This window comes from Pelodiscus sinensis, unplaced genomic scaffold (assembly GCF_049634645.1).
Source record: "Pelodiscus sinensis isolate JC-2024 unplaced genomic scaffold, ASM4963464v1 ctg34, whole genome shotgun sequence".
NCBI classification, from domain to species: Eukaryota; Metazoa; Chordata; order Testudines; family Trionychidae; genus Pelodiscus; species Pelodiscus sinensis.
In genome coordinates, this window is record NW_027465849.1 from 6,199,804 (window position 1) to 6,336,297 (window position 136,494).

The window sequence follows — 136,494 nt, forward strand, 5'->3', positions numbered from 1 at the left end:
GAATGCTGTCATTGTTCAGTGGTTTTCAACCTTTTTTCATGGGCGCCCTCCTAACACGCTTCAAATGGTGGTACGGACCCAGTCTGCAGAGTCCCGGGAGCAGGTGAACCACAGGCTGAAAACCACTGATCGATTCTGCCCTGTTTAATTCCAGAGCATGTAGGAAAACATCCCAGTGCCTGAAAAATTTGTTCAAACTGGGCTTGAGGAATGAGGATTCCCCCTAGCCAAGTGGAAGGAGAACTGGGGATTGAAGAAAGAATAAAAACATGGAGGGGGGGAGAGGGAATCCAGGGTGGTTTTGAAACCCTGATATGGGATTTCTCTAGGAACAGGATAATTTCCCCTGCCTACGATGTCCCTCCTCATGCATCCTACGTTCCTTGTGGGCCAGGTTGGAGATGCTCTTGTTCCCGAAGCAACCAGAAACAAAGCTTAAAAACAGCCCATTACATGGGATCTTTCTGCCTCCTCCCCCTATTTCTCTGCTCAGACAGGGCCACAGGAGGCTTTGGAAACAAGCTGCCGAGAGGCTGAAAGACGGGGGAGAGGGGGGACTGCGTCCCCGCTTCGTTGGCCTCTGCAGCATTTACGCCGTGGCTACCAAAGCCACAGTTTTGGCCACTGCAAAACAGAGAGATTTGGGCTTCTGGCCAAATAGCTGCCAGTTGGCGACTGACGGGGTGTCGTCCATCAGTCCTCCCCCCCCCCCCCCCGGCCCATTGTGCTCCCTCCCCCCTCGGGGGCAAGAAGAGAGGGCATCGCTGAGGTAAATGTGGCAAGAGGCACCAGGAGGATTCTGGGTAAGGATGGGGGGAGAGGAGAGGGGGGGATGAGCAGCCCCACCCCCTGGGTGGTCCCAGCTAGGACAGGGAAATGGGGGGGGGTCTGGTGGAGTGGGGGGAACAGAATAGAGGGAGAGTCAATCCTGACCCTCCTCCCGACTGGACGGGCTGAAAGTGATGGGGGGGAGGGGCGTCCATATCCCATCGTCAGCCCAACTGACGTCCCCCCCGCTCTTGGGGCCAAAATCCAGCCAGCACAACAGCCTGGTTCCCTGGTCCGGATGTGGCTTCAGAGCACCAGTGGGGGGAGGAGAAAGAGGGGGGGGAGGGAACTGCCCCCTCCCCCATTTGGTTGGCTTATATTGCAATCCCCAGCATCGCCCCTGGGGGCAGCATTCCCCTAGCACCATTAAGGGGTGACCAGCATTAAAGGGCCCGCCGCCATTCCCCAGGGCATGGCTGGCGAGCTCCCCTCCCCCATGCACCCCAATATTTCCGGGGGGAGGCCTAAGGAACGGAATGCCCAGGGGGGGCAGGGCTGAGGTAGGTAGCATTCTCAGGGCCCCGGAGGGGAAGGCGAGCAGGTGAGTGTTGCTGGTGGGGGGTGGCGGGGAGAGGCAGGCGCCTCACCCCGGACAGACTGGGGTCGGGTTTGGTTCCGTTTGTCCCATCTGCAGAGTGGGAGCGTCAGGTGGGGGGGCCAGACCATCAGGTGGCCTGGTCCAGCTCCCCCAGGAGTTCCTCGCCTGGCTGGAAGTGCCCGCCGCTCTGCTCCAAGGCCTCGTCCTCGCCATCATACAGGGCCAGCTGAGAGAGCACTGGACCATCCACCACAAAGGGCAGCATGTCTCCCAGCAGGGCTGGAGGGAGCGGGAGGCAAGTATGTGAAAGGTAACAAAATGGGGGTAGAGAAAAAAAGGGGGGGGGAGAAGAGAACAGAAAAAAAACCGAGGAAATTAATTTCATGTGGCGGGGAGTTCCACTGGTTCACAAGACAGGTGTAGCAAAGGACGCCAGCAGCAGAGCTAGCCAGTAAGTGTGCTGCTGCCCTCTGCTGGATGCAGCCAGAACTGATCAGTTATATATGCCCTGCGCTGCTAGTTGATTCTCCCAAAGCCCCAGAAACAGGACTCCAGGCTGGGCCCGGCTGCCAGCAGCATTTACAGTGACCTCAGCTAGGTCCCTGCCCTCATGCAGGGGGCTCAGGAAGGAAACCCCTCCCAGGGTGCCTGCTGGGGAGACAAGATCGGCTGTATCCCGGCGTCCCCCACCGTGCCTCACAGGCTGTATCTAGACTGGCAAGTTGTTCCGGAAAATCAGCGGCTTTTCCGGAAAAACTTGCCAGCTGTCTACACTGGCCGCTTGAATTTCCGGAAAAGCACTGACCATCTCATGTAAGATTATACTGTAATGTCATGTCATACTATGCTGCTCCCGTTCGGGCAAAAGTCTTTTTCCGAAAGACTTTTCTGCAAAAGGGCCAGTGTAGACAGCTCAGATTTGTTTTCCGCAAAAAAGCCCCGATGGCGAAAATGGCGATCGGGGCTTTTTTGCGGAAAAGCGCGTCTAGATTGGTCACGGATGCTTTTCAGCAAAGAGTGCTTTTGCGGAAAAGCATCCTGCCAATCTGGACGCGCTTTTCCGCAAATGCTTTTAACGGAAAACTTTTCCGTTAAAAGCATTTTCGGGAAATCATGCCAGTGTAGACGTAGCCACAGTGAGCTCCCCGGTCGTGTGGAACTCACCCATTGGTTCCTCCAGGCCCAGCGTCTTCCGACCTACCACTGTGCTGCACCGGGGGGCGCCAGCTTCCAGCCCCTCCTCCACACTCAGCAGGAAACCCTGGGGGTGCAATTGAGAGCATCAATCAGCCCTGCCTCCCCAACTCCTCCAGGCTGTCCCCTGACCGAGTCTCCTCCCACTCAGCCCCCTGGCATTCCCCCAGGCTAATCCACATCCACCCTACCTCCAATATATCCTCCCGCCCCATTCCCCCACCCGGCCCCCTCCCTCCGTCCTTTCCCTGGATCTGCCTGGCCTGGCCCCCACCAGACGTACCAGATTCAGGGAAGGCAGCAAGAAGCCATCAGACTCAGAACTGTGGGAGCGCTTCAGGGGCACCACCTCCAGGAAGTCAGTCCCTTCCTCCTCCAGGCTCAGCTCCAGGGCCCTGCAGATCAGAGAGGTGACAGGGGGGTAAAAGGGGCATGGAAGGAATTGGCTGACCCACCTCACTACAAGAGAGACCCAGGGCAGGGCAACCACAAGGCTGACAAACGTCACGTGGGCCAAAGGAAGCAAAGAATGTACCGGTGGGACTCCCTGCTGCAGGAATTGACTAGGGTTAAAATTTGGACAGGGGTGCCGGGCTACATGGGTCTGATTGGGGGTGGCTGGGATGGGTCATGGCCCCAGTGGTTCATACCCCACCCTCTCACCTCTTCCTAGCCCCCATGTGGGAGGCACGGTAATCCTTCTGGTTGCCTCCTGGGGGCACCATTGGCCCCTCCAGGTCCATGGGCTCCTCTTCCGGGGGCTGAAGGGACCGGGTCTGGCTCAGGCTGGTCTCGCTGCCCCAACGGAGCAAGCCGGGCAGGTCAGGTTCACGGCCAGACACCCCATGGAAGCTGCTGGAGCGGGGCCGTGGCGGGGGCGAGGCCGGTGGCAGCGGGGGGCCCTTTCTCCTGGCCGCAGCAGGATCGCCCCGCTTCTCGGCCAGCCAGGGGGGCTGCTCGGTGCCGCTGAGCTGGAAATCGTCGTCCATCGAGATGTACGGAGCCAGCATCTCCAGGTCGAGCGCCTCGTAATCCTGCAGGGGCAGCCCAGCATTAACCCCCACCCTGCCCCAAGATGCAGCCACCTCTGGGGCGAGGCCCCTGGGGGCAAGACCACACCTATGGCTCCAGGAGGCAGGAACCGGGGCCGGAGGGAGAAGGGAGCTGGGAGCCCTGAGGGGACAGAGTCCCTGGGCAACAGGGGTCACTGGCCCCCCCCCAGTACCTGCAGCGCCGTCTCCACGGCCTCCTGGGTGGAGGCGAAGAGCTTCTGCACGTCCTGCATGTCGAAGGGCAGCTCGGCCTGGGGGCGACGGGCAAAGGGACGGAGCACGGGCCACGTGGGCACCCTCTCTTCATGGCTCCGGCCCCTGCTAGCCCCATTCCCACAGGCCCCCAGCCCCTCCCCCTCCCTCCCCTGCTGCCCCCATTCCCACAGGCCCCCAGCCCCTCCCCCCCACAACCCCTCCCCCCTCCCTCCCCTGCTAGCCCCATTCCCACAGGCCCCCAGCCCCTCCCCCCACAACCCCTACCCCCTCCCTCCCCTGTTAGCCCCATTCCCACAGGCCCCCATCCCCTCCCCCTCCCTCCCCTGCTGCCCCCATTCCCACAGGTCCCCAGCCCCTCCCCCCCACAACCCCTACCCCCTCCCTCCCCTGCTGCCCCCATTCCCACAGGCCCCCATTTCCTCCCCCCCACAACCCCCACCCCCTCCCTCCCCTGCTGCCCCCATTCCCACAGGCCCCCATTCCCTCCCCCCCACAACCCCCACCCCCTCCCTCCCCTGCTGCCCCCATTCCCACAGGCCCCCATTCCCTCCCCCCCCACAACCCCCACCCCCTCCCTCCCCTGCTGCCCCCATTGATGCAGCCCCACCTCCTCTTCTCCCCACTATATTGCCAGCCCTTCCGCTGCCACCATGGACAACATTCCCCTCAGTGCAGCCCCCATCCCCCATCCCCCGCTATCCTCCACCCCGCCACGCACAGACCCCCTCTCCTCCCATGGACACAGCTCCCTGCTCCCCCTCCCCCCATAGCCCAGCCCCCTCGCTGCCCCACAAGAGGTCCCTTACCGGAGCAGTGCCCTTGGCAGCATCCTGCGGCTGCGGACCGGGCTCGGGGGAGGGCCGTGTGCGTGGGGCGGCCCCCCCACTGGCCCGGGCTCCAGGCGGGTCGAAGATGGGCCCCAGCAGCCGCTGCAGGTCGGGGCTGCAGAACCGGCGCGGGTCGCGCTGCAGCTCCGCCTCGCTCACGTGGGCCGGGCGCAGGAAGGCCAGGAGCCGGGGACCCTGCCGCTCTACGGGGACCAGCGTCACGGGGGTGAGTGACATGGACACAGCTCCCCCCCCCAGCCCAACCCCCTCGCTGCCCCTCAAGCGGTCCCTTGTGGGGGGTCCCGCCAGCCCCCGACTCTCCGCCCTGCCCTGGGACCCGGAGATCTGCCCCCACCCCTCATCTCTGCCACCCTGCCCCATCACCCCACCCCTACCCTCCACTGGCTCCCTTTTGCCATGCTCCATACCGAAGCTGAGGTTAAGGATGGTCTCCCCTGTGTCCGGGTCCAGTTCCTCGGGGCTGCCGTTGGCTTGGCTGGCTGGGTCAGGATCTGGAGGCAAGCGCCGCCCCTCACCCTGGCGTTCGGTCTGCTCCAGTGACAGCACCACACCCATCTCCTCCACCTGGCTGTAAGGGGAACAGGATGGGGGGAGGGAGGAGTGAGGGGAGGAGCCCTGTTTCCACAGGTGTCAGGGGCCAGCAGCTCACACCAGCTCCAGCACTGCAGGATGCAGTCGGAAGCGCTCTGCTGTGTGTCATGGCCCCTATACTGCTGTCAGCAGATAGGGATTCTCCTTCTACTCCGCTGGCGCAAGACAATCTGGGTTCTGTGTGGGACAGGCTGAGGGGCCAGAAAGCCCTGGGCGCTGTGGATTTCCCACAGCTCGGCTCTGCCAGCTCAGCCAAAGGATACGGAGCAATTTATGCCCATTGTCACCTCCCCAGCAAAGCCCAGCACCCCCAAACCAGCGGGGCCACACTGAGCAGGAGTGGCCAAGGGCCAGTCTGCTCAGAACGGCTGCCCATCACGGAGAGGCCTAGGACATGACTCCTCCCCCTCACAGAAGACAAGCCCCGCCCACTCCCCAACATCCCGGCCCCCCCCACCTGAGGACGAAGTGGACGCAGACGACACTCTCGGGCTGGGAGTTCTTGCTGTTGGAGATGACGGTGGCCTGGGTCTGGGCCCACAGGTAGCCCCCGCTCTTGGCCAGGAAGCGGTACTGGCCTGTCACCGCCTGCCCTTTGCTCAGCACTGCGGGGAGGAGCGGAGGGGTCAGAGCCACCCACGGGATGGGATGGGGCAGGAGACAGAGACGGCACGGGACACGGCGGGACAGAGAGACAGACAGAAAAGCGGGACAGAGAGAGAGGGGCCGGGTGGACACAGAAAGAGAGAGAGGACGGACAGACGGCCTGAGGAACGGCACAGACGGGCAGGATGGCCAGAGATGGGGGGCAGTAGGAAAGGAGGCTCTTGCACTGGTGCGAGGCAGCGGTGGGGATGGGAGACCAGGCTGGAAGGCCATGCTCTGCATTAAGAGGGGGTGTGCACCAAGCGAGACAGATCGCCTCCCATAGAAAGCAAACACACTGGCTAGGTGGTGCATTTTCGCCCCCTGCCAGATGCACTGGGAACTGCTCCTCCGTGTGTCATAGCCCCAGTACTGCTCACAACGAATGGGGATTCTCCTTCAGCAGCAGCAGCGGGTGGGAAGGCTTTCAGAGCAGGGAGATCTGGGGGGCTCTCACTGTCGTTGCAGAGGATGGGGAAGGGGTGCCCGGGGGGTTACTTACGGGTGTGGATGCTCTTGCTGACGGAGTCGGAGTCCAGGGCATGGATGTACTCGTAGATGGAGCAGCCCAGCAGCTCTTCGGGCGTGTATCCTGCCACCTCTGCAATCCTGCCCAGGAGACGGGGGGAGGGGAAATCAGCAAGGCATCCCCCCCCCCCCCCCCCCGCTCCAGTATCGACCCTCCCCCTCCATCCCAGCCGGATCCCACAAAGCTCGGAGTACCCCCGCGAATCCTGAGCAACGTCAGGCCAGCCAGTGCCCCAGTGCCCACTCCCAGAGTGTCAGAGTGGGAGGGGGGACTCAGGCTTCAAGGGGGAGAAAGGAGGGGGGGTCCTGTGGGGGAGGGGATGAATATACAGCAGAGCAGAGGGGAGGGCCTATGAGCAGCGTGGGGTGAACACAGGGCACCCCAGGGAAGAAACCCCCAGGAGAGCAACGTAAAGGAGAGGGAAGGGCGGGGGGTACGCTGGGGCCCCCAGAGCTGAGGCTGTGCCCTCGCTGGGTGGGGAAGGGAGCTGGGAGGGCAGGGCCCCTGGCGGGGGTGGGGTGAGGGTGGGGACCCAGTGGGGGCGGGGCTCCCATTAGCCACGCCCTCTCACCTCTCGTCGCAGTAGGTGAACTTCATGTCCATGCTGTGCTGGCTGAGGAAGGTGCTGCTGTCCAGGGGGGTCTCGATGTTGGCCGGGTGGGGGATGGCCTCGCAGATCAGCATCAGGCAGCGCAGGGGGGGCTCCACGTACCCCCCCTCTGCCTCCTCTGGCCCCTCCCGTGCCGGCGTGTAGGACCGCATGTGGCCAGCACAGTGCAGCACCTGGGGGTGGGGGGGGGCAGTCAGATCCCTCCCGCGCCCGGCTCCACATCCGACACCTCGCCTGGGATGCCACGCCAGAGGGGTCTAGAACGCCGTCTCCATGACAACCCGCTGACCCGTTCCAAAACCCTTCCCCCCCCGCTGTTCTAGAACTCCGTTGTCATCCTAACCCCCCCCCATTCTTTTCTAGAACCCTGTTTCCATAGCAACCCACCCGCAGCTGCTCCAGAAGTTCACGTCCACACCCTCCGCCCGGTGCTAGAACCCATATCCGCGCTGCCCCCTGCTGCTCTAGAACCCCCGTTTCCTAGCAACCCACCCACGGCTGTTCAGAAATCCGTATCCATGCCAACCTCCTCCCCTCCCCGTTTCAGAACCTCCTTCCCATGATGCACCCGGCAAGTTCTCTAGAACACGGTTTCCATAGCAACACACCCACCGCTGTTCTAGGACCCTGCTTCCGTTGGGCTCTCCCCCCCCCCCCACTGTCTCCAGAAGACTGTCTCCATGCCCATCTCACCCCAGTGCCGCTTGGGAACCTGTATACAAGCGCTTCTGGAGCCCGGTTTCCATAGCAACCCACCCCGGCCCCAGGCCCACACAGCCACCCAGCTCTAGAACCCCATTGCCTAGTCGCAGTCCTAGAACCCCGTTTGCACAGCCACTCGGACGCTGTCTCCATAGCAACCCCTGCCCACGCTGAGCCAGGGCAGAGTTCCAAGGTGCTCTGGACTGCTCTAGAACCCATTCCCTTCCCCCCTCCCCCATCTGTTCTAGAGCCGAGGGCTGCCCCGGCTGCGGCCATCTCCCCTGCGCCGGACCTTCCAGGTGGCGGACTTGAGGTTGACGGTGCGCCCCCTGCTGGTCAGGGTGCTCTTCATGCGCAGGGAGAAGCTGCGCTCCGTCTTCACCTCCTTCTTCTTAGAGAAGCCTGCGGCAAGGGAGGGGGCAGGACAGCGTCAGCGGGTGCCCCGTGGGGGAGAGGGGCAGCGGAGGGCGTGGGACTGAGGGGAGGGTAATCTCGAGGGGAGGTACAGGGCCTGCATGTGACACGGGGGGGGCTGCTGGAGGGGTACTGAGTAGATGGGGCGCATCTGGGATACAGAGGGGTTGAGAAGGGACTGACATGGGGACCTGGGGAAGGTGGGGGCTGGGGGACCACTCGCCCTGCAAAGGGGGCACTCAACCTGGGGGGGCAATAGGAGGAGGGATGGGGGGTCACGGGGAGAGTGCGCATTCTGCTAGGGGAGAAACTAGGGGTGGAGCGTAGGGGAGCACTTACCCTGGAGGGGGGCTACAGGGAGGCACTCAGCTTGCCAGGAGCAGGGAGGTTGGGGGGGGACATTAATCCTGCTAGGGGAGTTGGGGGAACTGGGGGGGCACTCGCCCTTTCGGGGGGGGTTAAGGGGGAACATGGGGGGCTCTCACCTTGCCAGGAGGATTGGGGGACCCATGGCGGGTGATCGCTCTGCCTGGGATGGGGAACTGGGGGACCCGCAGAGGGGAAGTCATCCTGCTGGGGTAGGAGAACCACAAGGGAGTGCTCCTCAACCTACGGGGGGGGGGGGGGGAAGGGAGGGGCTCCCCTGCCAGAGGGAACCGGGGGGGCTCCCCCTGCTAGGGAGGGGTTGGGGGAACAATGGGGGCCACTCACCCTGCCGGGGGCTCAGCACATCCTGCAGCTCTTCCTGGTCACAGGGGTGGATGAAGTCGAAGACGCTGTGCCCGATGAGCTCCAGCTGGGGGGGGAGGGGGAATCACAGCCAGTGTTGGAAGTGGGGGGGGCACCGTACTGCCAGGCCTCACCCCCAGCTACATCTCTGCACCAGCCCCATGCACCCCCGATCCCTAGGTACTGGAGCAGGGCAACCAGCCGACGGATTAACCACCCCCGCCAGGCAGTGCACTGCCGTGCCCCCTCTATCCCCCCCAGGGCTCAGGAGATCCCGGAGGGGGGCGGGGACCATGGCAGCAGGACGCATGGAGCCGGGATGGAGCCCCCAGCCCTGCCCCCGACGGCGGGAGTTAGCCATGGGGGAGGGAGGCATGGCAGCGGCCCTCTCCCCACTCACCTGGGTCAGGCCCAGGTGTTTGCTGACGTTCTCCGACAGGTAGGCCATGTCACCCTCCTCCGTCAGCACCATGACGAAGCCATCCAGCGCCTTCAGGTAACAGGCGTCCACCTGCTCCGGCTGCCCACGCCACTCCTCTGCGGGCCACAAGCACGGGGGTCAGCCGGGCCCTGCCCAGGCCAGGGAATTCCCAGTATAAACCCATCTGAGAGCAACAGGTTCCAGTGGGCCCGCAAGCTGCCTATATCGGGGGCCCATCCAGCCTGCAGTCCCCCATGGCTCAGAGCCCCCTGCCTGGTATCCGCCCTGCCCCATCCCTCATCCGTCAACCCATCCAGCCAGTGCCCAGCACTAGTCCACCCCGGACGCCCCCAAACCAGCTAAGTCTCCCCCACAGCGCCCAGGCGGACGGAATCCCCTTCCTGACCCCGGCACCCTGAAGCCTGCGATTTCATTGAGCCTACCCAGGTGCTGGGAGCGGGCCGCGCCAGTGCCCCCCGCCGGCACCCAAAGGTGGGGAGGGGGCCTCACCCGAGGTGACGAGCTTGTGCATGCGCAGGTAGCTGATGGTGAGGCGCATGATGGAGGCCTTGTCCAGGTGGGCGCTGACGCCCCGGGCGAAGGGCAGGGTGTGGGCCAGCTGGTAGAACACTTCCGTCTCCTTGCTGCGCCGGCATCGCGCCGCATCCCGCGACTTCTCCTTGCGGATATCCGTCGTAGACCTGCTGCTGGGCCGGCGGGGAGGAGAGCCAGCTCAGGGGACTCGCTCTATGGGGACGCAGGCCCCCTCCGGCCCCGCGTATGCACCCTCCCCTGGGGCCTAGCCCCGCCTCTGGGAGGGGAGTGAGGTCTAGTGGGCAGAGCAAGGGGCTGGGAGCCAGGACTCCTGGGGTCTCTTGCCAGCTGTGCTGCTGATTGGCTGTGACTTTGGGAAGGGGAGATGGCTCAGTGCTCCAGCCCCATGAGTCCCCCCACCCCCGGACGCCGGATATGGGTCCCCTCACCCCTGACTAGACTCAGACGAGCAGGGTCCCCCTGAACCCCGGTCACCCAGCTCCTCCTGGCACCCTGCGGAATATCCTAGTAGGGGAAGGGGACAGATCAGGGGACGGGAAAACTCCAGGGGCACCCTCTGGAATCCCCCACACCACCAGGGAGCCCCCAAAACACCCCCCCAGGCTCTTGCATGAGGTCCTTAATGATAGGGATAGAAATGGGGAGGGGGAAGATGTGGGGAACCCTGAGGAGCAGGCGGCGGTGGGGGTGGGGGGTGTCTAGGCCAACTCTGCATAGGACAGAGATTAAGAACATTTCTCCCCTCCCATAATTGAAAATCCCCCCCCGGCACCCCCCCAATCCCAGTGTCCCCTGCCACTCCCCACCCCTGTACCCCCAATGTCCCAGTGCCCCCTGCCGCTCCCCACCCCTGTACCCCCAATGTCCCAGTGCCCCCTGCTGCTCCCCACCTCTGTACCCCCAATGTCCCAGTGCCCCCTGCCACTCCCCACCCCTGTACCCCCAATGTCCCAGTGCCCCCTGCTGCTCCCCACCTCTGTACCCCCAATGTCCCAGTGCCCCCTGCCACTCCCCACCCCTGTACCTCCAATGTCCCGGTGCCCCTGTTTGTTCCCCACTCTTATGGCCCCCAATATCCCATTGGCCACTGCCTGCTCCCCACTTCTGTACCCCCAATAACCCAGTGCTACCTGCCCACTTCCCATCCCTGTACCCCAATATCCCAGTGTCCCCTGCGCACTCCCCACTTCTGTACCCCAATATTATAGTGCTCCTGTTTGCTCCCCACCCGTCGCCCAATATCCCAGTGCCCTTGCCTGCTCCCCTCTTCTGTACCCCCAATGCCTCAGTGTCCCATTCACTCCCCACCTCTGTCCCCCAATATCTCAGTACCCCCTGCCTGCTCCCCACTTTTGTACCCCCATGTCCCCGTGCCCCTGCCTGCTCCCCACTTCTGTACTCCCCAATATCCCAGTGCCCCGCCTGCTCCCTCCCTGTGCCCCCAGTATCCCCATGCCCCTGCCTACTCCCCACTCTTGGTCCCCCAATATCCCACCCAAGCGCCCTGACTATTATGGTGCCTGCTGCTCCCCCCAATATCCCAGTTTCACTCCCCCTCCAGCTCCTACCCAGACCATCTCCTGTCTCTGCACCCCCGGCATCACCGGCTCCTTTCCAGCCTGGCTCGGGCTGCTGTGGCCAGACCCGCCCGTGCTCCTGGGGCCCAGCTGCCGAGCCCGACCCCTCCTCCCTGCCCGCCAGAGAACAGCCTGTTCTGCCTTTGTCCTTGGCCCGTTGCCCACTTCCCACCCCACCCTGGGAGCGGGCGTTTGGGAGAACATGGGCCTTTGCCAGAGGTATCCCGGCATCTCCGCCGGCGACGCGCCACGGGAGGGGGGCTCGGGGCCAGTGGAGGTGGGAACCTGGCAAGGGGGTGGGGGCGAAAGCTAGCCCCAGCTGGGGTGCTCCAGTGCGGAAAGGTCTGAGCCGTGGAAGGGGATGAAATCCGGGCACCACAGCAGGAAGGCGCAGACACACGGAGGCAGCCGCTCACTCGTGCCCCGAGTTGCAGAGTTCTCTGTCTGATGGGTGCTGGGGGGGAACGGCCAAGGGAGACCTGGCAAGGCTGGCGCAGGGCACATGGGGGGCAGCAGCAGGAGGGGTGGCTGTGAGCTTCCTCAATGCAGTGCCCCAACACCTGCCTCAGAGCAAGCTTGGGCGGCGGAGGGAACAACGCTGTGTTATGACGGCAGGTGGGAGCTGCGCAACGAGCACCCGAGAGCAGGTGGCCGACCCCTGGGAACAAACAGCTCAAGGCCAGGATGCCCCTTCAGCCCCCAAAACGTGCGCACCCCCTTTGATTTCACCCCCCTCCCCCGATGCAGGCCAGGGTTCAGCTGGCAGCTTTGCTTCTCAGCTCGAAGGGCTGAACACCGGAGCTGCGAGCTTCCCCGGAGCAGTGCCGTGCATCGCACCCAGTGTGGGACCTTAGAGCTGTGAGCTTCCCTGGAGCAGTGCCCTGCCTAGCACCCAGTGTGGGACCTTGGAGCTGTGAGCTTCCCTGGAGCAGTGCCCTGCCTAGCTCCCAGTGTGGGGCCCCGGAGCTGTGAACTTCCCCGGAGCAGTGCCCTGCCTAGTTCCCAGGGTGGGACCTTGGAAGTTGTGAGCTTCCCCAGAGCAGTGCCCTGCCTGGCACTCAGAATGAGACTCCTCCATGGGTGAGTTAAGCCACTTTTCCATCATCTGTCCATGAAATACAGAACCTCTGCCCCCCCACCCCGCAGCGAGGGTCCTTCACTCTCTACAAGAGAGCTCCAGCTTCCCAAAGGGTCTCTCACATCTCCCCAACATCACAAACATCCCCTCGGATCACATCACCCCTCCCCCTTCAGCAGAGACCCCCCCCCAGCCCCTATTACACCCCCCATTACACTCCCCCTTTCCTATAGGACACAGACCCCTCATCACACCTCCCTTCCCCCGCACGGCTCCCCTCCCCTCTCTTCCACCGTCCATCCCCCTCTCCCCCCCCCCCGGCCTGCCGTGTCCGCACGTGCGCTTGGCAGCCAGTCCAGGACACCGTGTTCTGCACACCGGGCTGGGTGCCAGGCCTGGCTGCCTGGAGCCGCGGGAAGGCCTGGGGAGGGGAGGGGAGGGAGCCGTCAGCCGGCCCAACCACTCACTAACCGCCAGCCCTACCTCACCCACCCCAGCAGGTCCCATCCAATCCGCCCCCCCCCCAGCCTGCTTGGCCTGGGATGGGGGTCCCCAAGCTAGGGCCAGGGATCCCCCTTCACCTGCCCCCCCCCCCCCCATCAACTCCTGAACAGGCCAAAAGCTCATGCTCCTGGCTCCTCTGGGCTGGGGTGTTCTGGCCCCGCTGCCCCCAAGGGGGGGCAATAGCCCCCTCCCCTGCCCTGAATCCCCCTCCATGCCAGCCCCAGCCCCTCCCCCAAAGAGCTGGGAGCAGCAGGGAAGCGTGGGATGGACACGGACACACTCGCACACTTGACATGGGTGGAAGGGGAGAGGTGATTCCTTGGCCAGCGAGAGAGTCGGGGGAGGAGGAAGACCCCCCCCCCTCCTGGCAAAGGACACATCCACTGCAGAGGACGGACCCTTTTCCCCTGCTCCGAAGGATAACGGAGACTCCCCGTCAGCTGGGAGCAGTCTAGGGACTATGACACACGGCTGCGCAGTGGTACACACACATGCACAGCATTTCGAGGACTGGTTGGTGCAGGGACCCCCACATGAAATGCAGCCACCTCTGGGCTGGGGCTTGGCAGCTGTAACTTCACAGCAACCTGGCCGGGGAGGGCACTGGGGCCAGCATTGACTGTGAGGGGAGAACCCTCCTCCCGCACCTGGCTCCCTCCAGCACAGCGCCCCCTAGTGTCAGCACCCGCTGCCAGGGGAGAGCGCCCCCTGCTGAATCAGCAACACTGCACCGGCGCAGGCCACGGAGCACTCCCAGCCCCTTCCACGCCCAGCCCCAGGCAGCCCATTCCTGGGTGCCGAGCCAACAGCACGAGCCGGGATGGCCGAGGACCAAGCTGCTCAAGAGCCGGGGGGCTGGGACCCTGGCAGGCTCCCCCCACCTTTCCTCCTCGCGATTCCCCGGCCCAGAGGACGGCGCCAAGAACACCGCGCCCGCACGGAGCCAGTCCCCACCAGCCCCCGTGGAAAACAAGAGCCGAGCCAAACCGGGATCCAGCCCCGAACGGAGCGAGCCCCACACGGGAACTACGAGCACCAGGGCCGAGCCAGACCCCACCCCACGGCCAACGCCTTCTGGATCCCAAACCCGGCGAGCAGCCCAAGGGGTTAGCTCTGCTCCGAACTGGCCACCCAGCCGTTCACGGCGCCGCAGCCAGGGCCTCCGGGCTGCCCCAGCTCGCCCGCAGACGAGACGGGAGCGGGGACTAGTGGTTAGGGGGGTGGGAGTCGGGACTCCTGGGTTCTTTTTGCTGTGACCTTGGGCAAATCCCTCCCCATCCCACGGCCCAGCCCCCCTTCCCAGCCAGGGGTGCCCTGCATCCAGGGGAAGGAGGCCTGGGCAGAACGGGGCTAATCCTGGGAAGGAGAGAGGGGGGGCTGACAGGGGACGCAGGGTGGAGGGGGACTAACCCCTGGCAGGGCAGGGGGCCAGCCCTCCGGGCCCTGGTGGGGGGGGGAGAAGCGTTAACCCCCCCTCCAGCCCTTGGCAGGCGGCCCAGAGGCCCCTCTCCGGCCTGGCTGGGCCTACGTGAGCAGGGTGAGAGGCGGGGGAAGCAGCGACCAAGCCGGGCCTTTTCCTGTTTGCTGCTCCCAGGGCCTGGCTAATTTTGGCTGGAACAAGACACTTCCATGGGGCGCCACAGCCGGGCCCGGGGCCCGCAGCCTCTGCCCCCCATCCCCCACCGGTTCGTCCTGCTCCAAGGAGGGGGGTGGGTGATGGCCAGGCGGGGATGTGCCCATCTGTGAAGGGGGAGGGCAAGACCCTTTGCTGAACTCAAGGGACCCCCCCCCCCACCTCCCGGCTGGATTATGGGGCACCCACTGAGCATGTGGGGACACCGGGGTGGGGGGGCTGAGCCCTAGGTCAGAAGGGGGGAGGGGAATTGGCAGAAGAGTAACCGGGGACTGAAGGGGGGGGGGACAGGAGCCATGTCACCTCCCAAAGTCCCCCAAAGTGACTCCCCCACCTCTGCTGGGGTCCCGGGACAGAGCAGGGAGGGAGCAGAGTCTGACCCCGCCCCTCTCCTCCTAGCCCCAGTCTCCGCCCTGCTGCTCCCACCTGCCGGTCCCTGCCTAGCTCCCTGCTCCACGCCTGGCCTTCCCCAGCTCGGAGCAGGGCCCGGCCAGCTGGCGTGGATGCCAGGCACTGGGATAAATGCTGGGAGTTGGAGGTGCCAGTTTATGGAAACTTCACCTGCAGAGATATAGGGGGGTAGGGATGGGAGAGGACTCAGCTGCCCCACAACCACAGACATGTCCCAGCCACACCCCATCGAGCTGAGGGGTTCCTGCGGAAAAGGGACCCTAAACAACCCCGAACATTTCTTAGCGCCCGTCCGCCCAGGACTCCCGCTCCGCGGTACAGGGCTGTAGGGTGATCTGGCCTCGGAGACCGGGCACCTGGGTTCTAGCCCCAGAACAGGGAGGGGAGAGGGGATCTAGTGGCTGCAGTAGGAGGGCGAGGGGCCTCGCTGAGTCCTCTCCTGCCTCTGGCTTCCCAGCTGTAAAATGGGGCTGAATCAGCTTATTCTTGTGCAGGGAAAGCTGGATGGGCAAGGTACACGCACTGACACCAGCCCACCCTGCGGTGACCCCCTGCTGCTGTCTCTCCCCTTTTAGCCACCCGCGTGCTGAGCAGCCGCTTCCCGAAGACACAGAGCCCTGCGCAACCCCAGCAACCCGATCCCCGTAACCTTTCCGCTAGGAGCCGTGATCTGCCGCGTCAGGAGAGCGGCACCGTCAGGGGATGGGAACTGTCCCAACGTTACATGGCAGCAGAAAATAGACCCCAACCCCCCCCCCACACACACACACACCTGCTCTAACCACTGGACCCCACTCCTCTCCCAGAGCTGGGGTGAAACCTTTGGAGTCCTGGCCCCAGGCCCCCTGCTCTAACGACTCCCCTCTCATCCAAGGAGAGAATGCAGGAGTCCTGCTCCCCAGCGCTCTAACCACTAGACCCCACTCTCCCACCTACTCCGACAGCCAGGCTGTGTCTACACTTTATCCCGGAAAAACTCCACCGCGTCCAGGGAACGCATCCGCTCTTCCGCTTCTTTTGGGCGGACGAGCAGACGCGCTCTTTCGGAAGCCCCGTCTTCCTCCTCCCACGAGGGCGACGGGCTCTTCCGAGAGAGAAGGCTTTTCCGAAATCTGGCCCACGGCAGAAGGGCCACATCTTGGAAAAGCCGCTTCCGACAAATCCATCAGGAAAAGTAGGCGAATTGCGGCGCGCCGTGGGCGTACCTGTCTCGGATCGATCAGCGTAGTGTAGACACAGCCCCCGAGAAAAGAGCTAGCAGAATCAACTGCCGTGGCATGACACGCCATCCGGACAGCTTCCCAGGCTGGGGTTGGTCACAGCCGCAGGTGGGGGCATGATCTTCTGCGTGGTGCCCGTAACTCAGTCGGCAGTGCTCCAAATGCATGCCAGGGGGTGAGGAGAGCCCCCCCCCCAAGTGCTTCTTGCTCACCCATACTAGGCTGCTGCCCGCTTGCTCACCTCCCAGCCGAGCAGGGCTCCGAGCATGGCCCAGCCTGCCAGCGCCGGGAGGGGACCCAGCTAACAGCAAAGCTGGGGGCCTCCGGCAGACAGAGACGGGGGGCAGGAAGGGACCGGGAGGGGGGCAGAGAGGCGAGGCAGGGGATGGGTGGGGAAAGGAAGCAAGGGAGAGCAGAAGGAAGAGGTTGGCGAGACGGGCGAGGGGGTGCCGGGCTCTGCCAGCGCGACTCACCCCACGAGCGCCGCGTCCGCCGGGCCCACATCCCGCCGCGTCGCCCCGCCGGCCCCGAATGCCAGCGCCTGCCGCCCGCCCCCGCCCCTAGCCCCGGATCAGCGCCGCCCCGAGCAACAGCAGGACTTGGCTGCTCCATACGGCACCAGAGGGCGCAGCCCCTCCCCCCCGCCCCACGTCACGGCTTGGCACCGGGCTGGAACATGTGATGTACACACACACACACGTGGCGCACTCCCCCTGCCCCCCCTCCCCAAAGCACCCACGGGCAGCCGGACGGCTGCATTACTCTGGGGAGGAACCCAGCAGGGAGAGAGTTAGTTGGGGGGGGTGGGCAGGGCGGGGGCTGGGCCAGGCTCGGTGCCAGGCTGGGGCGCCCAGCAAGGGGAGGAGGGAGCTGTGCCCAGGGGGATAAATGTCCAGCCGTAGCACTGACACAGCAACCCAGGGGAGCACTGCGGACCGGGAGCGCCCCCGTGCCAACCTCCCGGCACGGAAGGGCGGAAGAACCGGGCACCGAGGAAATATCTCCCAGCCCTGTGCCGAGCATGTGGGGGCTCGGCACGGAGACGGACGGCGGAGCAGCCCGTGGGCAGCGACGGTGCCAGCCGCGAGAGCAGGGGGAGGATTTCTGCGCGTGCCAGCCCGAGCTGGGGAATCCCTGTTGCCGGCTGCCAGGCTGAGCAAGGCAGGGAGCAGTTCCTGCCCTGGCCAAGAGGGGGCAGCGCAAGAGGAGAACCAAGTTTCTGGATTGATACCCAACCGGCTGCTGGCCCACAGCCAGTGCCCAGCAGAGACGTTCCAGCCACCGGGTCTCAGCCCCAGTCATCACCCGCACCTGGCAGAGCAGCGGTTCTTTGCGCGCCCCGAACGCCAGAGTGGCTCGGATAGACACCAGATCCCTCGCTGGGGTAGACCGGCCCTGCCCCATTGGCATCAATGCCCCCCGAGCTGCGCAGGCCAGAGCAAACTTTGACAAACCGGAGGATCCCAAAGAACCAAAAATCTGACACACCCACCTGGCGCTCAGCCCGCTCCCAGCGCTGCCCGGCGTGGCGGGCCCGACAGCCGCCTTTGGATAACTTTGTTCATTAAACATCGGGGTGGTTGGAAGGCACACTCCAGGGCTGGACGCCCCCCACTCGAGCCCCGGACTGGGTCTCATTTCCCTGTGCAGCGGAGACCGTCCCGGGACGCGATCCCCGCACCAGAGATCCAAGGAAAGCTCCGAACGTCTCCCCAACTCGCACCCGCCGGCCAGTTCCTATAACAGCGAGGAAACCAGACACCCGGCCCCTGAGACCCAACCCACCCACCACACCCCCGGCGGTTCTGATCCGGATGCTCAGAGAGGCCTCGGTGATGAACGGGGTGTGAGAACCCAGTTCCCCCCCCCCCCCGCACATGCACAAGTGGGGATCAGCCCCCGGGGGTTAGCCGCCCCTTTGCTCAAGGGCGTGCCAATTCAAGGGCAAACTGCTCCCCCAGCCCCCCCCCGAGCTCGCCGGAAAGTTCAGATCTAAGTCCAAACGCCCACTCCTGTGCAGGAATCGGATGCCAGCCGCAGCTCAGGTGGATTCCAGCCCCACTGGCGGCTGGCAGCTGGATGGAACTCGGAGGGGTTGAAAAGTCCAGCAAAAGTCAGCCCCGGGGTCCCCCACCGGCGTGTCTAGACGCAGCCCCTGCCTGGCACCACCCTGGCACCAGCCAGTTCCCTGCGGCCATCAGAAATCTGCCCCTAAAACTGTAGGGGAGGGCAGAGCAGGTTGCATTTCCCCACCCCCGCTCCCCCCTCCCCCCCGCTCTCTGGAAGGGCCCCAAATCCGATTACCCCAGTAGGGGCGGCTCATGGAGACACTGGGAGCAGGATGGTAAACAAGGAGAGTGTGTGTGGGGGGGGGTCTGCTCACACCCACTTCCCCCCCCCGCCCCCGCTCCCTCCCCCGTGGAACTCTGGCATGGCTGCCAAAGCTGGCCAGCATGGCCTTGGAAATGAGTGGGGGGGGGGTCTTCCAGCCCTCCCCCCCCCTCCAAAATTACAGCCGATCAGACGTGGCACTGCTGTCGCTTCTGCCCAGCTGGGCGCAGCCTGCACCCCCCCCCCCCAACCCCCCCCCCCGCCCCCGCGTGGAATTCACCGCTGACGTCACAAGGAGCCAAACTTTGGCACTAGCGAGCCATCGCCCCTCCCCCACCCGCAATCGACCTCGCCTGCAAAGACCCCCCCCCCCGCCGCCCCTCCGAAAACAGCCCCCGGCCTCAATGCAAGCCAGGGGGCGCCTGGTGACCGCTGCCCCCCTCCTCGCACAACTCGCGGGGAGCGTCTCTCGCCAGCCCCCCAAATCCACAAGCCCCTTGCCATGGGGGGGGGGCGATTTCAGAAACATTCCTGGGGCGGGGGGGGCCTATATTGTACCAGCCTCTAGGACCCTGCTCGCTCCTGCACAGTGGGGGGGGGGGGGGACTACAGAGCTATTAAAAATTCGGGGGGGCAAACCAAGACCCCCCGCAACCCACAGCAAACACGCCCTGCTTGGGATCTTGCTGACTCGGCAGCTCCAAGACCCCCCAGGGCTGGGGGGGCAGGGGCTGGACCGAGCCAGCCTCGCCCGGCTGCAGCCTGGGCATCCCCCCCCCTCCACCCACTAGGCCCCGGGCCCCCAGATCTCCCCGCCTCGGGCGCCTCAGGGGTTAACTCCGGCGGGGGGGGGACAGTACCTTGCACACTGGAGGCTGCTCTCCATGGCTCGCTCCGCAGCGCTCCCGGTGCACTGCTCCGCGCCCCACCAACTCCCGTGAAACCCCCTCCCCTGCAAGCTACTCCCCCTCCGCCGCCCCTCCCCCAGCCGTGCCATTGGCTCCCCCCTCCCCCCCACAGCCCGGGCTTTCCCCCACCCCCCGGGGCCCCCTCCCCGCCATGGAGCCCTTGCAAACTCGCAGGCCCTTTGTGCTGCTGCGCGTGGGGATTGGGCGGCCGGGGTGTCACTCCGGGGCCACACGCGTCCCCCCCCCCCCCCCCAGCTGGCAGATGGCTGGCCTCGAGAGCCCCTCCGCGGCCACTGCAGGGAGCTGCGGGCCACAGACTCGGAGGGATCCGGCCGGCCCCGAGCCAATCCGGAGTCACCCCCGATTGCGTCGGGGGCAGGACCGGATCCTGATCTCAGCTCTCCTGGAGCCAGTCCGGAGTCACACGTCCCCCGAATGCAGTGGGGACATGGCTGGATTCTGACCTCAGACCCCCATTCCTCCTTCCCCCCCGCGTCAATCTGGAGTCACCCCATGATTGCAATAGAGTCAGGTCCCGCACTGATCCCATCCCCTTGGGTTAATCCAGAGTCACACCGGACTGCAAGGCAGGCAGAGCTAGATTCTGATTTCAGCTTCCCTGGGGAATCAGAGTCACTCTGGAGTTACTCCCAACTGCAGTGGGGTTTAATGGGGCCAGATTCTGATCCCAGCTACCCCAGGGTCAATCCGGAGTTACCCCCGGATTGCAGCAGGGTCAGGCCAGGCTCTGATCTCAGCTCCCCCAGGTTTGTCTACACCTAAACATTAATTCGGATTAAGGTAGGGTGTGAATGGAAATAACTCCATGTGTGGAGGCTCTTACTGCAGATTAGGAAGGCCCTTTTCTGGTTTAACTGAATGCGCTTCTGAAGTCGATGATGCTAAACCAGAACAAGGCAGGACCAAGATTGTTCCCATGGAGTGGTTCTGGATTAGCTCCCTGTGTAGACAGCTCTTTGTTGTTATTATTAGTAATCCAGTTTGTTCTAGCAGTGCCTTGGAGCCAGCCAAGGTTCGGGCTCCAGACGCAGATTCTGCTGTGTTACACTGGGTTACATCTGGCTATGACCCAGTTTGGATCTCAGTTACACCACCTGGCACTCGTGCAGGAGAATTAAGGCTAAATCCTCATCCGATTCTTGAGAGCCTCTCAATCCAGATTGGCTCCATAGACTTCACTGCTATTTGGAATCGGTTCTGACCAGTGATCCCCAGGAGCTGAGCCCTTGGGCGACCACCCAGGAGAGAGTCAAATGCCGCCCAGTGGATTAGCAGGGCGCCCACAACCGGCAGCCTGTGTTTCTACTGGTGGTGCACATCCGCCCCTGCCTCGGTGCACAGAACAAAATTTATCCTGCACGTTGGTGTTAAAAATTAGAGAGAACAATTAAAATAACGCACATTGGAAAAAATAACCCCTAGTATGCATATATAATATGATGGGGGCTAATTTAGCTACAACTAATCAGGAAAGAGATCTTGGAGTCATTGTGGATAGTTCTCTGAAGACGTCCACACAGTGTGCAGCGACAGTCAAAAAAGCAAACAGGATGTTTGGAATCATTAAAAAAAGTGATAGAGAATAAGACGGAGAATATCTTATTGCCCTTATCTAAATCCATGGTACGCCCACATCTGGAATACTATGTACAGATGTGGTCTCCTCACCTCAAAAAAGATCTACTGGCATTAGAAAAGGTTCAGAGAAGGGCAACTAAAATGATGAGGGGTTTGGAACGGGTCCCATATGAGGAGAGATTAAAGAGACAGGGACTTTTCAGCCTGGAAAAGAGGAGACTAAGGGGGGATAGGATAGAGGTCTATAAAATCATGAGTGGTGTGGAGAAAGTGAATAAGGAAAAGTTATAATATAAGGACTAGGGGCCACCAAATGAAACGAATGGGCAGCAGGTTTAAAACAAATAAAAGGAAGTTCTTCACACAGCGCATTGTCAATCTGTGGAACTCCTTGCCTGAGGACTTCGTGAAGGCTAGGACTATGACAGGGTTTAATATCTGTGATGTAGATATTGGGATAGAGAGTACGCTTATTAAGTTTGCAGATGATACCAAACTGGGTGGGGTTGCAACTTCTTTGGAGGATAGGGACATAATTCAAAATGACCTTAGCAAGTTAGAGAAATGGTCAGAGGTAAACAGGATGAGGTTTAATAAAGAGAAATGCAAAGTGCTCCACTTAGGAAGGAACAATCAGTTCCATACATACAAGATGGGAAGCGACTGTCTAGGAAGGAGCATGGCGGAAAGGGATCTAGGGGTCATAGTGGACCACAAGTTAAATATGAGTCAACAGTGTGATGCTGCTGCAAAAAAAGCAAATATGATTCTAGGTTGTATCAACAGGTGTGTTGTAAGCAAAACTCGTGAAGTCATTCTGCAGCTCTACTCTGCACTAGTTAGGCCTCAGCTGGAGTACTGTGTCCAGTTCTGGGCGCCACATTTCAAGAAAGATGTGGAGAAATTGGAGAGGGTACAGAGAAGAGCGACAAGAATGATTAAAGGTCTAGAGAACATGACCTATGAAGCCAGGCTTCATGAACTGGGCTTGTTTAGTTTGGAAAAAAGAAGATTAAGGGGGGACATGATAGCGGTTTTCAAATATCTAAAAGGGTGTCACAAGGAGGAAGGAGAAAATTTGTTCCTCTTGGTTTCTGAGGACAGGACAAGGAGTAATGGGCTTAAAGTGCAGCAGGGGAGGTTTAGATTGGACATTGGGAAAAAATTCCTCACTGTCAGGGTGGTCAAATATTGGAATAAATTGCCGAGGGAGGTGGTGGAATCTCCCTCTCTGGAGATATTTAAGAACTGGATAGATAGACATCTGTCAGGGATGGTGTAGACGGAGCTTGGTCCTGCCTTGAGGGCGGGGGGCTGGACTCGATGACCTCTCGAGGTCCCTTCCAGTCCTATGATTCTATGATTCTATGAAAAGAGAACTAGATAAATTCATGGAAGTTAAGTCCATTAATGGCTATTAGCCCGTATGGGTCAGGAATGGTGTCCCAGCCTCTGTTTGTCAAAGGCTGGAGATGGATGGCAGGAGAGAGATCGCTTGATCATTGTCTTTGGTCCACCCCTTCTGGGTCACCTGGCATTGGCCACTGTGGGCAGACAGGCTACTGGGCTGGATGGACCTTTGGTCCGACCCAGTCTGGCCATTCTGATGTTCTAACACTGGTTCTGACCTGGCTGGGAAAGGCAATGTGGCCCCATTAACATCACTAGAGCCGGAGCCAGATTCTGCTCTCAATGACCTGGGTCTAAATCTGGAGTGACTCTAGTCAGGGCCAGTGTAAACTGAGAACAGATTGACCCAGGAAGGTCCTGTCCGCAGTTGAATCCCTCCTGGATTGGGGGAAGTGGGTCAAGGAAAATCCCCCGATGGTACCTTTAAAATACACCCCAGTCACTCTGTGCAGCTGAGTCGAACCTTTTCCCTAGAAGCTTTGCGGGGGGGAGGGGGGGAATTGTAGCCCCTGACATAGATCTAAGTTACACCCCTTCAGCGTCACCCCATCCATGAGACAGACAGGTGTCCAGGCTGTGTCCCCTAAACTAACACACATGGACCTGAAACCCACAGCCCCCCCATGACAAGGGTGTGTTGAATCACACAATGCAGAGGAGACTGCCGGCTCTAGTGATGTTAATCACCTGCCCATATGATGATTCCAACATGGCTTGGTCACGCAAGGGAGATCAGGCTGGAGTTAGAGAGCTACCCTTCTTCCTGTACTGTCATAGCATGAAATGCCAGAGCCCTGCTCCCGTCCCTCACCCAGGGACAGAATCCAGGAGCCCTGCCATCCTGCTCTAACCACTAGACCCCACTCTCCTTCCAGAGCAGGGGGACAAAACTAGAATCGGTTGGATATTTTTCATAGATTTTTTTGGGGGGGGCTATAAAAAAGTGCCGGTTTTGTTGACATGGGAACTTTTGTAAAAACACGGCACTGCCCATTAAAGGCTGTTTGGGAAAAACGAACCAAAGCACAACAGGAATAAAACCCTGAGTGGGGCAGTCACAGCCACAGGGGCTCTGGGAAGGAACGGAGCCCGCAGCTTCCAAGCCAGTCGCAGCCGGGCAAGTCACAGAGCTCTGCAGCCACCTAGCTCCCAGGAATCAGCCACCCCCTAACTCAGAGCATCAGCTCCCTGCAGTCGCATTGGGAAACTGACACAAACCATGAAATCCTGAGCCCATTCAAGACAAGTTTGGTATCTGGTGGTGAGAGCAGAGTGGAGCTGGGGGCCAGGACTCCTGGGTTCTCTCCCCAGCTGGGGGAGAGGAATGTGGCCTAGTGGTTAGAGCAGGAGGGCTACAGGTCAGGATTCCTGGGGTCTATCCCCAGCTCCCAGAGGGGAATACAGGTGAGGACCAGGACAGCTAACACCTAAGCCACTTAATTCTCTAAGTGAGTTTAGGATAAGCCACTTCCCTGCCCCGTGCCTCAGTTTCCCCCCCCCCCCCCATCCCTCATGGCCACTCAGATCCCAAGCCGTTCCTATGGCAGTAATGTGGAGGCCCCAGCAGGGGGCACCGCTGCATCCCACTTTACTCTGAGAAAGGGGCGGTCCATTGAGCAGGGAGGGGAGTAGAATTGAGTCGCCCCCTGGTGGATGGCAGGAGGAAGCAAGCACCCTAGCCGCACTCCAACAGCATGTCCACACTGCTCCCCCCCTTTGCTGGGGGACCCCACAGAGGGGCAAGGGGGGGAAGGGCATTTCCCCTCCCTCCGCCTGAGGCCTTGGGCTGGCTCATGCCAGCCCCCCCACCCTGCAGCACCTCCCACCCCTTGCTCCACAGCAGGCCTGGCCAGCAGGAGCCGGGCACACCCCGAGCCTGGAGAACCGGAGGCAGAGGGAGTCCAGCCAAGGTGGCCACGTATTGCACAAAACCGAACACCCCTGCCCCACCGCAGCCCTGCCCCTTTTCTGAGGCCCCGCCCCTTTTCTAAGGCCCTGCCCCTTTTCTAAGGCCCCGCCCCCTGCTCACTCCATCCCCCTTCCCTCTGTCACTGGCTCGCCCCCCCCTGCACCCACTGGGTCATTTTCACCAGGCTGGGGTAAGTTGGCGGAAGGGGTGCGGGCTTTGGGGGGAGCTTGGGTGTGGGAGGGACTCAGACCTGGGCCCTCCCCATGCTCTGGGGCCGAGGGCCATGCACCACTCTCCTCCCCTGTGCTCTGGGGTCAGGGGTTGTGCATCTCCCGTCCTCCCCTGTGCTCTAGGGCTGGGGGCTGAGCTCCCTTCTTCCCCATACTCGGGGGCCAGGGAGGCTCAGGCCATATGCTGCCCACCCTCCCTGTGATGGGCGCATGGTCTGAACGGAAGGGGCAGGGCTGGGGCCTTGCCTCCCCCAGCCCTTCCTTCACCTGCCACCCATGTGCTTAAGAACATAAGAACGGTCAGACGGGGTCAGACCAAAGGTCCATCTAGCCCACTGTCCTGTCTGCCCACAGTGGCCAAGGCCAGGTGCCCCAGAGGGAGTGAACAGAACAGGGAATCATCCAGTGATCCCACCCCTGTCGCCCGTTCCCAAACTCTGACAAACAGAGGTAGCGACTCCATCCCTGCCCATCCTGCCTAATAGCCACTGATGGACCCATCCTCCAGGAATTCATCAAGCTCCTTTCTGAACTCTGTTATAGTCTCCTCTGGCAGGGAGTTCCACAGGTTAACGTACCTCCGGGCGGCTGCCCAAATGTGGCGACATGTCCTTTGGCTCCTAGACAGAGGTGCAGCCAGGCAACTCTGAGCAGCGTGCACTACCTCCGCCAATGGGAGCGGCAGAACCGGCACGTGGGGTGAGGGCAGCACGCAGAGAGCCCCGGGATGTCCCCCTTCCGGGAGCCGTGTGGAGCCCGTAGGAAGCCTGCCAGCCCTGTGCCAAGCAGCCTCTTCCCGGAGCTGCCAGGGTCCTCTCTCGACTGGGTGTCCCTGTCAAAACCCAGACACCTGGCAACCTAAGCCTGGTCTGGGGCGTGAGGTCTTTGCTGGGTGGGGGGGGAGCTCTCTACAAAACCCTGGACCCTCACCCCATGCCCAGGATCAAACTGGGACTTTCAGCACTAGCAGGAGGAGCTGCTCTGCCTGGGCCCTCCTGAGGAGCAGGGGCCAGCCGGCGGTACTGGGGAATGGCATCTCCCGACCCCACCGCCCAACGCCTGGCTCCCAGGCCGAACTCTGGCCCTGCTGAGAGGTCTGCAGCTGGCAGCGCAGCCAGGGCTGGTCCTGGGACAGGGAATCGCTCCAGCCCCCTCTGGGCCTTGGGACCCACTTGTCCGGAGGGGCCCTGCCTGCCCCATCACTGTCTGCCCCCCCCCATCACACGCCAGTCCCAGGCACCTCGGTGCTAGAAGGACAGGGAGGGCCCCAGAGGTTATGGGGACCAGAGACTGCCCAGAGCCAGAGGTGCCCTGGGACCCGGCCCCAGTGAGAGGGGGCAGAGGGGAGCAGGTGGGAGGGGCTGGGGGCAGAGACTAATCTTTCTGAGCATGGACCTGGCACCATTGTAAACCTGACTCTGTATGCCCCCCAATTTCCCCTCCCCCTGCCAGGGGCTCTGCATACCCCCCAATTTCCCCTCCCCTGGCCAGGGACTCTACATGCCCCCCCATTTTCCCTCCCCCTGCCAGGGGCTCTGCATACCCCCCCATTTCCCCTCCCCTGGCCAGGGACTCCACATGCCCCCCCATTTTCCCTCCCCCTTACAGGGGCTGTGCATACCCCTCAATTTCCCCTCCCCTAGCCAGGGACTCCATGTGCCCCTCCATTTTCCCTCCCCCTGCCAGGGGCTCTGCATACCCCCCAATTTCCCCTCCCCCATCCAGAGGCTCCACATGCCCCCCCAATTTCCCCTCCCCTGGCTAGGGACTCCACATGCCCCCCCATTTTCCCTCCCCCTGCCAGGGGCTCTGCATACCCCCCAATTTCCCCTCCCCCTGCCAGGGGCTCCACGTGCCTCCCCCCATCCGCCCATTCTCCTCCCTCCCCTTTCGGCACGCCCACACGGCTCAGCGGCTGGAGGGGGGCAGCGCCGAGGGGTCGGGATTGTTTTTCGGGAAGGCGTTGATGGCTGCACAGTCGCAGAGCAGGTGGAAGCTGCCAGCTCTGCTCGCCAGCTGTCGGGGCCTCACGCGGGGCCCCCTTCTGCCCCCTTCCTTTCCCCCAAATCAGAAAGGCTCCAGGGTCCCGAGGCCCGCCGGACCGATCTGACCCCCTGGTCTGCCCGGCCGGGGAAGCCCAGCGCAATCCCTAGAGAAGCTGGCTTAGGGAAGATGAAGGGAAACCCTGCTTCCCCCGTGGGCAGAATGCTGGCAGGGGCCCATAAACATGCGGGCAAGGGAGATCCAGGGGGCAGAGCCGCGATGGGCAGCCAAGGCTAGCGGGTGAGCCGCCTCCTTCATCTCCGTGGGCTGCCAGACGGTTGTAACCAAGACGGTCTCCCGGGACAGGGCAGGTTTGCTCCCGGCGCTGGCGAGCCTGGAACCTGGCAGCCCGGCACGTGGGCAACAGGGAACAAGACGTCTCAGGGGCCACACACAGAGCCCTGATGGGCCGCGTGCGACCCTCAGCCCCTCGGCCGGGCGCTGCCCCGACACGCAGCAGGGACCCGACTCCCTGGGACCCTCAGCCCCTCGGCCGGGCGCTGCCCCGACACGCAGCAGGGACCCGACTCCCTGGGACCCTCAGCCCCTCGGCCGGGCGCTGCCCCGACACGCAGCAGGGACCCGACTCCCTGGGACCCTCAGCCCCTCGGCCGGGCGCTGCCCCGACACGCAGCAGGGACCCGACTCCCTGGGACCCTCAGCCCCTCGGCCGGGCGCTGCCCCGACACGCAGCAGGGACCCGACTCCCTGGGACCCTCAGCCCCTCGGCCGGGCGCTGCCCCGACACGCAGCAGGGACCCGACTCCCTGGGACCCTCAGCCCCTCGGCCGGGCGCTGCCCCGACACGCAGCAGGGACCCGACTCCCTGGGACCCTCAGCCCCTCAGCCGGGTGCTGCCCCGACACGCAGCAGGGATCCGGCTCCCTGGGACAGAAAGTCTCCCTCACTAGCGGGCTCTTCAGCACAGTAAGTTGTCCCGGGACAAGAGACAAGGATCGATAGGTGGTTAAAAGACAGGAAACAGGCGCAGAGCGGCCAGTTGTTACCATGGAGAGACGCGGACAGCGCTGCTGGGACCAGAGCTGTTCAACACACTCAGAAATCATCTGGGGAAGGGGGTGAGCAGGGAGGTGGGAAGATTTGTAGATAACCCAAAATAATTCGAGATCGTTAAGTCCCCGGCGGGCTGCGAGGAGTTCCAAAGCGACTAGGGATGTCAGCGACTAGTCAGTGATCTGGTAAGCAAAAGCGTATCCGTTAGTTGACTCGTTCCTCGACTAGTTGCTGCCTGTATAAGAGGCAGCAAAGTGGGAGGAAGCAGGAGCTGGCGCTGGGGGAGCTGTCTTAAAAGCTGGTGACCCCCAGCACTGTCTCCATAGGGCGCAGGGAAGGCAGGGGAGTAGTGGGAACTGGGTGTGCCCAGTCCCAGATGTGCCTCTGCTTTTTAAATGTATGAAGAGCCTGCTGGGAATCAGCTGTCCTGGCTCGCACTAGGTCCCCCCCCCCCCGCCCCCGCAGCGCTTTAGCCCTTTTAAATGACAGATGTGGAGAAAGCGACTAAGGGAGCATTATGAGGATTCCCTGTTCTGTTTCCTCCCTCTGGGACATCTGGCCTTGGCCGCCGTCGGCCGACAGGACACCGGGCTAGATGGATCTTTGGTCTGACCCAGTCTGGCTGTTCTTATGCACATGTGCGAGCACAGCCACTTTCAGCTCCCATTGGATGCAGTTCCCAGCCAATGGGAGCTGCGGGAAGTGGCCACGCCTGTATCAGTGACCTGTCCTCTTCCTTGTTGACCGCCCCCCCCCCTCCAGTTTCTGGGTCCTCTGCAATCCACATCAGGTGGGATTTTGCTTTGTTCCAGGGTCACTGGTAAAAAATGTTAAATTGTGCAGAGCCAAGAGCCGATCCCCGTGGGACCCCACTGGAAACAGCTGCTCGACGATGGTCTACACACAGTTACATGCTGAGATCAGCCAGCCAACTTAGAATCTCTGTCAGGGGTTCTCCACCTTTCCAGACTACTGCACTCTTCTCAGGCGTCCGCTTTGTTTTGTGTACCCTCACATTTCACCTCACTTCAAAATGCCTTGCTTACAAAATCCGGCAGAATCGACAAAAGCCTCCCAGCTTCCCAGCTCATTGTCACGGAACAACTGCTGACTTCTTCGTTTTAGCAGAATTAGAAAATCAATCATCAGGAATATAAAAGTTGCACTTCCATTTCAGTCTATAGCAGCCTTCCCTGGAAGCTCTGTGCTTGGGCACTGCTGCCCAGGAGCGATTCCAACATCGCCCAGTGCTTATAACTACTCCCACAGCTCAGTTTGTGTTTCTGTTAGTGGTGCACGTTCGCACGTGCCTTGGTGCACATCAAAAACATTATTCCACGCATGGATGGAAAAATTTGCACGTGTGTGGAAAAGATTAGAGGGAACATGGGTGTTATAGCTGTCCTGGCCCCTGTCTTTGGCCCCTTGCTGCCCCCTGTGGTCATTCTACAGTATAACTGGCCCTCTTACCAGACCCCTCCCTTTCCGTTTTATGAGAAACATTCTCATTCTAGGCACATTCCATTGTCCTGGCGCAACCAAACCCTGACCTTGCTTTGAGATAGGATAAGAGGAAGCTGCACAGTGGTTCTCAAACTTTTTGGCCTGCGGCCCACCCTGCTTAATGCAAACCTTTCTGCAGACCACCAGCCAACTGCCCATGATGACAAAATGGGTGCAGGAAGGGGGTAGGGCTGGGTGGGAAGTAGGGTGCAGGAGTGAAGTCTCAGCAGGAGGGTGTGTGTGAGGGGGATGGTGGTGCGGGGTGCTTACCTGGCTCTGTGCCTCCTCCCACTCCCAGACACCAGTCCTCACTGCTCCCATTGGCTGCGATTCTGACCAATAGGAGCAGCGGGAAAAGCCAGGTGAGGAGTTTCCCGTGCTGCTGTTCCTCCATCCAGGAGAGGGAGCCACTTACTTCCCACAATGCCGGATTCGGCCTGTGAGGCTCCCACAGTGGGAAGCCAGTCCTGGCGTCCCAGCCTCACAGGGGGGGTACAAGGCTGGGCCCCCCGCTGCAGGTGGGGGTGAGCCCTGGGCTTGTGGCCCTCCTGCAAGATGGTCAGTGGTCCGCGGACCACACTTTGAGAACCACTGGTGTATAGTACCCTGGAGCTGTAGAAACAATCATTATCTGTAAGAAAATTAATTTGTACTGACTTCCGCAGTGCTTTTTATGTAGCAGTAAAACTAGGGCCATAGCTGGGCTGAGGGTCCCCTGGAAGATCTCTGTGCACGCTCCCGCGTACGCATACCTCTGGTTGAGAGCCACTGCTCTGTGTAACGTCTGCCACGGGGGCTTCCTAGCTTTTCAAGCACAGTGTTGTGTGGCACCACATCGGATGGCTCTGCTAGAGCGACACTGTTACCTTTATCCACCACACTTGAAAGCGCATCAAAAATCAAATTCGTTCGACAGGATCGGTTTTCCATAAACCCACGTTGATTGGCATGAATTACATTGCTCTCTTTTGGTTTTTGGTTAATCATAGACTCATAGAACGCTAGAACTGGAAGGGACCTCGAGAGGTCATCAAGTCCAGTCCCCTGCTCTCATAGAAGGCCTTGGAACCAGGCCCTCCCCAGCAACTAGGGTCGGAGGGAAGAGAGTCAGGGCCGGGGGAGCCTCAGATGCTCATCAACCCGACCCTTCCCAGCAGCCGGGGAGAGAGCCCGGCTTGTCTTTGGCCCAACCCCTCCCAGCGACTGGGGGAAGAGCTGGGTCTGGTGTGGCTTCAGCTCGGCCCCTCCCAGCAGTTGGAGGGACAAAGAGCTGGGGATGGCCTCAGGGTCAGGGTGGCCTTGGGGCCAGGCCCTCCCGAGCAGCCTGGGACAACAGGGGATAGCTAGGTCCAGGGCAGCCTCAGCCCCGGGGCCCTTCCCAGCCAAGAGGGGGCATTGCAAGTATAGCGAGTAAGGGGCACAACCACTTAGTTGTTCCTAACGTATTAAAAAACCCTCCTTCTTATTGTTGCTAATGCTGCAGGATATAGGGGTTACCAAGCTCCTTAGCTTCCCTTATCAATGCTCTACAATTCCAAACTTTGATTTATATTCACTTCTATTAACTTCCCTTTCTTATTTATGTTTATATCGTTTACAGCTTCCTTCACTTCTCCTAAACATCATTCACATTTTTCCAATTAAAGTTTTCCTCCCATCTGATTAGGCTCATACCTGTTTTCAGCTTTGTTAAGCTGCCCCTATTAAAGCACTACCTATCGATCTATCAATCTATCAAAATAAAACATGGACTTTGTTGTGTATGCACACTGCAAATGCGATCAAGTCATGATCGCCTATACCTATAGCTGAGTTTAATTTTTAGTTCTAGGGTCTATGTTTGCAGCATACGCAGTATGTTGGTAATCTGTGGGCAAAGTATGCCCTGTCAGGTACCATTTGAAAATGCACAAATTGCTGAACATTATCGTCTTGGTAAAATATGTGTGGCAACATTGTGTGGGAAGTTATAAGCTTCCCTTGTATGGTGTTATTAATATATGTTCCAAACCCCACACACCTGCTCAGACAGAGTTTGGCAAACAGGTCTGTAGTAAACAAAGAAATGTTTGCTGTGTTTAATTAATATTTAAGCAGTAAGAATCATCGAGAAGGGAGAAAATCAAAGAAAGCTCAAAGAGATGAGAAAAATCCAGCAGGGAACGTCCTTCCACATAGATTCTTTGTCTCCTAGTGGAATGTTTTTCAAGAGGTGGGGCTGAAATGATAAAAAAGAGGGGAAAAACCCCCAGGGATCCTCCCTCTCTCCCTCTCCCTCATTCTCTGCACCCGAAGACGACAAAGGAAGCATTTGTTGGACTCTGGGGCAAGGATCTTTCTGACCTGTGGAGTTTGGTCGGTAAGTCAGCTGAAAGCATGCAGTGAGAAACGCTGCTCAGATCCGCTACAATTTAAGTTTGGCACTGACTAGACAGTGCTGGGTCCTGCCGTGGGGGGAGAGGACTGGACTCAATGACCTCTAGAGAGCCCTTCCAGTTCTAGTATTCTATGATTCTATGACAGCATTTTATCAAGACCACGCTTAGGATTTCTGGGGTCCTCCGCCGGACTATTACACTGGTGCCTGATGGCAGCCGGGAGGGGATGACAATTTTTTGGAGCCGTGATTTTATGACTTTATGGCTTTGTGAAATAGTTCTAAAGCAAATCTTCAACTCTGGCCCCGTTGATTCTCACCGTAAATTCAACAAATGCTCTGGTCGCACTTAATAGACTAACAAAGCATGTAGTGTCATGAGCTTGTGTGGGCACAGCCCACTCCTTCAGATGACTGGAGTTTTGAGTTTAGGAGGTGCAGACCCAAAATAAATAGGAGAGAAGGGGGAGGGGGGACAGGAAAAAGAAGGAGGAAGGTGGGAGACAGGGAGCTAGAGGGAATCAGTAAGTATCTGAAGATTGGGTAGTTAAAACGAAGCAGAGAAGAATCCAAGTCAATTGATAGTCTCCTTCCTGACATAGGAATCTCCACAAAGAGCTGTTTGCACCTTCATTGACTGTTAAGCTGATAGTCTCCCAGCCGTCCTTCATCATGACTGAGTAAAGTCAGCCACTGACCCTCCGTACCTGGGGTTAATGTCGGTTAAACCTCCTTCGCAGGTTCCCTGGGCTGCTAAAAGCTTGGGCAGGCTGCCTCACTTGTCACTTAACTAGACCCGTGGTCCCCAACGTGGTGCCCACGGGCACCATGGCGCCCGCTGGGGCATTTATGTGTGCCCACGGAGTGATCAGGGCCGGCCCGAGCTATTCTTGCACCCTGGGCCTCAGGCACGTGGTGCATACGTGGCCCTCGCTCCGTGGCCCTCGGCCCCGCCCCCAGGCACCCGGCAGCCCCAAAAGGTTGGGGCCCACTGAACTAGACCCTCTCCGGAGGAAGCTGAGCCACAGAGCAGGGACAGGAAGGGGTGGGTGGACATTAAGACCCAGCGGTGCCCCCAGTCTGGGGTGCCCCACGCAGCAGGGTGTTCTGCCAATGGGTAAGGGCGGGGCTGCGTTTTATCCTTTTTTTTCTCCTGGCCTTCCTCGTTCTTTGTGCTGCCTTGCAAGCTCCCTCTTTGCCAGTTAACCCACTTGTTTTATTGAATCCAGGGAGTTCAGGTGTCTGGGAGATAACGTGATGGCATAGGGTTCCCTTTAAGGCGGGTGGGGAACCTACAACCCGGGGGCCCGATGCGGCCTCCAGCTTGCCTGGATCTGGCCCCCGAGGCTACGGGCCCCTCTAGCCTTCGGGAGCCCATGCTGGTGATCCAGCCCTCCCTCCCCTGCCGTCCCACCATGGGGCTGGAGCACACAAAATCTACTCGCCCGGGCCCCTGTAGGTTCTGGTGCGGGAGGGGAACGGGGGGAGGCTCTTTCTCCTTCTCAGTCGGGGGCCACGTCACTTGCGTGCGGCCCCCGACTGATGCTTCTGTGGATCAGTGGGCCCCGACCCCAAAAAAAGGTTCCCCTGCCCTGCTTTAAGGCCTAAGGGCTGTAAAATGTTTGGACTGTTCAGAAGAGGGCGGGGCAGCCCAGGACACAGGGTTCCTGGGGAAAACCTGGGCCTGGGGGGTGCGCCGGAGTCACCCCCAGAGAGACCCCCCCCAGGCTGCAGTTGCACCCCGCCCCTCGGGCTGTGGCCGTCGCCCTAGTCAGGGAGCTGTGCTCTGGTTCCCAGCGTGTAACGGGCGTTCGCAGACACCCCCTCGTGGCCCATCGTGCACTTTCTCAGTTAGGACAGTGATCCGTAAGCACCCTGGCAGCCAAGCTCCGCCCCCTCCACTGGGCGCCTCTGACTAACTCCTCCCTCTCCCTCCCGGCTCCTCCCACCTGCCCCCCACAGATGTTTTGGGGCATTCGGGACACTCCGGGCTGGAGAGGGATGAGACAAGACAGGACTTTGGGGAAAGGGGAAGTGTGGGGGCGGGGCCTGAGCAGAGCAGGGGCGGGGCCTGAGGCAGAGCGGGGGCGGGGCCTGAGGCAGAGCGGGGGCAGGGCTGAGCCATCCCCCCAGCCGGTGGGAAAGCTGGCACCTGCGAATAAGCATTCGAGGTCACTGTCTCGTGCAGGCGAGCTGGCAGGCCTGCCGGGACCCTGGACAGGGGTGGGGCGCCGTGCTCCGGGAAGGGGCAGGCCCCGGCAGTCGGCTCTCAGCACCCCCTGGACCACAGCCCCTGCCCTCGGTGCTGTCCTCACCCGCCCCCCGCCATCGGCAGACCTGCTCTTCTGCATTCTCGTGAGTCGGAGACAGGGAAGTGCCCCTCCCTTCGCCCTCCTGTTCCTTCCAAAACGGGGATGTCAACATTTCAGCCTGCGACTCGCCCCCTTGAGCAAACACATGCTCCGAAACAGGCATTCCCAGTTCTCCTTTGTTACCCAAGGCTCCTCCCATTGGCCGTCCCACTATTGCCTCTCTCCAGGTCCCTGGAGCAATTTTGTTCTCAACATGGGGATTTTGTGCCGTCCGAGGGCTTGGATCTTCCCTCTTTTCTTACCGTCCCATCTCATTACTAGTTTCACCTCCTCCCCCCTACTCTAGCCAGCCTGTCCCCAAGAAGATTGGCCCCCCTTCTGCTGAGACGGTGGCCCTCCAAACCATCTGGCGCCCGCTTCCCCCAGCAGAGGGACCAACGTTCCCTAAAACCCAAACTCTCCTCCGTACCCCCCTCCCCTTGCCTGTGGTCTCCTTCCAGAATCGTCTGCCTTCTCTCGTCCTTCGCTTTGCAAAGACCATCCCCGAGGCGTCACAGGGTCCCTGAAAACCGTCCGCACTCAGTGAGAGACCCCACAGCTCAGCTGCACTGCAGCCAATATGAACGACCACCTCCTGGCCCGTCGGCCTCTGAGCGTGTCCGAGGCCCCGTGTCTTGGCTCTGGGTGGGCAGCTCACAGACTGGCGTCCACCTGTCCTGTGCAGAATGTTCTTTGGAGTCTTCTGAGGCCAGATGCGGCAAAGAGGATCATCCGTCTACCTCGGACGGCTGGAGAACTCTTGGAGGGGGAGCTTGGCTTTTTTACAGCGTGGGCCGAGCTGCTACCCAGACCTGTGTCCCGGACCCCTCTCCGCTCCCTTGGCCCTGCCGGAGACCTCTTCCCTGGCTTCCATGAGGAAGACCTGGCAGCGATTTTGAAGCTTCGAGCTGTGTGGAATCCCTCCTGGTCTTCTTCTCTCGTTGGCCCCGGCTGACCATCCTCATCTACCTCCAGCCATGTCGGATGCTGTCATGACCTCCCGGCTCCCAGGCCTCCTCAGTGACTCCCTCTCTCTTCCATTCCTTGGGGGCCAACTCCTTTCCCCCGGACCCTGGGGAACAGGGATTTCCTGAATCTGGCCGTCGAGCTGAGCCTCAGCGTCTCGCATTTGTGGTAGCATCGCACCATGCCCCTCCAACCCAAGAGTATCTTCCTCCCGCCCCGCCACCCACGTGCACTGCGCACCCAGCAGGACAGGGTCGGCACCGAAGGCTGTAAAAAAGCCGTGGAGGGCAGATGTGTACGCCTCAGCCTATTGGAGTCCGGGAGGTGGGCGGGCGTTAGCCCGTCCACATCTAAACAACCTCCCCCCAGCCTATGGGGAGGGTCCACTGAGCCCAGGAAACCAAATAAAAGACAACAGGGACGGGTGTGAGGGTCAAAGGGCTAACACAAGGGAACCGGATGGGGACACCGAGCAGAGAACCCCGGACGGCGCCCACTGCCCCTCGAAGGTCTCGAGAGAGCCAGCGGCCGCCGCCTAGTGGAACTCTGCCCGGATACGTGGCGGATGCAGGAACGGAAACAGGCCCGACAGTCGCAGGCCCCTCCCCTGGCCAACCTCTTCTCCCTGGTCTTAGAAATTACCATCTTGGCCATAGCCAGGAGGAGGTTGACCAGGAGGTCCCACGACTTTGTGGGGCCTCGGAGGGGGTGTGCGTAAATGAACAGAAGCGCAGCCAGAACCTCCACAAAAGGTTCTGGAGGAGCCGAAAGAGGGAGGTATACGCCTCAGACTGAGGAGATCTCTGTTCCCAGAGCAGCCGGGAGGGGCTGCTTTACAACCAGAAGCGTGGAACCCTTGAGGCTAATTGGCCAGGCCTGCAGAGTCAGGCCAGCCTACGCCAATCAGGACACCTGGGGGTAATCAAGCAAACCCGGTCAGCCCGGCTATAAAAGAAGCTTTGCCTGCAGCTGGGGCGTGTGTAGCTGAGAGGACGGAGGAGGGCGCCGCTCGGAGCAGGAGGAGAGGAGACAACTGAACACGCGGAGGACAAACCGGAGAGGAGGAAGGAGCTGGGGAAGGTGCAGGGAAGTAGCTCAGGGTCTTGAAGCTGTCTGTGTCGAGGATTCACATGAGCAGCTACTATGCCAGGGCCCTGGGCTGGAACCCAGAGTAGAGGGTGGGCCAGGTTCCCCCCCAACACCTACCTCCCCATTCCCACTTGGGGAAAAGGACCGGGAGTTGATTCTCCAGTTTACCATATGCTGGCCGATGATGAAAAATGCTCAGCAACCTGCAAGTTGAAGCCCTGGGTTGCTTTAAACTGTGGGCTGCTGAGAGCCTCTGAGGCAAGCAAAATTGGCCCCACCGAGTTTTCATAGCAGCTTGGTCACCCCAGGGACTCCTTTCCCTCTGCAGGGAGGATGGAGAACGTGGTGCATCCATGGCAGGTCCACACCGCACGTGGCACTGATCCTGGAAGGGAGAATGTTTTCCCTCTCTTTCCAGTCACCCTCCGAAACCCCCACTGGCCTCCTTTACCTGTGGTCCCTGGAGACCAGCATGCCCCCTGCAAGTTAGCATGCGGCATTCAAAGGTCCTCCAATAGCAAGCGGAGAAATGCTGCCGACAATGGCCAAGATGCCCCAGAAGGAGGGAATACAGTAGGTAATCCTTATGTGATCAGTCTCCTGTCACCCATTTCCAGACACACAGAGGCTAGGGACACCATTCCTACCCACCCTGGCTCATAGCCATTGATGGAGCCAACCTCCATGAATCTATCTAGCACTTTTTTGCACTCTGTTAAAGTCCTAGTCTTCACTGCATCCTCTGGCAAGGAGTTCCACAGGTTGACTGTGCGCTGTGTGAAGAAAAACTTCCTTTTGTTTTCAACCTGCTGCCTGTTCATTTCATTGAGTGACCCCTTGAACACCCCTTGCAAAGATCGTGTTTAAGGCCTTTGTAAGCTAGTTCTGGGGCTCATCAGAAGGGTGTTTGGGGCAGGGGCACATGGCCTATGAGGAGAGGCTGAGGAATTTGGGCTTGTTTAGTCTGCAGAAGAGAAGAGTGAGGGGAGATTTGAGAGCAGCCTTCAGCTCCCTGAAAGGGGGTTCCAAAAAGGATGGAGAGAGGCTTTTCTCCGTGGTGGCCACGGTATGCCCACATCTTGAATACGGTGTACAGATGTGGTCGCCGCATCTCCCAAAAGATCTCTCAGCATTGGAAAAGGTTTAGAAAAGGGCAACAAAAATGGTTAGGGGTTTGAAATGGGTCCCGTATGAAGAGAGATTAGAAAGAATGGGACTTTTCAGTTTAGAAAAGAGGAGATTAAGGGGGGATAGGAAAGAGGTCTATAAAATCATGACTGGTATGGAAAAAGTGAATAAGGAAAAGTTACTTGTTCCCATAATATAAGAACTAGGGGTCACCAAATGAAATGAATAGGCAGCAGGTTTAAAAAAAACAGAAGGAAGTTTTTCTTCACTCAGTGCATAGTCAACCTGTGGAACTCCTCGCCAGAGGATGCGGTGAAGACTAGGACTTTAACAGGGTTCAAAAAAGTGCTGGATAGATTCATGGAGGTGAGGTCCATCAATGGCTATTAGCCAGGATGGGTAGGAATGGTGTCCCTAGCCTCTGGGTGTCTGGAAATGGGTGACAGGAGACTGATCATGTGAGGATTCCCTGTTGTGATCCCTCCCTCTGGGGCATCTGACACTGGCCACTGTCGGCAGACAGGATACCGGGCTGGATGGACCTTTGGTCTGACCCAGTCTGGCTGTTCTGATGTGGCAGATGGCAGAACAAGGAGCAATGGTCTCAAGTTGCGGAGGGAGAGGTCCAGGTTGGATATTAGGAAAAACTCTTTCCCTAGGAGGTGGGGAAGCGCTGGGCTGGGTTCCCTAGGGAGGGGTGGAATCTCCATCCCTAGAGGTGTTTAAGTCCCGGCTGGACAAAGCCCTGGCTGGGTTGATCGAGTCGAGGTTGGTCCTGCTCTGGGCTGGGGGCTTGGAGTGAGGTCTTGTCCCATCTTAGGAGTCTCTGGTTCCATGGTAGTGTGAGCATAGGCGATACAGGAGTCCACCAGCTGGTCCACTGTTCACTTCTGGCATTCAGATGAAGCAGGGCCCACTTCACACATCTTCAGTCTCATTAACCCAGCGCGTTCAAAGCCCAGGACTCCGATCCCCTCCAAACCACGAGCGTGGCTTCCTAACTCGGGCTTCTCGCAAAGCCCCAGCTCTCGGAGTCCTGGGATTACGGGGGCATCTCAATTGTCCTTTAAAAACCTACCAAGTATCTAGCCAATGGGGCCCTGTCGGTGCTCGCGGCTAATCGTTCCCAGCCAGCCTTTGCGGAGGAACAACTTAGAATCTGAGCAAGCAAAGTCTAACCCCCTCCCCTCAAGACCCCCTTGGCACCCCCAGTGCTATACCCCACTCCAGCAGGGAGAGGGTTACACAGGAGCCAGAGGAGGCTTGTGGAACCCTGGCCAATCAGGGAGGGGAGCAGTCAGCCAATCAGAGCCAGGCTGGGCCCTATAAAAGGCTGCAAGGGTGGCCAGGCGCACATGCTTGCTCCAGCTGTGGAGCAGGAGGGACTGGGGTATGGGGGAGCTACAGAGGGTACCGGAGACTGAGCAGGACTGGGGAAAGGTGGGCAGAGCTGGGGCGCTCTGGCCTGACCTTACTCCCCGGCTGCAGGCTGGATACAGGGGCCTGAGGGCACCGGGGCTGCAGGGAGGCAGCCCGGGCAGGAGAAGGCGGCAGGTCCGCACCCTCTGGCCAATGGTGCACTCACCATTTAGCGAATTCCTGAGGAGACCAGCAGGAGGCGCCATGCTGGTGAGTCGACCCTGTTACCCCTCCCCCCGTACCTCCACTCCCACCACTTCTAGTGGCTAAAAAAGGCTGCTCCCCAACCCCCATCCTGGTCAGCTCCCTGAGTGGCCCTGCACCCCCCTGTGCCAGAGGCCCCGATTGCAAGGCCTGGAGCTGCAGCCAGTCCTGGGAGTCAGCGGGTTCAAAAGATGCTGGACCAGGCTGAAGGGGATCCTGGCTCAAGACCCCAGAGACGGGGGAGGAATTGTGGGGGGGGCTGTTTCTGGCTTCCCTCCCCCCGAATAACCCTGTAGCCAGCCAGCCTCTGTCCATCCTGATCACTTTCGGGGGCCTGGGCCCAGTGCAAAGGGAAGGGAGGGGTAGGGAAGCCAGGGGGTGGGGGGATAGCAGGGCTCAGAGCCACAACAAATGCTGGTGGGGGGGGGGCTTGGGACAAGGGGCCTAGAGGGCTCAGCTGTGGGACTGCTGAGAGACGGGGGGCTGGCAGTGGGGAGCTGGGCAGGGGTGTCAGCAGAAGGGGAGGCAGCAGGTGGGCTCCGGGGAGGGAGGGGAGATGGGACTTTTGGGGGGCAGGGGGAGGGGGCAGGAGAGACTGGAGGGACCGGGGAAGGGGAGGGGAGAGGGGAAGGATTGCGGGGCAGGGAGGCTATGGGGGAGCAGAGATGGGGGAGGGGTGTAAAGGGGGAGGGGATGGGAAGGTTTGGGGGACAAAGATGGAGCCGGGGGGGAGGGAGCTCTGGGAGGCGCAGAGATGGGAGGGGTTCAGGTCCACGGGGCAGGGATGAGGGAAGGGGATGGGGGCAGAGATGGGAGCAGGGCGTATCCGGCTTCCGCCCCCTCGCCCCCCATCAGATGGGTGCTGAGTATCCCCAGCGCGGCGCTGGCCGGGGGAGCTGTCTGTCCCTGTCCTGCTCTGAGATACCCTGGTGTCCTTGCACCCCCACTCTGCGCACGCCCGCCTGACAACATACAACACACACTGCACATGCCATACACCCAGCAGGCACAATACACGGCCTCTCGCTATACACTCATGCTGCATGCAGGCCACACACAAACAATACACCCATGTTGTGTCCACACACACATGATACACACGGTGGGTGTGCGACACACAATCCGCATGACATACAACCCAAGACACCACACAGAAAGACACTCTGTACAAAAGACAATGCCCACCCGACACAAACAACACAGCACTCACGCGCCACAGGAACTCGCAGTACGCACAATTTGCACTGTACACAACACACGTGCTGTGTGCAATACACACGCAGTACTCCCAGAGTTGTGTGCAAAACACAGACCACACACTGAGACCCACTGAATTCTAAACACAATTCCCACAAACAAGGCACGAGGAATAACCCAACCGGGACGACACAGTGAGACATTGTGTATGTCTGTACGTAGGATTGCCTGGTGTCCGGTTTTGAACCAGACAGTCCAGTATTTGAGCTTTCTCTTCGGGAATCAAACTGAGAAAATAGAAATGTCCGATGTTTTCTCAATAAGATGTAATGTAGATTGTGATGTACTGTCAAGCGTGCCCGGTATGTTTGTTGAAACCATCTGGCAACCCTATCTGTACAACTTGTGTATCTGGTTGCAAAGTGTGGGTACGTTGTGTGTATTTCAAAGGCCTGTAAAGGGTATGTGTGTGTGCCCTACACAACTGTCTGCACACAGGGACGTGCGGACAAGGAGAAAGCAACTATCTCTATTTGTGTATGTGACACACATGCCGCATAATCGCCCCACAGTGTCCACACCCTGTGATGAACAGCAACACACGCAACGCAATAGCATGGGACTAAGAGGAGGATATCACAAAGGTGCTTAAAAGGCCTGTTATCTGGGGTCCTCCAAATGCAGGCCCCCTCCCCCCCCCTTGTAAATTTACAGCAGCTTAAAAATTACCCCAAGTTGCGTATACAGGCCAACACGGCCATTGTATGCAAATGAGTTTCCCTGGGACACAGAATTCCCCCCAGACCAGGCTGAAAGGCACCTTGTAGTGTATGGTCACTTAACACGGAAAATCAGTTCCCTTTATCTTGAGGGATTGGTTGGCATTTTTTCCGTGTTGTTTTCTGTATAAGAACCAGGTATTCTTTCTCCCCATCGCTATCACTAAGAGGAAAGACCACGCAAAATGCATCCTGACTTTCTTTCCACCGCTTTACACATTTCTTTCTGCCTTCCTCTGCATGCCCGCACCCCGTGATCTGATCTTGTTGCCCACCGGAATCAGATTTTTCAAATCATCCGCAGTCAGTATAAGACTTTGGACTGTGCGTTTATCTCCTTCTCTATTGCAAACTCCCGAAAGACGGAGTTTCTCGTTGCTGGAAAAATTCTGCACTCGGAGGGCAGGTTTGGTTTGGTTTCGATTTGATTTTCCTCGCCGGGGAAAAAAAAGCGTCATGCTACAAAAAAATGTGCCTTTCCAAAAAAGGACCATGCAGGTTTTTAAAAGCCCGAAATTTTATTTCCACATGCAACTTCCAATGCAAGAGCCTTGCCAATATGAAATCATTTTGAAGGGCTCCATTATGTCGGTTTGTTATTAAGGCAACATTTCCATTAATAGCAGAAGAGGGCTGTAAACAGAGTAAAATTCTGGTCCCACTAAAGTCGATGGCAACAGGCCAATAACTTCAATCCACAAAGAGTTCCCTAAAATATAAATACAGTTTGTTTGGGACTGCGATCAATCCTGCTTTCGTGAAATCTATTACAGCTGCCATCAACTCTGACCTTCCTGTAGCTCATAAAGTCCGGGAATTGAAAATAATCCCCAGAAATAACTGGTGATTTGTGGGTTTCTGTTCAATGCCGTATTAGCCTGTTTGTTTGGAAAGCAACTTGTAATATGCACAGATCTGGGTAATGGAGAGTGCTACGATTTAAAAGCCTCCCTCACACATATTGAAAAATCTCACCTGGGAAGTCAGAGAGCGAACGAAGGGGAATGATTTTCAAATGGTCAAAAATCCGCCGTTTTCTACCCGGGACTCGCTTCACAGGGGGAAGGAATCTTTGGTTTTGTTTTGCCTTGGAAACAGATTCATTCCAGAAATGCCCGGCCACTCGCCTTCCGATCGTCGGGCGATTAAACCCAATCCAACAGCGATTTCTGATGCCAACGTGCTGTTTCGCAGCCAGGTCGAAAATCCATACGCGATCGGAGTCACATTACGGCCGATGAATTATTCATTCTGTTTTAAGCAGAGTGAATTGTTGAACCCATATCTCCCGTGTGGCCTAGCCCGAAAAGTCTGCTGGAACGGGCTGGGTGGGGGGGCTATATTTTATATTTGAAAGGGATCCGACGGGTAAAGCCAACTCTGGTTTTGCTGGTGGCGCTGCCGTTCCTTGGGCCCGGTTGGGATTTCTCCGTAGGCCGACGGTGATGTTTTACGCACACGGCACCTGATTCCCCAGAGAGTGTCAATCTGGGAAAGTCGGTGGGGCCAATTGGCCTCTCGGTGTAAATAAAGCGTCACCCTATTACGCCGGGGAGGCTTGAGAGCTAACCCAACACCCACCAGTCGGGCCAGGGCGAGGGGAGGATCTGGCCTGGGCTGCTGGTGAGGATGGGTCAGGGGACACGAGAGGGGGCGGGACTAGTATAATGCGCCAGGCGCAATTGGCTCGGCGGTGAGCCAGCAAGTCCCCGGTTGGCCAGGCGGAGTGGGAGCCCTGGGTTATAATGGCCAAGCGTCAAGGGAGAGTCTCTGGCTGAAGGCTGGGCTGGCTGGCTGGGCCCTTTGGCCACGGGGAGCTGCCGGGGACCCAGGAGGGCCTCGCTCAGCCCTTCTCGCGGGGATGGAAGGGTTAACCGGAGCCGGCTTCACCCTGAAGTCTTCCTTCAGCATCACAAGCCTCCTCCAAGACGTGGCGCTGAGTGACAGGCCGGGGCAGCGTCCCCGAGGGGCCGCCGAGACGGATCCTGCCGTGACCAGCTGCCCAGGGGGGGCTGGGGAAGGCAGGAGCCCGGCGGCCGCGGAGCGGGAGAGGGGCAGGGGAGAGGCGCCGGGGAAGCGGCAGGAGAAGCCCCCGTTCAGCTACAACGCCCTGATCATGATGGCCATCCGGCAGAGCCCCGAGCGGCGCCTGACGCTGAACGGCATCTACGAGTACATCATGCGCCACTTCCCCTACTACCGGGAGAACCGGCAGGGCTGGCAGAACTCCATCCGCCACAACCTGAGCCTCAACAAGTGCTTCGTCAAGGTGCCGCGGCACTACGACGACCCGGGCAAGGGCAGCTACTGGACGCTGCACCCCTCCAGCGAGGACGTCTTCATCGGCGGCACCACGGGCAAGCTGCGGCGGCGGGCGCCGGCCGCGCGGGCCAAGGTGGCCTTCCGCCGCGGGGCCGGGGTGGCCTTCGCCAGCTCGCTCTACTGGCCCCTGCCCCACTTCCTAGCTCTTCCCCAGCAGCCCGCCCCCAGCGCCGGCTACGGCGCCTTCTCCGGCCACCGCCCGCCCGGCGCCTACTCCGCAGCCTACTCTCCCGGGGCAGACGGGCTATTTGGGGGAGGAGACGTCCCCTACGGAGGGCACCGCCAGCAGGTCGCCACCGCCACGCTGGCCTCCTCCTTAGCTTGCGGCTTCTCCGTACCCAGCAGCTTCGGTTCCTTTAATCTCCTGACGGGACAGGCCAGCTACATCTTGGCCCAGAGACCGCAGCCTGCCCCAGCCGGGGCCTCTCTGTTCCCGGGCTACTTGGCCTCTCCGAATCAGGGGGCTCCCTTTAACCCAGCCCTGCCCTGACTGCACCATCCCGCGGCTAGACCCACGCCCTTCCAAGAGGCCCTGGTTTGTGTGTAAAGCCTCTAATGGCATTCTACCACCGAAGGTCAGTCCGGAGGATACGGTTCTATCCTGCGCTCGGTCAGTTTCCACCTGCTCCCCTGGGCACTTAGGAATCAACCGAGACACGATTGTACCAGTGCAAAGTCGGGCCAGAACTTCCGTTGGCATGACTCCGGTACAGCGGGTTTCCCCCAGCTGGGGATCTGGCCCCGCGACCTTCGTCCTGTTTGATACATTTGCAAATTAGCAAGGCCACATCCGGGTAAATCGCCAGCGACTTCCACAAGGCAATGCTGGTTTACACCAGGATCGGGGTAAAAATCTCCAACGCCCGAAGGTGTTTAGGAGCCTTTGGAAAATTCTCCCCCCAGCTCCGTATTTTTCCCTCGGTCGTGTGACTAGGAATGGTTTTAATCAGCCGCAATCGGCTACGTTTTGCACGGTCTTTCCTGACTCTCATAGCGGATCGGTTGCTTTTGTGTCTACGTAAAGTTCCGAATTTTCCCCCCAAAAAAACAGATTGCCTCGGGGACAGACGCCTGAGCCTGGTGCAAATCAGACTTCAGTGCAGTGACATCAGCTTACACCAGGTGGGAATCTGGCCCCGGACCATCTTGTCTGTTTCATATCGACAGGCTGCAAAAATAATTGACCGCGGTATTATTTCAATACGGCTCTTTGCATTACTGGATTTTGTGTGATGATGAAATCCTGACGTGGGGCTTTGTTTGTTGGTTTGTTTTTGGGGTCGGGGGACGTGGGGGTGGGAGAGAAATATGCATGCACTTTTTTAGAACCCTTTTGGGAAAAGTATTTTATCTGATAATGTTCGGTATTAAAGAGAAAGCCGCAGAAAGCCCCGGTCTTGCCGACATGACACCCAGGAGAAACAGCTCTATGTGTGTGTCTAGCTGAAAACGAGTTAGGCAGGGTTCGAAAAGCAGATTTTGCAGCGGTCTGCATTTCTCATGGAGCATTTGGACAAAATAAGCATTTCAGAATCGCCCCGTAAAGTATTACTTTTTATGAACCAATGTATTATTAATATTACTGAACGATCACCTGAATTGTTCTCCCATGCCGCCTTTATTCCTATCGAGTGACATGTCACATTGGTGCGGACTGTCTTATCTCATAAGCCAAAATTCTCATCTCATTGGCATTGCTGTGAGTCTATTGCCCGGAGCCAGTTCTGATTTGTGGGGAACTGGTCCCACCGTTTTCACATCTGTTTACAACGGTTCTTCAGCCAAGGGATAGGTCTGGCATATAAAGTGGAGGGGTGCGGCGGTTTGTGGCCGAGAACAGAAGCAGGTCTTAGGTGAGAATTTTTCTTTGGAGAAGTGACCCTGTTTGACGGGGATCTTGGGGGAAGAGGAATCAGTAGCTTTGCAAAATTAACAGGCTAGCCTAGAACCAGTTGGCAGTTGAGGGTGGGGTAGGATTTTTTTTGGGGGGGTGGGAGACTATAAAATTGATCAGCAAACAAAATGGCATGCAAATCTACATAGAACCAAATAGCTGATCTTACTCACATGACGCATTATAGACTATATGGTATCCACGCTTTGAAAAGAATGTATTTTAAACCAAGAGATTTTTTTTTATATCAAATAACTTTTTCCCCAAAGTTCAGGAAATATTTTTATTGCCTAAAAGAAAAAAATAAAAGTAAAAGGGCCAGATTGCCAGCTAGTGTAAATCGGCGTAGGGCTGTGACAATTTTAAACAGATTCACTTCAAAGTAGTTTCTGGTTTGTAAAAGAAACGAGATTGAAATTAATAGAAAGGACGAACGACTTTCATGCTAAAATCTAACTTGTGTGAGTAAATAGAGTTACTCACATACACAGTTTGGTTTCAGAACCTATTTGCTTAGCCTCTTAATTTGGCAGAGGCTGAAAACCTAAACCAAAATATTGTACTTTTTGTTTAAAAAGAGAGTTCTTCTCAACCAAAACAGCATCTCCCGCAGAGCAAAAAAAGAGTATTTTGTTGTTGTTTTTCTGCAGTGCATCCAAAATGTTGGTGTTACGGGGGGAAAGAAATTGTACTTATTTTGCAACGAGTAGTCTTATGGCCACCTCAGAGAGTAACAAAAATATATAGTATCATGAGCTTTTGTGGGTAAAACCTACTTCATCATCTGAGGAAGTGGGTTTTACCCACAAAAGCTCATGATACGATATATTTTTGTTACTCTCTAAGATGCCACAGGACTCCTCGTTGTTTTTAAAGATACAGACTTACACGGCTTCTTCTCTGAGACTTTTTAGTTTGCAACGGTCGTTTACGATTTGTTCCAAACGTAGGAAGGTTTATTGCAAAATAATAACATCAAAGCCCTGTCTTGTTAGATGGAAGATTGGGAGGCATAATCCAACCAGATCTGGAAAAATTCAGATCCATTACACTTCAGGATTTGTTTGGTTTTTTTAAATAATAATGCAACCCCCCGATCCGTGAAGCATTGGAGAATCGAGGCTTTGAGTCAGGCATTGGTTTTCAATGCAAAAGTCCCGCTCCTGACAATGCATGGAAACCAATCTAGAGAATAAATGTCTCAGAGGACGATCAGATCGTTGTTTCTTACCTGCGAGGGGTCATCTTCGTGTCCTACCTGCATAACATCATCATAAAGGGTCCGATCTTTCCCAGACGTAGGTGACAAAACTCCTATCACATATCTCCCCAGGAGGTGAAAATCAGTCTCCTCCCTCAAGACAATGAGGCAACATTGATTCGCGCCGCCTGGCCCGTTTACACCTGGGTCAAGTGGCAGAACTGAGTGGCGCAAGGAAAGCGTTTTTGGTTTTAAAGCTAATAAATTGTTACCTCCCATATTTGGGCCTGATCTCCCGCCCACTGGAGTCAATGACACGAATAAGTCCCATGGGCCCAATCCTGCGCCATGGAGGGTCTTTCCCATTGCTACCAGTGGAGAAGATCCATCCCTCAAAGCTGTATCTAGCATAGCTGCCGGCCCGTTAGGGCCCTGGTCATACAGCAAGCTCTGTGCAGGGAGGATCCCCGTATGGATCCCCTTGGGTCCAAGGGACAAACCCACTGCCTGATTGGGGGCCTTTCGCCCCCAGGGGTCCGGGCGCAGGATGGAGGCTCCGAACACTTGGCCCACGAGGTGAAATCTGTTAAAACTCCCTATTCTGCACCCTGTGTGGAGGCAAGAGCTGTGTGTGGGGGGCTTCCCCTCGCAAGAGGTTCCCCAGGGCAATCTAAGTGGTTTAAAGGGGCACCATCAAGTGGGGAAACTGGCCTGTTGCAGGCACAGAAACGTAGGGATTGCGAGCCAGGGTCAGAGCCAGGCCCCATCTAACCTGATCACCACCACAGCAGCACCTGCTTGAGCCGACAGCATCGGCACCTTGCGGCAGCAGATGTGGAATAATCCGTCTCTGACGAACGTCTCCTCCTAGTCTCCCGTTGTTAGAGATGGGCTTAAAATCCCCAAAGCAGGAGATTTTATCTCCCTTCTTAGCGATCGCTGTTCTGAGACCAGGTGTCCTTGTTACCCAAAGAGAGACATCCAGTCCCCCAAAACGCTTGGCTCCAGCAACGTCTAGTGGCAGTGAGTTCCGCAGCCTAACCTCACACTGCGTGAAGAAGCATTTCCTTTGCTCTGATCTGAATTCCCAACCTTTAAATTACGTGGAATGCCCCTTTATCTCTGTGTAGTTGTTAGGGAGAACAAACGCTCCATCTCTCCTTTCTCTAAACCTTTCATGATTTCATAGGCTTGTCCTATGCCTTTCCCCTTGCCTCCTTCTTACAATAACAATCGTAATCTTGGAACGCTCTCCTTCTAATAGAGCTTTTTCTCCAAGCTGCTGATCATTCTCAGGCAACGACTTAAATATTATTTCAGAGCCCATTGCTGGCCTCTGCCAGGTTTTGTGGGTTTAAAATAAACGTTTCCTGGTTTGGTTTTGTTTTTTAATGTGTTGTCGCTGTATAAGACCCAGCCAAACGGGTGAAACTGACTATGCAAGGTACAGCCGTGAAATTGACTAGACGGACGAGGTGCGAAGCAAACAAACTGGAAACCAGAACATTCTTTTCCCCTTTGTTGCAGAGATCTTGGGTGCTGTTTGTGGCAGTGATAGCTAAACACGCTCAGGAAAGAAAAAAAAAAAAGCATGCTTTTTATAAGTGGATGGCGTCCTTTGAAAACTATACATTGTTTGGTCTCAAAGTGACAGGATTAAAAAAAAAGGAGGAAAAAAAAAGGCGTGAGAATCCTATATCCGTGGTGTGGAGTTTGAAATGGTGTTTTCAAATATATATTTTTTAAATGTCAGCCACGGGCCTCGGCACTGTCTGAAAATGTTTTGCAGTGTCCCCCGAGGATCGGCGTTGCTTCTGTAAATGTTTACAACAATAAAACCAGAGCAAATCTCTCCACTTCTCTTTCTTGGTGCAGTCCCAAACGCAGGCTCGGGTCGGTGGAAAATCATCGGACGGTGCAAAGGTTTGTTTTTTAAGACGTCGCTTCGTGCTTAGGGTCAGGGCTTCCGGCTGGGATAAATCAGCCATCACTCCGCTCGAGTTGACGGGGCGTAGTGCCCAGCGAGTTTAAATAGACCCAGCTCAACTGAAATCAATAGATCCTCTTTTTATGCAACTCTATTGGAGTGAAGGGGATTATGCTGATTTCCACCATCTCGGAATCTGCCCTCTCCCCCCCATTTTTTTTTTTTTTTTTTTTTTTTTACAAATTTTGTTCACTATTATTTTGGGGGCTCCATTGTGGCCCCAGATTGGGGGGGCTGACTGATCCAGGGGGTGGGGGGAATGTGACACAGAGGATTTTTCTTTGGGGGTGCAGCTGGATCAAGGTCTAACTCTTTACAGCCCCAGTGGGAATAAACCCCTCTTTAACCAGTATACAAACCGTAGCGCCCGATTCAGCTTAGGGTGGGTGGTGTTTTATCAAGTTATTTATTACCCTTGATTATTTCATTGTCTCTAAGCAGACCAAGACCCACCTGACAAATCATTTGTTAACGATGATTCCCCGGGGGGTTGCTCCCCATTTACCAGGATTAATTGCTCTTTGCTGCCTCTTTAAGAGTCTCTGATATCCGGTCCCACCAGAAGATGGGAACCTGAGCCGCCGCGTTAGCTGTGAGCTGTCTGCCAGAGCTGTGAATGGAATGACAGGCCGGGTGGGACCTGTCAAAGTGAGCCCCCAGCTTGTTAATAAATAATAATTTCTCACATTTCACCGGCGCGTTTAACTCCCAAGCACTCGACGCGCCGGGCCTGGGGGAACGGCCGAGATGCAGCCACATCTGGGGTGGGACACGGCAGCTGTTTATACAGGGATCACTCAGCCAGGGCTGAGAAGCAGCTGTCTCTGTGAGGGGAAGTGTGAACTGTTTAGACAAGGATCATTCACCCCCCTGCCGAGATGCAGCCATCTCTGGGGTGGGGCGTGGCAGCTCTTTATGCAAGGATCTGTCATACAAGCATAGACTACTAGGACTGGAAGGGACCTCGAGAGGTCATCGAGTCCAGTCCCCTGCCCTCATGGCAGGACCAAAGACTGTCTAGACCATCCCTGATAGACATTTATCTAACCTACTCTTAAATATCTCCAGAGATGGGGATTCCACAACCTCCCTGGGCAATTTATTCCAGTGTTTGACCACCCTGACAGTTAGGAACTTTTTCCTAATGTCCAACCTAAACCTCCCTTGCTGTAGTTAAGCCCATTGCTTCTTGTTCTATCCTCAGAGGCCAAGATGAACAAGTTTTCTCCCTCCTCCTTATGACACCCTTTTAGATACCTGTCTCCCAGCCCTAAGATGCGGTCACCTCTGGGGTGGGGCCCGGGAGCTGTTTACCTTGCTACATTCTCTTTTGCCTTCAGGAACCAAGGAACTGGCGGAATGTTGTTATTTTATCAGTAGCAATTAATTGTTTATACGTAACCCACCAGAAATGGGCCAGTGGGGCCAGGAGCGGGCACTGCTCCAGGGAGAAGAAAGCCAGGAATCTCGCCTACTGATGATACCCCCCGTGCACCTCCCCGTGCCGCACGTGGTAAAGAATTCACGGTGCCCGTTCAGGGCTCAGGGAGGATCCCGAGGAAATGAGGTTTCCACGCACAAGCCGAGGGCTTGGCGGGCTGGGAAACGGGGTGATGACTGAATGAAGTGCTCAAGAACTTTATTAGCGGAGGGACAGTGTTGCCTGGTGGGGCTGTGGGCCCTTCCCATCCGAGGCCACAACAGGTGGAGTTTGGTGGGCCCGGCCCAGTTTGCTGCAGGCCATGTCCGAGAAATCAGCCACCAGCTCTAAGAGGGGCTAACCAGTCCTGGTAGAGAGGCCACAGGCCATGAAGATCAGGCCCCGCCATTTCCCTAGAGTGGGGGCATCGGTGGGGGCGGGTGCCAAGGGGTCCCCACGGTTCTCAGCTAAAAACAAAGGGGGACCCAGACCTAATCCACATCCTGGCCTTAAACTTCTTCCCTCCCCACATTGGGGCAGGGTAGATGCCCAGTTTTCATCCATATTCTCCCCTTTGAAGTATGGGTGGACAGAGACAGAGGGCAGCCAGCTTTCCACAGCCTGAGCCCTCTCAGGGCCCAACGGCTGCTGCTCCCCCAGCTGGGGCATTGACACCCCTGGGGGGGCTGGCCCCCCACTGTGTGAGTGGCTGTCTGTGAACAGGCAAGGTGCTGGGTGGGGCCTGAGGCAGCTGTTGACCTCTGGCTCCAGAGGTGGGTACCTTATCCACTGTGGGAGCCCCCCCACCTGATCCTTCCATTGTCCCCAGAGTCCCAGCTCCATCCATCGCCAAGCCGGTGGCTGTCCCTGGACAATGAGTGGGAAGGTCTTGAGCTCTTGATTTCTGGCTCTAGAGGCAGGTACCTGACCCACTGCTCCCCTGGAGGACCTCTGTTCTGGGCCCCCCTTATCCCTCCATTGTGCTGAGGGTGCCAGATCCGTCCATCACCAAGCTGGTGGTGGCTGTCCCCAGAGGGGACACCGGATGAGGACATGGCCCGTCGCTGCTTGGGGGGGCACCAACGGGGCGTTTGCACGGAGGAGACACTCGGAAAGAGACGTCGGACTTTTCCAGCGTGTCCCGCTGGGCTTGTTCACACCCAGCGAGTTCTCGGCCGCGCTCCGCTCGTGGGCAGCGGCAGGAGAGGAGAAGCGAGTGGGAGATCTAAGCACACATGCGCCCGGGTGCCTGCCCCGGTCCCCACAACCGCCTGGAGCCCAGGGCGCCAATCCATACCGCTGGGAGCCGGAGGGCCGGGGGAGAAGGGCAGGCAGCTGGCTGTAACCGGAGGTCGCTGTTGACTAAACATAGGCCCGGGCAGCTGCCTGCAGAGTTGCCTGTTGACATTTAGGAGCTTAAATGTGTCTTGTGGAGCTCTGGGCTCTGCCAGACCAGGGAGACACCCAATGTCCTCTCCCCACAGCGCACCACAATGGGGCCGGGGTCCCATAGGAGAGGAGAGGCAACATGAGAAGGATAGTGCCCTGGAACCCAGGTCTAGGGGGCTGGGCTGTGAGAGTCTGACCCTGTCCCCCATCCCCAGGCTACCTACCCCCCACAGGGCTATGGGGCTGCACTATATGCCCACTGCCGGGCTATGGGGCTAGATCATGAGGACCCGATCCAGTCCCCCAACCCCAGGCTACCTACTCGCCACAAGGCTATGTGGCTGCACTACATGCCTGTTGTAGGGCTATGGGGCTAGACCTCTAGGGCCTGATTTTGCATGGGATCCATGTGGCTACACCCGCCCCCGATTCCCCACTGGATCCATGTGGCTTAACCTGCCCCCAATCCTGCACAGGGAGCCACCTGGCTTGCAGCACCATAGCCTGCTATTCAGCTTTCCGCCAGGTCAGCCCTGGCTTTACCTTGCAGGTCAATGCTAGGTGCAAGCCAACCCACTCGGAGCCTCCCCATGTGGTACCCACACTGGCTACTTCACCCTCCCCCTCGTTGAATTTATTTCCAACTCGCTGGTTGCATGAGAACGGCCAGATGGGGTCAGAGCAATGGACCTGCCTTCTAGCAGTGGCCAGCGCCAGATGCTTCAGAGGGAATGAGCAGACCAGGCAATTCATCCCCCGTCGCCCACCCCATTTTCTGGCACTGAGAGGCTTAGGGGCACCCAGAGCGTGGGGTTCCGGCCCTGCCCCTCCTGGTTCACAGCCACTGATGGACCAAGCCTCCACAAATTCATCTAGTTCTTTTCTGAACCCTGTTATATTCTTGGCCTGCACCCCATCCTCTGGCAAGGAGTTCCACAGGTTGACTGTGCCGAGTGCAAAGTACTTCCTGTTGTTTGATTTAAACCTGGAGTCTGTTCATTTCATGATCCCTAGTTCTTGTGATGAGGTGAACAGCACTTCCTTATTCTTTTTCTCCACACCAGTCCTGATTTTATTGACCTTTCGATGTCTCCTCGTAGGTGCCTCTCTTCCAAGATGAACAGTCCTGGGCTTTTAAATCTCTCCTCGTACAGAAGCTGCTCATAAGAACATAAGAACGGCCGTACTGGGTCAGACCAAAGGTCCATCTAGCCCAGTATCCTGTCTGCCGACAGTGGCCAGCACCAGGTGCCCCAGAGAGGGTGGACCGAAGACAATGATCAAGCGATTTGTCTCCTGCCATCCCTCTCCAGCCTCTGACAAACAGAGGCCAAGGACACCATTTTATCCCCTGGCTAATAGCCTTTTATGGACCTAACCTCCATGAATTTATCCAGCTTCTCTTTAAACTCTATTATAGTCCTAGCCTTCACAGCCTCCTCTGGCAAGGAGTTCCACAGGTTGACAACACGCTGTGTGAAGAAGAACTTCCTTTTATTAGTTTTAAACCTGCTCCCCATTAATTTCATTTGGTGTCCTCTAGTTCTTCTATTATGGGAACTAATAAATAACTTTTCTTTATCAGCCCTCTCCACACCACTCATGATTTTATAGACCTCTATCATATCCCCCCTCAGTCTCCTCTTTTCTAAACTGAAAAGTCCCAGTCTCTTTAGCCTCTCCTCATATGGGACCCGTTCCAAACCCCTAATCATTTTAGTTGCCCTTTTCTGAACCCTTTCCAAGGCCAAAATATCTTTTTTGAGGTGAGGAGACCACATCTGTACACAGTATTCAAGATGTGGGCGTACCATAGTTTTATACAGGGGCAGTAAGATATTCTGGGTCTTATTTTCTATCCCTTTCCTAATAATTCCTAGCAACCTATTTGCCTTTTTGACCGCCGCTGCACTCTGTGTGGAAGATTTCAGAGAACTGTCCACGATAACTCCAAGATCTCTTTCCTGACTTGTCGTAGCCAAATTAGCCCCCATCATACTGTACGTGTAGTTGGGGTTATTTTTCCCGATGTGCATTACTTTACACTTATCCACATTAAATTTCATTTGCCATTTTGTTGCCCAATCACTCAGTTTGGTGAGATCTTCTTGGAGTCCCTCACAGTCTGCTTCTGTCTTGACTATCCTAAACAGTTTGGTATCATCTGCAAACTTTACTACCTCACTGCTTACCCCTTTCTCCAGATCATTTATGAATAAGTTGAAAAGGATTGGTCCCAGGACTGACCCTTGGGGTACACCACTAGTTACCCCCCTCCAATCTGAAAATTTACCATTTATTCCTACCCTTTGTTTCCTGTCTTTTAACCAGTTCTCAATCCAAGAAAGGACCTTCCCTCTTATCCCATGGCCATGTCATTTACACAAGAGCCTTTGGTGAGGGACCTTGTCAAAGGCTTTCTGAAAATCTAAGTATACTATATCTACTGGATCCCCCTTGTCCGCATGTTTGTTAACCCCTTCAAAGAACTCTAATAGATTAGTAAGACAGGATTTCCCTTTACAGAAACCATGTTGACTTTTGTCCAACAAATTATGTTCTTCTACATGCTTCACAATTTTATTCTTTACTATTGTTTCGACTAATTTGCCCGGTACTGAAGTTAGACTTACCGGTCTGTAATTGCCAGGATCGCCTCTAGAGCCCTTTTTAAATATTGGTGTCACATTGGCTACCTTCCAGTCATTAGGTACGGAAGCCGATTTAAAGGATAGGTTACAAACCACAGATAATAGTTCAGCAATTTCCCATTTAAGTTCTTTTAGAACCCTTGGATGAATGCCATCCGGTCCCGGAGATTTGTTAACATAAAGTTTTTCTATTTGTTCCAAAACCTCCTCTAATGACACTTCAATCCGGGACAGTTCCTCAGATTCATCACCCACAAAGGACGGTGCAGATTCGGGAATCTCCCCAACGTCCTCAGCCGTGAAGACTGAAGCAAAGAAATCATTTAGTTTCTCTGCAATGGCTTTATTGTCCTTGATTGCTCCTTTTATAGCTCCCTCTCCCTCCATTTCTGGTACTCGTTTTTGCACATTTTCCCATTCCAATCTCTCTTCTTTGATAGGGGAGCGGGTTTGCCCGCAGTATTCAAGGGGTGAGCGGGTGTACCATGGATTTCCATAGAGGCATTATGATACTTTCCATGCTATGATTAGGGATGCAAACGGGTAACCTTAACGGGCGATGCTTACCGGGTAATGGTTAACCGTTCCCCGAGAGAACCACTCCGCCTGCCGCCTGCCGCAGGTGAACGGCTGCTCCAGCCCCGTGGGGCTGCAGGCTCCCAGCCCAAGTGGTCCGGGAGCCGACAGCCTCGTGCCAGGGGCGGGGGGAAGGGGCTGGCAGCCCTTACCCCCCCACACACACTTCCATCCAGCACCCCCCCCCCCGACGCTGGGCTAGCTGGTTAAGCAGTTGAATGGGATTTTGCACCCCTAGGAGCCAGCTCCGTCCCTGCGGCTTTCCTCGGGGTCCCCCCCCGGTGCGGGTTGGGCCCCTCGTGGGGGGCTGCCCGACTGGGTGGGGCGTGTTCCTGGGGGGGGGATCCTCACGTGACATCACCTTTAATGACAGACTTTGCTCTCTCCCGGCCTGCCCCCCCCCATGGAGGGGGAGTTTGCAGGGAGACCCCCCCCAGCTCACCCCCCCATCACTTGGCTGGGGCAGCTGTGCCCCCCCCATGGAGGGGGAGTTTGCAGGGAGACCCCCCTCAGCTCACCCCCCCATCACTTGGCTGGGGCAGCTGTGCCCCCCCCATGGAGGGGGAGTTTGCAGGGAGACCCCCCTCAGCTCACCCCCCCATCACTTAGCTGGGGCAGCTGTGCCCCCCCCATGGAGGGGGAGTTTGCAGGGAGACCCCCCCCCCAGCTCACCCCCCCATCACTTGGCTGGGGCAGCTGTGCCCCCCCCATGGGCGTCGCCCTTAGCAACGCTGCACTCCCCCCTCCCCTCTGTTTTGCGCCCCCCCCCTTGGGACCAGCTGGGGTCACTCGGGGAAGCTGCAAACTCTACCCCCCTCCCCTTGGGCTGCAGAGCCGCCTCCTTGGTTCTGGCCCCGCCCCCTCGGCCCTAGCCCCGCCCCCTCTGACTCCGGCCCCGCCCCTGCACAACCCGCCGGATTCGCGCTCTGCGCTCCCTGGTCCCTCCGGCCGCCCCGTAGCGGGAGGCGAGCGGGCAGTCAGACCGCGCGGTGCGCATGCGCATGAGCCTCCCCTCCCCCCCCCCCCGGCTTCCGCTATGACCCGGAAGCGGAAAGTCCCGGTAGCGACCGCGGCGGCGCGAGAGGCTTGGCGACGCGTGTGTGAGAGCGGGAGAGGAGCGGCGGCGCCATGTGAGGCCGGGGGGGCCCGAGTGGGGGGGGCGGGGATGCGCGGGGGGACTGGGGTGTGAGTGGGGGGGCGGGAGAGGAGGGGGCGGGGGCTGTGAGTGGGGGAGGGGCCGAGGAGGAGGGGGCGGGGGCTGTGAGTGGGGGGGCGGTAGAGGAGGGGGCGGGGCTGTGAGTGGGGGAGGGGCCGAGGAGGAGGGGGCGGGGCTGTGAGTGGGGGGGGCGGGAGAGGAGGGGGCGGGGCTGTGAGTGGGGGGGGCGGGGGCTGGAGGGGGATCCTGGCGGGCGAGGGGGGCGGGGTTGTGAGTGGGGGGGGGCCGAGGAGGAGGGGGCGGGGCTGTGAGTGGGGGAGGGGCCGAGGAGGAGGGGGCGGGGCTGTGAGTGGGGGGGGCGGGAGAGGAGGGGGCGGGGCTGTGAGTGGGGGGGGCGGGGGCTGGAGGGGGATCCTGGCGGGCGAGGGGGGCGGGGTTGTGAGTGGGGGGGGGGGCCGAGGAGGAGGGGGCGGGGCTGTGAGTGGGGGGGGCGGGGCTGTGAGTGGGGGAGGGGCCGAGGGGGCGGGGGCTGGAGGGGGATCCTGGCGAGCGAGGGGGGCGGTTTCCCTCCAAACACCAGAGCTGAGCCGCGCCCCCTGCTGGCGGGATCAGGGTCGGGGAAGGCTCCTTGATCGAGTGCTCGCTCCCCCCCCCCCCATGGGGCATTGGCCCAGGAGCCTCCCTCCCGGGCGCTGCGGGCAGCGAGCGCCGGGGCAAAGGGAGGTTTATTAACCCTTCTCCTGCCTGGGGACGCTGGGGAATCCTCGCTCCCCCTCCCCCCCCCCCGTGTCAGGTAGCAAGCGGTGGGTGGAGGGGGGGAAGCTGGTGCTGGGTGGAACCGGCGGGTTTCCCCCAGCACCGTCTGGGCGTGGGGCAGAGCGGCAGCATCTGGGAGCCAGTGCAAACCGGGACGGCTTAGGCGCCCCCCGGCAGCTAACCCTGCTGCGGCTCTGCATTCTAAACGTAGTAGGAGCCGGGCTGCTGCAGGCCCCGTTCCTACTATGTTTAAAAGGCAAAGCCGCAGCGGGGGTAGCGCGTGCCCACCCCCATCGACTAATCGATAGATATTCCATTGACAACTCGATTAGCTGCAATTTAACATCCCTGCTCCTGACTGGACAATGAGAGAGTGTGTTTGTGCAGGGAACTAGTTCTTCCCCTGCCCCCTCAGCCTCTCTCCCATACAGGCCAAAGCACATGCCGCCTGCTTTGCCTGACACTGCCAAGGGGTCCCGCGACGGGCAGCCCCCAGGCCAGCCATAGAGTCCCTCTAAGCTAGGAATCTCTTCGTCCTGCAGGGACACCCCAGATGGGGCGGCAGGAGGAGGAGGGAATGGCAGACGTTCCATGAATGTCGCATCTTCCCCCTTCTGCGCCTGCAGGAGCCTCTTAAACAAACCCAAGAGTGAGATGACGCCCGAGGAGCTGCAGAAGCGGGAGGAGGAGGAGTTCAACACGGGGCCCCTGTCCGTCCTCACCCAGTCGGTCAAGAACAACACCCAGGTGCTGATCAACTGTCGCAACAATAAGAAGCTGCTGGGCCGTGTCAAAGCCTTTGACAGGTGCGATTTCCTTCCTGCGTACATTTAACTGCTGAGGCCCTTCCCTGCCTGCCTGACCTTGGGGGCTGCGGTTTGGGCCTGCCCCATTCCCTGGCAGCAAGAGCAGAACGGCCCCTCACCCGTTTCACAGGACAGATCCAAGGGGTGTGGACAGTGGTTAGTACTGTGGGGGCTGGGATCCAGGATTCCTATGTTCTGTTCCTTGTTGTGGGAAGGAGGCCTATTGGTTAGTGGCATGGTGGGGCCACTAGGACTCCTGGGATGTATTTCCAGGTCAGAGAGGATGGCTGATTCCAACAGGAATAAACACAGTGCCCCAGGTTCCACCGGGGTGGGCCTAGCAGAGCAGGTCAGATGCTGTAAAGCAGCCTTCTCGCCAGCCGCCGGTTCTAGGTTGTCAGTCTGTCCTCTCAGCTCAGCTGCTGTGTCCCTGAATCGCTGACCCCTCCCCCCGGCTCTCTCTGCCCAGGCACTGCAACATGGTGCTAGAGAACGTCAAGGAGATGTGGACGGAGGTGCCCAAGAGCGGCAAGGGCAAGAAGAAATCGAAGCCCGTCAACAAGGATCGTTACATCTCCAAGATGTTCCTGCGGGGGGATTCGGTCATTGTGGTGCTGAGGAACCCCCTCATCGCCGGCAAATAGAACTGGCCCCAGGCCCCAGCCTGACCCAGAGCTGGGCTGGGCGGGGAACCTGCCTCCAGCCGTTTGGGACGTACTCTGCTGGTTGCATCACTCTTGGAGACCGTCCTGTTCAGATACAACTTTGCTGAGCTCTCCCCAGGTGCCTGTACCTCCCTTCTTAGCCCTTAGAGCATGGAGGGCTGAGCACAGCCCTCTCTCCCCTCCCCCACCGGCTGCCTCTGGCTCCCCCTTGCCCTGGGATTACAGGATTTCTGGGAGCAGAGCTGGTCAGGTGACCCCAGCTGTTGCAGGCCCATCCTAGGCTGCTGCCGCCCCCCCACGACCTTCGCCCCCCCCTGCCCAGAGCTGCAAGGAGCTGCTGTCCTGGTGCCACCAGATCCCTGGATCAACTCGTAGCCTGGCTGCTTGGTGCTGCAGCCTCAGCTGGTTTGGGGTGGGGAGGCTCTGGGGAGATGAGAAGCTCTTCGGTCCTTGGGGTGCCTCTCCCAATGGGCCTACTCTCAGGCTCAGTTGCTGGGAGCGCGCGGTGCCGCGGTTTCCCTAGGGTGCTAGGAACAGAGAGAAGCCCTGGAAGTAGCAGCCTGACAGCCAAGGGGGACCAGCTCAGCTGAATTGTCTCTGAACTGCTCTTTAGAGGGGAGCCCGCTGCCCTGGGGATTTCAGTCTCCGCTTCCGCCAGCCAGACCCGCAGCCGTTCTGCTGAGTTTGTGCGTCCAGCTGAGCGAGGCGCAGGACTGGCTGGGCCAGGGAAGCCGAGTGAGCCCTGACATTTCCGGTGCAACTAGCTGAAGGGGATTTGTACGTCCACGCTGGGTCCCGTGGGTCGTTCCTTCCTATTCTGCTCAGCTGCAAAGCAGGACAGGGACTCACGGCCTTTCCCCTCAACGTGAACCCCCAGATGCTACCAGGAGTGGGGGAAAGCCACACCTGGGGCAGCCTTCCGGCTGATCGGTGCAGAAATCCTTGGTGTCGACAGTTCCCTGGCCCCGGCCCTGAGCCTTCAGCTGCCCCAGCATCCTTGTTTCAGCAGCAGGGCCTTGTGCGTTGTAGCCAGTCTCCAGGGCAGCTCCCCTCCTTGCAGTGAGCCAGTGACACGAGGGCCTTTTGTAATAAACAGCTCAATTTCTCTGGCTGTCTCTTGCCTGCCTCAGGTGGGGCGGTAGCACAGCTGGTGATGTGGGGTGGATCTTGCTGGCAATTGGGGGTGGGGGGAGGCTAGGCTGCTGGCAGACGCTGTGCCAAGTGAGCTAGGCTGGGGCGAGGAAGGGCTGCTGCTGGCTGGGAGGCCGAAGGCCTGTTCCAGAGTTCGATGTGTTCCTCCGCCTCCCCTCGGGAAAGGGGGGGACCCGCATCCTTTAAACTTGGGTTCACATCCCCTCCCTTGGTGGCAACAGGCTGTTTGGCTGCTTCTGTGGGTTGTGAACCAGCGGGCGCTCGGGGGTAAATTCTTCCCTGCCTTGTGGCCCTGGCCCGTCCCCTCCCCTGAGCTGGTCTCTGTGATGAGCAAGGGGGGGCCAGATGCCACAAGGAGAGGTGAGCCGTGGGTAGGGCAGGGCAGGCCACGGGGGTGGGGGGGGGGGGGGCTGCAGAGTTGGCACAAAGGATGCAGGGCTGGGTCCAGACAGCGGTTCCAGGGCCCTGCAGCCTGGTGGCTTCTGTCTGTCAGCTGCAGGCTGGGCTGATGTGCCCTACACTGTCAACACAGGTGGGGGTGGGGGCTGCCTCTGTAGGGATGGGAACAGCTGCCCCTATGGGGGGAGAGGGAGATCTCCCCCCCTCCTTTACAGTGGCCACCGCGGAGCAGCTGAGGGGCCCGTCTGGCCTTGGGGGGGAGCTATGAATGGGGTCTCATTTCCCACCCCCTGAGCCAGCCACGCCTCCCGGATCAGAGCTGGTGCCGGTCGCTAGGAAAGGCCCCGTCCCATTCCTCACCCTGGGGCTGGATTGGCACCAGCACCCACTGGAGAAGCAGTTCTCAAGCGGATCTGGACCGTGAGCAAGTTTCCAAAGGGGTGGGGGGAGCCACCTGCCGCCAGCTCACCTCCACGGGCCCCCCACACCTGCAAGGATCTGCCCCCGAGTTGGTAAAAAAAAAATTTCCTCTGGGTTTTGTTTTTATGTTCTAGGCCGTTGAATGTGGCTCTTCAGCCAAACGCTGGGCACAGGTGGGCTGGAGGGGAGCCTCGGAAAGAGGAGGTGGGACCCCCTGGGATGGAGAGGAAAGGTCCCATTCCTGCTCGCCCCCGAGCCAGCTGTGCATGGGGCCACCGTGAGGCGGCATCGCCCCCCACGGTCTCAGTCTGCGCTCGCCTCGGCCCAGCTGCTTAGCCAGGGACACACACACCCCCCCGCCCCGTTCCGCTCTCAATGTGACTTTGTGGTGCTCACCCAGAACAGCCCCTTAGCCGCCGGGCCGGATCGGTTACACCTGGGGGGGCCCAGCCCCCCGCTGCCGCCAGGGGGATGAATTATTGAACAGGGGACAGATGGGCTGCTTGGCAGGGCGTTGACTCAGCCGGGGCCCGAGCCCTGGGCTGGGGTGGGGCTGGTGGGAAGGGGTGACAGTGGGGGCAGGGAGCAGCTACTTATGTGTGACCAGATGCAACCCACCCAGTGCTGGCCGACACTGGATCTGGCTGGTCTGAGCCCCTGCGAGGCTCGTCGGGCCAGCTGGGCATCAGCCCCTCCCTGAGATCTGGGGTGGGTTGGAGTTGGACCCCCTGCAGGAGAGGGGCTCTTCCCAGCCCCTCCTCCCCAAGGTCCTGGGCTCTGACTCGCAGGGGTGGGGGGCTGGATTCCAGCTTGGGGGACTGCCCTGATGTCACCCCTCTGGATCTTGACAAGCCTGGAGTGGGGAAGGGATGCAGAGCTGCAGCAGCAAGGCAGATGGGGGTCAGTGGCCCCCCGCACAAAGCCATAGGGCTCCGGCCGCACTCTGGCTCGGCCAGGATCCCAGTGGGCGAGGGGTCGACCCTCTGAGCTCCAGCCCGGCTCGGGTGTCAGGCTCACCTTGCGATAAGGCGGTGCTGGCTCAGCCGCCCTGGCCTGCCGCTGCTCTGCCTCCTCCCAGCCAGATGCCCTCCCCGCCCCCCACCGCCACCTTCGGGGGAGACGAAGGCAAAGCACTTGACAGAGCGAAATCCAAGCCGCGGCCTGCGCCGAACCTGAGCCGTGCCATCGAGCGGGTTCCTCTCACCCGGCGCGTGGCGGAGAGGCCCAGCGAAGACCAGAGAACGAGCAGACTCGATAGTCCCAGGTGGGCGGGGGAGAAGGCGGCACGGGCTGGTCACACCGGGGGAGTCGAGGAAGCCTGTTGTACTAGCCCCGGGGGCCAGCAGCAGGTCTAACGGGTGACACAGGAGGCAGGTGGGACTCAGGGCCCTAAATTTCTCTCAGGGGATCTGGCCCCAGCCCTGGAGCTGATGGGACAGAGATTGCTCACCTAGCACTGAGATGCAGCCACCTCTGGGGCAGGGGCATGGTCGCGGTGTGTTAGATACCGGGTAGGATTGGCTGTGGGCACAGTCCCATGGTCAGGCTCTATGGGCCGGGTGCTGCATACACACCTAGGGTGGATGCTGCCATTTGAAGCACGTGTGCCTCCACCGGGCCTGGGACCCTGTGTGCTCATCACGGCCTGCCCACACCTCTTCTCCCCCCCCCCCCCCCCTGCACAGCTGGGGGGAGAACCAGGGGTCTCTGCAGGCTCTGGTCAGAGATGCCAAATAGAGCTGTGGTGTCGCAGCGCCCCCTGGTGGGAAACCACACAGCCCGGCACTGCCCCGCACACGGGAACACTCACACACGCAGCCCGGCACCGCCCCGCACACGGGAACACACACACACGCAGCCCGGCACCGCCCCGCAAACGGGAACACACACACACGCAGCCCGGCACCGCCCCGCACACGGGAACACTCACACACGCAGCCCGGCACCGCCCCGCACACGGGAACACTCACACACGCAGCCCGGCACTGCCCCGCACACGGGAACACACACACACGCAGCCCGGCACCGCCCCGCACATGGGAACACTCACACACGCAGCCCGGCACTACCCTGCACATGGGAACATTCACACACGCAGCCCAGCACCGCCCCGCACACGGGAACACTCACACATGCAGCCCGGCACTGCCCCGCACACGGGAACACACACACGCAGCCCGGCACCGCCCCGCACATGGGAACACTCACACACGCAGCCCGGCACTACCCTGCACATGGGAACATTCACACACGCAGCCCGGCACTGCCCCGCACACGGGAACATTCCCGCACACGCAGCCCGGCACCGCCCCGCACACGGGAACACTCACACACGCAGCCCGGCACTGCCCCGCACACGGGCACATTCACACACACGCAGCCCGGCACCGCCCCGCACACGGGAACACTCACACACGCAGCCCGGCACCGCCCCGCACACGGGAACGCTCACGCAGCCCGGCACTGCCCCGCACACGGGCACATTCACACACACGCAGCCCGGCACCGCCCCGCACACGGGCACATTCACACACACGCAGCCCGGCACCGCCCCGCACACGGGCACATTCGCACACACGCAGCCCGGCACCGCCCCGCACACGGGCACATTCGCACACACGCAGCCCGGCACCGCCCCGCACACGGGCACATTCACACACACGCAGCCCGGCACCGCCCCGCACACGGGAACACACACACACACAGCCCGGCACCGCCCCGCACACAGGAACGCTCACGCAGCCCGGCACTGCCCCGCACACGGGCACATTCACACACACGCAGCCCGGCACCGCCCCGCACACGGGCACATTCGCACACACGCAGCCCAGCACCGCCCCGCACACGGGCACATTCACACACACGCAGCCCGACACCGCCCCGCACACGGGAACACACACACACACAGCCCGGCACCGCCCCGCACACGGGAACGCTCACGCAGCCCGGCACTGCCCCGCACACGGGCACATTCACACACACGCAGCCCGGCACCGCCCCGCACACGGGCACATTCACACACACGCAGCCCGGCACTGCCCCGCACACGGGCACATTCGCACACACGCAGCCCGGCACCGCCCCGCACACGGGCACATTCGCACACACGCAGCCCGGCACTACCCCGCACACGGGCACATTCGCACACGCGCAGCCCAGCACTGCCCCGCACACAGGCACATTCGCACACGCGCAGCCCGGCACTGCCCCGCACACGGGAACACACACACGCAGCCCAGCACTACCCCACACACGGGAACACACACACATGCAGCCCGGCACTGCCCCGCACACGGGAACACACACACATGCAGCCCGGCACCGCTCCGCACACGGGAACACTCACACACGCAGCCCAGCACTACCCCGCACACAGGCACAGTCACACACACACAGCCCGGCACTGCCCCGCACACGGGAACACTCACACACGCAGCCCAGCACTACCCCGCACACAGGCACAGTCACACACACGCAGCCCGGCACCGCCCCGCACACGGGAACACACACACAGCCCGGCACCGCCCCGCACACGGGAACACACACGCAGCCCAGCACCGCCCCGCACACGGGAACACACACACGCAGCCCGGCACCGCCCCGCACACGGGAACACACACACATGCAGCCCGGCACTGTCCCGCACACGGGAACACACACACATGCAGCCCAGCACCGCCCCACACACGGGAACACACACACACACAGCCCGGCACTGCCCCGCACATGGGAACACACACACACGCAGCCCGGCACCGCCCCGCACACAGGAACACACACACACGCAGCCCGGCACCGCCCCGCACACGGGAACACACACACACGCAGCCTGGCACCGCCCCGCACACGGGAACACACACACACGCAGCCTGGCACTGCCCCGCACACGGGCACATTCCCACACACGCAGCCCGGCACCGCCCCGCACACGGGCACATTCGCACACACGCAGCCCGGCACCGCTCCGCACACGGGCACATTCACGCACACGCAGCCCAGCACCGCCCCACGCTAAACCGTTCCCAGGTTCCCTGCCTGCTTGCTCCCCCCAGTTCTCCCGGATGGATGGAGCAGCTCTGAATTCAGCAGGGTGATGCCTTTAATGAGAGCAGCTGGATTCCCTGCCCGGAGGGCCCCACCAGCCCGGGCCGAGGGTCCCAGAGGGTCGATTTAAGGGCCAGTCCAGAGTCTGCGCCATGTAGCCACAAACGGCCGCTTGCTGAAGCCCTGAGAGAAATTCCATCTCTGCCGGCACCTCGTCCAGCGAACCCCGGAGGGCCTTTTTGTGCTGCTTTTCTCCTGCCCGGCTAAGGACAGGCTGGCCAGTCCCCTCTGGGGTGTCCTGTGCTCGGGGTGGGGTGTCCAGCTTCTCCCCCCGCCCCATCCACACCTAGAGCAAAGACGTCCGGGGAGGGGGGGTGTTGCTACTGGGCATCAGCTTGGCTAAAAGGCCCATGGCTGGCTCTGGCAGAATGGCTCAGTGGTTAGAGCAAGAGCTGAGGGTCAGGATACCTGGGTCCTAGGCCCTGCTTCGTGCACTGTTGGTATGTGACCCCTGCATCTGGGGAGGCTGGGCGTGAGCACTGGATGCTCCCAAGAATTGGGAGGCAGAGGGTATCGCTGGTGCCTGGTCTGTGGCTCGGTCCTGTGTCTACCTGAGGCTCTCTTGCCTCAGGCCCGTCCTTCAAGGCCTCCCCCCAAAGCGGTGGAATGAGGGTAAAAGGTTGGGGCGCTGAGCTGGGGTGGGAGCAGGCAGAGGAGCCGGCTGGGTGGGTTCAGCGGGGAAGGGGATGGGTGAGGCTTTGGGGCAGAATGTTGGGGGCGTGGCTATGATTCTGGCACCCAAGGTGGGAGGGGCCACCACCCGTGGTGTAGTGCAGGCAGGGGTCTCAAACCCATGGCCTAGCTATGGCCCCAGCAGCTTCGCAGTCCAGCCTGCGCGCAGCTGCTGGCACATGAGACCTGGGGGGCAAGGGGGTGTCTGTATCCTAAGCCCTACCCCTGCTCTGACCAGGCCTCGCCTGGGAGAAGGCGGCGGAGGGGACCCAGCTCCTGCAGCCGGTCCCAGCCTGCCCAGGGTCCCACCGGCCCATCCACACACGGGGCACCGTCCCGTCCGTAGGACAGCTGGGTGCAGGCCTGGGGTGGGGACGCCCCGAACCAGGGACGCGCTGGCGGCAGCCCAGAGCTAGCAGCCGGAAGCTGCTCTAGTCCCACTGGGGGTCAAATTATTTGGGGCCAGCAGGTGGGGACGGGAGGGAACGTGCAGAGACCCCCTTCCCTTCTCTTCCCTTCCCTTCCCTTCCCTTCCCCGGAGTTCTGCTAGGAGGGGGATGCGAGGATTGGCACTGGCCCTATGGCACATTGAGTTTGAGACCCCCTGGTCTAAAGGGGTCCTGGGTTCTTCTCCCATCTGTCCGGGCCAGAATTGGGGAGTCACATTCCCCCGGGGAGCAGTGAGTCTCGACAGCCTCCGTGAGCCCAGCAATGCAAAAGAGGGGCCCTCGTCACTTCCCCGGCAGGGAGCTGTTCCGTCTGGGCTGCCCGGCCCTGTCGGACGTGGTGAGCCCAGAGGCAGAGAGCTTTCCTGGGACGGAGGCGGGCGAGGGGCGCGCAGCGCAGGAGATGGCGGCCGTGAAGGCCTGGCGGAAGGAGCGCATGCGGAAGACGTACACCACGGGGTTGATGGCGGAGTTGGCGTGGGAGAGGACGATGGCCGCCAGCACCAGCGTGCCAGGAATGGGGCAGCCGGGGCAGAAGAGCCGCACGGCGTTGATGACGTGGAGGGGCAGCCAGCAGAGGGCGAAGCAGAAGAGGACGATGAAGAGCGAGGTGGCCAGCCGCAGCTCCTTGCGCAGGACGCGGCGGCGCCGGGCCTGCCGGCTCACGTCCACCTCCCGTTCGGCCACCTTGCGGATCTGCCGCTTGGCCTCCAGGAAGATGCGGCCGTAGAGGACCAGCATGGCGGCCAGCGGCAGCAGCATGCAGGCCAGGAAGTTGAAGTAGACCTTGTAGGTCTCCTCGATGAAGGCGTTGAAGACGCAGGGCCCGTCGGGCGGGAAAGGCTTGTGCCAGCCCATGAGGGGCAGCGAGCCGATCACGGTGGCCAGCACCCAGCTGCCCAGGATGGCCAGGAGCGCGTTGTGGGGCGTCATGAGGGACAGGTAGCGGAAGGGCTTGAGGATGGAGATGTACCGCTCCACCGCGATGGCCAGCAGGCCGAAGACCGAGGCCTGCGTGAAGACCAGCAGGGTGCAGAGCATCAGCAAACACAATGTCGGCTGGCCCTGCGGCAGCCCCACGTCCGCCAGCTGGGCACAGGGGATGGCCACGGCCCCCACCAAGACGTCGGCCACGGCCAGCGAGACCAGGAAGTGGTTGGTCACCACGGCGCGCAGCTTCCGGTCCCGCAGGATGACGGTGCAGATGAAGAGGTTGCCCGCGATGGACAGCACGGCCGTGGCGCTCTCCATCAGGAAATATGGCACATCCAGGCCGGGCGAGCTCCCGTTCGAGGCCCCCAGGTGGGGTGGAGCAGGGATGGACGGGAAGGACCAATTGGGGAAAGTGTCCAGGGTAGCTGGGACTCCGGTCATGTCCTTCCAGGCTCCTCGCGGGGCCCTCAGCGCCCCCGAGTCTCCGTGCTCCATCTGGGCAGCTGCAAGGAGGAAAACCAGAGCTCAGTCTATGGCCAACCCGTGCCAGGGGGCTGGGCTACGGGGGCTGAACTCTGCCGGTCGATTGGGTAAGGAGGCAGCTCCAGTCTGACCTGACCTGTGGTTTGCACATCACGCCAGAGGATCTGATGGACCCCAGTGATCTAGGACAGTGGTGCGCAACCTTTTTTGATCTGCGACTCCCACGCTGTAGGGACCGCCAACTGCCGGGCCCAGCCTCCATCCGGCCGGATCTAAGCGCCGTGTGTCCACACCTAGCCCCCACCCAGCTGGTTCTAAGTCTCACGACCCCTTGGGAAGACATCTGTGACCCCCCTGGGGGGTCGTGACCCATGGGTTGCGCACACTGGTCTAGGACAGTGGTGTTTCTCAACCGGTGGTACAAGTACCACTAGGGGTACCCGAGAGAAGTCTGGGGGGTACATCAACACAACTGAAAATTGGAGAAAACTGAATGTATGTTGTAAGCTTTACGGCGCTTTGTTAGTTTTGTCCTTTTTACACCCAAACATTTCATCGCCCGCCCGGCTCCGATTAAGTTGTTTGAACAAATGTGTTGCAAAGGTAGAAAAAAAAACGTGTCTGAAAACTGTAGGTACTGGGGGTACTTTATTAAGAAAGGTTGAGAGACACTGAGCTAGGAAAGGGAGCTGGAGAAGGCCCCGTTCTCCTGCTCCTGAGAGCTAAGGCCCCGAGGTGCGGGAGTCAGAGGGACACTGGATGACCCCACCCTGTGTGCAGTAGCTATCGAGGGGCTGTGCCCACACCCAGCAGGCAACCCCTTATTCCCGGATCATAGTTTGAGGCTGCGGCTTCCATTAACAGGGAGGGAGCCGCTGGCCTGGCTCCTCCGTCCCTGGCAGTTTTCTCGAGCCAGGTGAGCTGTTAGTCAATACGATCTCTAGCTCAGCTGGGAATTAATCCGGTGGCGCCCCATGGCCTGGGTCACCCAGGAGTCAGCCTAGACCAGCCGGGCAACCCAGGCTCATGAGTGGCCTCCATCTCAATGGGCCGCAAGGCGGTGGGAACCCAGGGGGTCTCCCGGGGCAGGGCGGTTTGCTCAGGGAGCTGGTGTGTCTGGAATGTGCAGGGTGCCAATGGAACCGTGGCAGCGCTGTGATTGGCTGCCGTGGGAGCGCCCGGCTCTCACAGGCAGCGCTGTGATTGGCTGCCATGGGAGTGCCCGGCTCTCACAGGCAGTGCTGTGATTGGCTGCCGTGGGAGCGCCCGGCTCTCACAGGCAGCGCTGTGATTGGCTGCCGAGGGAGCACCCGGCTCTCAAAGGCAGCACTGTGATTGGCTGCCGAGGGAGCACCCGGCTCTCACAGGCAGCGCTGTGATTGGCTGCCGTGGGAGCGCCCAGCTCTCACAGGCAGCGCTGTGATTGGCTGCAGAGGGAGCACCCGGCTCTCACAGGCAGCGCTGTGATTGGCTGCAGTGGGAGCGCCCAGCTCTCACAGGCAGCGCTGTGATTGGCTGCAGAGGGAGCGCCCGGCTCTCACAGGCAGCGCTGTGATTGGCTGCAGTGGGAGCGCCCAGCTCTCACAGGCAGCGCTGTGATTGGCTGCAGTGGGAGCGCCCGGCTCTCACAGGCAGCGCTGTGATTGGCTGCCGTGGGAGCGCCCAGCTCTCACAGGCAGCGCTGTGATTGGCTGCAGAGGGAGCACCCGGCTCTCACAGGCAGCGCTGTGATTGGCTGCAGTGGGAGCGCCCAGCTCTCACAGGCAGCACTGTGATTGGCTGCAGAGGGAGCACCCAGCTCTCACAGGCAGCGCTGTGATTGGCTGCAGAGGGAGCACCCAGCTCTCACAGGCAGTGCTGTGATTGGCTGCAGAGGGAGCACCCGGCTCTCACAGGCAGTGCTGTGATTGGCTGCCGTGGGAATGCCCGGCTCTCACAGGCAGCGCTGTGATTGGCTGCCGAGGGAGCACCCGGCTCTCACAGGCAGCACTGTGATTGGCTGCCGAGGGAGCACCCGGCTCTCACAGGCAGCACTGTGATTGGCTGCCGTGGGAGCGCCCAGCTCTCACAGGCAGCGCTGTGATTGGCTGCAGAGGGAGCGCCCGGCTCTCACAGGCAGCGCTGTGATTGGCTGCAGTGGGAGCGCCCAGCTCTCACAGGCAGCGCTGTGATTGGCTGCAGAGGGAGCACCCAGCTCTCACAGGCAGCGCTGTGATTGGCTGCTGAGGGAGCACCCAGCTCTCACAGGCAGTGCTGTGATTGGCTGCAGAGGGAGCACCCAGCTCTCACAGGCAGCGCTGTGATTGGCTGTAGAGGGAGCACCCGGCTCTCACAGGCAGTGCTGTGATTGGCTGCCGTGGGAATGCCCGGCTCTCACAGGCAGTGCTGTGATTGGCTGCCGTGGAAGCGCCAGGCTTTCACAGGCAGTGCTGTGATTGGCTGCTGCGGGAGCGCCCAGCTCTCCCAGGCAGCGATGTGATTGGCTGCCATGGGAGTGCCCGGCTCTCCCAGCCAATGTGCAGGAGGTGCCGATGGAACTGTGGCCACACTGTGATTGGCTGCCGCAGGAGCACCCAGCTCTCACAGGCAGCGCTGTGATTGGCTGCAGAGGGTGCGCCCAGCTCTCCCAGGCGGTTGTGTGCAATCAGCACATCCCTCCCTTTGCACCTGTCCGTCCTTTCGTGTGTGTGTCCCGGGAGTAATCCCGGTAGGAAAAAGGCCACGTGGACGGAAAGCAGCAGAATCTGTCAGCCCTGCACGTGGGCAACGGTGAACAAATTGTCCCATAGGCCACACAGAGCCCTGATGGGCCCCAAATTGCCCACCACTGGCCTAGATGGACACAACGGCCCTGGACGCTCTGGCCCAGGGGAGATGTTGGAGCCAGGTTGAAGCAAGAGGCAAGTGCACAGGGTGGGTGGTGGAGTCGTGGTGTGTGAGGTGGGGGGGTAAGACATTCATCCCACTTGCGGTGCCTGTCGGCTGGGCAGGGAGGGCGTGTCGACACTGCCGTTATTTCGAAAGAACAAGCGGAGCGGCCACACCATCCAGCCTGTTCTTTCGAAATAACAGCTCCTGCTTGCGATGGGGAAGAGCCTGAAAGACACCCTGAAGTGATAGCTGCCCGCTCACCCAGTACGGTGAGGCCCCTTTGGCTGACACTCTCGAGTCACTTTTGTATCGTTGCAAATGTTGCCACCTCGCAGTTTCTCTCTTTATTGATGTGTGATGCCACGTGTCTAAAGAGAGGAACTTGGCTACCCAAAGGGGAACTTGGCTGCCCCTCTCAAGTTTTTTGAGTGAGGTAGGTTCTTATTTTTGCTCAGTCTCAGGTAGCACCCAGGTCCCCTCCTGCTTCACAGCTGGACCAAGCATGAGCTCCTGTCAGCCCTTGCAGCCTTTTATAGGGGCCTGCCTGGCCCTGATTGGCTGACTGCTCCCTGCCCTGATTGGCCAGGGTTCCACAAGTCTCCTCTGGCTCACCTGTAACCCTCTCCCTGCTGGAGTGGATGACAGCACCACTACACCTCAGCATGGGTTAAGTGCAAATTGATGCTGAATGAATTTTCTGTGGAGTTAAGGGTCACAGAACTAGCGCCATCTGGGCAGAGGTTTGAACCAGGCACCGTGACCCGATGAGGGCGGGAGACACGAGATCACAGAGAAACAGGCCCGGACGGAGAGAAAGGGGGAGGCAGGAAAGCCGAGGAGACTGTACATGCAGAAAAATACAGAGAGAGATGTTTAGGGTTGGCTAAAGAGGGTTTGGGGTGGGGGACTGTACGCTAAGAAATGGCTTTTTTGCGTCTTGATTCCCTCTGATGTTCAGAGCCAGGACTTTGTACATTCCTGGGCAATCAACAAGGCGACATCGAAGAAAATCCAACACTCCATCAATGTCTGTCTCCCTGGAACCTCCCCAGAGCTTGGGTCAAAAAGGGGCCATGATATTTATCATGCAAGGCAGGCCCGGGCGTCTGCTGTGCACCTTTGCATGGGTGTTTGCACTGTGCAAGGCCCTGCTAGACCCCGGAGTCAAAGACGGCACAAGGCGGGGGGCCGTCTGGCACACTGCCAGTGCTCTAGAGAGAGCCAGATTCTGCTCCCAATCGCAGTGTAAACCCGAGTGATGTCATCATGGGCCGGGCGCTATTCGGGGATTCTGGAATCCAGGCGGCCGGAGGCTCTCGGCTTCTGTTTCAAGAACGACCGTTTCCAGCTATCGGATCTGTGCCCAGAAAACGGAGGCCTTGAGAGCCCCGAAGCCCCCCCGCCCGATCCATTTTAAAATCAAGATCTCGTGGCTTTTAAGAGGCCGGCAGGATTTTGAGGAGCCGACTTGTGGTTTTGTGCCGCTTGAGGCGGCAGGAGTGTTATTACTGCCCCCAAACTGAGATCAGAGCAGGATCCATCTTTGCAGAGATGCCGACTACAAAATGCTTTAGCGGCTCGGTGAGTTTTTCAAGGCAGAGGGGCTAGCTCTGCTTTTAAAAGAAGGGTCGGCACGTGAGTGGAGTAGGCACTGGTTGGCGACTCAGGACCCCTGGGTTCTGCTCCTGCCCCACGGCGTGAGCATGGCCCGACTCCCTCCCCCACTTCTCATCACTTAGAGGAGGAACTTCCCCGAAGACTGTGGGAGTGGTGCTCCCGAACTGCCTCCGGCGCCCGAGCGCTCCAGCTATTTCCAGTCACAGGCAGTGTATTGATCACAGCCGGAGAGGGGGAATTGTCATCTCAAAAAAGACACATTGGCATTGGAAACGATTCAGAAAAGGGCAACAAAAACGAGGAGGGGTTTGGAACAGGTCCCACGTGCAGAGAGATTAACAAGACTTGGATTTTTCAGTTTCGAAAAGAGGAGACTAAGCGGGCAGGGGGCGGGGCATGAGAGAGGTCTATAAAATCATGACAGGTGTGGAAAAAGTGAATAAGGAAAAGTTATTGACTTGTTCCCATAATATAAGCACGAGGGGTCACCCAATGAAATGAACAGGCAGCAGGTTTAAAACAAACCAAAGGACGTTTTTCTTCACTCAGCGCACAGTCAACCTGTGGAACTCCTCGCCAGAGGAGGTTGTGAAGACTAAGACTTTAACAGGGTTCAAAAAAGAGCTCATTAAATTCATGGAGGTGAGGTCTATCAATGGCTATTAGCCAGGATGGTAGGAATGGTGTCCCTAGTCTCTGTTTTTCCCAGGCTGGGAAGAGATGACAGGGGAGGGATCACTGGAAAATTCCCTGTTCTGTTCCCTCCCTCTGGGGCATCTGGCCTTGGCCACTGTGGGCAGACAGGACACTGGGCTAGATGGACCTTTGCTCTGACGCGGTCTGGCTGCTCTTATGTTTTCCTCTGTTGTGGGGGGCACCTGGGCAGATCTCTCCTAAGCGGGCCCCTCTTGTTTGCTGGCTGCAGGGCACAAGGGCTTTGCCTCCTGGGACGCTTTTTGCCTGTCCTGAGTTACCAGGCTGAGTGTGGGGGGAATTGAATGGCCTGAGTTGAATGGATCTGCCGGCCGCCTCCTCTCTGAATCTACCCACGAGCCGCTGTTGCAAAAACTCACCCGCCAAGGCTGCGCGTCCATCGCTCCCACGGGGCATTGGTCCCGGGGGGATCTCGCGGGGTCAGCTGGCGGCTGGCATGTCCCCAAGCCCCGTCGCGCCAGCCCTGGCCCGGCACAGCCTGGCGCTCGGTCCGCCCACACCGGGTGTTTGCAAGGACTGGCTGTGATAAGCAGCGGGGCCTGTAGAGGCAGCTGCTTTGCCCAGTGGGAGAGAGAGCTGGGTGGACGAAGGAGGAGGGGATGTTTGTGGGTGGCGCTGAAGGGAAACAGACAGGGACTGCTGGGCGGGGCGGGGGGCCACAGGGACATGACCTGCCCCCTTTGATCCTATTGCTGCTGCACCCAAGAGGGCTCAGAGTTGCTGTTCATCATCGGGGTCAGATGGGGGAGCAACATCTTTGGGGAAGGTGCAGCCCCCCTCCCCACCATGAATTTTAGGGCAGAGAGTCTCCCTCGGTGACTCCTACATTGGGGCATTCTCCCTGCTTCCCCACAATTCCTCCCTTCGTTTCCGACCCCTTGTCTCTTCCCCATCTCCCAGGGCTGCTGTCCTCCAGGAGGTGCTGGATCCAGAGCTGGCTGCAGTTTGGGGAGGGGGCAGAACTCCCCCCACCCCGTCACGGGGCGGGCGGCTGAGCTTGCAGCTGAGCCAGAACTCAGGAAGGTGGGCTCCATTTCCCCCTTTTAGCAGCAAGACTCAACCGTAAGTGTGGCTGGATGCAAGACGAGGAGCGTGTGGCTGGTAAAGCTAACGTAGACCGGGCCTTGGACTGAAAAAAGGCCTTCCCCACTGCCTTGTGCTCCGGTTTGCCTCCATCACACCCTAAATTATGCCAGGACAATTTCCCTGGGGAGACTCGGTCTCACTTACCAGGCAAAATGTATGAAAACCAGATTGAAATTGATGGAGCGTGTCCACACACAAAGGCCGTATTGAATGAGGTTAAAAAGGAGGATAGGACAGAGGTCTATACAGTCATGGCTGGTACGGAGAAAATAAATAAGTGTTATTTACTCCTTCTCATAACACCAAATTAATTAATAGGCAGCAGATTTAAACAGACAAAAAACAGAAGGGTTTCATCACACAGTCAACCTGTGGAACTCCTTGCCAGAGGATGGTGTAAAGGACAAGACTACTACAGGGTTCAAAAAAGAGTTTGATACATTCATGGAGTACAGGTCTATCAATGGCTATTAGCCAAAATGGACAGGGATGGGGTCCCTAGTCTGTTTGTCAGAAGATGGGAATGGTCGACGGGATGGATCACTGGATGAGTCCCTGTTCTGTTTCCTCCCTCTGGGGCACCTGGCATTGGCCACTATCAGAGGACAGGACACTGGACTAGATGGACCTTTGCTCTGACCCAGTAGGGCCTTATGTTATGTTCTTACCAAGTTCCATATTTTACGGTTTTGTTAGATGAAAAGTGCAAATGTGTCCCGGGGGGGCATTCTTTCGGGTGACTGTGGGACGCACGCTGCCTCTGGGCAGTATGAAAATTGGTGACAGGAGGGAATTAAAACCCCGATCTAAGGATTCAGCCTTTGAAGCGTTGCCTTGGGTAGGGCAGGGAGGGATACACCTTTTGTCTGCCTGTGATGTGAGGGCAGATCAAAGTGTCACGGGGGACAGGCGTATCAGAAGTGCTCCTGCATGGCTTGCTTGGAGCAGAAGCTGTGAGGGCAGCCAGACCCATTGCCGGGGTTGGGGGCGGGAGGGAAGTCTCTGGAAACATGGTTGTGATTCGTTTTCCCTGGAATGCTTTTATCTTAGGACTCCATGTGCTTGCTTAGCAAGGGGGCAGCACCCGGCATTGCCTTACCAGCGATCTCGGAGCAGAGCGGGAAAGCAGGCTGCACTAGGCAGGCGGGCTTGGGCAACTCACAGCTTAGGCGGGGAGCAGTGAAGCCGGTCGGGTCTGCACCCAGGAGAGGGGAGGGCTGAGAAGCCGGGGTCTGCACTTGCTGGAGCGTGCCCTGCATGGTGACTGTTTACGCACGTGTGAGCAGGGAAGGGCGAGGACGGGAAGAGGGTTTATCCGGACCTGCTGACTCATGTTGACACTTCAGGAAGGTGCCTCGTGAGCCACTATGCAGGGGGAAGCAAGCGCCTTTTCAGCTGGCTGAAGCCACCTGTTTTGCTAACCTGATGCAACTCCAGGTCAGGAGGATGTGGGTGCAGGGTGATAGCCAAGGGGTCAGTTCCCTGCTCTGCCTCAGATTTCCTGGGTGAGTCTGTTAGTCTGTGCCTCAGTTTCCCCATCCATGCGAGGGGAGTCAGAGCAGGGCCCTGCCTCATAAGCGCATCGGTGAGGAGCAGCACACCCCAGATTGTGAGAAGCAGGGGAGAAGCAGGGGAGTGCCTAAGGCAGGGGTGGGGAACCTAAGACCTGGGGGCCAGCTGCGTCCCCTGGCTTGCCTGGATCCGGCCCCCAACGCAAAGGGATCCCCCCGCATTGGGGAAGCCCGTGCTGGTGCTCCAACCCCCCTGCCACCAACCCACAGGGCTGGAGCACACAAAATCTAGGGGCCTGAGCCCTCCTAGGCCCTGATGTGCGAGGGGAAAGTGGGGAGCGTTTTTCTCCTTCTCCGTCAGAGGCTTCTCATTTGTGTGAGGCCCCCGAGGGATTTTTCTGTGGGTCAGCGACCCCTGACCCAAAAAAGCGTCTGTCCTCTCAGCTGAGGTAAGACCTTGCACCGATTCACTAAACTGGGTTTAAAATACCGACTAGACTGGCACCTATTTCTCCGGAAGGAACGAGGGCTTTGGCTGTTGATCCGCAGAAAGGAAAATTCAGCCAATAGTTTTGAGGGTTTTTTTTAAGACGGAGCCAACTGTTTACTGTTCCGGCAAAGCAGCGCAGAGCGCTCTTATCTGGATGCGCGTCTGGTGAGCCATTTTCCAATCTCTCGCTGATCAAGGCCATTGTGAGCCGGCGTTATCGAAGAGACGCCTCATTAAACCTCATAAGAGCGAAAATGTGTAAGCGGCGTCAACCGAAAATTGTGGCCCTGAGTATACAGACGCTAAAGAAATGGGTTTGGGAGCCGAACGGGCGTGCGGCACACGTGGGGTGAACCAGAAAGTCGGGCCCAGGTCACGACATGATCCACTCAGTGCTTGCAGCCCCTGGGTGGAGTGGCGCCAGATTTACGCCGGCCTGGGCGAATGCGGTTTGAGGGCACTGCTGTTCCTTTTCTCTTCCCGGCGCTTTTCAGCTGTGAGAACTCTCCAGCGACTGAGTTAACGCCTCCTGTCGCTGAACAAATATTTGTTACTGAATAAAAATAATACACCCTGGAGTGGGGAGAAATTTCCCAAGGGTGTTTAAAGGTAACTGCTCTGTCGTCTGCTTGTATTGTGCTAGCCCCTAAGGGTGCCAGACTGGGGGGGTCAACAGCCCCCCCTGCCAGGCCCTGTACATAATGAAAAGATGATCTGATTTATGCTTGGTTACACCCGCTGGGGATCTGGCCCCATTGATCAGCTGGGACAAGGGTTCTCAGACTTTTTTTCCTGGGCCCTTTTTTGAACATATTTCAGGCTGTGATGTCACCCCTTCTACATCATACCACCCTTACTCCTGGTGGCAGCACAGCCTTCAAAACGGGGTGCCCCCCCCATAGTCTCACAACCCCCTTTTGGGTCAGGACCCCCGATTGGAGAATGGCTGGTTTAGAACCTCCCAAACGCGGTTGCTCACGGGGTTGGCTGAAGTGCCCTTGTATCCCACTGCTGGGACAAACAGTTTTTTTCCCCATGAAAAACAATGGTAAGGTGGCAAACCAGATAAGCCTTCCACAGCTGGGCGCTTTCCCACAGCCCCAGCACCAGAGAAGGAAGCCGCAGTCTCCTTCTCCGTCTCCCTCTTTTAGATACCTCTGAATCACAGAGGGGCAGTTAAATTGGAGTTAGTGGGGCCAAATCCCCAATGGAGTCAATGGGGCTACGCTGATTTACACCACTGGAGGCTGCCCCGGCCTCCTCTCCTGCGCCCCCATCCCTGCCCTTTGGCCGTAATACTACCGGCTTTCTGAGCTCTCCATAGGGACGGTCACTGGGGGAAGGGAAGGGGCAATTCCAGAGGGCTCACAATGTCACTTGGCCTCGGTAGGGTGTGGGGTGGTGCCCCCTGCTAAGTCAGAGCCCGCACACCCAGCTCGGGGCCACTCCCGGGGGCGGTGACGGGGGTTCGTGCAGGGGGCGATGCCAGGACGGAGCTGGCAAGGACCCAGCGCGCGGCACGGGGCCGGGGGGCCAGCTGGGCACAGGGAGAGCTGTCACCAGCCATGATGTCCGATGGACTGCAGCCCCTTTGACCTGGGCCCTCGCGCCCAGCTCTGGCCCCAGCCCCCCTCCTGCCCCCCAGCTCCCTCTCCTGCCCCCAGCCTTCCCCCAGCCTCCTCTCCTGCCCTCCAGCCCCCTCTCCTGCTCCCAGCCCCCTCTCCTGCCCCCAGCTCCCTCTCCTGCCCCCCAACCCCCTCTCCTGCCCCCCAGCCCCCTCTCCTGCCCTCCAGCTTCCTCTCCTGCCCCCAGCCTGCCCCCAGCCCCCTCTCCTGCCCCCCAGCTCCCTCTCCTGCCCCCCAGCCCCCTCTCCTGCCCCCCAGCTCCCTCTCCTGCCCCCAGCCTTCCCCCAGCCTCCTCTCCTGCCCCCCAGCCCCCTCTCCTGCCCCCAGCCTCCTCTCCTGCCCTCCAGCCCCCTCTCCTGCCCTCCAGCCCCCTCTCCTGCCCCCCAGCTCCCTCTCCTGCCCCCAGCCTTCCCCCAGCCCCCTCTCCTGCCCCCAGCCTCCTCTCCTGCCCTCCAGCTCCCTCTCCTGCCCCCAGCCTGCCCCCAGCCCCCTCTCCTGCCCCCCAGCTCCCACTCCTGCCCCCAGCCTTCCCCCAGCCTCCTCTCCTGCCCCCCCAGCCCCCTCTCCTGCCCCCAGCCTCCTCTCCTGCCCTCCAGCCCCCTCTCCTGCCCCCAGCCCCCTCTCCTGCCCCCAGCCTTCCCCCATCCCCCTCTCCTGCCCCCCAGCCCCCTCTCCTGCCCCCCAGCTCCCTCTCCTGCCCCCAGCCTTCCCCCAGCCTCCTCTCCTGCCCTCCAGCCCCCTCTCCTGCCCCCAGCCCCCTCTCCTGCCCCCAGCCTCCTCTCCTGCCCCCAGCCTTCACCCAGCCCCCTCTCCTGCCCCCAGCCCCCTCTCCTGCCCCCAGCCTTCCCCCAGCCCCCTCTCCTGCCCCCCAGCTCCCTCTCCTGCCCCCAGCCTTCCCCCAGCCTCCTCTCCTGCCCTCCAGCCCCCTCTCCTGCCCCCAGCCTCCTCTCCTGCCCCCCAGCTCCCTCTCCTGCCCCCAGCCTTTCCCCAGCCCCCTCTCCTGCCCCCCAGTTCCCTCTCCTGCCCCCAGCCTTCCCCCAGCCTCCTCTCCTGCCCTCCAGCCCCCTCTCCTGCTCCCAGCCCCCTCTCCTGCCCCCAGCCTCCTCTCCTGCCCCCCAGCTCCCTCTCCTGCCCCCCAGCCCCCTCTCCTGCCCCCCAGCCTCCTCTCCTGCCCTCCAGCTTCCTCTCCTGCCCCCAGCCTGCCCCCAGCCCCCTCTCCTGCCCCCCAGCTCCCTCTCCTGCCCCCCAGCCCCCTCTCCTGCCCCCAGCCTTCCCCCAGCCTCCTCTCCTGCCCCCCAGCCCCCTCTCCTGCCCCCAGCCCCCTCTCCTGCCCCCAGCCTCCTCTCCTGCCCTCCAGCTCCCTCTCCTGCCCCCAGCCTGCCCCCAGCCCCCTCTCCTGCCCCCCAGCTCCCTCTCCTGCCCCCCAGCCTCCTCTCCTGCCCTCCAGCTCCCTCTCCTGCCCCCAGCCTTCCCCCAGCCTCCTCTCCTGCCCCCCAGCCCCCTCTCCTGCCCCCAGCCTCCTCTCCTGCCCTCCAGCCCCCTCTCCTGCCCCCCAGCTCCCTCTCCTGCCCCCAGCCTTCCCCCAGCCCCCTCTCCTGCCCTCCAGCCCCCTCTCCTGCCCCCAGCCTTCCCCCAGCCCCCTCTCCTGCCCTCCAGCCCCCTCTCCTGCCCCCAGCCCCCTCTCCTGCCCTCCAGCCCCCTCTCCTGCCCCCAGCCTTCCCCCAGCCCCCTCTCCTGCCCCCAGCCTTCCCCCAGCCCCCTCTCCTGCCCCCCAGCTCCCTCTCCTGCCCCCAGCCTTCCCCCAGCCTCCTCTCCTGCCCTCCAGCCCCCTCTCCTGCCCCCAGCCTCCTCTCCTGCCCCCCAGCTCCCTCTCCTGCCCCAGCCTTTCCCCAGCCCCCTCTCCTGCCCCCCAGTTCCCTCTCCTGCCCCCAGCCTTCCCCCAGCCTCCTCTCCTGCCCTCCAGCCCCCTCTCCTGCTCCCAGCCCCCTCTCCTGCCCCCAGCCTCCTCTCCTGCCCCCCAGCTCCCTCTCCTGCCCCCCAGCCCCCTCTCCTGCCCCCAGCCTCCTCTCCTGCCCTCCAGCTTCCTCTCCTGCCCCCAGCCTGCCCCCAGCCCCCTCTCCTGCCCCCCAGCTCCCTCTCCTGCCCCCCAGCCCCCTCTCCTGCCCCCCAGCTCCCTCTCCTGCCCCCAGCCTTCCCCCAGCCTCCTCTCCTGCCCCCCAGCCCCCTCTCCTGCCCCCAGCCTCCTCTCCTGCCCTCCAGCTCCCTCTCCTGCCCCCAGCCTGCCCCCAGCCCCCTCTCCTGCCCCCCAGCTCCCTCTCCTGCCCCCCAGCCTCCTCTCCTGCCCTCCAGCTCCCTCTCCTGCCCCCAGCCTTCCCCCAGCCTCCTCTCCTGCCCCCCAGCCCCCTCTCCTGCCCCCAGCCTCCTCTCCTGCCCTCCAGCCCCCTCTCCTGCCCCCCAGCTCCCTCTCCTGCCCCCAGCCTTCCCCCAGCCCCCTCTCCTGCCCTCCAGCCCCCTCTCCTGCCCCCAGCCTTCCCCCAGCCCCCTCTCCTGCCCTCCAGCCCCCTCTCCTGCCCCCAGCCCCCTCTCCTGCCCTCCAGCCCCCTCTCCTGCCCCCAGCCTTCCCCCAGCCCCCTCTCCTGCCCCCAGCCCCCTCTCCTGCCCCCCAGCCCCCTCTCCTGCCCCCAGCCTTCCCCCATCCCCCTCTCCTGCCCCCAGCCTTCCCCCATCCCCCTCTCCTGCCCCCCAGCTCCCTCTCCTGCCCCCAGCCTTCCCCCAGCCTCCTCTCCTGCCCCCAGCCCCCTCTCCTGCCCCCAGCCTCCTCTCCTGCCCCCAGCCTCCTCTCCTGCCCCCAGCCTTCACCCAGCCCCCTCTCCTGCCCCCAGCCCCCTCTCCTGCCCCCCAGCTCCCTCTCCTGCCCCCAGCCTTCCCCCAGCCTCCTCTCCTGCCCTCCAGCCCCCTCTCCTGCCCCCAGCCTCCTCTCCTGCCCCCCAGCTCCCTCTCCTGCCCCCAGCCTTTCCCCAGCCCCCTCTCCTGCCCCCCAGTTCCCTCTCCTGCCCCCAGCCTTCCCCCAGCCTCCTCTCCTGCCCTCCAGCCCCCTCTCCTGCTCCCAGCCCCCTCTCCTGCCCCCAGCCCCCTCTCCTGCCCCCCAGCCCCCTCTCCTGCCCCCAGCCTCCTCTCCTGCCCTCCAGCTTCCTCGTCTGCCCCCAGCCCCCTCTCCTGCCCCCCAGCTCCCTCTCCTGCCCCCCAGCCCCCTCTCCTGCCCCCCAGCCCCCTCTCCTGCCCCCAGCCTTCCCCCAGCCTCCTCTCCTGCCCCCCAGCCCCCTCTCCTGCCCCCCAGCCCCCTCTCCTGCCCCCAGCCGCCTCTCCTGCCCTCCAGCCCCCTCTCCTGCCCCCAGCCCCCTCTCCTGCCCCCAGCCTTCCCCCAGCCTCCTCTCCTGCCCTCCAGCTCCCTCTCCTGCCCCCAGCCTGCCCCCAGCCCCCTCTCCTGCCCCCCAGCTCCCTCTCCTGCCCCCCAGCCTCCTCTCCTGCCCTCCAGCTCCCTCTCCTGCCCCCAGCCTTCCCCCAGCCTCCTCTCCTGCCCCCCAGCCTCCTCTCCTGCCCTACAGCCCCCTCTCCTGCCCCCCAGCTCCCTCTCCTGCCCCCAGCCTTCCCCCAGCCCCCTCTCCTGCCCTCCAGCCCCCTCTCCTGCCCCCAGCCTTCCCCCAGCCTCCTCTCCTGCCCCCCAGCCCCCTCTCCTGCCCCCAGCCTTCCCCCAGCCTCCTCTCCTGCCCCCCAGCCCCATCTCCTGCCCCCAGCCCCCTCTCCTGCCCCCAGCCTTCCCCCAGCCTCCTCTCCTGCCCCCCAGCCCCCTCTCCTGCCCCCCAGCCTCCATCCCAGCTCCCACTCTTGCCCCCCCCCAGCTCGGTTCCTCATTCCTTGTTCCAGCCCGCCCCGCCCCCCCGCACTAGCCCCGCCCCCCGGCGCTTCCCGCCCGCCCCTCCCCCGCCGTGGAACTCGGGCCCGGCTCCTCCTCGCGCCCCGCCCCGCTCCCCGGAGCTCGCGGCCCGCCCGGGCAAGGTGCGGGGGGGGGGGGAACCCATCGCCCCCCCCCGGCCTCCCCTCCCCCATCTCCCTCCCCCCACCCCCCACCTGCCCCTCCCCCCACCTGCGCCCCCCGCCCCCCATCGGCACTGGCCCCTCCCCCCGCGCCCAACAGGGCCCTGCCCCTCCCCCCAGCACCCCCCTTCTCCATTGCCCTGGGCTCCCCCTGGGGGGGCCCCTGTCACCCCCCCACCCCCATCGCCCCGAGTCCCCCCATTGCCTCTGCTCCCTCCTTCCTGGGAGCCCCCCCTTGCCTTGGCCCCCCCGGGCTCCCCCCATGTGTCCCGGGCCTCCCGACCACTGCCCTGATCTCCCCCCTTCGTGTCTCAGAGCCCCCCCCACTGCGGGGGATTGGGTCTGTCTCGGGTCTAGCAACAGCTGCCTCCAGCCTGGCATCAGCAGTACGGCCCCCTCTCTTTGGCATGGGGGGCAATACCCCCCCCCCCCCCGCTTCGTATCCCTGAGCCTGGCGGGATGGTATCGATCAGCCCTGCCCTACTGCTGCACTCCCTTTGCCCCCCCCCCCGCAAGGATCCGCCAGGGATTCTTCCAGTTGATGACGTGCCCCCCACTTTCCTGCACCCCCTTCTCACTCCCTGTCCAGCGGGGAGGGATGCAGACACAGGGGCTCCCCGTTTCTTCCTCTCGTTCCTGGCCCGGGATCGATTGGATCTCCCCTTTCTTCTCTTTGTTCCCCTTTGCAGATGTGGGGCCAGATCGGGCGTGCGGGCCCTTGGGAGCCGCGTCCCAGCCGCAGCAGCTGCCAGCCGCGCACCGTTGGAGACGGGTGAGGATGTGGGGCAGGGCAGTTAGGAGCCATCCCTTCCACGCCAGACACCAGATGCCCCCTGGCTCTGCCCGCTGCCCCATCAAAACCCCTCCTTGGCACGCCACTTACGCCCAGGCATCGCTGTCCCAGAATAGCCCGTTTGGTTCCCTTCTTTGATCTTGGCAACTGGGAGTGAAGTTCAGGAGTTTGTCTTCACTTCCTGGCCTTAAGGGCTGTGTTATGGTGAAACGGCTTTTGCTTTCCCTGGGGCGTACTCGCAGGGCGGTTTCTTGGAGTGGCTCTGAAATTCCTAGAGACAACGCGTTTTGAGGACAGAGTCAAGATTGTCAATATGTATCCATAGATCAGAGGGTATGGTATGTGTGTGTGCGGGGGAAGAGCTAGCCTAAAAATAGGGGCATGCGTACTTCATCGGCCTTGCTCCCAGATGACTGGAATACAGGGATGGGTTTTATAGCTCTCTTCACGGCCTGTCCGCACCCAACTTTTTATCTTCCTTGCTATCCAGTTGTTGACTCCTCCCTCCAGCTGGTCCATAGCACCAGCCTCCGTCACTCACCAGGGAAACTTTCCAACAAAGTAGTAAACATCTGCAAAGCCACCTCCTTCTAAACCCTGCTCTAAACTCCTCTGTGATTCGTTTCCAACATGAAGCCTGACAACTGTTGGCGTGCTGAGGCCGCTGCCCGACTCGCTGGCTGGCATTGTCTCAATTCCTGATATTCCTCCCCCCCAAGTCTGTCTGTCTGTCTCTGTGGACTGCTGATTTGGGGCAAGGGCTGTCTTCACAAAACCCTCACCATTCACTTTGGATTGCGAAATTCGCAAATACTGGGCGCTGCGGCTCCTGGCCCTTCTGGTGAGCTCTACACAGCTCCCAAACTCACCGTGGGTGCTGGGACCCACAGGGAAGTCACCACAGCCGTGGGCAGTCGTGGGGAACTCGGGGCTGGGAGCCACGGTGAGTTTCCTGCAGCTCCTGGCCCCAGGCCGGGACAGGAGACACCCCCCTGCGAATATGTGGAACTGCGAATAGCGATTCTGCAAATTGTGAAGGTCTCCTGGATGTTCATAGCTGTACTGGGTTAATTTTCGGTGGCTTTAAAAAAAAATAGTTCAAACCACTGTTGCAGACTGTGCGGAGACGCTCTATGTTCAATTATAACCAGGCTTAATATCAATGGAACTTGCCTGGGTAAGAAATCAGGCTAAATCCAATTTAGAGTGGCCATACGGGGCTTTGAACTGATTTAACAAAATCGGTATCAACTTGTGCCTTTTGTTAGGCCGGTGGAACTTTGAATGTGGACTAGGAAAGCCATGCAGATGGAGTGACTGAAATAGGTTTTGATTATGGCAGTCTCAACCCAGCCCTATCATCATTGCAGAAAGAAGCGTGTTCTTCCCTTGAGTTCGCTGGCTAACTCGAACACAGTATGCAGCCCCATCCTTCCAGGATGTGGGGCTCTATCCAGGGCCGACTTATCCATGAGGCACAGTGCCTAGGGCCCACGATACTTTTAGGGGCCCACAAAAATGTTTTCATTTCTTTTAAAATCAGAAGGAAAAAAATGAACTTTTAGGGTCGAAGAAAATGTTTTCATTTGTTTCTCACATCAGAAAAAAATGAAACTTTTAGGGCCCACGAAAATCTATTACATTTTGCCTAAAACAGAAAAAAAAATGTTGAAGGCCCATGAAGGCAAAAGTGCCTAGGGCCCATGAAAGTCATAATGCGGCCCTGGATCTATCCTGGGAAGCCCCCAAAAGACTCCGGAAACTCTGCAGAAAAGTTGAGCTGGTGGGGGAAGCCGTGGCCAAAAGGGATAATAGAATCCTGGGACGTATAAACAGAGGAATCTGGAGTAGCAGCAGAGAGGTTATTTTTATCTCTCTATCTGGCACTGGTGCAACAGCTGTTGAAATATTATGTCCAGGTCTGGTGCACCCAAAATCAAGAAGGATGTGGATAAACTGGAGAGGTCACACTGCACATATGAGGAAAGGCTGGAAGCTTGCCTGACAGTCATAGACTCTCAGAGCTCAGTCTGCTTAGCTTACCAAGGAGAGTGTTGAGGGGTGACTAGGTTAGAGTCTATAAATACCTTCGTGGTGAACAAATAATTAAGAACGGGCTCTTTGGTCCAGCAGACAAAGGTCTGCCCTGATCCTGTTGACGCTAGACAAATTCAGCCTGGGAATAAGGGGTGCATTTTCAACAGTGAGCAAAATTAACCCTGGACATAACTTCCCAAGGGTCATGGTGGAGCCTCCATAATTGACAATTTTTGCATCACAGTGGGATGTTTTTTAAAAGCTCTGCTGATTTTGGAGCCATTCTCTGGCCTGGAGGTAAGACTGTCAGGGCCTCTTCTGGTCTTGGAATCTAGCACTAGCGGAGATGTGTAGATAGAAGGATTCCAAGGTTGAAAGGGACCATTGTGATCAGTCTGGCCTCTTGTACTTTTTACCTGGAGGCAGGTAGTTGAGATTAGCTTCAGATGGGAGATATGCGGGTGACTCAATTAGCTACATCAAGGTAGAGACCATCTGTACCTTGTCTCTCCCAGGCATTTGTAAAGATAACCAACTCCACGCAAAAAAACTTTTCACAGTGATGGCGTAGTCGAGGGGAGAGCTAAGTAGATACAAATTCCTTCCTTTGCATCCGCACCAGAACTGCCTTGTTCCAGGAGGCCCCACCCTAAGGCAAAGAATATGCTTCTTTAACTAGGCTGGTCTAACTCAGTGTTTCTCAACCTTTTTTTAAAGTACCCCTTAAAAAAAAAAGTATCCCCTTTAAAAAAATTATAAGTACCCTCAATACCTGCAGTTTTCAGACACATCAATTTTTTTTCTACCATTGCAACACATTGGTTTAAAACAACTTCGTCGTAGCCAGGCAGGCGATGCAATTTTTGAGTGTAAAAAGTACAAAAATAATAAAAAGCTGTAAAACGTAAAACAAAAATTCAGTTTTCTCCACATTTCAGTTGTATTGATGTACCCCCTAGACTTCTTTCGAGTACTCCTAAGGGTACTTGGCCCACTGGTTGAGAAACACTGGTCTAGCTAAATTGGGACAATCCTGGTGTGAATACAGTGATTTTTGGTACTAATGTGCTTTGACGGGTATACATGACTCGTGTAAGGGAAGGGAACTAGACCATATGGGAGTACAGCACGCTTGTTTCCACACAATGACATCTTTACTCTGCGATGTGTGGGTATTACTACACCAGCAAAAAAAATCATACCCCTAACCAACATGATCAACTGAAAAAACAACCAATGGTCTAGTAGCACCTTAAAGACTAACAAAACGTGGAGCTGGTGCTGGTATCGTGAGCTTTTGTGGGCACAGCCCACGTCAGATGATATCAGGACAAAATCCGGAGATGGCGCTGATCTGAATAATGAGCTCTTTCCAGAGATACTGGTCAGTATCTCAAGGGCTGTGTCTAGACTACAGTGTTTTTTCGAAAAAAGTGCCCTTTTTTTCGAAAAAACGTCCCTTGCGTCTACACTGCCGCTGCGTTCTTTCGAAAATAAATCGAAAGAACGTGGCCGTTGTTTCAACCGTGGAAAACCTTGTTTTACAAGGAAGAATGCCTTTTGTCAAAAGTGTCCTTTGGGAAAAAGGCGCTATGTAATGCAAACCGTGCTTTTTCGAAAGAGAGCATCCAGACTGCCTGGGCGCTCTCTTTCGAAAAAGCGGCTTGCTTTATCAAAAGTACTGGTTGTAGTCTAGACGCTCTTTTTTGAAAGAGGCTTTTTCGAAAGTATCTTTCGAAAAAGCCTCTTTCGAAAGAGGCTTGCAGTCTAGATGTACCCGAGGTACTTTACCAAGGAGGTTTGAATCATCTCCATTACACAGGGGGGGAAACTGGGGCAGGGGGACGTGAGAGGAGTGGTCCAAGTTCACACAGTAGATGAGTGGCTGAGCCAAGACTAGCACCCAGGACTTCTGAATCTATCTCCTAAGCGGCGCTGCCTGTCTTGACGGCTCCCCAATTTGCGTGAAGCCTGAATGTCTCAGCAGGTAGGCAGCGCCGCAGTCAAAGTGGCCTGCGTAAGCTTAGATCTGTCCTATTTGGGTACCTGCGGAAGGACAATAGTACCTGCGCCCAGTTCCTCCAAAGTATTTCGGGGCCTAGCGCTCAAGGGCACCTCTACCCCTTTAGGGAGCTGGGATAGTGAAAATGCGCCCGCCAACTCAGTCTGTAGTTTACCGCCTCCTCCCGGAGCTAGGCCTGTACCGCTCGTCTGGGCGGTGAAATGCGCTTTGCGCTAGCTCAGAGGCGAGTGTTCCAGCACGCTTGGAAGCAACCGTTTAACTTCCTTTATTCCTGCACAGAAAGCGACGCGGTAACTACACCCACACGCTCCGCGAGCTGGCCCAGATGCTGCCTGTTCCGCTGCACTCCAGCTACAAAAAGCTTACCAAGGTACTGCCAACCAGCGCGTGTTGCTCCCTTGCCAGAGAGAAGCGAGGGCGTATGTTAAAGCAATAATGTGACACAGGGGAAGCATAGGTGTGGTGGGAAGGAAACCAGCTTGCCCTGAAGTCTACGCTGTGAGGTTTGTGGCTGCTAAATCTCTAGGCCCGTTGAAGGGAACAAACAGCCGGCCACTCGTCGGCTATCGTATTGCAGAAGAATGACTCTGTTGTAGAAGCATGCTAATTATTCTGGAATAGAGAATCCACCTTGGGAGCTATTCTGGAATTACTATTCCGGTCAGTTTCCCCTGCGGACAAGCCTTTCGGCTCTTGGTCTTATATGTCGGCTGCCAGACCCGTCCCAGAATAAATCAAGGAGAATTTCCTTACTGAAGCCATCCTTGTAGGGGTTTTTAAAAAAAATCAAACATTCTGTGGGGGGTTCGGTTGGATTTGCAGCCTTGAAGGCTGACGTTCTGTATCGGCCCAACAACTACTGCCCCCAAACATCGGTAGCCCAGAATCATCCCTTGCTCTCATGCCTCGGTTCTCTTTTGGGGGGATCTGCCATGAAGGATGGAAAGGCCCACGTCAGTTTTCCTGCTGAGCCTTCCAGCTCATGCCGGCCCTTGGTGTTGTGTCGGAGAGGGGGAGCCGTGTGAGTCTGTGTCTGCAAAGACAGCGAGGAGTGCTGGGGCACAGAGTGGTCGGGGCCTGCGCTTTCTGATGTGACGGGGATACCTGCCCACGGAAAAGTGGGCATAAAAGCAACTTCAGTCCTACGGTGGCTGTCCCGTGGCAGCACCTTTGGGTCACCGGTGAATGGGCAGTCCAGAGGCAAACTGCGCCACGACCCATCCCGCAAGCCAACGCCCCCCCCACAATCTTGTGTTGCAGACAGGTGTGGCTTCCCCACACACGCCCACTAGAAGGTGTCACTCGCTGTTGCCAACTAACCCCGGGGGAAGGTTCCCGGGTGCTCCGAAGCCGTGGAGGGGCAGAGACGGAGGGGGCTGTGCCCGGGGGAGGGCGTGGCTTTTGTCGGTAGAATCCCCGCCTGGCCACAGCTCCTTGCGCGTCCCAACCCGTGCCCTGAGTGTCTGTTCCCTTCGGCACAGAAGGAAATCCTGTCGCGGGTCCTTCGCTACATTGAGCACCTGCAGTCCAGCATCGGCACGGCCAGGGCCCTGCTCCGGCGCGGGGAGAAAGAAGGTGAGGGGCCGCAGGTGGCCCGGGGGGAGAGGGGCGCGAGCTGCTGCCTGGAGGGAAGCTAAGGGGCAGGGTAGGGACACGGTGCCGGGGGGTTGTGGACTAGCCCAGAGAGGAGACCTGCCTAACGGTGTATTCGGGCAGCGGTTCCCGCCTTTTTTATACCGTGGACCCACAAATCCATTCCCAAACGTTTGGCGGACCGGCAACATCTTCCTTGCATATTTGCATATTCATTGTGCAAATAATGAATATGCAAATAGCAAATGTTACCTGTCTGCCAGAAGCCCTGGCCCCCAGAGCCGCCGTGAACAACCGGCTTTGCTCCAGCAGTGGGCGGCTGTCACAGCGGAAGCTGGCTGTTTGCGGTGGCTCTGGGGGCCGGGTCCCAGAGCCCCCCAGTGCCAGTCCTGTCCCCGTAGTCCCTGCCCACTACTAGCCCCGCCCACTACTAGCCCCGCCCCCAGCGCCAGCTCCCCACCCTGGACGCCCCAGTGTCAGCCCCCTACCTCTTAGAGTCCCCCACTCCTGAGAGCTCCCCAGGACTAGCCCCGCCCCCAGAACTCCCAGTATTAGCTTCACCCCCAGTGCCAGCCCCCTGCCTCTTAGAGCCCCCCACCCCCAGAGCCCCCCAGGACTAGCCCCGCCCCCCTCACCTAGCCCAGTGCTGCCTCTCCGCCGCCAGCTGAGCGCTGCTGCCTGGGTAGCGGCTGCTCTAAGGCTGCCGTGCCAGGCTCCATGTGGCCCTCCTGCCGCGCAGAGAACTGCTCTTCCACTTCCGGGAGGAGACCTTGCCCCTGCCCCTGCCTAGCGCTGGTTGGCGGAGAGGCGGGGCAGGACACGCCTCTCCCAGCAGCCGCGGGAGGGGAGGCGCTGGGCGGTGTGTCCATCCCTGGCCCCCCCAGAGTCGCCGCAGCCAGCGGTTCGCGGCCCGGCTCCGGTCCCCGGCCTGGCAGCTGGGAACCGCAGTCTTCGGGTACCGGAGTAACGGCTGAAAATAGTGCGCCAGCCCAGTGGCTCTCAACAAGGGGGGTCCGTACTGCCGGGCATACAGCCGGGCTGCTAGATATTGGCCCAGGGTGACCCACTACAGTTGTACCCGGGGGCTTGCGCGAGCTGCTCTGTAGATTCGCCGCTGAAAGGTGAGGACGCTGTGCCTACCCAGGCCCTTTGCTAGGGTATGGTGCACAGGAGCATGTCAGCACTTTGTCGGCCCTGTGGCACATGTGGACGTTGAGGTCTGATTTTGAGGGCAAGTCGTTTTTCAGGGAGGGGAAACTCGGGGGTAGGCAGGATGGACCCGCTTCTTGCAAAAGGGCCAGTCGGCCGGGTGGGTGGAGAGCTGCCGGCTGCACGGGCGGGCGTGGAGACGAACCCGGGGTGAGTCTCAGCAGCTGCGTTTTTTCTCTCCCCTTTCGCCCCGGGGGTCCTTGCGAGCCCCAGGGCTTGCTGGGAAGGGTGTGACCTGCTCTGCTCTCTCCTTGCCCTGCAGAATTGGGAGCGGGCGCCTCCAGGGAGGCGGAGCTGTCTGCCTGCCAGCCGGGGCGCGGAGACGGCACGCCGCACGGCACCCCGCGGCGGAGGAGAGCCCGGCTCCGGGCTGCCGGGAAGAAGCCCCGCAAAGGAAGGCGATCCCACAGAGCAGGTCAGGACGGAAGTCGGGGCAGCCTTTCCCGCTAAATTCACTGGGCAGAACCATCGCATATCCCAGCCCCTTGCCTATGGCCAGGCAGAGCATCCGAGTCCCAGCTGGCCCGGCCCTTTTCACCAGGAAAGGCCCTGTAGCGCTCGCGGCTCATCGGCACTGCAGCTGCGAGGTGTCATACACGGGGAGTGAGGTCTAGTGGTTGGAGCAGCATAGTGGAAGGCAGGACTCTCGGTGTGTGGTTCCTGCTCTGCCACTAACTTGCTCTGTGGCCTTGGGCATGTCCCTTAATCTCTCCGGTGGTCTTTCTCCGGTTGGCCTGTTAGTGTTTCCCTTGCTCCTGGTAATCCATGACACCCGCTGAGCTGCTGTTTAGGCACCTTGGGGTGCTGCGCGAGCGCAGTGTTAGCTTGGAGCTGGTGGGGAAGGGGGTGCTAACAAGTTGAGCTTGGTGCTGCCAGGTGTCTGGGGCAGGTGAAATGGCCCTCCTGCCTGAGCCGTGGGGGGATGCCACTCGGGGCTCCCCTGGCCCTGTGTCCTAGGCGGGTGGCTGGGTAAGTGGAGAGGTGGCCTCGCCTGGAGTCCTGTGCCTTTTGCCTTCACAGAGCGGCGGGGGGTGAGCAAGGAGCCGCGTCGGAGCCTGAGTCTGGGGGACTCGCCCTGGCAGCGCACAGAGGCGGATCGGCGTGCGGCAGGGGACGGGGACGCGCTTTGTCTTGGCGTGAAGCAGCTTCCGTCCCAGTTGGGCTGCAGGGACCCAGCTCCGGGGTCTCACCGGCCCCACGGCAGCGCCTTCCCGGACAGCGCCGAAGGCGGCGTTCCCAGCTGCGCGGCAGGTGTGGCCCCCTTCTGCCCTTGGCGGGGTGGGTGCGAGGCAGGAGCCGACGGAGGCCCGCCTGTCGCTCGGGTAAAAGGAGCGTCCGGCCCCTGCCACGCTCACGGTGAACGGGGCTTTGGGGAGCGTCACCCGCTGCTGCACAGGGGGCCGAGGAGGGTGAAATCCAGACCCTCATTCACTTATCCCTGGCTGGCGTGAGTTGCTGCTGCTGCACTCCGTCCCGAGGGTCGCTGATTTCCTCCTGCTGGGCGTCTGGCCCTATACGAAGCCGCGGGCGGAGCGTCCGTAACCAGGGACCTGGCGTCCCTTCTGCGGGGGCCCCCGGCACGCGCGGGTGTGGGACCACGGCTTTTGTGTGCGTTGGCAGATTGGTGTGTGGGGTGCGACCGAGAGGCAAGCCCGGAGGACGGCGACATCTGCTGCACCTGCCAGGCAAGGCTCCTTTGCCGGGGGCAGCGTCGGTACGACGGGCCGGACCTCGCACGGCTGGGGTAAGAGCCGGTGGGGGTGCTTGACACACGGGTAGAGGAGGAGAGGGCCTGGGCTAGCAGCCACGCAGACTTGTGGTGCTGGTGGCTTCAACGCAACTCTGCCACTTTGCACCTGCTTGGGATCTGGCCGGAGGCAGCGAGCCAGAGAGTGTGCGGCGTTTTCAGCCCCGAGCTGTCCCTATAGCCGGCTTCTGCCCTGTGCCCCACAGTGCCCCCTGCTGGGAGAGGGAGAGGCTGGGCTCTCCTCCCTGCCCAGCCATCTCCTGCCCCACTCCCCACAGCACCCCCTGCTGGGAGAGGGAGAGGCTGGGATCTACCCCCTGCCCAGCCATCTCTTGCCCCACTCCCCACAGCACCCCCTGCTGGGAGAGGGAGAGGCTGGGATCTACCCCCATAGCCAGCTCCTGCCCCGCTCCCACAGTGCCCCCTGCTGGGAGAGGGAGAGGCTGGGCTCTCCCCCCTGCCCAGCCATCTCCTGCCCCACTCCCCACAGCACCCCCTGCTGGGAGAGGGAGAGGCTGGGATCTACCCCCTGCCCAGCCATCTCTTGCCCCACTCCCCACAGCACCCCCTGCTGGGAGAGGGAGAGGCTGGGCTCTCCTCCCTGCCCAGCCATCTCCTGCCCCACTCCCCACAGCACCCCCTGCTGGGAGAGGGAGAGGCTGGGATCTACCCCCTGCCTAGCCATCTCCTGCCCCACTCCCCACAACACCCCCTGCTAGGACCAGAATACCTGATGCTCTCTACAGCACCTCCTGCTGGTGGCCCACATAGTTTTTGCCCCGCTGCGTGGTTGGCGAAGGAGAAGGCTCCTGCGGCTGTGGCTGGCAGAAAGCAAGGCTGGGTCTCAGGTACAGTTGGGTGCCTGCCGGCGCGTCGATAGCCTGCAGACAGCCAGGACATGCCTGTTCCCAGCCAGGGGCTCTCAAAGATCAGCGGTAGTGCCCAGAATGGGGGGGGTCCCTGGTTCCCGCCTCCCTGGGCGGGACACTGCTGGGGCACTGTGGCTTTGGTTCCCCCCTATGCCCCACCCACTGTTCAGTCATGCCTTAGAGAGCAGCATGTGTTCAGTCCAGCCCCTTGTGGCCAGCTGGGCCGGGCTGTAAGCAGCTCAGCCGGGGGTGTGGGAAACGGAGCTGCCCCCTTACAGCCGCCTCCGAACCGCTCTTGCAGGCAGGAGCTGGTGCAGTATCATTCCTGCGGGGAGGAGGACGACGGGCCGGATGCTGGCCCTTGGCTCTCGACCCAGTCCCCTGCCTGCAGTTCACGTGGTGAGTACTGCCATAGACTCGGGCCGTCGAGGGCGGAGATGGCTAAGGGCCCTCAGCTCAGTGGGTTGCTGCTCCTCCGGTCGCGCCAGTAGCACCTGCCACGTGAGCGGTGTTGGGTACCGAGCACCAGCCTGTCCCGGCTCCAGAGCCGGCCCTCATCCGCGCTGTCGGACCCGCAGGGTCACGCTGTCTGTCGACGCAGCGTGTTCATTTACGCGGCGCTGGGCAAGGAGCGTGGCCAGATCAGTGGCATGTGTTAAACTTTATATGTGTTGCTTTCATACCAGACACGCAGTGAAGCCACACGCGTGGGAACGTGTGCCCAAGGAGGAGACAGCCATGTAACAACATCCCCTGACGGGAAGGGGACCAAACCTAACGAAAAAAACCCTGAGCCCGCAGAGGCCAGGTTGGGCATCAGTTATTAAAGAGGCTAAATAAGTGAGAACATACCCTCTGATTATCAGGGCCCTGTGTTTGGGGGAGGGCGTAGATTTAGGCCTCATTTGACCAGTGGTAGAAGTTACCAAATGTCCTTTAAATAATAAATCCGCTTCGTAGGGATCCAAGTTATTCTCTCTCCCGCTATGCTGCTGTGAAGTCGCTGACGGGTGACTGTCGTGGGGTTCGATTTATTTTAGATCCAAGGGACATCAGGACACGCCAGGGCTACTTAACCGCGTTCTTATTTATTGCAAGCTTTACACAGTTAATGCAGGTGTTTCAGTTTGACAAGCCTTAAGAACAATGACTAGACAATGTAAACCTTACCTACGCTACTTCCTAAAGCAATTAATACAGCGCAAAGCAATGCAAAAGCAATTACTAAAAGATCTACTGTATACAATGATAAAGCCTAATTCACTTAGGGTACGTCTACACTAGCTCGTTAGTTCGAGCTAGGTAGGGTAATTAGGGCAAGCGGAGTTGCAAATGAAACCCGGGATTTAAATATCCCAGGCTTCATTTGCATGTTCCCGGGCGCCGCCAGTTTTAAATCCCCCTTAGTCCGAACTCCGTGCCCACGGCTACACGGAGTAGGTAGTTCGAATTAAAGATCCTAATTCGAACTACCGTTACTCCTCGTGTAGCCGTGGGCATGGAGTTCGGACTACGGGGGATTTAAAAATGGCGGCTCCCGGGAACATGCAAATGAAGCCCGGGATATTTAAATCCCGGGTTTCATTTGCAACTCCGCTTGCCCTAATTACCCTACCTAGCTCGAACTAACGAGCTAGTGTAGACGTGCCCTTACATTTCAACTGTATGCTGCCTACAGTGCCTGGCAGGAGGTCGTGGTTCTGTTTCTTCCCACGCCTAGGAACGCCACGCACTGGGCTGCCGGTGTGAAGGGTGAAATCCTGCCCATTCCCTCCCATCGATTGTTCTTACTAAGCCCAATTTATAGCAAAGCGAGACTTGGTCGTTCTAGTACTATTTACCAATAGATTACGTATTGTGCAGGATACGTCCATGCCCAGCGCCCCTATTGGGGATACATCCGGTGCTGCTAGGGCACAGCTGACAGTTTCATGGCTGCATCTGTATTTTTGCTGATCAGAAACAAGTGCCAGTACAAGGCCGCTTGGCCTGTGTTCTTGACGTGGTCTCGCGTCCCAGGCTTAATGAGCATTGTCGTGCAAAACAATTCCTGACTCTCGGGCCCTGCCGGCGCGCTTTGGTGCACCAGACTTGAGACAGGCCGGAAATCCACACGTTGGGCCAGGCAGACATCACCGTGCATTGCCCAGGCAGGGTAGTGCCAGCTCCCCCACTGCGAGAGGGAAGGAGCGGCCGAGATGGACCTGGTGAAATTCCCGTGCTAATGCTGTCTTGGTTCGCAGGGAGCTCACGCCTGTGCTCTCCCAGGAGCGGAGGCCGGATCGGAGCCTGCTGGGCCAGTCAGGATCTGGGTTTGAGTCCCTCGTTGTTCTCCTCTCCCGGGCGGCTGCTTCCCAGGCACATTCTGCAGGGGGAGCCGGAGGAGCTGTCCCAAGGTGAGGGCTGTGCGGCCAGCCGGCTCGGAGGGGCTTGCCGGGGCTGCGGCGATTCCTGGCAGGCAGGCACAGAAGAGAGGCAGGGAGCAGGCAGAACTTGCTGTCGCTACGGTGGGCGGGGCCTGTGGGAGGGGGCTGGATCCCCCTGCCGCCAGATACGCTCTCCCCGATCATAAGGCAGCCCGTTAAATCCATGCCACAGCGCACGAGGCAGTAAGAGTTAGCCGCCCCTCCCCGCTTTGTGCCTGACCTGTACCTCACTGCGTGGCCATCTTACCAGCCCTGCCAGCCAGGCCGTTCCTTATCTGCGGACAGCATCCATGTATCTGACCTCTATCGCCGCACTGTCCAGGCACCTCCCGTTCCTCAGACACCCCTGTGGGGCTGAGCAGGGCTGTTCTCTGCGGGAAACTGAGGCACCTGTTTACCTTCGAGGAGCCCAGGACTCCCAAGTCCCAAACTAGCAGCCCGACCTGCTGGGCCATCATTCCTGCAGTCGTCCAGTCGTGGTAGAACCTGGAATGCTAGAACTGGAAGGAACCTCGAGAGGTCATTGAGTCCAGTCTCCGACCCTCACGGCAGGACCAAGCACCATCTCGATCATCCCTGACAGGCGTCTGTCCAACCTGCTCTTAAATATCTCCGGAGATGGCGATTTCTCAACCCCCCTCGGCAATTTATTCCAGTGTTTAACCACCCTGACAGTTAGGAAGTTTTTCCTAATGTCCAACCTAAACCTCCCTCGCTGCCATTTTAGTCCATTGCTTCTTGTCCTGTCCTCAGGGGCCAAGGAGAACAATTTTTCTCCCTCCTTCTTGTAACATCCTTTTGGGCATTTGAAAGCTGCTGTCATGTCCCCTCTCAGTCTTCTCTTGGCCAGGCTAAACAAGCCCAGTTCTTTCAGCCTTCCCTCATAGCTCATGTTCTCTAGACCGTTAACCAGTTTTGCAAAAGCGACAAGGAGTCCTGTGGCACCTTATAGACTAACAGATTCATTGGAGCATAAGCTTTCGTGGGCAAAGACCCACTTGGTCAGATGCATGTAGTGGAAATTCCAGAGGCAGGTATAAATATACAGGCATAAGAAAAGAGAACCAATCAAGAGTAAGGCTGGAGATAACGAGGTCAATTCAATCAGGGAGGATGAGGACCACTTCTAGCAGCTGACAGTCCCTACATAAAAGAGTAAATGAACACACATCAGATATCAGGAATGGGAACATACAAAAACCTGTAGGAGAACACATAATCTCCCTGAACACACAGTTGCGGATTTAAAAGTATCCTTCCTGCAGCAAGAAACTTCAAGACCAGACTTCAAAGAGAAACTGCAGAGCTACAGTTCATCTGCAAGTTTGATGCCATCAGTTTAGGATTAAACAAAGGCTGTGAATGGCTAGCCAACTACAAAATCAGTTTCTCCTCTCTTAGGCTGTGTCTAGACTACATGCCTCTGTCGGCAGAGGCATGTAGATTAGACAGATCAGCAAAGGCAAATGAAGCCGCGATTTAAATGATCGCGGCTTCATTTACATTTACATGGCTGCCGCGCTGAGCCGACAAACAGCTGATTAGCTGTTTGTCGGCTCGCCTCTAGTCTGGACGTTCCCCCTGTCGACATCAAAGCCCTTTGTCGGCAGCCCCGTTATTCCTCATGGAATGAGGTTTACCGGGGCTGCCGACAAAGGGCTTTGATGTCGACAGGGGGAACGTCCAGACTAGCGCGCGAGCCGACAAACAGCTGATCAGCTGTTTGTCGGCTCAGCGCGGCAGCCATGTAAATGTAAATGAAGCCGCGATCATTTAAATTGCGGCTTCATTTACCTTTGCTGAACAAACAAATCTACATGCCTCTGCCGACAGAGGCATGTAGTGTAGACGTACCCTTAGTGTTCACACCTCCACATCAGCTGCTAGAAGTGAATTGACCCAACTGAATTGACCTGGTTATCTCCAGCCTTACTCTTGATGGTTCTCTTTCCTTATGCCTGTATATTTATACCTGCCTCTGGAATTTCCACTACATGCATCTGACCAAGTGGGTCTTTGCCCACGAAAGCCTATGCTCCAACACATCTGTTAGTCTATAAGGGTATGTCTAGACTACAGGCTTTTGTCAACAGAGGCTTTGTTGACAGATACTGTCGACAAAGCTTCTGTCGACAAGGAGTGTCTAGACGACATCCAGTTCTGTCGACAAAGCAAGCCGCTTTGTCGACATGACAGTGTAGACGCAAAGGACAGTGTAGATGCAATAGCGCCTTCTGTCGACAGAACTCTGTAGACAAAAGGCGTCATTCCTCGTAGAATGAGGTTTACTGACATCGACAGAACTGCCGCGTTCTGTCGACGTTATGTCAACAGAACTCGGCGGTAGTGTAGACGCAGGGATGGTTTTGTCGACAAACCCTGTAGCCTAGACACACCCTAAGGTGCCACAGGACTCCTTGTTGCTTTTGCAGATCCAGACTAACACGGCTACCCCTCTGATACGTAACCATTTTTATTGCTCTTCTCCGGACCCTCTCCCATTTCTCCTCATTTTTCCTGACATGTGGTGCCCAGAACTGGACACACGACTCCAGCTGAGGCCTCAGCGCGGAGCAGAGCGGAAGAGTTGCTCCTTGTGTCTGGCTCACGACTCTCCTGCTAACAGAAGCGCCCAAGTGGACTGTGTCAGACGTTGTGCACAGCCTCCCGCCCCCAGCTGCTGCAAGCGGTGTGCGTAGGCAGGGTGCGGGCGCAGGCATTCCCACGCTCACATTGGAGCAGGGGTCTGTTTTGGGACCGGCTCTGTTCAAGATCTTCATCAACGATTTAGATATTGGCATAGAAAGTAGGGTTATTAAGTTTGCAGATGATACCAAGCTGGGAGGGGTTGCCACTCTTCTGGAGGATAGCGTCACAATTCAAAATGATCTGGACAAATTGGAGAAATGGTCTGAGGTAAATAGGATGAAGTTTAATAAAGACAAATGCAAAGTGCTCCACTTAGGAAGGAACAATCAGTTTCACACATACAGAATGGGAAGCGACTGTCTGGGAAGGAGTACGGCAGAAAGGGATCTAGGGGTTATAGTGGACCACAAGCTGAATATGAGTCAGCAGCATGATGCTGTTGCAAAAAAAGCAAACATGATTGTGGGCTGCATGAACAGGTGTGTTGTGAGCAAGACACGAGGAGTCATTCTTCCACTCTACTCTGCACTGGTTAGGCCTCAATTGGAGTCTTGTGTTCAGTTCTGGGCACCACATTTCAACAAAGATGTGGAGAAATTGGAGAGGGTCCAGAGAAGAGCAACGAGAATGATGAAAGGTCTAGAGAACATGAGCTATGAGGGAAGGCTGAAGGAATTGGGTTTGTTTAGTTTAGAAAAGAGAAGATTGAGGGGGGACATGATAGCAGTTTTCAGGTATCTAAAAGGGTGTCCTAAGGAGGAGGGAGAAAACTTGTTCCTCTTGGCCTCTGAGGATAGAACAAGAAGCAAGGGGCTTAAACTGCAGCAAGGGAGGTTTAGGTTGGACGTTAGGAAAAAGTTCCTAACTGTCAGGGGGGTCGAACACTGGAATAAATTGCCCAGGGAGGTTGTGGAATCCCCATCTCTGGAGATATTGAAGAGTAGGTTGGATAAATGTCTATCAGGGATGGTCTAGACCCTACTGGGTCCTGCCATGAGGGCAGGGGACTGAACTCAATCTCTCAAGGTCCCTTCCAGTCCTAGTATTCTGTGATTCTATGATTGCTCTTCCTGGCATGGATGGCCATCGGCAGGGATTCCACGGCAGTGTGGCGAGTCACCCAACACGCCCAGCATCTCAGGAGTAGCTTCCCTGCCACCTCTATCTGAGCTAGCTAGTTCAGAGCTAACCCCGGGGGCATCTAGACCAGCCCGGCGTGGTGGGCAGGCCCCTAGGGGCTGGCTGGTGCGTGTGTGGAGAAGGGCACGTGGCAAGAGGAAGTCGTTAAAACCATTGTTCCCCGGCCACATGATTTAGGGGGGCAGGCTCCCTTTTTCCTGCCCAGATCCTTACGGGGGAAGGCGGGGGGAGGGGTCTGCTCTGAGGTTACTTGTTTTGATGGGGTTTGTCCTGGTCTCGGGCAGGTTTATTTGAAGACGTGTGTCTGAGCCCACAGTCGGCTGGTTCCTCCGACAGCCTGGCTGGGACCCTGCTGAGAAAGGTAGGTGGTGGGGGGAGGCCCTTAGCTCGTTGCATTCGTCAGTTTCCCAGCGCTGCACAAAGGAGGGCCAGTACCACTACCCCCGTGTTCCGGATGGGGAAACCGAGGCACAGAGCAGGGACACGGCTGAGCCCAGGTCACCCAGCAGGGTCGGAAATAGAGCCAAGCTCTCCCGAGCCCCCGTCCAGGGCTACGAGACGGCAGTTTCCCTAACCTCGCTGTGGCTGGTCTGCGTGAAGGGAGGTGGGGAGCCCTGTCCCGGCAGGAGTGCTAGTCCTGCAGCCACCATCGCAGCTGGCGAGAGAAAGAGGCCATGGGTCTCCCTGGGGCAACACCGCACAGCTGATCCCGGGCTTCACGTGGCGCTGCCCCTTTGAAATGCTGCTGCGGCATTTCAAAGGGGCAGCACCACGGAGCCCGGGGTCAGCTGGGGACTCCCCTGTTGACCCCAGGCTCCCTGCCCTGGGATCAGCTGTGAGGTGCTGCCCCTTTGAAACGCCGCCGTGGTGTTTCAAAGGGGCAGTGCCACACAGCTGATCCAGGGCTCCATGCTGCGCTCCCCCTTTGAAATGCCACATGGTGCCTTTATCTAATAGAGGCAGCAAGGGGGGGAAGCAACTAGTCGACTATCCTGTCAGCTATCCAATAAGCATTGGCTAGTCGGCGAGTCCTTCCCATCCTTACTCTGAATTCCTTCAATCTCTTCCAGTCCGCCTTCTCGCTGGACCACTGCTACCTCTCCTACAGCGAGGCGAGTAAAACCGATTCCAGCCCCAGCTCGGACGTGACAGAGATCGTGGGTGTGTGGAGCAGGCCGCAGCTCCTCCAGGAGGTGAGCTGGCAGAGGATGGGTTTCGGAGAGTCACCGAAGTGTGGGGGAGTTCCCGCGCCCCCAGACGTGACTCAGCTGGCAGGTAGAATGGGAGGGTTAGTAGCTGACAGACTTGTCAGCCCAGTCAGTCAGTCCCATCCATCTTGCGGGGAGGGGAGCCCAGAGCTAGGGCCCTGATTCTTTTCCTGTGCCCCAAGCCAGCTGAGACTCACCTGCTCCCAGCAGCCTGGTCCCAGCCAGGCTCCTCCCCCGGCCTTTGTCCTGTTTCCGGGGTCACCTCCTGGGCTCACGAAGGGCATGGGCCAATGTGTACATGTGTCCATCAGAGGGAGTCACCCCCGAAATTCCCATCGCCCTCCCGAACAGATGTGAGACAGGGAAACTGAGGCACGCGGTTACTATAGGACAGTAGAGCTCACATGCAGCACAACAAAGGGAATCCAGTCCCCACTGTCACACGGGTGAGAGCCCCTGCAGTGTCAGGGAAGAGGCTGGGAGAGGGCAGATGTACACAGCTGTCTGAGGGCTGGGGGAGACACAGCCTGGCCGGGCTGGAAATGGATCGGCCGTGCTGGGGGGAGGGGGGGTTTCTCTCCCTTCCACTACAGCGCAGAAACGTCCAAGGTTGCCTACGAGGTTTAGACACTGGGGCTTGTGCCAATTCCTTTCCCCGCTGTCCCCCTCCAGAGTTCCAGCCCCGGGCCGGCTCGCTCCATCTCTTCCGGCGACGAGGCCAGCGACAGCACCTGGATCCCTTACAAGCGGGTCAAGCCGCCGCCGGCTGCCAGCCGGAAGAGGAAGCAGGGCGAAGGCGGGGCCCCCAGCAAGTCCCGCCCTCCCTTGCAGCTGAAGAAGAAATGCGTCAACGGTTTCATCATGTTCTGCCGGCTGAACCGCAAGCAGTACATTCGGTAGGCAGCAGGGGGCGCTGGGCCGCGTCCCGGAGAGAGGCGCTGGAGTGGGGGGGCAGCCTGCGGCCCGGGAGACATGTGACTGACTGTTGCCCCCGCACAGAGCTGCCAGATACTGTTGGTTTCTGGCCGCCTCGGTTTCTCCCTGAGTAACAAGACCCGCACGTAACGCAAAGGCACGTGCAGGGAGGGGCGTGCCAATTGCACACAGCATTGGCTGTGAGAGCCGGGCGCTCCCGCTGCAGCCAATCACAGCGCTGCCTGGGAGAGCCGGGCGTTCCCACTGCAGCCAATCACAGGGCTGCCTGGGAGAGCCGGGTGCTCCTGCTGCAGCCAATCACAGCGCAGCCATGGTTCCATTGGCACCTCCCTCATATTGGCCGAGAGAGCTGGGCGCTCCTCCTGTAGCCAATCACAGCGCTGCCTGTGAAACCCGGGCGCTCCTGTGGCAGCCAATCACAGCGCGGCTAAGGTTCCATCGGCACCCCACTGCAGCCAATCACAGCGCAGCCACGGTTCCATTGGCACCTCCCGCATCTTGGCTGTGAGAGCCGGGCGCTCCTGCTGCAGCCAATCACAGTGCTGTCTGGGAGAGCTGGGCGCTCCCGCTGCAGCCAATCACAGCGCTGTCTGGGAGAGCCGGGCGCTCCCGCTGCAGCCAATCACAGCGCTGTCTGGGAGAGCCGGGCGCTCCCACTGCAGCCAATCACAGCGTGGCCACGGTCCTGTCACACATTCTAGGTGCGCCAGCGCAGCCAGCAAAGCGACCCTGTCCCGGGAGACAGGCAGACGTCGGCACGGCGCTCACACAGCGCTCGGCTCTCCCAGCAGGGGGCAGTAACCTGGGGACAGGTGGGGGCGGGTCTACCGAAGAGCCGGGGCCATGAGCCACGATCTGGGAAACCAGCGTCCGAGCCAGAGGAGCTCGATCGCGCTCGTTAACCGAGTCGACCCGGCTCCCGGGCAGTCAGCCGCACGGTAGAAAAGAGCAGGCGGCTCCTGAACCCACGGGACCAAGGATCCGACGGGTGGGGAGCTGAAAAGAGAGACACTGAGACTAGAGACAAGGGGTGGGGATCAGCCGCTGGAATAACCGGCCGGGGGAAGGTGCCACGTGGAGACGTTATGTCAGGTGCGACCTCGTTCTGAGAGAGGCGCTCGAACTTCAGCCAGCTCACAGCACGGGCCGCAGGGCAGGGTCAGGACGGTCCCTTCTGGCCTTTACCACCTAGGACTGAAGCCCCCGGGTGACACCAGCCCCTTCCAGCCACTCCTTTTCCCTCGGATTTATGAGTGCCCATGTGGCGGGGCCGACGCCAGACCCTGGCAGGCAGCCGCGGGCTCGCAGCCAGCTGGAGGGAGCAGGTGTGTGGGCTTCACTCCCCAGGATGTTTGCTCACATCTGTGTCCATGGAGAAGGCGAGGCGGGCGGGGGGGCTGTGTATACAGCTGCGGGGCATCGCCTCGGCAACCCACGCGGGGACGCCAGGCAGACGTGTGCTGCCTCATGTCTCTTCGGGAGAACGCTGAGTTCCTGCCGCTCTGTCCCCACAGCGCCTGCCCGGGCCTGGCGTCCACCGCAGCCACCAGGGAACTGGCCCAGCTGTGGCGCACCATGACGAAGCAGGAGCGCAGGCCGTATTGGTAAGGCAGGCTGGGGAGCACCCCGTCGGAGCCAGGGGAGGCGGTCTGGGATGGGGGCAGATCTGTCGGTCAAGGGGCCAGCTTCCACCATGTGCCCACTATTGCAGCTGTTCTTTGTGTTACACAAACATCCACCGTCTTCCGCCGAGATCAGGGCCCCGTCGGGCCAGGCGCCGCCCAGACACACAGTGACCGAGATCAGGGCCCCGTCGAGCCGGGCGCCGCCCAGACACACAGTGACCGAGATCAGGGCCCCGTCGAGCCGGGCGCTGCCCAGACACACAGTGACCGAGATCAGGGCCCGTCGGGCCGGGCGCCGCCCAGACACACAGTGACCGAGATCAGGGCCCGTCGGGCCGGGCGCCGCCCAGACACACAGTGACCGAGATCAGGGCCCGTCGGGCCGGGCGCCGCCCAGACACACAGTGACCGAGATCAGGGCCCCGTCGGGCCGGGCGCCGCCCAGACACACAGTGACCGAGATCAGGGCCCGTCGGTCCAGGCGCCGCCCAGACACACAGTGACCGAGATCAGGGCCCGTCGGGCCGGGCGCCGCCCAGACACACAGTGACCGAGATCAGGGCCCGTTGGGCCGGGCGCCGCCCAGACACACAGTGACCGAGATCAGGGCCCGTCGGGCCGGGCGCCGCCCAGACACACAGTGACCGAGATCAGGGCCCGTCGGGCCGGGCGCCGACCAGACACACAGTGACCGAGATCAGGGCCCCGTCGGGCCGGGCGCCGACCAGACACACAGTGACCGAGATCAGGGCCCCGTCGGGCCGGGCGCCGCCCAGACACACAGTGACCGAGATCAGGGCCCGTCGGGCCGGGCGCCGCCCAGACACACAGTGACCGAGATCAGGGCCCGTCGGGCCGGGCGCCGCCCAGACACACAGCGACCGAGATCAGGGCCCCGTTGGGCTGGGCGCCGACCAGACACAAAGTGACCGAGATCAGGGCCCCGTTGGGCCGGGCGCCGACCAGACACACAGTGACCGAGATCAGGGCCCGTCGGGCCGGGCGCCGCCCAGACACACAGTGACCGAGATCAGGGCCCGTCGGGCCGGGCGCCGCCCAGACACACAGTGACCGAGATCAGGGCCCGTCGGGCCGGGCGCCGCCCAGACACACAGTGACCGAGATCAGGGCCCGTCGGGCCGGGCGCCGCCCAGACACGCAGTGACCGAGATCAGGGCCCGTCGGGCCGGGCGCCGCCCAGACACACAGTGACCGAGATCAGGGCCTGTCGGGCCGGGCGCCACCCAGACACACAGCGACCAAGATCAGGGCCTGTCAGGCTGGGCAGAGCATTAGACACCCCCTGTCCTGAGGTGCTCCCAGTTTAAACAGACAGTGAGGGAAAGGCAGGTGAGAGCATCCCAGGGAGGAGCAGTAACTTGTTTCCTGTGAGCCTGGAGGTCAGTGGCAGAGGCAGGATTAGAACCCAGGTTCCCTGAGCCCCAGGAGAGTTGTCCAGTAGAATCTGAGACCCTCCCAACTCATTGCACGGAGGAGCCCATAGGGTGAGATCTGCCCCCTGCTGGTCTGGTGGGTTCCTGCCAGTGGTCTAGAACCAGCTTCCCATTCCAGCCCCAGGGAGGTGTGGGCCAGCCTGCAGTAAGGAGTTCTGCTTTGCAATCCCCCTGTTCTAACCCCTAGATCCCACTCCTCCCCCAGAGCTGGGGGTAGAGCCTCAGAGTCCTGGCTCCCAAGCCCGGGGCTCTAAGCACGAATCAGCAGGCGCCCTTGGAATACACCTGCTGGCTGTGTCGCACCGAGGGGTGTCCCGTATTGGGCCAGCGGGTGCTGGGCTGCCAGAGTGGGATCAGTCACCAGGCACGGGGGACGTCCCCTGCCTGGCTGGATTTCACCTCCTCGCTGCCTCTCTTCCAGCGTCAAGGCCCGGCGGTTCAGCCGGCTGAACAACCGCATCGTGAAAGACTTCTCCAGCGGGGGAGAGGAGGAGGAGGTGGAGACTCCCAAGCCGTTTCATCTGCTGCTGGCCGAGAAATCCTTCGGCTCCCGGGACCTGGGACTGCCAGCCCCGGCCCACCTGCTCCGACACCCAGCCCCGGCGTCGGCGTGACGGACGGGAGCGCAGGGCCTCCTCACCTAGGGCCCTCCCGCCCTGCCCTGCTGGGGCCCCATCCCCTGCTGTGGCACCTGTCCCTGCTGCGCTGTCAAAATGACAGCCCAGGGGGGCTTGGGAACCTGCTGGGGGCCCCGGCGCCTGGGTTGCTGTTGGAAGAGGAGTTTGTCGACGGGCCTCGTTTGGCTCTGCCCTCAGCAGAGACATCGCGGGTGGGTGTGTAGGGGCGGCTCAGGCTTTTAATGAAAACCCTATTTATTCTGCTCGTTTTCCGCTCTCCCAGCAGTAGCATTGTCCCTGCAGGGCTGCCTGAGGTTTGGGGGCTTCTAGGGGAGCTGTGGGGCAGAGAGGCAGCCGCGGGTTCTGTTCGTTTCTGGGATGGTCTCACAGCTGTTGTACGTATTTATTTATTTATGTATTTATTGGTTTGCGAATAAAGCTCGTTTGTGGGTTTCCTGGCCCCAGTCTGAGTTTGCAGCCCCCCCGGGCAGCCCCGTTCGTCTCCCCTCGTGGTGTGAGAGCCGCAGGGGCTGCGGTGGGGCAGGTCTGAAGGGGCTATCGAGAGGCGGGGGTTTAGGGCCCACCTCGCCGGGGACACGGGACGGACTGGCTGGAGGGCTGCGCACGCTGACGAGTCGTCGGCTCCGAGCTGCAGCGAGTCTGGAGCTGGTGGGCAGCGAAGGAAACCTGAAGAGCAAGGCCTTCCTCAGCACCGGGTACCCTGCCCCGAGGCCCGGCCCTTGGCTCTGGGGCTGAGCCTGGGTTCCATGTCCCAGCTGCTGCGACCGGGGTACAGTGCCACCGGGCAAGAGGTGGCGGGATATAGTGCCTTCCCGCTAGCCAGCCGCCAAGCACAGCCGCCTGGCGCCCCCTGCTGCACACAGCACACCTGGAAATGCAAGGAGAGCGCGGCACATGCACACACACCCGCCAGGGGAGGCAGAGAAGCGGAACGAATTCTTTGCATTGGTCTTCACGGCAGAGGCCGTTCATAGACTCACAGAGCTGGACCAGACCTCAGGCAGTCATCAAGTCCAGCCTCCTGCCCGTTCCTGGCAGGGCTGAGCCGAGCTGCCTCCACCGAGCTTTGGCAACAAATTGGTAAATGAGCCACCAGTCCCGGCTGGCTTTCGCCCGGACGGTCAGTACATCGGCCTCGGGACAGCTAAGGAGGCTCCAGTCATTTAAAAAGGCTCCAGCAACAATCCTCACAATTACAGGCCAGGGAACCTGACTTCAGGACCCGGCAGACTGGTTGAACCGACCGTAAATAACAGACCCATAGAGGAACACGCTCCCTGGGGAAAAGCCACCAGGGCTTTTGGGAAGGGAAATCGTGCCGCGCCAACCTCTTAATATTCTTTGAGGTGTCGTCACACGTGTGGACAAGGAGGAGCCGGTGGACAGAGGGGACCTGGACTTTTGGAAAAACCTTAAGTCCCTCACCAAAAGCTCTTAAGCAAAGTAAGTTGTCTCAGGCTGTGCTGCCTGTAAGCTGAGCGCTTGGGCCGCCCCCCAGGAGAGATTCAAATGCCGCCCAATTGTTTAGCAGAGTGCGCGCAACCGGCAGTATGTTTCGAAGAGTTGTGCACATCCGCACCTGCTTTGGTGCACAAAAAATTTATTCTGCACACAGACAAAAATTAGCAGGAACACTGAGCGTGGGACAAGACAGAAGAGCCAATCATGGATCAGTAACTGGTTAAAAGGACACAAAGGTAGGAAGAAATGGTCAGTTTTTGGAATGGAGAGAGGTCACGAAGTCTGCAACCACCTGGAAAAAGGGGTAAGCACTGAGGGCGGGGATGTTACAGACTCACAATAGTTAAATCCAAAGCAGCTTCCAACGTGCGACAAAGGGGCTGCATGAAACTTGGCAGCAAAATGGCAAAATGAAATCCAGGGTGTTAAGGGAAAAGTCATGCACGGGAACCCAACTACACACACAAAACGGGGACTCGAGTTGCTGTTACCGCTCAGGGCGCTCTTGTGGCCCTACTCAAGAAACAGCCCCTCCATGAGCACAGCCGCCAGGAAAGCCAACAGAATGTGACACACCCGGAGGAAGGGGACAGAATCAGATGGAAAATATAATGGCTCTGTGCCAATCCATGGCCCGTCCACATCTTGAATCCTGCGGGCAGCTCTGGGTCCCCCAGCTCAGCAGAGACACAGGAGCCAGGGCCGGAGGGGGACACTGTGTCTGGACGGGGCCCTGATCTCGGTCACTGTGTGTCTGGGCGGCGCCCGGCCCGACGGGCCCTGATCTCGGTCACTGTGTGTCTGGGCGGCGCCCGGCCCGACGGGCCCTGATCTCGGTCACTGTGTGTCTGGGCGGCACCCGGCCCGACGGGGCCTGATCTCGGTCACTGTGTGTCTGGGCGGCACCCGGCCCGACGGGCCCTGATCTCGGTCACTGTGTGTCTGGGCGGCGCCTGGCCCGACGGGCCCTGATCTCGGTCACTGTGTGTCTGGGCGGCGCCCGGCCCGACGGGGCCCTGATCTCGGTCACTGTGTGTCTGGGCGGCGCCCGGCCCGACGGGCCCTGATCTCGGTCACTGTGTGTCTGGGCGGCGCCCGGCCCGACGGGCCCTGATCTCGGTCACTGTGTGTCTGGGCGGCGCCTGGCCCGACGGGCCCTGATCTCGGTCACTGTGTGTCTGGGCGCCCGGCCCGACGGGCCCTGATCTCGGTCACTGTGTGTCTGGGCGGCGCCCGGCCCGACGGGGCCCCGATCTCGGTCACTGTGTGTCTGGGCGGCGCCCGGCCCGACGGGGCCCCGATCTCGGTCACTGTGTGTCTGGGCGGCGCCCGGCCCGACGGGCCCTGATCTCGGTCACTGTGTGTCTGGCGCCTGGCCCGACGGGCCCTGATCTCGGTCACTGTGTGTCTGGGCGGCACCCGGCCCGACGGGGCCCTGATCTCGGTCACTGTGTGTCTGGGCGGCGCCCGGCCCGACGGGGCCCTGATCTCGGTCACTGTGTGTCTGGGCGGCGCCCGGCCCGACGGGCCCTGATCTCGGTCACTGTGTGTCTGGGCGGCGCCTGGCCCGACGGGCCCTGATCTCGGTCACTGTGTGTCTGGGCGGCGCCTGGCCCGACGGGCCCTGATCTCGGTCACTGTGTGTCTGGGCGGCGCCCGGCCCGACGGGGCCCTGATCTCGGTCACTGTGTGTCTGGGCGGCGCCCGGCCCGACGGGCCCTGATCTCGGTCACTGTGTGTCTGGGCGGCGCCTGGCCCGACGGGCCCTGATCTCGGTCACTGTGTGTCTGGGCGGCGCCCGGCCCGACGGGGCCCTGATCTCGGTCACTGTGTGTCTGGGCGGCGCCCGGCCCGACGAAGCTGGGGTCACTCAGGCGATTCAGGCCCCCAACTGCCCTGCTCTCACCAAAGTGCCAGGCTTTTCCGGGGCAGATCCCAGAAGGGTCAGGGTCCCCCGGCGCTGTCAGCTCTCCCCAGACCCTCCGCCCATCTGCCCTGGCTGGGAACAGGAGCTGGGGCATCCTGCTTTGAGACACTGAAGCGGGCAGAGCGGGCAGGGAAGAGCTGGGTGACAGAGACTCTCCCTCCCCTGCCCACCCTGGGGAGAGAACCCAGGGGTCCCGTCACTTCTCTGCCCACTAGCCCCCACTCTCTTCCCCGAGCCTTGTGTCGTGGGGACACGGTGGTTGCTCTGTTTGAAGCACTGTGAGCCCCCTGGCTGGGTCTTGCGGGCTGGTACGGCCCCAGCCGGGGCTCCTGCAGCAAGGGAGGCAGGGGGTAGCGCTGGGGACAGCGGGCGCGGGGCTAACAGCTGCCTTCCGAAGGGCACGAGGCCCGGTCCCTGCTCCACTCACAGCCCGGTGCCCCCCCTCCCCGGGCGCCTGAGGAAATTCGGGGTGCAGCACCGCCTCCACATGGAGTCCCAGGACCAGAGGCGCCATGTGGGGCGTGACATCCCTGGAGACACTGGCGCGGGGGGCCAGGCCGGGGTGGAGGAGGCCTAGCTGTGGAAGGGGTGAGGGAGTCCGAGACCAGCAAGGGCCCTTGGAGGCCCCGTGTGGGCTCTCTGGGGCTGGCTGTGTCACCGCTGGCGTTTGTACAGCACCTAGCGCGACGGGGGGCCTGCCCCACGCCCAGCGCGCTGAGGGGCTGGCGTAACGTACCTCGCCACACGCCTGCTAGCCGCCCCGCGGCACCGAGCGCCTCCCACCCCGCCCAGCCAGGCCCCTTGCCTGGAGGGGACTGTGTCTGGCTTCCCAGGCCCCGCTCCCCGGGGGCCCCTCACACGCCCCCAGAGACCCGCCCGCAACAGGCCGGATGCAGAGCAGGCCGGGGTGGGGCCAGCTGGCCACGGCCCCTCACTGCTGGGCATGGGACGTCTCTGCCTGGAGCCCTGGGCCCGGTTCCACTCGGGGTAGGGCTCAGGCTCCAGGGCCAGCCCCTCACTCACCTTCCCCACCCGGCCCTCCCCCAGCCCCCAGCCAAGTCAGCAAACCAGGTGTGGCAGGGGCAGCGTGGCCCAGCGGGCAGAGCCGGGGCGGGGGGAGAAGGGTGGTGAATGGGCACAAGGCACCATGGTGCAGTTCTCAGCCCAGAGGCTAGAAGCCAGGCCAATTAGTGCCACAAACTGGGGGCTGAGGCCAGGGGGAGGCAGGTGCCCGACACGCCGGAGGCCGTGGGGCGGGCTGGGCTGGTGCCAGACACGCCGGAGGCCGTGGGGCGGGCGGGTGCCAGACTGTAGGGCGTGAGCTATAGAGGTACCAGGCCTGCTGGGAGGGGTCGAGCCAGGCACTCACGGGTAGCGGAGGAAGGGGACCCCCGTGGGCAGCAGCCTCCCGTTTCCTTGGCCCCCCCTTCCTGCCCTCCCCCCTCCTCCCCAGGCAGCGGCAGGCCGTGTTCTATAGAATATAGATATATTTATGGATATACAAATGTCATACAGTACCAGGATGGACAGACAGACGGACACGCGCCGTTAAAAATAAAAAACCAGGAATAACGTACGGGGGGGGGGGAGGACGACAGAAGCTTCTTTTAAAAACACAAAACCCCCCCTTGGTAGAATTGATTGTTCCTCACAAGAACAAAAACGTAGCAAAACAGTGAAAAAATAATAATAATAGTGAGACGCACTAGTACCTGGTGAGAGGGCAGGACGGGGGGCAGTGCCCCAGATTCATGTGTCCAGGCTGGGTCCCTCCGCAGACAGCCATGGCGCACGGCTGGAGGGGGAAGGAAGCATCCATGCCGGACCGAGCTGACCCCCCCCCCCCCCGGTTTGTTCGTCTCGGAAACCCAGCACCTTCACGGGACGCTGACGCTGGAGGGCGCGGAGCCGCGACGGAAGCCCTGGGCTTGGAAGCAGAGGACCGGGGGGAAGAGAGGCTGGATGGGGAGCCAGTCGCAGAAGACGAAGAATTAAGAACCACCAAGAGCCGCTTGTTCCGAGATGGGTCCAAAAGCCAGCTGCTCCGGGGAGGTGGTAACCCGTCCCATTGTGGGTCTAGAACCCTTCAGCTCCATGAGGTGGGAACCCACACGACGGTGGTTCCAGCCGCTCTCTTCAGCATCCAGTCCTGGCGTGGCTCTAGAACCCAGGGGTTTTCCTTGGGGGATCCTGCTTTGCCACGGATCAGGCTCCTCCATGAGGCAGGGTTCTCACGTAGACATGGATCTAGAACCCAGGAGTCCTACGATGGAGGAACTCCTATCCAGATACTGGTCTAGAAGCTGGGGCAGGGACCCTACTCAGATCTAGAACCCAACAGCCGCCTGGTGAAGGACAGGCCCCGTTCCACTGTGGATCTAGAACCACGTTACTCCGTGGAGTGGAAACCCCACCCTGGCAGCCCCGTGCTGCTGTGCCTCTAGAACCTGGCTTGTTCCAGAAGCAGGGGGGATCCTTTCCCATGGCAAATCCGGAACGTAGCCATCCTGCGTGGAGCATCCTGTACCGACATGCCTCTCCCGTAGCACGGCAAGGAGATCGAGGGAGCCCAAAGCTGCTGACCAGTCCAACGTGCCCCCTTGACACACCCCCGTAGGCCAGGGCAGGATTGGCCCCCGCTCCAATGTAGTGAAGGTTTACACAAAGTTAAATGCACTTTAATATAAAAGGTTCCGGTTGTAGTGGGGGGGGGGGGTGATTCAAAAAAAGAGTGAGACCATTAAATACAGGTGGGGCCAGGCGCCCCGGGGGCGCTGGATTCACGCGGGACTTGCTCCTTCTAAAAAATAGATATTTTTATATAATATATAAATTCTTTCACGTAAAAAATAAGTCGGGGCAGCGGGTTCGTAGTGTCTGGAGTGTCTCGGAGTGGCCAGGACGTTCCGGGGCAGTCACGAGGGACGACTTTGGCTTTCCCGCCCCTCCGGCAGCGTCACCGGGACAGACGTGAGCCCGCCCTGGAGAGAGGGCAGAGTGGGGTGTGGCCGGAACAGGCTGCGCTGGGGCTATTCTCTGCCCCCCGGGTCCCACGTGGCTGGGACTATGGGAAGCAGAGATTTGGAGCCCCCTTGATCTGAGGACAGGGCGGCCGTTACCCTCCATCCAGAAATCAAAGTCAATGGTCCCCGCGTAAACTGAGGGGTGTGGGGCCAACTGGCAGCGGCCCCTGCGCCCCTAGCACCACGGCCCCCCACGCCACGCGGCTCCCGCCCCCCGCTCCGGGGCAGGAAGACGCTTAGTGTTTCGAGGAAAGGGGGGTTGGGAGTGGGGTCCGCGTGTTCCCCCCAAATCCACTCATGCCCGATGTGGGCCGGCCCCTCCAAGCCACAAGCGCTGCCTGGCCAGAGTGGGGGGGAAGGGGGGGTCTGCCCCCCACCCCCAGCTTTGCATTGTAGTGTTTGATCGCAGGCGGCCCCAGTCTGTGCAGGCCCCGGGCGCGGGATCCCTCTGGCTTGGGGCGGACGCGCCGCGGGCAGCGAAGGCTGGGAGAGGCCAGGCCCATCTCACGCCCCGGCCCCGAGCCTCTTACAAGTCCAGAGGCTCCTCCACCGGCACCGACTGCAGCTGGGTCAGCACCTTCTCGTCCGAGTCGAGGTCCTCGGGGTCCATGGGGTCGCCGGCCGAGCCGCCCAGCAGCAGCCCCTCCCCCTCGGGCAGCAGGAGGCCACCGGGCTCCGTGCCGGCCAGCGCCTCCACTGCCCCCTTCTCCAGCTCGAAGAGCCCGTCGGTGCCAGCTTGGATCTCCATGCCCGCCGGGCTGGGCCACGCCGCCCCCGGGGGCAGCCCCAGGCCTTCCGGGGGGAAGTTCGAGAGGACGCCAAGCTGCCGGCCGGCCCCCCCGTCTGCCCCGAAAGCCCCGGCCGGCTGGCCCGCCCCGGCGCCCTCGGAGCTCCCGGGCCCCGGGGCCGCGGAGACCAGAAGGGGGGCGCTGGTGCCCGCGGGCAGAGCCGCTTCTTGCTTGATGGGCAGAGCCAGGCTGCCGGGGGGAGCGGGCAGCACCGGGGACATGAGCATGGTGGCTGGGAAGGTGGCGGTCAGAATCAGCTTGCCCTGTTGCAGAGTCATGCCGGTGAGGATGGGCCCGCCGCCAGGCACCGGGTTCGTCAGGAGGAAGTTCCCTGCGGAGGGGAGAAAGGGGGGGGGGGTGTCAGTGCCGTGGTCCCCTTGTACAGAGAGTGGCAGGGACTAGCTCAGTCAGCCAGCAAGTCATCAACAGGCCTGGCTCCGAGCCAACTGCTCTAACCACTAGACCTCACTTCTGCCAAGTTGGGGAGAGATCCCCGGAGCCCTAACTAGACCAGGATGGGGCAGGTGCTCTTTCCACCTGTGCTACCGACCTGGAGGGGGGGCACTTAGGACAGCCCCTGCCCCTATAGAATCATAGGACTGGAAGGGACCTCGAGAGGTCATCGAGTCCAGCCCCCCGCCCTCAAGGCAGGACCAAGCTCCGTCTACACCATCCCTGACAGATGTCTATCTAACCTGTTCTTAAATATCTCCAGAGAGGGAGATTCCACCACCTCCCTCGGCAATTTATTCCAATATTTGACCACCCTGACAGTTAGGAATTTTTTCCCAATGTCCAATCTAAACCTCCCCTGCTGCACTTAAGCCCATTACTCCTTGTCCTGTCCTCAGAAACCAAGAGGAACAAATTTTCTCCTTCCTCCTTGTGACACCCTTTTAGATATTTGAAAACCTCTATCATGTCCCCCCTTAATCTTCTTTTTTCCAAACTAAACAAGCCCAGTTCATGAAGCCTGGCTTCGTAGGTCATGTTCTCTAAACCTTTAATCATTCTTGTCGCTCTTCTCTGTACCCTTTCCAATTTCTCCACATCTTTCTTGAAATGTGGCGCCCAGAACTGGACACAGTACTCCAGCTGAGGCCTAACTAGTGCAGAGTAGAGCGGCAGAATGACTTCACGAGTTTTGCTTACAACACACCTGTTGATACAACCTAGACTCATATTTGCTTTTTTTGCAGCAGCATCACACTGTTGACTCATATTCAACTTGTTGTCCACTATGACCCCTAGATCCCTTTCCGCCATGCTCCTTCCTAGACAGTCGCTTCCCATCTTGTATGTATGGAACTGATTGTTCCTTCCTAAGTGGAGCACTTTGCATTTCTCTTTATTAAACCTCATCCTGTTTACCTCTGACCATTTCTCTAACTTGCTAAGGTCATTTTGAATTATGTCCCTATCTTCCAAAGAAGTTGCAACCCCACCCAGTTTCTGTGTCTGGGCTAGTCTGACCCCTCCCACACACCAACCAGAGACACCCCCTGATTAGTCCTGCCCCCAGACCCCGCCTGGGGCAGAGCTAGGGGTGACGTGGGGTCTTGGGGCTTCACTTCACCCCCATCCCTCCCTCCCCCTGCTTTGTCGGCACCCCAAAATCACCCCCTCCCAGGGCCCCACACCCCGACCTTCCCCAGGGCCCACAGAACAGACTCACCCCCCCGCTCAGCTCTCCGGTGCTGCCCCCCTCCTGTGGGCCAGGCCTCCCACATACACAGCCCCCAAATTCACCAGGCTGGGACACGGGCCCTGCTCCCCGCCTCCCCCCCCACGGCGCCCGCTGCCGGTACCTGGCGCGCCCGAGGGCAGCTGCAGCGTGGTCACGCCCACGTTGGCGTTGATGAGGTGCACGTTGCTGGGGGCCAAGGGGCCGCCGGGCGCCGCCGGGGCCCCCACCTTGAGCGGGGCTGCGCTGGCCAGGATCTGGATGGGCCCCACCCCCTGCTGCAGCGTCACCACCTGCGACGTGGGCACCACCTGGGGCAGCGAGATGAGCTGGGAGCCCTGGGGCACCGAGGGGATGGAGACCAGCTGCGGGGGGGCGCCCCCCGGGGGCACCGAGAAGACCTGGGTGGGTGACAGCGGCACCATCTGGGGAGGGGACAGCACGGGGGCCCCGGGGGCCGGCTGGGACAAGGGCACCACCTGGGAGGGGGGCGAGACCTGGGAGAGGGGGATCAAGGGGGGGGCGGGGACGTGGACCACAGTGGGCACCGGGGCGGCCTGGGCGGGCCCGGGGAGGGGCGAGCCGAGGGCGGGGAAGGACAGCAGGGGAGAGCCCTGGAGGAGTGGGGCGGCCGGGGGAGGCGATGCCACGGGCAGCGCCTGGCCGGGCTGAGACCCGGGTACCACCTGGGCCAGAGGGACAATCTGGGAGCCAGAGGCCACCGGCTGGGAGAGGACCGGGGCCGGGCAGGGCGCCTCGTCGCCCGAGGGCACCACCTGGGGCACGGCGCCAGCCGGCAGCGCCCCCTTGGGGTCGGCCGGGGGCCGGGCGAGGAGCGTGGGCACCTCGGGGAGGGCCCCGGCGGCCTGGCTCTCCTCCGTCTTCACCGCCACGGCGCCCGGGCTGAACACCAGGGAGGGCAGGGCCTCCGCCTTGATGTCGGAGGCGGCCGGCGGCGAGGGCGGGCTCCTGGCCCCCGCCGGGGCGGCGCCGTTGAGCAGGGCGGGCGGGGCGGGCGCCACGGGGCTGAGGGTGATGGTCTGGCTGTCGCCCAGGGCCACGCCGTTCAGCAGCACCGAGCCGCCGTTCAGCAGCATGGCGGGCGGGCCGGCCGCCGTGATGAAGTTGCCGTTGAGCAAGATGGACGAGGCCCCGGCGCAGGCCCCGGCGGGCGCCGGCAGGAAGAGGTTGCCCGCGGCGACGGCGCCGTCCGGCACCGCGGCCAGTCCCGCGGCCAGCTCCGTCTCCTCCGGCCCCCGGCTCGACTCGTCCTCCGTGCTAGGGTTCCCATCTGACTCGCTGCGGGAGGAGACAGGCCGTCAGGGCTGGTGTGTCCCCGCCCCACAGCCACAGCCTGCCTCCCCCGCCACCAGAAGGGGGGGGATATCCAGGGGGCAAGCAGAGGCAGCGTGGCCCAGTGGGTAGAGCAGCCAACGTCGCTTCCGCAGACTTGGTTCTTAATCCAGCTCTGGCTTACGAGACCAGGCCCTTCCCGTGCCTCAGTTTCCCCCAGGCTGCACCATGCCACAAGCAGGGAAGTTCCCCAGTAAACCAGCATCTCCCCTCCCCGTACAGCCTCTGGCAGACCCCCGGCAGGGCTGAATCCAGCCAGAGGGGCCCCTCCAAGCCGGAGTCACTGCACAGCCCGGAGGGGTCTCGCAGACCGCAGGCCATGACGTAGGGGCGGTCGGCTGCTCCCCGGGAGGGAAGGGGTCAGATCCCCACTGTCGCACCACTGGAGTCTATGGGGCCGATTTCTGCCAGCCGAGGCCCACGCCAGTCGGCCTCCCCACGCCATGGGGCAGGGGGTTACCAGCTATCCCTCCGTCCCAGGGCATGTCTCCACCCTCCCCACCCCCCTTGTACCAGGTGGGGGGGGAGGGGGGAGGAGAGCGCCCGTTTCACAACAAAGGGAGAGAGTTGGGAACAGCCCCCCCCTCCAGGGAAGCTCCCTCCCTCCTCTCTGCCTGGCCCCATGGGGGTGGGAGGGGGTAGGTCTCCCAGCCGAGATGCCCCCCCTTGTATTGAGGGTCTACGGGCAGGGTTGCAGCCTCTGCCCCCTGCCCCACCATTCCCCCAGGGGCTGTGTGGGGAGGGGGCGCCTCTCCCAGGTCCCAGCACTGTGGGAGACGAGGCAACAATTTGGGGGCGTCCCCCCAGCTTTCATTGTGGGGGCTGGGTTAAGGGGCACTGCTTTGGGGGTGTGCACCACACGGGGGGGGGGAAAGGATTGGGGCACATCTTGCTTTCTCCGGGGGCTCCCAGCACCCTGTCAGGGGGTAAGTGGGGGGGGGCTGGCAACGAATATGGGGGGCTGCTGGCCTGACCCACAGGGTGAGATTTTGGGGGGTTGTACCTCTCGCCGAGTGGTCTCAGTCCAGTGCACCCCACAACGGGGTTGACCTGGGCCACTTGTGGTGTTACTGGGCGTTTCCTGGGTCTATTCCGGGGTGCCCGCCCGCTGCTGGGGTTGTGTTATTTTGGGGGGCCCCCACCCCAAAAGAGATTCTTCCTTGCCCTGGGAGCGTAGCTTCCTCACTCCCTGGGGACCCCCTTTCCCTGTAGCAGGCTGAGACACTGGGGCATCTCCTCACAGCTCGCTGGGGTCCCACTCACCCTGGCAAGAGGATCACCGGTGGGAGCTCCCTGCAGGGCGTGTCTACAGGATCCAAAGGGGGGGAGATAGGATCGAAGGGGGATCCCTGAACTTTGGGGTACTCGGGATCGGGGGGGCCTGCAGAGGAGAATCTGGGGGGGGTCCCTGCAGGGCAGCCGGCATGCAAACCCCAGGCTGCAGACCCCCTGGGCTGTCCTGGAGCTGGGAGATCCCCAGGGGTCCCGCAGGGTTGGAATCTGGCGGGTGTACAGGGTCGGGGGGCGCCGGGCGGAATAGAGCCTAGAACTGAAGACCATTGGGGCTGCTCCTGCAGGGGGGGGGTATAATGTTAAGGGGGGATCCCCTGCACAAGCAGCACCCGATCTGGGGGTGCAGGCTCTACCCCAGAAACAATCCAGGGAGTAACAGCCCCGCTTGGAAGAGGGGGCAGCGGAGGCTCTGAAGGGAAGGGCTCTCCCATGCTGCACACCTGGGGGGGGTTCCCCTGCAGGCTCTCGGGGAGGGGAACCCTGTCCGGGCTCGTGGGGGGAGGTACCCTGCAGGGAGGGAGCTGTCCAGGCTCCCATGGGGCAGGTTCCCAGCAAAAGGGGCTGTCTGGCTCTCAGGGGGGCTGAGGTATCCAGAATGCCAGAGTCCAAGGGGGGGGGGCCTCCAGGGTCCAGAGAGGGAGGACTGTGGGGCGGGGGGGATTGCCCAGGCTCCAGACAGGGCAGATTCCCCAAGGAGGGGAACTGGGATCCTCCCGGGGCGGGTTGTCCAGGCTCTTGGGAGGGAGGGTTCCTGGGGGGGAGTGTCTGGACTCGGGGAGGGGCGGGGGGGGGGGGTGCCAGGGACTGTCCGGGTCAGCAAGGGGCAGGTTCTGGGGGGTGGTCCAAGCTGGTGCGGGAGCTGCCCAGGTTCCTGAGGAGGGGGAAAAGTTTTCCTGGGGGGGGGGCAGGTTCCATGTGGGGAGCTGCCCAGAGTCCCAGGGAGGTGGGTTCCCTGCAGCAGAAGGAGGTGGGTCCGAGCCCCCTTGAGGGGGTGGGCACCACTGTCTCCCAGGGAGGGCAGGCTCTCTGGAGTCCCAGAGGGGTGTGCGTTCTCTACATGGGGGGGGGGGTTCCCTGCACGGAGTGCTGTCCGGAGTTCCCAGAGGGCAGGCTCCCCGCAACGGGGGGGCCCTGTCCCAGCTCCCAGGGGGGTGGGCTCCCCACGGAGCGGTGCCCTGTCCAGGCTCCCGGGAGCAGGTTCCCTGCAGGGGGGAGGGTGCCCTGTCCGGGCCCTGGGGGCGGGATCCCCACATAGGAGGGTGCCCTGACCTGGCTCTGGGGGCTGGTTCCCCTTGGGGGGGGGGTGACCCGTCTGGGCTCCCCGGGGGCTGGTTCTCTGCAGGGGGGGGTGCCCCGTCTGCGCTCCCGGGGGCCGATTCCCCGCAGAGGGGGGTGCCCCGTCTGGGCTCCCCGGGGGCGGGTCCCCACAGAGGGGGGTGCCCTGTCTGGGCTCCCGGGGGCCAGTCCCCACAGAGGGGGGTGCCCCGTCTGGGCTCCCCGGGGGCGGGTCCCCACAGAGGGGGGTGCCCCGTCTGGGCTCCCCGGGGGCGGGTCCCCACAGAGGGGGGTTGCCCCGTCTGGGCTCCCGGGGGCGGGTCCCCACAGAGGGGGGTGCCCCGTCTGGGCTCCCGGGGGCGGGTCCCCACAGAGAGGGGTGCCCCGTCTGGGCTCCCGGGGGCGGGTCCCCACAGAGGGGGGTGCCCCGTCTGGGCTCCCGGGGGCCAGTCCCCACAGAGGGGGGTGCCCCGTCTGGGCTCCCGGGGGCCGGTCCCCACAGAGGGGGGTGCCCTGTCTGGGCTCCCGGGGGCGGGTCCCCACAGAGAGGGGTGCCCCGTCTGGGCTCCCGGGGGCCGGTCCCCACAGAGGGGGGTGCCCCGTCTGGGCTCCCGGGGGCCAGTCCCCACAGAGGGGGGTGCCCTGTCTGGGCTCCCGGGGGCCAGTCCCCACAGAGGGGGGTGCCCTGTCTGGGCTCCCGGGGGCCAGTCCCCACAGAGGGGGGTGCCCCGTCTGGGCTCCCGGGGGCCAGTCCCCACAGAGGGGGGTGCCTGGCCATACTCCGGGGGCGGGATCCCCCTCGGGGGGGGGGGCCCTGTCCCGCCCCCCTTTACCTCTTGCTGGGGGTGCCGGCGCCTCCCCCGCTGCGGTCGCGCTGCCGCCGGTTCTTGAACCAGTTGCTGACCTGGGTGAGCGAGAGGCCGGTGTCCCGGGCCAGGCGCCGCTTCTGCTCGGGGCTGGGGTAGCGGCTGCGGCCGTAGGAGTCGCGCAGCGCGGCCCGCGAGCGGCGCTTGAAGCAGTACACGGTCTCCTCGCCGTCCCAGATGGTGCTGGGCAGCGGGAACTTCTTGCGCAGCCGGTACTTGTCCACCGCGCCCAGCGCCCGGCCCCGGGCCGCCTCGGCCTCGCGGTAGCGGGCGCGCAGGTAGAGGTCCTGCAGGAAGGGGTGGTGCGGGGCGGCGAAGGGCCGGCTCTGCACCAGGCGGTAGAGCTCCCCGAAGTCCCCGCGCTGGAAGGCCAGCAGCGCCCGCGCCTTGGCCAGGCTCTCCCCGGCCGCCTCCTCGCCCTCCCCGGCCGGCAGCGAGCCCAGGAAGCGGCCGAGCCGGCCCGGGTCGCCAGCCTGCAGCAGCGCCTCGCACACGCACGACACTTGCTCGGGGGAGAAGCGGGGCGGGGAGGCGGCGGCGGCGGCGGGCGGCGGGGCCCCCGGGGAGGCGGCCGCCAAACTTTGCCCAACTTGGCGGGACTCGCCCCCCGGGCCGCGGCCGGGCGCGGCGGGCTCCGCAGGGAAGGAAGCCATGTTCGGGGCTCGGGTGCCTCCTCCCGCGCCGCCCTGCCCGCCCCCCCGGTCCCCTCCCCCTGCGCCCTCCCCCTCGCCCCCCGCCTGGCCGCCCCCCTCCGGCTCCCCGCCGCCCCCACTTCTCGGACCCCCCCCGTACCCCCTTCTCACGCCCCCTCCCTCCTGCCCCCCCCGGCCCACTCCCGTCGCTTCCCCAGCCACCCCCCCTCACTCCCCGGCTCCTCCCCGGCTCGCTGGCTCCTCCCCTTCTTCCTCCACTTCCAAAGCGCCAGCCTGGCTTATCCCGTTCACACACACACAAAGGGAGCGGAGCCAAAAAGCGGCTTCCTCCTCCCCCCGCCCCGCGCCAGCTCTGCCCCCCCCCTTCCTCCCGGCCGCCCCCTCGCCCCGCGCCAGCTCTGCCCCCTTGCTCCCCCCGTCACTTTGCAAAAGTTTCCAAACACATTGCCACGCGCGGGAGGGGGGGGGGGGGGCGGATCCCGCTGCCGACGTTGGCGAGCGGCTGCGGGACCCCGCCGAGGGAGGGAGGGAGGGAGGGGGCGCTGGTGGGACGCGGTTCCTCCCGCAGCGCCGGGCGCAGCCAGACACGCGCCCCGCGGGAGACCGAGTCCAGGCACGGGGGAAAGAGCCCGAAGCCTCCCCTGACCGGGTACTGCCCCGTGCCCCACAGCGCCCCCTGCTGGGACAGGCCCCCCTACATCCAGCTCCTGCCCCGTGCCCCACAGCGCCCCCTGCTGGGACAGGCCCCCCTACATCCAGCTCCTGCCCCGTGCCCCACAGCGCCCCCTGCTGGAACAGGCTCCCCCCACATCCAGCTCCTGCCCAGCGCCCCACAGCGCCCCCTGCTGGGTCAGGCTCCCGCCACATCCAGCTCCCGCCCCGCTCCCCACAGCGCCCCTGCTGGGACAGGCTCGCCCCACATCCAGCTCCCGCCCCGCTCCCCACAGCGCCCCCTGCTGGGTCAGGCTCCCCCACATCCAGCTCCCGCCCCGCTCCCCACAGCGCCCCCTGCTGGGTCAGGCTCCCCCACATCCAGCTCCCGCCCCGCTCCCCACAGCGCCCCCTGCTGGGAGAGGCCTGGGCTGAGTAGCTGGGAACTCCTCCCTCAGGCAGCTTCTGCCTTGCTCCCCGCAGTGTGGTTGCCATGTGGGTTGTGGTTGTGGGTGTGTGGGTGGCTGGCTGGGCTGGCGGTGTATCCGTTGGTGAGTGCGCCTGTTTCGGTGCTTGTGCGGGGTGTGGTTGTCAGTGTGTTGGGGGGTGGCTGCGTGTCGGTGAGTGCAGCCATGTGCGTTGTGCTTGTCACTCGTATGGGGGGGTGACTTGGGGGCTGTGCGCGCGCATCACTGGGGTGGCTGATTGCTCGCCCCACATCCCTGGCTCTGACTCTGCCCCATAGAATCCCAGAGCTGGCAGAGATCTCAGGAGTCATGGACTCCAACCCCTGCCCAAAGCAGGACCATCCCCAACTCAGTCATCCCAGCCAGGACTCCACCCCCTCCCTAGGGAACCCACCCCAGCGCTTCCCCACCCGCCTAGGGAAATCGTTTTTCCTAATATCCAACCTCGAGCCCCACCACTGCAACTTAAGCCCATTGCTCCTCGTTCTGCATCTGCCACCCCTGAGATCAGCCTCTCTCCGCCCTCTTTGGGGACCCCTGGCTGGTCGCCCCTGGGGGTGGGCGCCGGATTCCAGGGGCAAGGAAGGCTTGCAGGCTGGAGAGCATTTTGACCAGCTGGGAGAGAACCGGGTTGGGAGCCCGGAGAGGACAGGGATGGGCAGACCCAGCTAGAGGGCAGCTCCTGGCGTGTCCCTGGAGGAGACCCTCAGGGTCTGTCTGGCCCCACCTGCTCGCAGCCGGTCCTGGGGACAGATGGCAACACGGCCTGGCATTGGCAAGGGTGGGGAGCAGCTGCCGTGGCCTCATACCCATGCCCAGGATCAGGTCCCAGTCACCCCCACACACCTTGGCTGGCTGGACGGCCCCAGTCCATGGGAGCAGGCGGCGACACCAGGGGGTCATGGCAAAGGCAGCCGTTGCACAGCCCTCTGCCCCCATGGAGCCTGTGGGTCGTCCCTGCCCATCCCAGAACGCCGGGGCCATGCAGAGCGGGATCAGGGCCCCCAGCCTGGGCTGAGCTCAGGGATTCCTCCACAGTGCAGATACCAGCCTGCCTGGATTCAGGGATGGGGCCTTGTGGGTCAGGAGTGAGGGGCACCAGCCGGGCTGGGGGGGGCTGCAGTGGGAGTGAGGGTCACTGGCAGAGGTGGGTGTGTCGCTACCTCCTGTCCTGTTCCCGCAGCCCCTTTGCTCTGCACATCCCAGCTAGGTTTTGGCTGTAGAGTGGCTGGTGCCCTGCTCCTAGAGGTGTGGATTTACACCCTCCCCTTGTGACAAACCCGGGCAAGGGTGCCAGGATTCACACCCCAGACACGCCAGTGCCAGGCCGTGTTGCCATCTGTCCCCAGGACCGGCTGCGAGCAGGTGGGGCCAGACAGACCCCGAGGGGAGAGGGGTCTCCTCCAGGGACGCGCCAGGAGCTGCCCTCTAGCTGGATCTGCCCATCCCTGTCCTCTCTGGGCTCCCAACCCTGCTCTCCCCCAGCTGGTCAAAATGCTCTCACACCCCCTCCCATTGGGCAGCGCCTGGCACACCTGGGCCAGGAGTCGCACCCACACCAATGGGCCAAGCCCAGCACCCAGGAAAATCCCTGTACAAGTTCCCAGCGAGTCAGGAGACGGGATCTGCCCCTGCTCCCTCCCCATGTTGCTTTGCCTGGTCCCGCCTCTCCGGGACAAGGGCTGGGCTGGGTCGGGGGCGTCCCCTTGTGGTTCACTGTAGAACTGCCGCAGTGAGACACCCATGGAGGAGGGGTGGCGGGAATTGCACCTTGCCTAGAACGGGGGGGTGGGCAATCCCTGGCTCCGAGAGGGGAGTGTGGCGTCTAGTGGTTAGAACAGGGCTGGGAATCAGCACTGGACTCTCTGACTGAAGTATGGCCATGCACTCAGACCCCCATCGGCCTGGGAGAGTAACCCCGGCGGCCGTCCCCCCTCGGAGCAGAATGGCCCCATCCCCTGTCCTGCATCTTGAGCCTCTGGACCCCTCTGCACATGGATCAGTTTCCCTTCCTGATCTCGGTCACTGTGTGTCTGGGCGGCGCCCGGCCCGACCGGGCCCTGATCTCGGTCACTGTGTGTCTGGGCGGCGCCCGGCCCGACGGGGCCCTGATCTCGGTCACTGTGTGTCTGGGCGGCGCCCGGCCCGACGGGGCCCCGATCTCGGTCGCTGTGTGTCTGGGCAGCGCCCGGCCCGACGGGCCCTGATCTCGGTCACTGTGTGTCTGGGCGGCGCCCGGCCCGACGGGGCCCCGATCTCGGTCGCTGTGTGTCTGGGCGGCGCCCGGCCCGACGGGCCCCGATCTCGGTCACTGTGTGTCTGGGCGGCGCCCGGCCCGACGGGCCCTGATCTCGGTCACTGTGTGTCTGGGCAGCGCCCGGCCCGACGGGCCCTGATCTCGGTCACTGTGTGTCTGGGCAGCGCCCGGCCCGACGGGGCCCTGATCTCGGTCACTGTGTGTCTGGGCAGCGCCCGGCCCGACGGGCCCTGATCTCGGTCACTGTGTGTCTGGGCGGCGCCCGGCCCGACGGGCCCTGATCTCGGTCACTGTGTGTCTGGGCGGCGCCCGGCCCGACGGGCCCTGATCTCGGTCACTGTGTGTCTGGGCAGCGCCCGGCCCGACGGGGCCCTGATCTCGGTCACTGTGTGTCTGGGCGCCCGGCCCGACGGGCCCTGATCTCGGTCACTGTGTGTCTGGGCGGCGCCCGGCCCGACGGGCCCTGATCTCGGTCACTGTGTGTCTGGGCGGCGCCCGGCCCGACGGGCCCTGATCTCGGTCACTGTGTGTCTGGGCGGCGCCCGGCCCGACGGGCCCTGATCTCGGTCACTGTGTGTCTGGGCGGCGCCCGGCCCGACGGGGCCCTGATCTCGGTCACTGTGTGTCTGGGCGGCGCCCGGCCCGACGGGCCCTGATCTCGGTCACTGTGTGTCTGGGCGGCGCCCGGCCCGACGGGCCCTGATCTCGGTCACTGTGTGTCTGGGCAGCGCCCGGCCCGACGGGCCCTGATCTCGGTCGCTGTGTGTCTGGGCGGCGCCAGGCCCAACGGGCCCTGATCTCGGTCACTGTGTGTCTGGGCGGCACCCGGCCCAACGGGCCCTGATCTCGGTCACTGTGTGTCTGGGCGGCGCCCGGCCCGACGGGCCCTGATCTCGGTCACTGTGTGTCTGGGCGGCGCCCGGCCCGACGGGGCCCTGATCTCGGTCACTGTGTGTCTGGGCGCCCGGCCCGACGGGCCCTGATCTCGGTCACTGTGTGTCTGGGCGGCGCCCGGCCCGACGGGCCCTGATCTCGGTCACTGTGTGTCTGGGCGGCGCCCGGCCCGACGGGCCCTGATCTCGGTCACTGTGTGTCTGGGCGCCCGGCCCGACGGGCCCTGATCTCGGTCACTGTGTGTCTGGGCGGCGCCCGGCCCGACGGGGCCCTGATCTCAGTCACTGTGTGTCTGGGCGGCGCCCGGCCCGACGGGCCCTGATCTCGGTCACTGTGTGTCTGGGCGGCGCCCGGCCCGATGGGGCCTGATCTCGGTCCCTGTGTGTCTGGGCGGCGCCCGGCCCGACGGGGCCCTGATCTCGGTCACTGTGTGTCTGGGCGGCGCCCGGCCCGACGGGGCCCCGATCTCGGTCACTGTGTGTCTGGGCGGCGCCCGGCCCGATGGGGCCTGATCTCGGTCACTGTGTGTCTGGGCGGCGCCCGGCCCGACGGGCCCTGATCTCGGTCACTGTGTGTCTGGGCAGCACCCGGCCCGACGGGCCCTGATCTCAGTAACAGCTCCCAGCCACTAGGAACTTGGGAGCCTGGCTTCGGCAGGCCTCCATGTGCAGGTGAAGTTGCCAGTACTCCTGGATTGTCCAGGAGTCCCCAGGAATGAAAGCTGAATCTGTAATTAAAGCCCGTGTCGTGCGATGAAATCTCCAGCGACCCGTCCAACCCAAAGGTCCCTTGCCTGGCTGCAGGGCTGGGCCCTGGGGCTGTAATTCCCAGCCTCCACCTCCAGCCTCCAGCCTTTTGCAAGCCAGATGCAGCGTTGGTGACCCGGACACATGGCTGGGATCTCACAGACCGGTGGGTGGGGGCCCCTACCCCTAATTTGTTCTTGCTCTGGATTCATCAGCCTTTCCCAGCTAGGGCCCTGTCGCTCTGAGCAGAGCCAAGTTAGCCCTGAGGCAGGCAAGGGAGCCCAGGACCCTGGTCTCCCTCTGGGCGCCCGAGTTGCTATATCACCTGGCTGTGTGATGGGCAGCCCAGAGCCCAGCAGGGGTCGCCGCAGAGCTGGGACCTGAGCTGCCTGGGGCCAGGCTCCAGCTGCAGGGCGCCCCCTAGAGGCGACTGGTGAAGTCAGCATCCCTTGGGAAAGGCCTTTTCTCCAGAGGAACACACCCCACATGACCCCCTTTGCCCTGCACTGTCCCCTACCCCCCCCCCCACACTGTCACCTCCCCCCTTTCCCAGGATGTGAGGGTCCAGCCCCACCAGGCAGACCCCCTGGGGGTTCCAGGGGATTTTACTGGTGGTGTTATAGGGAGGTGCCCGGACTCCACGGTGATGGGCAGCCCTATGGCTCCCTTCCTGCAATCCACGGGACCCTGGTTCGAATCCTGTTCGCAGCCGGGACTCGTCCCTGCACCTCCACAGAGGTGGGTGCTGAAACGCTGCATCTGGCTGGGAATGACAGCCCAAGGTCCCGGCTGCAGTTCCCCGGACGGACACAAGGGGCCGCTGTTGCTGCAGGGGGTGGTCAGCGGCTGCGGCGCAAGGTTAGCCCCACCCACTCCCCTCACTGGGCCAGGATGGGGAGGGGGAGCCTATGGTATGAACTGTCTGTGTCCTGAGTTCTCGCCCCAGCTCCGGCAGGGGAGGGGAGTCTAATGGTTAGAGCAGGTGCGGGCTGCCAGCCATGATTCCTGGGTTCCACCAGCATGCCTGCACTGGCTAGTCATGGGGTTATTTCTTGGTGAGCCCTCCTCTCCCAGCTGCCTCCAGCATAAGGTCTCCCCTTGCCCTAGTCCCCAAGCACCAGCTCTTGGAGGTGGCCTCAGGGACCCCAGCCCCACCCCTGACCCTGCTTGGCTTGAGGAATGGGGCAGGGCAGCTGGTTGGGTCTCCCTGGGACCTGTTCTCCTAGCAGCTGGGGGCTATTTTTACTCTGGGTCTTTTCCAGATTTCCTCTAGGCACCTGCCAGGACTCCACTGTGCAAGGGTGTAGCTTTGCCCGGGGGGTGGGTTGGGCACAGACATTCCAGGCTGCCAGCCCCACCCTGGCTGCCAGGCTATGCCCAGGCTGACGCCCGTCAGCTCCCTCGACCAGCCATCAGGCCCCTGATAACAAAGGGCAAACTGGAGCATGAGTGCAAGGCAGCGACCCGTCTCTTAGCCCCAGGACAGTGCAGAGGGGACAGGATGGGTCTGTAATACAGCACCAGAGACCCTGAGGCTTCTGGGTCTCAGATCATGAGATCACAAGGATGTTTGGAGACATCAGAAGGGGGCGAATGCCAAAGCAATGAAGGGAAAGGCTTTGGCTCACAACAGGTGATTAACCTGTGGAACTCCTGGCCACATGAAATTGCAGAGGCCAAGAACTTCGCAAGAGGGAAGCTATAACTTCCAGTTATAACATCTAATGGCTCTGCTAATCTCTGGCTAGTAGGGCTGAAGAGGTTGCTTGGTGTCTCCATCTGCTCTTGGAGGCAGGTTCCTAGGATCCATGGACCTGAGCTCAGCTCCAGTCCCGCAGGCCCTGTGACTGTTGAGGGGAGAAAGAGGGAATATGGGATAAGGCCTGGGGCAGAGAATAGGGCTGCTGTCTGAGCTGGTGTGGGTGTGGCCCTTCTAGACTGATACAAGGCAAGGACTTGGTTGCAAGATGGATCTGCGGAACTCACTGCCACTGGATCTCAGGGAGCCCCCAAACTGAGCAGGATGCAAACCCAGGGGAGACTGTTTCCATGAGAAAAAGAGGACACACAGAGTGACCTCACAGAGGGTTAATAAGAGAAGAGCCAGACATGTCCCAGACCCAGGGCACAGCTCCATCACCCCCCCCCCTCTGGTGGGGGGGCTTGGCAGTAATGGGAGCATTGCAGCTCAATAGAGCAGGCTTTGCACCTTCCTCTGAAGCGCTGGGCACAGTCAAGGGTGGGAAACTGGGCTAGCTGGCCTGACCCCCTCTTCCATCAACTCTTGGAAGGGGGGAGTCCAGTGGTTAGAGGAGGGGAGTCTGGGAGCCAGGACTTCTGCCTTGATCTTCTGAGGGTGTCCGAGCCCAGAGGGTGGCTGTCTAGACCACAGGCTTCTTTCGGAAGAAGCTTTTCCAGAAGAGATCTTCCACAAAATCTTCATCCGAACGAGAGCGTCCGCACTGCGAAAGCGCAGCGGAAAAGCCCCCTGCGTTTTCGACAGATGGCGTCCACGCTGACTGGACGCTCTCTCGCATTTCAGCGGTGACTGCTACGGGCGGAGTGGCCGCCAGGGCCCCTGTGCGTTTTCCTCGTTCCTCTTCTTGCGAAAGAACTGCCTCCATCCACACCCGCCTTGTTCCAAAAGTGCTCTTTCGGAAAAAGGCTGCTTCCGCGCTGTGGCGCAGTGGGGGGCTGTCTGCTCTGTGACCCGGGTCCCCCTGCACCGTCATGGGAGATTCTCACTGACTCTCCCAGTGTGTATTAACCCAGACACCCCAGCGAGAGAGACAAAGGGAGGGAGGCAGAGACCAGCACCTGGCTGGGGGGCAGGCCTAGGAGGTGTTGGGTGTGAGACTCAGCCAGCAAGTAGCACAGAAAGTGTATTGATTCTGCGGAGCTCAGACTTCTTGTTACAGGAACCAGGAGTAGTCAGTACAATCCATCTTGGGCTCAGGGGGGGCACAGAGCTGGGACTCTGGGTCCCTGCTCTGCCCCCCCACCCCCAGAGCCAGCTAGGCTCCCTGCTCCCCCAGCCAGCTAAAAACTAACTCACACCCCCAGCTACTGCTCCCAGCCCCCCAGATAGCTCCTCCTCCTGCTTTGTCCTGCTTCCAAGCCCCAGGTGTTCTTTGCTGTCACCTGGTCCTCAGGATGCGAGAGACTGACATACATGCCCAGCCTTCTCCTCATCCAGATAGTGCTGCACTGCCCAGGGAAACTGAGGCACACACTCACTCACACACACAGAGTCACTGCAGAGCAGCATAGGACAGTAGGAATCGCACACAGCACAACACAGCAAACAGGGAATGTATCAACAGAGTGAACACAGGACTACAATGCGTCACAGGTGTATGCAGATGGATGGATGGATGGATGGATGGATGGATGGATGGATGGATGGGGCATATGGGGATGGATGGATGGATGGGGCATATGGAGATGGATGGATGAATGGATGGATGGATAGATGCATGGGGCATATGGGGATGGATGGATGGATGGATGGGGCATATGGAGATGGATGGATGAATGGATGGATGGATAGATGGATGGGGCATATGGAGATGGATGGATGGGGATGGATAGATGCATGGGGCATATGGAGATGGATGGATGGATAGATGGATGGGGCATATGGAGATGGATGGATGGGGATGGATAGATGGATGGGGCATATGGAGATGGATGGATGGGGATGGATAGATGGATGGGGCATATGGAGATGGATGGATGGGGATGGATAGATGGATGGGGCATATGGAGATGGATGGATGGGGATGGATAGATGCATGGGGCATATGGAGATGGATGGATGGATGGATGGATGGATGGATGGATGGATGGGGCATATGGGGATGGATGGATGGATAGATGGATGGGGCATATGGAGATGGATGGATGGGGATGGATAGATGGATGGGGCATATGGAGATGAATGGATGGATGGATGGATGGATGGATGGATGGGGCATATGGGGATGGATGGATGGATAGATGGATGGGGCATATGGAGATGGATGGATGGGGATGGATGGATGGATAGATGGATGGGGCATATGGGGATGGATGGATGGATGGATGGATAGATGGATGGGGCATATGGAGATGGATGGGGATGGATGGATGGATAAATGGGGCATATGGGGATGGATGGATGGATGGATGGGGCATATGGAGATGGATGGATGGATGGATGCATGGGGTACATGAGTGTTTATGGGAAGGTTCTAATGGGTGGAGGACGGAGGGTGGATGCGGGATCTGCCTGGACAGACCGGGGCATGGGGGAGGGGGGGAAGAGAGGGGCTGGCTCAGGGGCGGGTGACTAACCACGGCGGGGGCGGGGCAGGCGCGGAGGCAGCGGGAGGGAGGGACGGGAAGGGGTTAACTGCCCTGGGATCCCCCCCCCCTCCGGGCTGTACAGGGACAGTGGGTGCGGCCCCGACAGCCCCCGCCCCCTGGCCCGGGCGGCTCCGTGCGCTGAGCTCCCAGACCGGAGGCAGGGCGCAGGGTGCTGGCCTGGCGGCGGGATTCCAGGGGCCGGCAGGGGTGTGCGGGGAGCCGGCGGCGGCGGGGCGGGGAGGGGCGGTGTCGGCCGAGGAGTGCCGGGAGCCGAGGAGATATCAGGAGCCGGCCGGGGAGCCGTGGGGCCGAGGGTCTGTCCTGGGAGGGGCGGGTCCGAGGGACCGAGCGAGGCGTGCGGGGAGCCGCGGGTGGGGGGCCGGCCGGGCGCGGGGATGAGCCCGCTGTGGGGCCGGGCGCAGGCGGCCGGCAGGCGCTGAGGCGGGCGCCCATCCCCGTGGCGTTGGGGCGCGCGTGGCTGGATGAGGCCGCTCGGCTTGTGAGCGGGCCGGGGGCAGCGGAGGGAGGGGCGAGGCCTCCGCCGACCCGCGCGCGGGGATCCCCCGCCGGGCTCGCGGCCGCGTCCCCGCGCCCACCCCCCCCCGCGGCCGGCCGCGATGTCGGCCGAGGTGCGGCTGCGGCAGCTGGAGGCGCTGGCGCTGGACCGGCGCGTCGTGGGGCTGGAGACGCTGCTGGACCTGCTGGTCTGCGTGTGCCACGAGCTGGGCACCTCGCCCCTGGCCCGCGAGAAGCACATCGCGGAGTTCCTGCGCTGGGGTGAGTCCGCCGCCCCGGCCGCGCCCTCTCTCGGACACCTGGCTCCCCCCTGGGCTGTGCTCCCTGCCCCGGGGACCTGGCTCCCCCTGCCCCTCTCCCTGGACACCCAGGTCCCCCGGCTGTGCCCCCATCCTCATCCCAGGCACCTGGGTACCACCCTGGCTGTCCCTCCTCCCTGGGCTCCCCTGGGCCCGCCCCTCACCCCGGACACCTGGTCCCCGCCCGCACCATGGACACCTGGATTTCACCCTCGCCGTACCCCTTCCCCACGTCCCAGACCCCCCCTCGGCTCCCCCTGGACACGTGGGCCGCTCCCTGGCCATGCCCCCCACCCCCTGGACACTGGGGTCCCTCCCCAGGAAAGCCAGAACAGCTGCCAGGGGTGGTCCTGGTGATGCCAGGGTGGCGCCCTGGCCAGGGGGCGTACCGGGGGGGACGCAGCTTGGAGGGGTGATGACGGGCAATGGGTGAGCGGGGGGACGCCTGGCAGCTGCGGAGGGGGGCAGCTGGCAGGTGCTTGGGGGAGCAGCGGGGGTCTCACGTGGTTGGCATCTTCTGTGGTATCTCCTCAAAGCCCCATCAGGGCCTGGCACAGGGTGGGGGGAATGGGGGCTCGCCCTGCATCCCTGCCCCTTCGCCCTGGCACAGCAGGCCCTGCAGGGGGCGAATGGCTCGTGGACGGGGGGGGGCTCTCCCGCTGCCGGGGAGCAAGGGGCCTGTATCAAGTCCCTCCCCAGAGATATTGGCGCCCAGCACCCCATGATGTGGGGGGCTGAGCTGGCCCCATCAGGTCTGGTTTGGCCTGGTAGGGGGCACCCCATAGTGGATCTGAGCTCACTTGGGGGACTGGGTTGGGGGGAGGGAATTCTGGGCCCTGCCACTTGTGCGGTGCCCCCGGGTCAGGAGCTCTGAGTCCAGGCCTCTCTCAGGTCCCGTGTTCGAGGCTTCCAGTGGGTGGAGAGGGGGTTGCCAGGCCAACGACACTGGCTGGTGCTGAAGGCTCCAGGAGGGCTGCTAGGCCTAGTGGTTAGAGCGAAGGGGGGGGCTGGGAGCTAGGACTCCTAGGTTCTATCCACAGCTCTAGGAGGGCTGCAGGGCCGAGTGGTTAGAGCAATGGGGGGGCTGGGAGCTAGGACTCCTAGGTTCTATCCTCAGCTCTAGGAGGGCCACAGGGCCTAGTGGTTAGAGCGAAGAGGGGCTGGGAGCTAGGATTCTGGGATTCTGTCCCCAGCTCCAGGAGGGCTGCAGGGCCTAGGAGTTAGAGCGATGGGGGGGGGGGGGGCTGGGAGCTAGGACTCTGGGGTTCTATCCCCAGCTCCAGGAGGGCTGCAGGGCCTAGTGGTTAGAGCGATGGGGGGACTGAGAGCTAGGACTTTGGAGTTCTATCCCCAGCTCTAGGAGGGCTACAGGGCCTAGTGGTTAGAGTGATGGGGGGGGCTGGGAGCTAGGACTCTGGGGTTCTATCCCCAGCTCTAGGAGGGCTACAGGGCCTAGTGGTTAGAGCGATGGGGGGGGCTGGGAGCTAGGACTCTGGGGTTCTATCCCCAGCTCCAGGAGGGCTACAGGGCCTAGTGGTTAGAGCAAAGTGGGTTGGGAAGCCAGGATTCTGCTCTAGTCCCTTCCGGTCTCTGTGGCTCACTTTCCCTCTGGGTAGGGTGAGGACGGTTCATTACTAAGGTTGGCACCTCTCAGGCCTGGTGTGTGTGGGGGGGACTAGTAGGAGTTAGGACCCTGGGGTGCACTTCCTTGGCGGGAGGGGGGAAGATGCTTGGGGGTGCCCTCCACCCCCACTCCCTGCCCCTCCTTGGCTGCTCCTGGCGGGCAGAGGCCAGGCAGCCTCGGGCGGCCGCTCCAAGCAGCGGCCTGCAGCAGGTGCCAGGTGGGTCTGTGACCAAGGGCTCTGCCAACAGGACTGTGCTATGGGCAGAGGGGATGGCTGAGCCCACCGGGCAGCAGCTGAGCTAAGCCAGGAGAGGGGCTGGGAGCCAGGATTCCTGGCTTCTCTTTCTCAGCTCTGGAGGGCAGTGGGGGCTAGTGGTTAGAGCGGGAGGGGGGTCTGGGAGCCAGGAGGGGAGCATGGCAGCAGCCGGGTGAAGTTGAGCATCAGGTTGGTGTGCCCCAGGAAGGCTGGAGCTGGCTGCTGCGTTCTCCCAGCCCCTTGCAGCTCTGGGGGCCCCTGGCTTTCCCCTCTGTGCAAGGGGGTGATGTGGAGACCAGAGGGTCCACGTGACAACAGAGTCCAGGAGCCCTGGACATGTGTCCTCCCGGCCAGCCGACCCCTCCTCCTCCCAGGCTGAGACTAGATCCCAGGGCCCTGCGCTCCCCACCTTAGCTACACCCAGCAGGGAGCAGGCAGGCCAAGGGTCACAGGTGGAGCTGGGGTGTGGGGGGGGGGGGTCCCAGGGCTGGGTTAGAGGTAACATGGGCGTTGTCTTCAGAAGTGGGAAAGACCCATAGCTCAGGGGCAGCCCCCTGCCATCCCAGCCCTGGGCTCCCCCAACTCTGCCACTGCCCCTCACTCCCCTGCCAGCCCAGCCCTGGGCTCCCCCCAACTCTGCCACTGCCCCTCACTCCCCTGCCGAACGTGCAGAGCTCCCTCCAAACTGACCCCAAAGTTTTGTGAAGTTGCAAGTCCAGCTTCTCACGCTCCCCATCTCCCTGCCCCCCCCCCCCAACTCTCTCTTGTGGTCCTCACTGGCTCCTTCTCCCCTGCCCCTTCCTTGTGTTGGGAACCTACAAGCAGAAGTCTCCCCCCCTCCCCCGTGCCCGCCGGTCCCCCTCCCCCCCGTGTCCCCTCCCTGCCAGGCCTGGTACATTCCAGACCCCTGCTAGCATCACACAGCTGCTATTGTTCAGCCTCCAGGGAGCCGCATGGGACAGGCATGCCAGCTGTCTGGGGAGGGACCTGCCTGGACAGAGCCCAGCCCTGTCCGGGGCTGGCATGCTGGCCAGACGGCGCTGCGGTCCGGGGCCTGGGGCAGCTGAGAGAGCTGGGAGAAGGCGCAGGCTGTACCCAGAGGCTAGACTTCAAAGCCCCCACGACATTATCCTGCGTGGATGGTCTCGGGCATGGACCAGGGCGGGGAGCCAGGACTCCCGGGTTCTATTCCTGGCCCTGTGGCTCGGGTGATGCCCTTCCCTGCTTTGTGACTCAGTTTCCTGTTTGTCGGGTGGTGCTGGTGACACTAAATTGACTTTTTGAGACAGTGGCCCGGTGCTCAGCCAGGGGGCGCTAAGGAATTGAAATTGCAGCCACCTCTGGGGTGGGGCGCAGCAGCGGTGAGACAGCCGCCCAGCACGAGAGAAGGCGGAAGGGGGTTATTGGGCACGGATGCCCTGGGGAGCTGGTCACTGGCTCCTGGACGGTGAGGAGAGAAGGGAGCTGAATGGCCCCAGGCTGAGCTCCCCTCACTGCTAGGGGGAGACCTTGTGGGGCTGATCGGAAGGGCAGGGAGCCACCAAACCCCTTCCGCCAGCCATGCCCCTTCCCCCGCCAGGTAGGGCCTCACTCAATCATGATCTGGCTATTCTACCCCGGGGTGGTGGGTTCCCTTCCGAGCCACTGGGCAGGGGGGCTGGTCCCAGGTGTTGCTGATGGGCCACCACTTTGGGGAATCTCTCAGCTCCGGGGGTCCCAGTTGGGCACTGCTTTGGGGAAGTTCGCAGAGCCGGGGATCCCAGTAGGGCACTGCTTTGGGGAAGTTCGCAGCGCCGGGGGTCCCAGTAGGGCACTGCTTTGGGGAAGTTCGCAGCGCTGGCGGGTACCAGTAGGGCCCTGCTTTGGGGAAGTTCGCAGCACCGGGGTCCCAGTAGGGCACTGCTTTGGGGAAGTTCGCAGCGCCGGGGGGTCCCAGTAGGGCACTGCTTTTGGGAAGTTCGCAGTGCCGGGGGTCCCAGTAGGGCACTGCTTTGGGGAAGTTCACCACGCCGGGGGTCCCAGTAGGGCACTGCTTTGGGGAAGTTCGCAGCACCGGGGGTCCCAGTAGGGCACTGCTTTGGGGAAGTTCGCAGCGGCGAGGGTCCCAGTAGGGCACTGCTTTGGGGAAGTTCGCAGCGCTGGGGGTCCCAGTAGGGCACTGCTTTGGGGAAGTTCGCAGCGCTGAGGGTCCCAGTAGGGCACTGCTTTGGGGAAGTTCGCAGCGCTGGTGGGTACCAGTAGGGCCCTGCTTTGGGGAAGTTCGCAGCGCCGAGGGTCCCGTAGGGCACTGCTTTGGGGAAGTTCGCAGCGCCGGGGGTCCCAGTAGGGCACTGCTTTGGGGAAGTTCGCAGCGCCGGGGGTCCCAGTAGGGCACTGCTTTGGGGAAGTTCGCAGCGCCGGGGGTCCCAGTAGGGCACTGCTTTGGGGAAGTTCGCAGCGCTGGGGGTCCCAGTAGGGCACTGCTTTGGGGAAGTTCGCAGAGCCGGGGGTCCCAGTAGGGCACTGCTTTGGGGAAGTTCGCAGCGCCGGGGGTCCCAGTAGGGCCCTGCTTTGGGGAAGTTCGCAGCGCCGGGGGTCCCAGTAGGGCACTGCTTTGGGGAAGTTCGCAGCGCCGGGGGTCCCAGTAGGGCCCTGCTTTGGGGAAGTTCACCGCGCCGGGGGTCCCAGTAGGGCACTGCTTTGGGGAAGTTCGCAGCGCCGGGGGTCCCAGTAGGGCACTGTTTTGGGGAAGTTCGCAGCGCCGAGGGTCCCAGTAGGGCACTGCTTTGGGGAAGTTCGCAGCGCCGGGGGTCCCAGTAGGGCACTGCTTTGGGGAAGTTCACAACGCCGAGGGTCCCAGTAGGGCACTGCTTTGGGGAAGTTCGCAGCGCTGGCGGGTACCAGTAGGGCCCTGCTTTGGGGAAGTTCGCAGCGCCGAGGGTCCCAGTAGGGCACTGCTTTGGGGAAGTTCGCAGCGCCGGGGGTCCCAGTAGGGCACTGCTTTGGGGAAGTTCGCAGCGCCGGGGGTCCCAGTAGGGCACTGTTTTGGGGAAGTTCGCAGCGCCGGGGGTCCCAGTAGGGCACTGCTTTGGGGAAGTTCGCAGCGCCGGGGGTCCCAGTAGGGCACTGCTTTGGGGAAGTTCGCAGCGCCGGGGGTCCCAGTAGGGCACTGCTTTGGGGAAGTTTGCAGCGCCGGGGGTCCCAGTAGGGCACTGCTTTGGGGAAGTTCGCACAGCCGGGGGTCCCAGTAGGGCCCTGCTTTGGGGAAGTTCGCAGCGCCGGGGGTCCCAGTAGGGCACTGCTTTGGGGAAGTTCGCAGCGCCGGGGGTCCCAGTAGGGCACTGCTTTGGGGAAGTTCGCAGCGCTGGCGGGTACCAGTAGGGCCCTGCTTTGGGGAAGTTCGCAGCGCCGAGGGTCCCAGTAGGGCACTGCTTTGGGGAAGTTCGCAGCGCTGGGGGTCCCAGTAGGGCACTGTTTTGGGGAAGTTCGCAGCGCCGGGGGTCCCAGTAGGGCACTGCTTTGGGGAAGTTCGCAGCGCCGGGGGTCCCAGTAGGGCACTGCTTTGGGGAAGTTCGCAGCGCCGGGGGTCCCAGTAGGGCTCTGCTTTGGGGAAGTTTGCAGCGCCGGGGGTCCCAGTAGGGCACTGCTTTGGGGAAGTTTGCAGAGCCGGGGGTCCCAGTAGGGCACTGTTTTGGGGAAGTTCGCAGCGCCGGGGGTCCCAGTAGGGCCCTGCTTTGGGGAAGTTCGCAGCGCCGGGGGTCCCAGTAGGGCACTGCTTTGGGGAAGTTTGCAGCGCCGGGGGTCCCAGTAGGGCACTGCTTTGGGGAAGTTTGCAGCACCGGGGGTCCCAGTAGGGCACTGCTTTGGGGAAGTTTGCAGAGCCGGGGGTCCCAGTAGGGCACTGCTTTGGGGAAGTTCGCAGCGCCGGGGGTCCCAGTAGGGCCCTGCTTTGGGGAAGTTCGCAGCGCCGGGGGTCCCAGTAGGGCACTGCTTTGGGGAAGTTCGCAGCGCCGGGGGTCCCAGTAGGGCACTGCTTTGGGGAAGTTCGCAGCGCCGGGGGTCCCAGTAGGGCACTGCTTTGGGGAAGTTCGCAGCGCTGGGGGTCCCTGTAGGGCACTGCTTTGGGGAAGTTCGCAGCGCCGGGGGTCCCAGTAGGGCACTGCTGCCAGGCAGTTCACAGCACCAGAGCCGGATGCCCCTCCCCATGCCGGGTCCCGGCGTGAAAAGGCTGCGTTTTGGCAGCGGCCCCTGGCTGCTCCGCCAGGCCCGCTGGATCCGCTCCTTTTGTGGAGAAGCCGAGCTGGCATCGCCGCCCCTGCCCCCCAGGCCCGGCCTGGGCCGTGCTGCCGCAGGAGGGTTTGTTGTCTGCACGCTGGGAGTTTGTGCAATGCCATAAAAGGACAGCTGCTCTGGCCACGGCCCCCGCCCCCCTCGCTCTGCGCGGGGATCTCACTGCAGGCTAAACACCGGCCCAGGCCCGGCTGCAGAGCCCAGCGCAGGAGAGCAGGAGCCAGCCCCCCCTCCAGTGACCCTAATCTTGGAACAATCACCTGCCCCCACCGCAGAATCCTTTACCTCCCCCACAGCGCCCCCTGCTGGGACTGGCCAGGGCTGGTGTAGATGGGGTCTCCCCTGACAGACAGCCCCTGCCTGCTCTGCTCCCCACAGCGCCCCCCGCTGGACTGGCCAGGGCTGGGGTAGATGGGGTCTCCCCTGACAGACAGCCCCTGCCTGCTCTGCTCCCCACAGCGCCCCCTGCTGGACTGGCCAGGGCTGGTGTAGATGGGGTCTCCCCTGACAGACAGCCCCTGCCTGCTCTGCTCCCCACAGTGCCCCCTGCTGGACTGGCCAGGGCTGGTGTAGATGGGGTCTCCCCTGACAGACAGCCCCTGCCTGCTCTGCTCCCCACAGCGCCCCCTGCTGGACTGGCCAGGGCTGCTGTAGATGGGGTCTCCCCTGACAGACAGCCCCTGCCTGCTCTGCTCCCCACAGCGCCCCCTGCTGGACTGGCCAGGGCTGGTGTAGATGGGGTCTCCCCTGACAGACAGCCCCTGCCTGCTCTGCTCCCCACAGCGCCCCCTGCTGGACTGGCCAGGGCTGGGGTAGATGGGGTCTCCCCTGACAGACAGCCCCTGCCTGCTCTGCTCCCCACAGCGCCCCCTGCTGGACTGGCCAGGGCTGGGGTAGATGGGGTCTCCCCTGACAGACAGCCCCTGCCTGCTCTGCTCCCCACAGCGCCCCCTGCTGGGGGAGGCTGGAACTGGAGTAGCCGGGAGCTCCCTCCACAGCCAGCTCCTGCCCCACTCCCCCCAGCGCCCCCTGCTGGGAGAGGCTGGTGTGGATTTCTCTCCATTTCCCCAGGGAAGGAAGGAAGGAATGAGGACGGGCCATGAAGTAAATTCATTGATGCCAATTAATAAATTCTTGTAGATGTATAAAGCTCCAGAACAGTAGGGCTCAGTGGTTAAAGTGGGGTGGGGCTGGAGGGGAGGGGCTGGGAGCCAGGACTCCTGGGTCCTGTCTGAGTGTGGGGAGGGGACTGGGGTGTAACCAGAGCTGATCAGGCTGCCCTGGATGGCCCCCAGCTGGTCCCCTGCCCCCCTTCTGCAGGGCTGGTCACCCGGCGTCCGTGTGATCCCGGCTGCCTGGGGGAGGAGCCTGGTGAGCTCCGGTAGGGGCCGGGGAAGGATGCAGGGGGACAGCTGGGGTGGACTGGGGGGCTGGGAGTTGGGGGGCTGGTAGGCACTAGTGGAGAAAGGCAAACTGGAGAGACCAGGGTGCACTAATGAGGGTGGGGATCTGGGGGGGACTAGATGGCGTGGGGGTAGCTGGAGTTGGGAGGGCCGGGGTTGACTCAGGGTGCTGTGGGGGCTGGGGTGTGCTAGCAAGGTGGGGAGATGGAGGGCTAGGGTGCACTACCAGGCATGGGAGCCAGGGAGCACTAGCAGGGGCAGGAGGCGAGCACCGGGGCGCAGAGGGGGAGCCAGGGACTGAGCGCACTAGTGGGGGGGAGCCGGGGACCGGGGTCACTAGCAGGGGGGGAGCCGGGGACTGGGGTCACTAGCAGGGGGAGAGCCGGGGACTGGGATCACTAGCAGGGGGGGAACTGGGGACTGGGATCATTAGCGGGGGGGAGCCGGGGACTGGGATCACTAACAGGGGGGGAGCCGGGGACTGGGATCACTAGCAGGGGGGGAGCCAGGGACTGGGGTCACTAGCAGGGGGGGAGCCAGGGACTGGGGTCACTAGCAGGGGGAGAGCCGGGGACTGGGATCACTAGCAGGGGGGGAACTGGGGACTGGGATCATTAGCGGGGGGGAGCCGGGGACTGGGATCACTAACGGGGGGGAGCCGGGGACTGGGATCACTAGCAGGGGGGGAGCCAGGGACTGGGGTCACTAGCAGGGGGGGAGCCAGGGACTGGGGTCACTAGCAGGGGGGGAACCGGGGACTGGGGTCACTAGCAGGGGGGGAGCCAGGGACTGGGGTCACTAGCAGGGGGGGAGCCAGGGACTGGGGTCACTAGCGGGGGGGAGCCGGGGACTGGGGTCACTAGCAGGGGGGGAACCGGGGACTGGGGTCACTAGCGGGGGGGAGCCGGGGACTGGGGTCACTAGCGGGGGGGGAACCGGGGACTGGGATCACTAGCGGGGGGGAACCGGGGACTGGGGTCACTAGCAGGGGGGGAACCGGGGACTGGGATCACTAGCAGGGGGGGAACCGGGGACTGGGGTCACTAGCAGGGGGGGAGCCAGGGACTGGGGTCACTAGCAGGGGGGGAACCGGGGACTGGGGTCACTAGCAGGGGGGGAGCCAGGGACTGGGGTCACTAGCAGGGGGGGAGCCAGGGACTGGGATCACTAGCAGGGGGGGAACCGGGGACTGGGGTCACTAGCAGGGGAGGAGCCGGGAACAGGCAGCTCACCCCAGGCCCTAGCTTGTATATGGAACATTTCAGCGCAGGAATTTCCCCGCCCAGGCCCGGCTGGAATCTGAGAATCGCAGTGAGCCCAGATTCCCAACCCCGCCAGGGCCCGAAATAGGAGCTGGGGGGGGCCGGTCAGCACGCCCAGCCTCACTGAGGCAGGGGCTGAAGTGTCCAAAAATAGCCCCACGTCTTAACCAAAGCGTTACTGGCCAGTGTTCTCCCAGCGCCTGGCCCCGGCAGCGGGCAGCCCTTGGTGGGTAGGACAGGGCCTGGCATGCTGGGGCCTTGACCCTGCAAGCAGGCATGGCAGAAATCAATTAATCTTTCTGGGGGGGGCACAGGGAGGTGCTGCCCCAGAGACTAGAACCGGAGTCCTGGCTCCCAGCCCCCCCCCCCCCCGTTCTAATCACTAGACCCCTCATTCCTTTCAGTGCTGGGGAAAGAACCCCCACCTCCTGGCTCCCAGTTCCCCCCTGCTCTAACCACTGGACTCCACTCCCCTCCCAGAGCTGGGGAAGGGACCCCCACTTCCCTTGCTCTAACCACTAGACTCGTTTGCTTTCTCTAAAGCGAGTGGGTCGGACCCAGCACCCTTCTGGCTCGCGTGTCACCTTGCCAGGGGCTGGAGCTGGCACGGCTCAGTTTTTCCATGAGCTGTTTTCATCGT

The 136,494-nt window shown here is 61.2% G+C and overlaps 7 protein-coding genes across 10 annotated transcripts in view; 4 read left to right on the plus strand and 3 right to left on the minus strand.

The window, feature by feature from the left end:
• Positions 1-966: 966 nt before the first annotated feature.
• Positions 967-19,609, minus strand: HIF3A (hypoxia inducible factor 3 subunit alpha). 2 transcript variants are annotated; one of them, XM_075915266.1, is made up of 16 exons: positions 19,487-19,609; positions 17,788-18,032; positions 9,828-10,021; positions 9,297-9,433; positions 8,879-8,963; positions 8,046-8,155; positions 7,013-7,224; positions 6,415-6,521; positions 5,725-5,872; positions 5,084-5,244; positions 4,635-4,858; positions 3,786-3,863; positions 3,224-3,594; positions 2,844-2,955; positions 2,531-2,627; positions 967-1,645 (listed from the first exon to the last, which is right to left on the minus strand). In XM_075915266.1, the coding sequence occupies exons 2-16, from the start codon at positions 17,931-17,933 to the stop codon at positions 1,494-1,496; spliced, it is 2,334 nt and encodes a 777-aa protein (XP_075771381.1). In that variant the 5' UTR covers positions 17,934-18,032; positions 19,487-19,609; the 3' UTR covers positions 967-1,493. The 2 variants fall into 2 exon arrangements, with proteins under 2 accessions (XP_075771381.1, XP_075771382.1); XM_075915267.1 differs by lacking the exon at positions 3,786-3,863.
• A 19,896-nt stretch (positions 19,610-39,505) lies between these two features.
• On the plus strand, positions 39,506-45,020 carry LOC142823858 (forkhead box protein G1-like). The gene has a single exon (XM_075915512.1). It carries the CDS (start codon positions 42,614-42,616, stop codon positions 43,562-43,564), a length of 951 nt encoding a protein of 316 aa, XP_075771627.1. The 5' UTR covers positions 39,506-42,613; the 3' UTR covers positions 43,565-45,020.
• A 10,142-nt stretch (positions 45,021-55,162) lies between these two features.
• On the plus strand, positions 55,163-58,681 carry SNRPD2 (small nuclear ribonucleoprotein D2 polypeptide). Its single transcript, XM_075915121.1, has 3 exons — positions 55,163-55,322; positions 56,731-56,910; positions 57,380-58,681. Coding segments are annotated over exons 1-3 (357 nt in total). The 5' UTR covers positions 55,163-55,320; the 3' UTR covers positions 57,555-58,681.
• Positions 58,682-63,561: 4,880 nt separating this feature from the next.
• On the minus strand, positions 63,562-72,273 carry LOC106731898 (adenosine receptor A1-like). The gene is made up of 2 exons (XM_075915551.1): positions 71,746-72,273; positions 63,562-66,204 (listed from the first exon to the last, which is right to left on the minus strand). Exons 1-2 carry the CDS (start codon positions 71,780-71,782, stop codon positions 65,054-65,056), a joined length of 1,188 nt encoding a protein of 395 aa, XP_075771666.1. The 5' UTR covers positions 71,783-72,273; the 3' UTR covers positions 63,562-65,053.
• Positions 72,274-73,602: 1,329 nt separating this feature from the next.
• Positions 73,603-103,038, plus strand: MEIOSIN (meiosis initiator). 3 transcript variants are annotated; one of them, XM_075915549.1, is made up of 14 exons: positions 73,603-73,909; positions 80,883-80,965; positions 85,326-85,416; positions 86,531-86,621; positions 88,111-88,263; positions 88,869-89,099; positions 89,469-89,592; positions 90,766-90,863; positions 92,708-92,860; positions 96,964-97,040; positions 97,750-97,872; positions 98,560-98,783; positions 100,338-100,427; positions 102,324-103,038. In XM_075915549.1, exons 1-14 carry the CDS (start codon positions 73,898-73,900, stop codon positions 102,514-102,516), a joined length of 1,743 nt encoding a protein of 580 aa, XP_075771664.1. In that variant the 5' UTR covers positions 73,603-73,897; the 3' UTR covers positions 102,517-103,038. The 3 variants fall into 3 exon arrangements, with proteins under 3 accessions (XP_075771664.1, XP_075771663.1, XP_075771665.1); XM_075915548.1 differs by having other exon boundaries at positions 73,604-73,909; positions 86,528-86,621; XM_075915550.1 differs by lacking the exon at positions 73,603-73,909 and adding an exon at positions 80,077-80,154 and having other exon boundaries at positions 86,528-86,621; positions 102,324-103,037.
• A 4,359-nt stretch (positions 103,039-107,397) lies between these two features.
• On the minus strand, positions 107,398-117,020 carry SIX5 (SIX homeobox 5). The gene is made up of 3 exons (XM_075915547.1): positions 116,178-117,020; positions 111,548-112,722; positions 107,398-110,070 (listed from the first exon to the last, which is right to left on the minus strand). Exons 1-3 carry the CDS (start codon positions 116,861-116,863, stop codon positions 109,478-109,480), a joined length of 2,454 nt encoding a protein of 817 aa, XP_075771662.1. The 5' UTR covers positions 116,864-117,020; the 3' UTR covers positions 107,398-109,477.
• Positions 117,021-126,305: 9,285 nt separating this feature from the next.
• DMPK (DM1 protein kinase) overlaps positions 126,306-136,494 on the plus strand; it is a gene marked incomplete at its 3' end in the record, with an annotated part of 23,824 nt that continues 13,635 nt past the window's right edge. The window contains exon 1 of the mRNA XM_075915088.1: positions 126,306-127,002. Within this exon, the coding sequence (XP_075771203.1) occupies positions 126,843-127,002 (160 nt within the window). The remainder of the gene's footprint in view (positions 127,003-136,494) is intronic.

Coding starts and splice junctions, on each gene's coding strand:
- HIF3A (XM_075915266.1), bottom strand. CDS start 17,933: ATGAGACCCAGTCCGGGGCTCGAGTGGGGGGCGTCCAGCCCTGGAGTG. Junction 9,434..9,827: donor GCACAAGCTCGTCACCTCGG/GTGAGGCCCCCT, acceptor TGTGGCCCGCAG/AGGAGTGGCGTGGGCAGCCG. Junction 1,646..2,530: donor GGGCCTGGAGGAACCAATGG/GTGAGTTCCACA, acceptor CGCTCCCTCCAG/CCCTGCTGGGAGACATGCTG.
- LOC142823858 (XM_075915512.1), top strand. CDS start 42,614: ATGGAAGGGTTAACCGGAGCCGGCTTCACCCTGAAGTCTTCCTTCAGC.
- SNRPD2 (XM_075915121.1), top strand. Junction 56,911..57,379: donor CGTGTCAAAGCCTTTGACAG/GTGCGATTTCCT, acceptor CTCTCTGCCCAG/GCACTGCAACATGGTGCTAG.
- LOC106731898 (XM_075915551.1), bottom strand. CDS start 71,782: ATGCCCCGTGGGAGCGATGGACGCGCAGCCTTGGCGG. Junction 66,205..71,745: donor TGGACGCGCAGCCTTGGCGG/GTGAGTTTTTGC, acceptor TCCTCCTTGCAG/CTGCCCAGATGGAGCACGGA.
- MEIOSIN (XM_075915548.1), top strand. Junction 85,417..86,527: donor GCTACAAAAAGCTTACCAAG/GTACTGCCAACC, acceptor CCTTCGGCACAG/AAGGAAATCCTGTCGCGGGT. Junction 97,873..98,559: donor GGCCGCAGCTCCTCCAGGAG/GTGAGCTGGCAG, acceptor GTCCCCCTCCAG/AGTTCCAGCCCCGGGCCGGC.
- SIX5 (XM_075915547.1), bottom strand. CDS start 116,863: ATGGCTTCCTTCCCTGCGGAGCCCGCCGCGCCCGGCCGCGGCCCGGGG. Junction 112,723..116,177: donor GCCGGCACCCCCAGCAAGAG/GTAAAGGGGGGC, acceptor CTCCTCCCGCAG/CGAGTCAGATGGGAACCCTA. Junction 110,071..111,547: donor GCTGCCCTCGGGCGCGCCAG/GTACCGGCAGCG, acceptor TCCCCTCCGCAG/GGAACTTCCTCCTGACGAAC.